This window comes from Oncorhynchus gorbuscha, linkage group LG03, assembly GCF_021184085.1.
Source record: "Oncorhynchus gorbuscha isolate QuinsamMale2020 ecotype Even-year linkage group LG03, OgorEven_v1.0, whole genome shotgun sequence".
In the NCBI taxonomy this organism is placed as follows: Eukaryota; Metazoa; Chordata; class Actinopteri; order Salmoniformes; family Salmonidae; genus Oncorhynchus; species Oncorhynchus gorbuscha.
The window spans coordinates 100,660,588-100,804,766 of NC_060175.1; the positions used below are offsets into that span (position 1 = coordinate 100,660,588).

At 45.8% G+C, this 144,179-nt stretch overlaps 5 protein-coding genes across 8 annotated transcripts in view; 1 reads left to right on the forward strand and 4 right to left on the reverse strand.

Moving 5' to 3' along the window:
- Positions 1 to 8,217, reverse strand: part of LOC124032370 (S-adenosylhomocysteine hydrolase-like protein 1) — a 68,461-nt gene extending 60,244 nt beyond the window's left edge. For both annotated transcript variants that reach the window (XM_046344726.1, XM_046344727.1), the window contains exon 1: positions 7,734 to 8,217. In XM_046344726.1, coding sequence (XP_046200682.1) covers positions 7,734 to 7,925 — 192 coding nt within the window. In that variant the 5' untranslated portion in view covers positions 7,926 to 8,217. The remainder of the gene's footprint in view (positions 1 to 7,733) is intronic.
- Positions 8,218 to 12,641: 4,424 nt separating this feature from the next.
- On the reverse strand, positions 12,642 to 24,869 carry LOC124032371 (nuclear transcription factor Y subunit alpha-like). 2 transcript variants are annotated; one of them, XM_046344729.1, is made up of 9 exons: positions 24,565 to 24,869; positions 22,078 to 22,204; positions 19,869 to 20,015; positions 19,492 to 19,668; positions 18,050 to 18,155; positions 17,589 to 17,743; positions 16,804 to 16,977; positions 16,150 to 16,254; positions 12,642 to 13,924 (listed from the first exon to the last, which is right to left on the reverse strand). In XM_046344729.1, the coding sequence occupies exons 2-9, from the start codon at positions 22,153 to 22,155 to the stop codon at positions 13,859 to 13,861; spliced, it is 1,008 nt and encodes a 335-aa protein (XP_046200685.1). In that variant the 5' UTR covers positions 22,156 to 22,204; positions 24,565 to 24,869; the 3' UTR covers positions 12,642 to 13,858. The 2 variants fall into 2 exon arrangements, with proteins under 2 accessions (XP_046200685.1, XP_046200686.1); XM_046344730.1 differs by lacking the exon at positions 24,565 to 24,869 and adding an exon at positions 22,564 to 22,917.
- Positions 24,870 to 27,906: 3,037 nt separating this feature from the next.
- On the reverse strand, positions 27,907 to 64,713 carry LOC124032372 (sortilin-like). The gene is made up of 19 exons (XM_046344731.1): positions 64,157 to 64,713; positions 53,697 to 53,756; positions 52,922 to 52,995; positions 52,708 to 52,810; positions 52,254 to 52,415; positions 48,771 to 48,844; positions 46,701 to 46,750; positions 45,978 to 46,105; positions 45,635 to 45,779; positions 44,943 to 45,098; positions 43,286 to 43,495; positions 37,808 to 37,976; positions 37,162 to 37,352; positions 36,764 to 36,953; positions 35,088 to 35,204; positions 34,596 to 34,707; positions 34,147 to 34,259; positions 31,352 to 31,475; positions 27,907 to 31,151 (listed from the first exon to the last, which is right to left on the reverse strand). Exons 1-19 carry the CDS (start codon positions 64,418 to 64,420, stop codon positions 31,137 to 31,139), a joined length of 2,457 nt encoding a protein of 818 aa, XP_046200687.1. The 5' UTR covers positions 64,421 to 64,713; the 3' UTR covers positions 27,907 to 31,136.
- Positions 64,714 to 74,862: 10,149 nt separating this feature from the next.
- LOC124032373 (synaptophysin-like protein 2) lies at positions 74,863 to 87,477 on the forward strand. Of its 2 annotated transcripts, XR_006838263.1 has the most exons (7): positions 74,863 to 75,017; positions 75,197 to 75,274; positions 78,919 to 79,040; positions 80,078 to 80,279; positions 84,771 to 84,962; positions 85,580 to 85,782; positions 85,828 to 87,477. XR_006838263.1 is itself a non-coding variant. In XM_046344733.1 (6 exons), the coding sequence occupies exons 1-6, from the start codon at positions 75,000 to 75,002 to the stop codon at positions 85,712 to 85,714; spliced, it is 747 nt and encodes a 248-aa protein (XP_046200689.1). In that variant the 5' UTR covers positions 74,863 to 74,999; the 3' UTR covers positions 85,715 to 87,477. The 2 variants fall into 2 exon arrangements, 1 of the variants encoding a protein (XP_046200689.1); XM_046344733.1 differs by having other exon boundaries at positions 85,580 to 87,477.
- An 8,212-nt stretch (positions 87,478 to 95,689) lies between these two features.
- On the reverse strand, positions 95,690 to 100,499 carry LOC124023412 (amphoterin-induced protein 1-like). Its single transcript, XM_046337920.1, has 5 exons — positions 100,214 to 100,499; positions 99,367 to 99,954; positions 98,516 to 98,698; positions 97,799 to 98,287; positions 95,690 to 97,530 (listed from the first exon to the last, which is right to left on the reverse strand). Exons 2-5 carry the CDS (start codon positions 99,835 to 99,837, stop codon positions 97,141 to 97,143), a joined length of 1,533 nt encoding a protein of 510 aa, XP_046193876.1. The 5' UTR covers positions 99,838 to 99,954; positions 100,214 to 100,499; the 3' UTR covers positions 95,690 to 97,140.
- Between the last annotated feature and the right edge of the window lie 43,680 nt (positions 100,500 to 144,179).

Below are 144,179 nucleotides of genomic sequence, written 5' to 3' on the forward strand. Positions count from 1 at the left end.
CCCACAAGGGTGCGTTCTGAGCCCTCTCCTGTACTCCCTGTTCACCCACGACTGCGTGGCCACGCACGCCTCCAACTCAATCATCAAGTTTGCGGACGACACAACAGTGGTAGGCTTGATTACCAACAACGACGAGACGGCCTACAGGGAGGAGGTGAGGGCCCTTGGAGTGTGGTGTCAGGAAAATAACCTCACACTCAACGTCAACAAAACTAAGGAGATGATTGTGGACTTCAGGAAACAGCAGAGGGAACACCCCCTATCCACATCGATGGAACAGTAGTGGAGAGGGTAGCTAGTTTTAAGTTCCTCGGCATACACATCACAGACAAACTGAATTGGTCCACTCACACTGACAGCGTCGTGAAGAAGGCGCAGCAGCGCCTATTCAACCTCAGGAGGCTGAAGAAATTCGGCTTGTCACCAAAAGCACTCACAAACTTCTACAGATGCACAATCGAGAGCATCCTGGCGGGCTGTATCACCGCCTGGTACGGCAACTGCTCCGCCCTCAACCGTAAGGCTCTCCAGAGGGTAGTGAGGACTGCACAACGCATCACCGGGGCAAACTACCTGCCCTCCAGGACACCTACACCACCCGTTGTTACAGGAAGGCCATAAAGATCATCAAGGACATCAACCACCCGAACCACTGCCTGTTCACCACGCTATCATCCAGAAGGCGAGGTCAGTACAGGTGCATCAAAGCTGGGACCGAGAGACTGAAAAACAGCTTCTATCTCAAGGCCATCAGACTGTTAAATAGCCACCACTAACATTGAGTGGCTGCTGCCAACACACTGTCATTGACACTGACCCAACTCCAGCCATTTTAATAATGGGAATTGATGGGAAATGATGTAAATATATCACTAGCCACTTTAAACAATGCTACCTTATATAATGTTACTTACCCTACATTATTCATCTCATATGCATATGTATATACTGTACTCTACAACATCGACTGCATCCTTATGTAACACATGTATCACTAGCCACTTTAACTATGCCACTTTGTTTACTTTGTCTACACACTCATCTCATATGTATATACTGTACTCGATACCATCTACTGTATGCTGCTCTGTACCATCACTCATTCATATATCCTTATGTACATGTTCCTTATCCCCTTACACTGTGTATAAGACAGTAGTTTTGGAATTGTTAGTTAGATTACTTGTTGGTTATCACTGCATTGTCGGAACTAGAAGCACAAGCATTTCGCTACACTCGCATTAACATCTGCTAACCATGTGTATGTGACAAATAAAATTTGATTTGATTTGATTTGAATATGATGTAAACATGTTTAAACAACGGCATGTTTTAACAACAGCAATCTGTTATCAACCAGAACATAATAAAGTATACACTAATGTGTCATTACAGACACTGATTGCAGCCAGGAATAGTTCATTGTGTTCTCATCCTCAAAATGGTCTCTTATATATGCACATCCCTAAAGCCTTTCTTCAGTCTCTGACTGCAAGGCACCGTGTCAAAAGTCTGGAACTAAAATCTAAATACAGCATACCCCTGGCCCTTTACTATTTGTCTACATGCATCGCAGGGGTGTCAATTGGGTATGGCAAAGTATGGCAGAGTATTAAAACCATTCCAATCCTGATTAAAAGACAATAGCAGTTTAACATATTAGGGCTGGCTTTAGGACCATGCAGATGCCTTAGAGCGGGCAGGAAGGATCAGCAGGACTTTCCCTTCAAAACAGTGCAGAGGTTCAAGATGGCTGTAAAACGGCTAGGTAACTGCTGTTTGACTTGACATGAAACGAAACTAGAGTTTTTAATCCCAGTGCAGAGCTGGTGTGTAGCAGCTAATCGCTGTAAAACATGTTGTCGTAGAATGTTATTTATGTCCCTTATCAGCTAATTGCTGTAAAACATGTCGTAGAATGTTATTTATGTCCCTTATCAGCTGAGGTGAATGAATTTACAGCAGCCAAGGTGATCATAGCTGGAGTCAATTGTGATTGTTTTTGCTGTTCTCTGAATAGTATTTAAGAGTTTTTAAATTGTGTAGAAATACAGTAAATGAGCTTCAACACTGTCACTTTGCCATACCCTATGTTTATCTGAACTGACCCCACTTTGCCATACCCTGTTCAGCTGAAATCATGTCCCAATTTAGCTGCATTTGAAAATAACTGGCCAAAACAAACTGGCTACAATTGGGAGCAGGGGTGCAACTTTCCCTGGCCACATAGGAAAGACCATCTCAGAGGGGTCGAGTAGGCTGTATTGGTGGTGACCAGCATGGTGCTGCTGTCTGTGTGTTGCACTTTTCCTCAGGGTTGTAAAAGCAAGCAGAGCAGAAACTGGCTAATCTTTATTTGGCTGATGTAGCTGGCAAGGTAACAGCTGTTTGACTTAACTGGGGGGAAAAGTATTTATTTATTCCCAGTGCTGAGCTAGTAGTGTAATTGACATGAAACGTTAGAGGATGAAACATGGCTAACGTTAGCTAGCTAGCTCACTTTACTTTAGGTATTATTTAACGTTAGAGGATGAAACATTATCTCTCGACTGAAGTTCTGTCTGAAGAAAATGAACTAGCTAGCTAGCTAGCTAGTAGCTACCACAGCCAGTTCAGCTCTAGCTATCTGTCAGTGTTGTAGCCTTTTTGTCCCGTTTCAACAAAAGTAAATTAACTTGGTTAGTTTTCACCAGTAGATGTATCATTAGAGCTAGCCAAAAGTTGGCTAATGTTAGCTAGCTAGCTCACTTAGTTTAAGTATTATTTGTGCCTCTATCACACTACAGTAGACTTGAATCAAACGATAAAACCTGCGGTCAAACGATCAAAGACCGATATTCAGACGTTTTTTTGACAGCGCAATGTGAGTTTTTATTAGATTCAGTATAGCATTGTAATGTTATTGATATGTAAGTTTCCCTAGCTAATTCCCTACTTTTCACACTGACACGGCATAAACAGCTCTACAGGCTTCACTGTCATGGTGCACAGTCGGTACACAACGAAATATTGATGATGATGAATGGATTCAGATACTGTATGTTTGAATGCCCAGTCATGTTCATATAAATTCAGACATCAAAGACTGCAGTTTCAGGCCATCCATAGATCATACTATATGCAGGTGAAACTGAATATTCACGCACACAGAAATGTTATTCCTCTGCTGGATGTCATAAGGTGAATGCACCAATTTGTAAATCGCTCTGGATAAGAGCGTCTGCTAAATGACTTAAATGTAAATGTAAATGTAATGTAAAATGCTGGAAGTGTAAAACACAAAAGGGGACATGCTGTATTTGCATTATGTGAAGGCTGGAATAGTTGTTGTTGTTGTTGTAGAGCAGTACCAAATAGATACTCCCCCCCCCCCCCCCTCCATGGCACACGAGTCACTGTGGGATTTTGCCCCTGTCCATTGAGGAGGCCCGCTGGGGATGCCACGTTCCAAGGAATATGGGGATTGTGACCCAGATGCACAAGGCACGTCTCTCTCGCTCCTCGAATGAGCTCTCTCCTCGAATGAGCTCTCTCCTCGAATGAGCTCTCTCCTCGAATGAGCTCTCTCCTCGAATGAGCTCTCTCCTCGAATGAGCTCTCTCCTCGAATGAGCTCTCTCTGAGCTCTCTCCTCGAATGAGCTCTCTCCTCGAATGAGCTCTCTCCTCGAATGAGCTCTCTCCTCAAATGAGCTCTCTCCTCAAATGAGCTCTCTCCTCAAATGAGCTCTCTCCTCAAATGAGCTCTCTCCTCAAATGAGCTCTCTCCTCAAATGAGCTCTCTCCCGCCATTTCATGGCTATTCATTGTTTCATAACATTCATTGTGTACGGTGTTTTGCTGTGTCTATCAAATCACCAGTAGTAAGCCCACATTTACCGTTCATTCCCATCATTTATCATCTGCCATGCTTGTTTGGTTATGGTAATTTCTGTTAATAAATTCAATATAGTACAACTACAGTCATTTACAGACGTCATTGTCGGGAGTAGACATGTATTCAGGAGATGTTAATGATAGCCTCTTGAGAAACACGTTTTTTGTTTTGTTTATTTCATTTCATTTAAAAGTTTTGTCAATTTATTTATTCATTGTTTTGTTTGAAACGCTCCTGTCATTGTTGCACACCTGATTATGCATATGGAAGTAGGACTAGTCTTCCTGGCCTGTGTGCAAATGTAGGCAGTTGGTAGAGCATGGCGCTTGTAACGCCAGGGTAGTGGGTTCGATCCCCGGGACCACCCATACGTAGAATGTATGCACACATGACTGTAAGTCGCTTTGGATAAAAGCGTCTGCTAAATGGCATATATTATTATTATTATATTAGGCCTATAAAATGTGCCCATTTGAGGATGTCTGACAGTATTTCTGACTGTCTTGACGAACCAACACTAATGAGCTGTGGAACTTCTCAACGTAATTTTTTCTTCACCTCAAACAGCAAGTAAACAAAGTCTGTTTTTAGAATGAATTGAGAATGACAATAGTTTCGAACTCTCTCCCTTTTGATAACCCCTCTGCATAAAAAGGGAAAAATGTAATGCTCTGATCCAGTGGAAACGTCATAAATAAATAAATAATACCCAATTACCTCTTATCCTTTGCACAAATAGTCTACAGCTGTGTCCTGCCTCAAGCTCACTGGAGCTGGAAACCGAAGGCCCAGAATATTTGATACAATGTCTCAAGATTGCTAGCTGCCAGTTTTGGGGCCACCCAGTTGATAGTTGATACAATGTTTCAAGATCGTTGAAACATTGGTTATTTTCTACCTGCTGTCTGCAATGTTTTATTTTTGCGTTGGCTTTATGTAGGTTATTATTACATATTTGGCAATGGCAATAAAAGTTACTTTTAGATTTGTATCATTTTCATTTTCATTTAGATTTAGATAGTCTGTGGTTAATCAACGTCCTATGATTTTGAGATACAACGACTATTATAAATTAAATGAAACCGTTCCAAGAGAAAGTGCATTATGCAAATCATAACTGGGCGAGCAGATGGATAAAAATGGCGAGATAAATTGGCACCGCAGATGGAAAAGGTTGCCAACTGTTGGTGTAGCCTTTTAACCGGCAACGTCAGGAGCAACGAGAGGGTTGGGAACAGGTTTTTTATTTATTTTTTTGGTTAGGCTATCTTGATCTCTGGCTCCCTCGAGTCATTTGTGTGTCGTCATTATTTAATCAAACATTGTGCTTAAAAGCATCAGACAAGGTCAGTACAAGTTCAAACACACAGGATGTCATCACGGTTGACAACTCCATTGTGTCCTCCTCCCAGAGCGCTAAGAACCTTGGCGTGATCCTGGACAACACCCTGTCGTTCTCAACTAACATCAAGGCGGTGGCCCGTTCCTGTAGGTTCATGCTCTACAACATCCGCAGAGTACGACCCTGCCTCACACAGGAAGCGGCGCAGGTCCTAATCCAGGCACTTGTCATCTCCCGTCTGGATTACTGCAACTCGCTGTTGGCTGGGCTCCCTGCCTGTGCCATTAAACCCCTACAACTCATCCAGAACGCCGCAGCCCGTCTAGTGTTCAATCTTCCCAAGTTCTCTCACGTCACCCCGCTCCTCCGCTCTCTCCACTGGCTTCCAGTTGAAGCTCGCATCCGCTACAAGACCATGGTGCTTGCCTACGGAGCTGTGAGGGGAACGGCACCTCAGTACCTCCAGGCTCTGATCAGGCCCTACACCCAAATAATGGCACTGCGTTCATCCACCTCTGGCCTGCTCGCCTCCCTACCACTGAGGAAGTACAGTTCCCGCTCAGCCCAGTCAAAACTGTTCGCTGCTCTGGCTCCCCAATGGTGGAACAAACTCCCTCACGACGCCAGGACAGCGGAGTCAATCACCACCTTCCGGAGACACCTGAAACCCCACCTCTTTAAGGAATACCTAGGATAGGCTAAAGTAATCCTTCTCACCCCCCCTCCCCCCTTAAAATATGTAGATGCACTATTGTAAAGTGGCTGTTCCACTGGATGTCATAAGGTGAATGCACCAATTTGTAAGTCACTCTGGATAAGAGCGTCTGCTAAATGACTTAAATGTAATGTAATGTAATGATGTGTCTATATAGGCCTGTGGAAAAAGACATTTTAAACTTTTGACTAATTGGTTGGAAAAGACTACACTTGGTGGATCAATATTTATTTTAGTCAGGGACAGTCCTAGTAGAAATGCAGGAAATTAGCTTGAGACCATTCTGAACCCCCCCTGAGAGATTCTGTCCCGCCCAAAACCAAAGTTACATGCCTGATTAGGAGTATTGTAGAGTTTGGTCATTGTTTTTGAAGTAGCCTACTGATGAATAGTGCATTTAATTAATTACAATTATGCAGAGGATTAGCTTTTCTATCTGGGTCTGAGTAATAGATAGATCAAGATGCTCACTGCTCAGCTGGGACACTGACTGGTAGCACTTGCATGGGTCTTGAATAGCCTTATATCTCAAATGGATTAAATAGTTTTCTTTAAACTCATCAATCTACACATAATACCCCATAATGACAAAGAAAAAAAAGGTGTTCGATTTTTTTTGCAAAATGTATTAAATAAAAAAATAGAAATACCTCATTTACATAAGTATTCATACCCTTTACTCAGTATTTTGTTGAAAGCACCTTTGTCAGCGATTACAGCCTCACGTTTTCTTGAGAATGACGCTACAAGATTGGCACATCTGTATTTGGGGAGTTTCTCCCATTTTTGCAGATCCTCTCAAGCTCTGTCAGGTTGGATGGGGAGTGTCTTTGCACAGCTATTTTCAAGTCTCTCCAGAGATGTTCGATTGGGTTCAAGTCCGGGCTCTGACTGGGCCACTCAGGGATATTCAGAGACTTGTCCCGAAGCCACTCCTGCTTTGACTTGGCTGTGTGCTTAGGGTCGTTGTCCTGTTGGCCGTTGTCCTGCCAGCTCCAAGAATAGTCTTGGTGGTTCCAAACTCCTTCCATTTAAGAATGATGGAGGCCACTGTGTTCTTGGGGACCTTCAATACTGCATTATTTTTTGTACCCTTCCCCCAGATCAATTCCTTTGACCTCATGGCTCGGTTTTTGCTCTGTCATGCACTGTCAACTGTGGGACATTGTATAGACAGGTGTGTGCCTTTCCAAATCATGTCCAATCAATTGAATTTACCACAGGTGGACTCCAATCAAGTTGTAGAAACATCTCAATGATGATCAATGAAAACATGTCTCATAGCAAAGGGTCTGAACACTTATGTAAATAAGGTATTTCGGTAGTTGCTTTTTTATAAATTTGCAAACCTTTCTAAAAGCCTGTTGTCATTATGGGGAATTGTGTGTAGATTGAGTATTTTTTTATTGAATCCATTTTAGAATAAGGCTGTAACATAACAAAATATGGAAAAGGGGAAGGGGTCTGAATACTTTCCGAATACTGTACATTATAAGAATAATGGTCCTGCTATAAATTCAAGGGATTTCCCAGTAAATAAATAAAATATTTATCTTTGGGTGACATAAGGTGAAAAATTAATAAAGTTAATTTTTATTTGATATTTTAGAAAGTCAGAGACGCAATAGGATGCTTTTTCTTTAAGAAACATTAGTCACTATGGTACAGCAGGCAGATCCTGCACCCATCCATCCATCCATCCATCCATAATACCGCATAGATGCAGTTTTCCTATAATTATCCGATACTGTACTGAATGTTGATGACGGTGCTCAGTGCTCACGCTTTTTGTCGCTCTTACCTTCTTGACAGATTTGAGAGTGGGCACCGCAGTGAATGCGGCGGACTGCAATTCACCGACATTCATGTTCATGTCGCTGTTCTTGCTAACGGTCATCGCGGAATATTTTTCCGCGACGTTCTCGGTCTCTTTTACATATTTCGTTGCCTGTTTCACCAGCTCCAATTTACCGTCTACGACCGCGTCTGTCATCTTCGCATTCAAGTGATTCCGACCTCTTGGTTGTTATAAATGTCCGACTTGGTAGGCTAGTCTTCTCTCTGCTGCTCGCTTTTCGTTGACCGGTGAGCTTTACTGCTTCGTGTTTGGATTTTCTGAACCGAAACAGTCTGCTGAGCGCAAAATCAAGAGATGGACCATGTAACGTTACTATACTGAATATTATTAGTTGTAATGTAAGCACTGAGCAGTGGAGAGTGTGTCGTCAACTCTTGTTGTCGTTCATCCGCCGGTTTACCAGTTTACTACAGTCGGTTGTCTCAGTCACAAGCTCAGCATCCGATGTGGGCGTCTTTTTAGAATCAGTCACCTGAATGAGTGGGCGGGATGTGGAAGGCTCTTGGCCAATGGCCAGCCGAGAAGGTGTGAAGGGACCGCACGTGTGCCCAATGAGAGCTGGACTGGACCCGTCTCACTTTTGAAAGCATCATGACCACTGCTAACCCACAGTCAATTTTGTTCAAGTTTAGATTTTTAGATTTTTAAAATATTTTTTGTGTATTGATGATCAATGAAGTGTATCAATAGCTACACATCATGTTAGTATAATTTAATGAACAGATGTTACCCGACAGAGTTCACAGTCAAATCATTTGTTATCCAAAAACGTGAATCTCCTGTGGACAGATTCAGTGTAAATGACAAACTTTAGCAATAATTTTACTTTTTGAAAACCGAGATTAGTTAACCAAAATGTGTTTTATCTCTCATCCCTGAAGGACTGCATCAAAATATGACCAACAAAAATATCCCTTAAATTAAAACACGTTTTTGCTGATTGATGAGATAAAGATGGTGAAGAGTCGGTCCTCTTTTACTCCATCACAATCGTACACTGACTCGTTTATAGCATAAGGTGCTCATAGCAACGGGCAGTAGGGGTGCTGCAAAACAGTAGTTGTATAGTTAAGAACAGTATCTTGCAGGATTCAACCGTTGGAATTGTAAAAGTGGTTTCCCCTGTTCCTTTTCTCTGTGATGTCATTCTAATGGAATCCAGAAAGAACACAACCCTGTACTCAAAACGTTTACATCAAAATGTGTAAAGTTAGAGGCAAAGACACAAAACATCCACATTAAATTAAATAGGTTTCTTTGATCAAATAGCATGGAAAACAACCACTTTTTGTGCATGATTAATTTAGCATCCTTACAGACCACTTAATGTATTGTGCACAGGCTGGTCATCTAGGTTTGTACCTGTCGACTTTCCATCACCATGGAGATAAATCAATGTAGAGCATAGTGCTTGCAATGCTAGGGTTGTGGGTTCGATTCCCACAGGGGACTAATATGGAAAAGGTATGAAAATGTATGCACTTGCTACTGTAAATTGCTGTGGATAAGAGTGTCTACTAAAAAGGAATGAATAGCTGGCAGCACCCCCCAAACAGACACCTTCACATGTAATATCATAAAAGGACAAAAGTTTACAACAATTGCAAAGGTGTGGGGAAACCTGTTCTATAGTAGTGATGTGTTACTGACTGGGTCAGAGAATAATGAGTGTTCCTTAGTCCAGCTCATCTTCTGGAGGGGGAGTTACTGTGGGTCTAGTGGTACATGTTTGAAAAGTGCATCATCATTATATAACACTAAACAAAATACACCCGGATCCACCCCCAAAAGTCACTGGTTCTCTTCCTCTTGACAGACCATGTGACCACACCCAGCTGCCAGTGTATATTCTTCCACTTCTCAGCTGTGTCCCCTGAGTTAAATCCCTAAGAGCCCAGTACACGCTCAAGGTAATCAAACCTCTCTGTGTGTTGTCAGGAAGATGCTGTCTCTCAACACTGGTCAGGTCCTCAGATAGGTTGGCAGTGTTGGAGTCCAGAGTCACAGAAGCTCATTAGAAAGAATAGAGGATCTCAATAATAGACAGTACCAGTCAAAAGTTTGGACACACCTACTCATTCCAGGATTTGTCTTTATTTTACTATTTTCTACACTGTAGAATATTTGTGAAGACATCAGAACTATTATTAGGGGTTTATTTGCAGCAATTAGACCATGAATGCCTGATTCACGCAGTCTCCTCTGAACAGTTGATGTTGAGATGTGTCTGTTACTTGAACTCTGTGAAGCGTTTATTTCGGCTACAATCTGAGGTGCAGTTAACTCTAATGAACTTATCCTCTGCAGCAGAGGTAACTCTGGGTCTTCCTTTCCTGTGGCGGTCCTCATGAGAGCCAGTTTCATCATTGTACTTGATGGTTTTGCGACTGCACTTGAAGAAACTTTCAAAGTTCTTGACATTTTCCGCATTGACTGACCTTCATGTCTTAAAGTAGTGATGGACTGTCATTTCTCTTTGCTTATTTGAGCTGTTCTTGCCATAATATGGACTTGGTCTTTTACCAAATAGGGCTATCTTCTGTATACCATCCATACCTTGTCACAACACAACTGATTATCTCAAACGCATTAAGAAGGAAAGAAATGCCACAAATTAACTTTTAACAAGGCACACCTGTTAATTGAAATGCATTCCAGGTGACTACCTCATGAAGCTGGTTGAGAGAATGCCAAGAGTGTGCAAAGCTGTCATCAAGGCAAAGGGTGGCAACTTTGAAGAATCTAAAATCCAAAATATATTTGGATTTGTTTAACACATTTTTGGTTACTACATGATTCCATATGTGCTATTTCATAGTTTTGATGTCTTCACTATTATTCTACAATGTAGAAAATATAAAATAAAGAAGAACCCTGGAATGAGTAGGTGTGTCCAAACTTTTGATTGGTACTGTATTTTTAAGCATATTTATACAGATGCTTAATCTATTGGGATGCAGTCATGCTTTTTATGTTTCTTTGAAGTCTAACACACTAAACAGGCTGTTTATCATCCAGACAGCAGAGCTTGACTTTCTCACTGTGCAGACTGCAGAGCACCTGAGACCCAGCTGAAGCTCTGCCTCCCCTCCTGTACCTCAGACCCAGCTGAAGCTCTCTGCCTCCCCTCCTATACCTCAGACCCAGATGAAGCTTTGCCTCCCCTCGCCTCCTATACCTCAGACCCAGATGAAGCTCTGCCTCCCCTCCTGTACCTCAGACCCAGCTGAAGCTCTCTGCCTCCCCTCCTGTACCTCAGACCCAGATGTAGCTCTCTGCCTCCCCTCCTGTACCTCAGACCCAGCTGAAGCTCTCTGCCTCCCCTCCTGTACATGAGACCCAGATTCTCTGCCTCCCTCCCTCAGACCCAGCTGAAGCTCTCTGCCTCCCTCCCTCAGACCCAGCTGAAGCTCTCTGCCTCGGTCCTGTACCTCAGACCCAGATGAAGCTCTCTGCCTCCCCTCCCCTCCTCAGACCCAGCTGAAGCTCTGCCTCCCCTCCTGTACCTCAGACCCAGCTAAAGCTCTCAGCCTCCCTCCGACCCAGCTGAAGCTCTCTGCCTCCCTCCCTCAGACCCAGCTGAAGCTCTCTGCCTCGGTCCTGTACCTCAGACCCAGATGAAGCTCTCTGCCTCCCCTCCCCTCCTCAGACCCAGCTGAAGCTCTGCCTCCCCTCCTGTACCTCAGACCCAGCTAAAGCTCTCAGCCTCCCTCCGACCCAGCTAAAGCTCTCTGCCTCCCTCCCTCCCTCAGACCCAGCTGAAGCTCTCAGACTTCTAACCTACAAAGACCTAACCACAGGTTTCTTTAAGACCAGGTCACAGGAAGGTCCATTGAAAATATTTCCTGATACACTGGAAATTCCTGAGATTTCTTCTGTTTCCAGAATTTTCCGCAGACAGACTTTACAGATGCTGTGGGTACATGGTAGGAAAACTAAATTATTGAAGATGTTACAGCACACAGGATAGGTTAAATAGTCTTCAGAGAGAGCAGGTTCAGAAGATGCCATTTTCTCACCTCCTTCCCTCTTCTGTAATACGATTCTGAGAAGACGATTATTATTTTGAGAAGTTGTAGCATTGGAGTCAGTAGCTAGAGGGTTTGATGTTCTTCAATTGTTGTTTTGAATCTTTAGATGGATTTTAATAATGACAACAAAAAAAAGTTTTCACCTTTTTTTAACTAGGCAAGTCAGTAAATAAGAACAAAATCTTATTTATAAATGACGGCCTACCCTGGCCAAACCCTAACTCGGACGACGCTGGGCCAATTGTGCGACGCCCTATGGGACTCAAAATCACGGCCGGTTTTGATACAGCCTGGAATCGAACCAGGGTCTGTAGTGACGCCTCTATCACGGAGATGCAGTTGCCTTAGACCGCTGAGCCACTCAGGAGCCCGATAAGTCATATGTTGTGTTCTGTAGGTTGAATGCTGAATAGCTGAATGTTAGTGCTGTTCTGAACATCCTTCCTGCTAACAGGTTTGTCAGGGTTGGAGCTACCTGGAACGTATGAGACTGTGTACATGTACAAGGGTCACAAGGATACAGTAGTTCTCTGCAGTTGTTTTATCTACTGTTAAAAGTGCTGAGGTACTGTGTGTGACCACTGGCCACCAATTACGTGCCTCTGTCACCTGCCGGGCGAGACAGAGGCGAGGAGCATCATTGGTGGCCACAGGTCAAGGTTCACAAGTATAGTTCTCTGTGACTGTGTTATCTACTGATAAAAGTGTTAAGATACATTGATAAATTCATCCTCACTCTAGAAGCTAAACAGGAGGAAATCCACACACTAGATAAAATATGATCTATGAAAACATACAGAACAAGAAAAGTGACTTCAAGTCAACGTAATAGAATTTAATGAACAGGTGAGCTCTTTGAAACAATGGTGTCAACCACAAACAAACACAAAAATGTTTTGGAGGACTGCTTCAGAAGAATATAAAATGTACTCTTCAAAAAAAAAAAAAGACACCCTAAAGTAAATCAGACAAAGTACACAGGTCATTCAGACGTCGTGTCAACATAAATGTGTCTATTCCGCTACAAAGAAGAAGAAAAAAAAAAAAAGTGATATAAAATACATATTCCCTGTACAGACAATAACTGGACTGGATATTGAAATCACATCTGAAATGCAAGACTTGGGGTCTCTTCCATTTCACTTCAGGAAGTAAACTGAAATGCAAAATGTTCCTCTACAGTTCTCTATGAGAACATTTTGAAATTGGACCCTGCTGAAAAGTGCTTACAAAAAAAGCGTTCTAACTAATATCCATTTGAGACAATATTTGAGATTTTTGGAGATATTATTATTATCAATATTTGACAATCCTTATGGACCAAGGCTGGGCTTCTATGGTGTTGCATGTTTCAACAAAAGACACATACAGGGCAACAATAAGTGTTCCATCATTTTGACACTTTTACAGCTGAATTTGTAAACAATTTTTTTTTGCATTTGTGAAACACACCAACAACAAAAACATTTAGCTGCTTTACGACCAAACAAAATGTATTCTGCAACTAACTACCAGCAGTTATGACTTAGTCAGCAAACATGAAGTCATTGACAGGTGGTATTATGCAGGTGAAACATCTCATCGTTCGTTTTGGTTTCCAGGACAGAGCGCTGCAGTCCCGGTAAATCTTAACTTTCACATCTTACTGAATACCTCAGGCACTGCAGCCAGTCACAGAGCCAGGTCTGGAAGACCAGGGCGTTGGGAGGTCAAGGGTTAAAGTTAACTCATAGTGACCCATCATGGAGGACACCAGTCATAGGGATATCATATTGTTGAGTATAGGGGCAAGAGGTGATGGGAGAATACAGGTTTATGTCTGCCATGGCATCACTACATACTTGTAGTTCTTGGATGAGTTTCCTCCTTACATTGTAAAGACCTTTGAGTGTCTGGAGAAGTGCTCTATCAATCCAATCCAATTACTATTATTCTTAGGAGATGAGAGGTGTAGCTGGGTGCTGGCTAGCTGGGTGGGGGAGGGGGGCTCAGAGGGCCTCGCCTGACTGACGGAGGGGTGGTCGGGGGTTGTAGGTGCTAAGAAACTCGGACCATCTGAGCTACATCGTCTTCTCCTGCCTGGGCGGCCAGCTCTGCCTGTTGCTGAGGAAGAGAAGGCGAGAGAGAGGAAGGATGAAGGTACCAGTCAACCTAAACATGTATCATTATTATTATTATTATTATATTATCATGTACATTCTATAACATCATGTACATTCTATAACATCATGTACATTCTATAACATCATGTACATTCTATAACATCATGTACATTCTATAACATCATGTACATTCTATAACATCATGTACATTCTATAACATCATGTACATTCTATAAATAAATAACATGTACATTCTATAAATAAATAACATCATGTACATTCTATAACATCATGTACATTCTATAAATAAATAACATCATGTACATTCTATAACATCATGTACATTCTATAACATCATGTACATTCTATAACATCATGTACATTCTATAAATAAATAACATCATGTACATTCTATAACATCATGTACATTCTATAAATAAATAACATCATGTACATTCTATAACATCATGTACATTCTATAACATCATGTACAGTGCCTTCGGAAAGTATTCAGACCCCTCGATTCCCCCACATTCTGTTTACGTTACAGCCTTGTTCTAAAATGGATTAAATAGCAATGAATCTACACACAATACCCCATAATGACAAAGCGAAAACAGGCTTTTAGAGATTTTAGCAAATGTATTAAAAATAAAAAAAAACAAATACCTTAGTTACATAAGTATTCAGACTATGCTATGAGACTAAAAATTGAATTCAGGTGCATCCTGTTTCTATTGATCATCCTTGAGCTGTTTCTCAAGTCCACCTGTGGTAAATTCAATTGATTGGACATGATTTGGAAAGGCACACACCTATAAGGTCAAACAGTTTACAGTGTATGTCAGTACAAATACCAAGTCATGAAGTCGGAGGAATTGTCTGTTGAGCTCCGAGACTGGATTGTGTCGAGGCACAGATCTGGGGAAGGGTATCAAAAACAATCTGCAGCATTGAAGGTCCCCAAGAACACAGTGGCCTTCATCGCTCTTAATTGGAAGAAGTTTGGAACCGCCAAGACTCTTCCAAAAGCTGGCACCCGGGCCAAACTGAGCAATCGGTGGAGAAGGGCCTTGGTCAGGGAGGTGACTAAAAACCCGATGGTCACTTTGGCAGAGCTCCAGAGTTCCTCTGTGGAGATGGGAGAACCTTCCAGAAAGACAACCATCTCTGCAGCACTACACCAATCAGGCCTTTATGGTAAAGTGGCCAGACGAAAGCCACTCCTCAGTAAAGGCACATGACAGCCCGCTTGGAGTTTTTCAATAGGCACCTAAAGACTCTCAGATTATGAGAAACAAGATTCTCTGGTCTGATGAAGCCAAGATTGAACTATTTGGCCTGAATGCCAAGCTTCACGTCTGGAGGAAACCTGGCATCATTCCTACGGTGAAGCATGGTGGTGGCAGCATCATGTTGTGGGGAGGTTTTTCAGCGGCAGGAACTGGGAGACTAGTCAGGATTGAGGGAAAGATGAACAGAGAAAAGTACAGAGAAAATCATTGATGAAAACCTGCTCCGGAGCGCTCAGGACCTCAGACTGGGGCGAAGGTTCATCTTCCAACAGGACAACGACCCTAAGCACACAGCCAAGACAACACAGGAGTGGCTTCGGGACAAGTCTCTGAATGTCCTTGAGTGGCCCAGCCAGAGCCTGGACTTAAACCTGATTGAACATCTCTAGAGAGACCTGAAAATAGCTGTGCAGCAACACTTCCCATCCAACCTGACAGAGCTTGAGAGGATCTGCAGAGAAGAATGGGAAGAACTCCACAAATACAGGTGTGCCAAGCTTGTAGTATCAGACCCAAGAAGACTCGGGCTGTATTCACTGCTTCAACAAAGTACTGAGTAAAAGGTCTGAATTCTTATATAAATGTGATATTTCATTATTATGATTTATTTTTAATTTGCAAAAATGTATTGCGTGTAGAACAAATTAATTAATTTTAGAATAAGGCTGTAATGTAACAAAATGTGGGTCAAGGGGTCTGAATACTTTCCGAATGCACTGTACATTACAGCATTTCCCATTCTAAAAGCTATTATTATTATTGTCATTATTATTATCATCTATGTGTATTTTTATAAAACCTGAAAAGACTGGCACTAGTAAGGATTCTTTAAATTGTATAATGGCAGTTATAGTGAGGAAGCAGCCAGTAGAACCTCAACTCATCCCCTCCTGAATGTCTGGTTGTGGTTCCCCTTCACCGGCTCTCTTACCAGGGCCAGGGCCATCTCCTCCCTCTCCTTGGGAGAGAAGAAGCGTCCTCCGTCTCCCCTCTTGCGCTGCATGGCGTGACGGTGACGGGACTCGTGCAGGTATTTCTGCAAAACAGAGACAGACAAATGTTAGTCATTAACAAAAATGTAGAAAATAGTCAAAATAAAGAAAAATAATCTGCATATAGTGGGGTCGCCATTTTAGCATCAGAAACTCCAGGATGAATGAACAGCAGCTCGCAATGTTTTCATCTTCGGTATGCTAGGAACTGTTTATGAGGAAACATTCCCCGACCGACCGAGTCTTACCAGAAGCCACTGTTCGGGTCATTTGAAATATTGAGAAGACATCTGGTTGAATAGCAGAGTCAAGTGTTATGAGATACTCTCCTCATTGTTGGGAAGGGACCTTAAGTAAGCATTTCACTTAGTCTACATCTGTTGTATACTCACTCTCCTCATTGTTGGGAAGGGACCTTAAGTAAGCATTTCACTGTTAGTCTGTTGTTTACGACACATGTGACAAATAACATTAGATTTGAAGCCCTACCCTAACCCAGGCTACTCACCCTCCTCTCTTTGGGGATCTTTCCCTCTTCCTCTAGCTTGGCGCAGGCCTGTCGTCACACACTAACACTAACCCAGGTTACTCACCCTCCTCTCTTTAGGGATCTTGCCCTCAGCCTCCAGCTTGGCGCGGGCCTGTCTTCTCTTCAGGATGCGATGGTACTGTTTAGCGTTGACGTACAGAGGTTCCTCCTCTAACATCTCAGCCCCGGGTAGAGGGATACGCTGCATAGCAGGCACCGCACCTCCACTAGGCATCATCTAGCAGGGAGAGACAAACACAAACACACACATGGCATGTGCCTGACAAGAGACAATTCTTTCCAATAAAACACCCCCATACCATAGAGATTGTGTAATATCTAATTCACTGGCAAATACCTTACTGAGTCTAGGTAAGAATGATGTGTGTGCGAATTCATTTTGGGCTCTAATAACCAGGAAATGACACACTACAGCCTCTGCAATAACCAGGCAACGGCACACTACAGCCTCTGCACACTACAGCCTCTGCAATAACCAGGCAACGGCACACTACAGCCTCTGCAACGACACACTACAGCCTCTGCAACGACACACTACAGCCTCTGCAACGGCACACTACAGCCTCTGCAACGGCACACTACAGCCTCTGCAACGGCACACTACAGCCTCTGCAACGGCACACTACAGCCTCTGCAACGGCACACTACAGCCTCTGCAACGGCACACTACAGCCTCTGCAACGGCACACTACAGCCTCTGCAACGGCACACACACTACAGCCTCTGCAACGAACAGGAGATAACAGACCCGCTGATCCAACCCCCTCAGTGATCTAGGTAACAGGATGTCTGGGTGTATCTGCGGGGGGTGGGGGGGGGGGGCCTTACCATGACCATGCCACCGGTGTTCATCATGTTGCCTGAGACTGGCAGGGTGACGGTCACGGTGCCCTGCTGTCCACTGTTGGTAGTGGTGGTGTTGGCGCCCCCTGTCTGTACCATCTGGGCCCCCGTCAGACTGCCTGCTGGGATGGTGATCATTCCTGGGGAGAAAAAGGCTCCTTATCACCACCACCATCACCATTACTATAGTCATCAGATTGACATTTCACTCACGGCACCAGCAGGTACAGTATGTGACGGCATTTAACTAACATCTTTTGAGAATGTACAGAACGTATATTACTGGAAGTGTGTGTGTGTTTTGTGTGCGTGTGTGTGTGTGTGTGTGTGTGTTGCACACGTTCGTATCTGTGCAAATGTATTGGTCGTGAACATAGATTTGCAGATGTTATCACAGGGGCAAATAAAGTAAATAAAGTGTGTGTGTTTGTGTAATGTAAACAAACCCTGTTGCAGGACGGTGCCGTCTGCATTGACCGGCTGGTAGACGATGGTCTGTCCGTCAGCCGTCTGCGCCAGCTGCTGGCCCTGCTGCAACTGGATCTGCTGGCCCTGTAGGAACACCCCGGAACACACAGGACTGGGTCATATATGACTACAGGTAAAGTACGTAGCATGAGCCTTGGCTTGTGCGAACTGGAACGGCTCATAGGAGTAGGAACCCATCTCCTGTTGCTGTAGCGTGAGACAACTTGATGTATAAGAACAGGACCTTACACACACACACACACACACACACACACACACACACACACACACACACACACACACCCCCCAATTTTTTACATCTGTGTGGGTAACGGATGTGAAACCGCTAGCTAGTTAGTGGTGGGGCGCGCTAAATAGCGTTTCAATCGGTCACGTCACTTGCTCTGAGACCTTGAAGTAGTGGTTCCCCCTTGCTCTGCAAGGGCCGCGGCTTTTGTGGAGCGATGGTTAACGATGGTTCGAGGGTGACTGTTGTTGATGTGTGCAGAGGGTCCCTGGTTCTCGCCCGGGTATGGGCGAGGGGACAGTCTAAAGTTATACTGTTACATGTGCAGTTTGAAGGGAGTTGCTAACTAGCGCAGTTGCCAACTAGCATTAGCATAATGACTGTCAGTCTATGCTAGCAGATAGCGCAATGACTAAGTTTATGGGTAACGCTAGTCAGCATTGGCTCACAAAACGACCTCGAACTTCCTTCTGGGGAAGTAGATAGTGGGCTTCGTTGCCAAAAATCCAGAAGATTCCCTATAAATAACGCCTCAATTGGAAAGGAATTACAGAAAGAGCCACTCCTGACCCTACATACAGGAACACACAGTACGGGGCCACTCCTGACCCTACATACAGGAACACACAGTACGGGGGCCACTCCTGACCCTACATACAGGAACACACAGTACGGGGGCCACTCCTGACCCTACATACAGGAACACACAGTACGGGGCCACTCCTGACCCTACATACAGGAACACACAGTACGGGGCCACTCCTGACCCTACATACAGGAACACACAGTACGGGGCCACTCCTGACCCTACATACAGGAACACACAGTACGGGGCCACTCCTGACCCTACATACAGGAACACACAGTACGGGGCCACTCCTGACCCTACATACAGGAACACACAGTACGGGGCCACTCCTGACTCTACATACAGGAACACACAGTACGGGGCCACTCCTGACCCTACATACAGGAACACACAGTACGGGGCCACTCCTGACCCTACATACAGGAACACACAGTACGTGTGTGTGTGTGTGTGTGTGTGTGTGTGTGTGTGTGTGTGTGTGTGTGTGTGTGTGTGTGTGTGTGTGTGTGTGTGTGTGTGTGTGTGTGTGTGTGTGTGTGTGTGTGTGTGTGTGTGTGTGTGTGTGTGTGTGTGTGTGTGTGTACCTGGTTCTGTCCGGCTGTGATGGCTTGTTGTGGCTGTTGGATGATGATCTGTTGGGTTTGACCCTGCTGTCCCCCGAGCTGTAACATCTGTCCGCCCTGCAGCTGGATCTGCTGTCCCCCTAGATGGATCGTCTGGCCGTTCTGCAGCTGGATCTGCTGTCCACCCTGCAGCTGAATCTGACAGTGTAACATGGTCAGATGATAGCTTTGTGTTCATAATATCATTTCCAACTCCTGAATCTGGCTCAAAGAAATATGATTACTAGAATGGGAAAAGCCACTAAGACCACTGCAATTTGACTGCATCCTCATTGAATGGGTTCTACTTAATATATTTCTATGTTTTTCTTTTTCTTCTTCTTCATTCCATTCCTCACCTGTTGTAGTCCCTGTCCTCCAGACACAGGCACTTGCATGATGGTCTGTCCCTGTCCCCCACCCATAGCCTGCACCATGATGGGTTGCCCTGACGACGTGATCAACTGCCCTCCGCTCACCTGCACCATCAGCGGCTGACCCTGGACCTGTGTGGGGAGGGGAGGGAGGGGTGTGGTTAAGTTCATTGCTTTATTTGTTTTGAAATTTGTCAATAAAAATTATCCTATGTATAGCGTCCTATAAAGTAACCGTTTCATGGCTTAGCGAGAGTTCCATAGAATGACATGCCATTCAGGCGTATGAATGGACATTTCTGACAAAGCATTATTGATTACAGGAAATATAATGATAAATACACACACACAAATACACACACAGAATGGAGCCAGCTCTTCGAGTTGACACTACGCGGAAAACAGAGTCAAATACGATGAACAACAAGATGGCCCCGAATTATTGTTTCCAAAATGTTAATACCTCCATTAAAAAGGAGTTACAACGCAGTTCAGAACAGCGATAGCCTAATTAGCATGCTAGCGGTGGTCAGGGCACTGAGATGGGTGGGTGGACGAGGGTCATGCAAGTACACTGTGACGCTGAGTGACAGTCAGGCCGGCGGTCACACCACTACCTGGAGTGTCTGCAACTGCTGGCCAGAGGCCGTCATTACGGCCGCCTCGGTCTGCAGCTGCACTGCAGTCACTGTGCCCTGAGCCTGCAGACAAGGCAGCATACAAAGTTGGATCACTCTGAGCAAGGCGAGGAACAGAGTCGCTCATCTTGATCACATCACCGAGTAGATGTATTTGGGGAAGCAAGGCGATGTTGATATCAGTGATTCTGCATAACAAGTGACGCCTCGTCCCAGAGAGGTGTAACAAGAGACGCCTCGTCCCAGAGAGGTGTAACAACAGACGCCTCGTCCCAGAGAGGTGTAACAAGAGACGCCTCATCCCAGAGAGGTGTAACAAGAGACGCCTCATCCCAGAGAGGTGTAACAATTGTTTGATAATATAAGCAGTATAATTGCATTTCCATGTAAAGTCTCACATGAGCAATAACAAGTGAAATTCACCAAATTGCGAGTCAAATGAAAGCTAATATATATAAGGCATATATTCATTTCTTTTTAACCACTTTCCAACCTAAAAATGAGGACTAAACAAAGGCTTTGATTTCTGGTCAAACAGATGAAAAAGAGCCTTAGAAAACTAGCATCCAGCATTATACATCTAGCATCTAGCATAACATTTAGCATCTAGCATAACATCTAGAATCTAGCATAACATCTAGAATAACATCTAGCATAACATCTAGAATCTAGCATAACATCTAGCATCAAGCATAACATCTAGAATAACATCTAGCATCTAGCATTATACATCTAGCATCTTGCATAACATTTAGCATCTAGCATAACATCTAGAATAACACCTAGCATAACATCTAGAATAAAATCCAGCATAACATTTTTGGGTGACCCGACCAAATTCACATAGAAATGTGTGTTATAGATCTGTCATTCTCATTGAAAACAAGTCATGAGGTGGTAGATCAGTTCTGTGTGTGCTATTTCTATGCTTCCCATTCTTAAAAGTTGCGTTTTTTGCATCTTTTACTTTCGGTTTTTGTACACCAGGTTCAAACAGCTAAAGATACAATATTTTTAGTTATTGAAAATATATTTCCCAGCAGTTTAGATGGTACAATGAATCTCTACACTATACATGCTTTTTGTGTCACATGACCTGAAATTAGGCAAACTACTAGAATTTCAGCAACCAGGAAATGGCAGTCAATCTTAGAATAATTTTAAAAATTAAAATTCTAGAAGACAATCAATCACAGTGCCAATAATTGCTTCTAATACACTCGAGGTATGTACACTACATGACCAAAAGTATGTGGACACCTGCTCTTCGAACATCTCATTCCGAAATCATGGGCATTAATATGGAGTTGTTTCCCCCCCCCCCGTTTGCTGCTATAACAGCGGTGTCATTCGATTATTGCGGACTGTTTGAAATTCAGTGTATTTGACCTTTTAAATTGTATGACAAATTTGATTTAGAGGTCAAGATATATATTGTTAAATCCCCCATAAACGTTAAAAAAAAATCTAGATATGATTTTAAGGATCAACTGATTTAGAGGTTTGAACATGAATGAATTCAAACCAGCAGAAGCTCATAGTAGATAGTTACCCACCTGTTGTTGTATCTGTCCATTGGATGTCTGCACGACTATCTGCTCCCCAGTCGAGGTGGTGGCGGTGGTGTACTCCATGGTCAGCTAGTCACTCCCTGTTATTATCACTTCCTGTTATAGCCACTTCCTGTTAAGTACAGAGTTTTGTCAATAAAATGTGAAGCAGGTTGGGGATGTCAATACCAAGGTTATGGTCACAAAAGCAATAATAGCCTATGACAGTGTTTTCCCAATATTAATTTAGCAGCGGAGGCCTCATTGTTGCCACTGCTGCAATTTTTAAAAATGTAGTCATATATGTTTCTGCCAAGACGTTATTTTAAATTGATAGTTGTTGGCTCAATGACTGGAGGTCTATAGGAACAGGTAGCATGTAATTGCTAACGTTAGTGGCAATGAAACACCATTTTCCAACAGCATGCTAGCAATAGATAGAACAATGAGCCAGATATTTCACCGGAAAATCCGGTTGCCGTTTCCACTCACCACCAAATATGGGGATGAGGGGAAGCCCAGTGGCCAGCAGTGGGAGAAGATGGACTTGGGTCGACATTTAGCAAATGTTCTCCTCAATTAAATATTTTGATGTCAATGCAGTTTTCAAAAAGTGGACTACATTTTGTAGACTTTACAAAAGTAAAAAAAATTTTTTTTTAAAGGATTGTTTAAAAGGAGTGCAAGGGTGAATTGAGTTTTTGCACACGTGCACTTCACAGAGTAGGCGTTCTCTGATGGAAATGTGCACATAAAATGCTAGAAAATGCCAAAAAGATCTTGCTAGCTCGTGCTTGGCTCTGCCCACCTCCGTGCTTGGCTCTGCCCACTGTGTTTCATTTCATTTTAAATCCGTCAAGCACAACGTGACTTTTATCAATATATTTGCCCCCCCCAAAATTAGATGCTAAAGTGGCTGTCAAAATTAACTAAAAATGCCATGAGGACGAGACTGCCGAACGGAGGCAAAGGTTAAACAAAATATCTGGATTAACTATATACATTTTAGCTACATGTAGTAATGAATAAATTGGCCCCAAAAAAATTAAATGGACAATTCTGTGAACTGTAGTAACAAATACAGTGTTGATCAGATGAAGCAACATCAACAATAGAGAATATGTCAATAGAAAGACCCTTGGTAATAACCAGGTCCAGAGTATGGCTGTAGTTATGGCTGGGCCCAGTAGAAAGACCCTTGGTAATAACCAGGTCCAGAGTATGGCTGTAGTTATGGCTGGGCCCAGTAGAAAGACCCTTGGTAATAACCAGGTCCAGAGTATGGCTGTAGTTATGGTTGGGCCCAGTAGAAAGACCCTTGGTAATGACCAGGTCCAGAGTATCTGTGGTTATGGCTGGGCCCAATAGAAAGACCCTTGGTAATAACCAGGTCCAGAGTATGGCTGTAGTTATGGCTGGGCCCAGTAGAAAGACCCTTGGTAATAACCAGGTCCAGAGTATGGCTGTAGTTATGGCTGGGCCCAATAGAAAGACCCTTGGTAATAACCAGGTCCAGAGTATGGCTGTAGTTATGGCTGGGCCCAGTAACATTTTGGATAAAGTCCATAGAGGGGCACTACTCAGTTTACATGTTGATGTACAGAGTAATTAAATCCTTTAGCAGCATTTGGTTAGGGGTGAGAAAAAAAATACTGCTGCAACAAGAGTGCCTAAACATTCAGGATTAGCATTTAGCCACAGGTGGTTGAAAAGTGTGTTTCATAAGGAAACTATGCATATATTGTCACATTAAAAGGAGGAAATCGAAGCTTATCCAGCCTGAATGGAGAACGTTTTAGATACGAATGTATTGCCGGCTGCATACAATGCGTTTAGACAGCAACATGAAACGACTCAGCATCGCCATCTGCCGACCATAGGATGCAGAATGGCCTGCATACAACAAACACCATGCAGCAAATCAATACAAAAGAAAGCTACATTTTGTCGAAGGGCATATTGTTGCGCCGAGTTTTGTCTCGTCTTTGTTCTAGCTAGTTAACCATTACTGTAGCCTACCAAACCTTCAGTATTTGTTTGATACTGCTGCTAGCAAAACGTGTCGCTAGGTACTGTACACCGCTAACGTTAGTTAGCTTGAAAAAAAGGCGGAAAATATGATCTTAGTTAGCTAACTGGATAGTTTACTAGCTAGCAAGTAAAACAACTACGATAGTCTGTAGAAAGTCTCACATGCTGAGCGGAGGCATGTTGGAAATGCATGTATGTTTGGGTATAACACTGGCTTGATTACAAAAAAAAAACGACACCATTAATTATTGGCTTCATTCAAACGCAACGTTGCATTTATCGTGCAACTCTTATCTCGGTCACGCCAGTTGACTAGCAAGCAAATTCGTTTCTATTAACACCACGCTGAAATCATTAATAAGAGTTCGTCATTTAAACATTCGATTCCTGTATTTTGTAGCGTTTAGTAATTTGGTTGGTCAATGACAAACCAATCCGTGCCTTCAATCGGACTTCTCTTACCGTGTCTCCGCTGTCCGGTATCCCTCTGATTGGCTCCAGTACAGGGTTCTAAAGCCCAATCACCAAAGTGAGCGAACAAAATGGCGCAAATGGACAAAAAAAAACAACAGCGATGCCGAAGAGACGCATGTGATCTTTTAGACGAAGATTGACGAAAATGGCCGATCTGTCACCCGGTATTTATTTTAGTATGTCATCTCTAACAAGCGTTACCACTGCATAAATTCGTTTATTTGTATGCATCAATATCAATGCATTTAGGAAAATAATAGTTTGTGGTCTGGTATTTTCGACCAAGTAGAGACCTTTTTAAAATGTATTTTTATATCCCGCTCCAGTAGATGGCAGTGTGTGCAGATGTAGACTGTAGAATGTTTGCGGAAGTGCCACATTGTTTCCACGAGATAAGCAAGCATAGCCAGATATTTTTAAACAAATTATATTTATTTGGTTCAATAACATTGTTAATTCCGTCTATCCATGTTAGCTAGACACCTGGTTGTTGAACACGTTGTGATATGTTACATGGATGTAAATTAGCGGAAAGGAGTATGCACTAGATATCTAAGGCGTTCGGCTCAGTATACTAGCGAAGGTTACATTCCATTGCACTGGGGTTACCTTTTTTAGCTAGATCCGATCAGGGGGAAAAAAATCTGCCAGATTTAGAGTTTTGTTCAAGTAGTGTCTGGTAACCAGTGGTGAGCCTTCAGGTCTCCCTGATAGCCTCAAAGCTTGGCGCACTGTCACTGAACCACAGTGTCTACATGCAATCGGCGATGCCTGGATGAAACAGGCAGACACACAGGGCCAAGGCCCACATAGACAGTGGGCGGGAGGAGAGGTTTGAATAAGAGATGGGTGATGTAGGTGACAAGGTCCAGACTGGGGCTCAGTTGAGAAACAGCGATCCTAAAAACTGAACCATAGGCATAGCCTGGTCCCACGTCTGTTTAAGCGATCATTCTGACAACCACCGTGAGGCAGTTGGTGACGAAAAAACATCTGGGACCACCAGGCCATTGAAGGGTGCCTATCCTAATGTAGGATACCTGTTACTGTAGCAGAATGACATGTTGATGTTTTTTCAATTTTTAATTTTACCTTTATTTAACTAGGCAAGTCAGTTAAGAACAAATTCTTATTTACAATGACAGCCTAGGAACAGTGGGTTAACTGCCTGTTCGGGGGCAGAACGACAGATTTGTACCTTGTCAGCTCAGGGGTTTGAACTTGCAACCTTCCGGTTCCTAGTCCAACACTAACCACTAGGCCACCCTGCTGCCCCATGTGTTGGTTAAAAGCACTGTCACAATGGTAGCTTACATGGTACACTAGCCACTTTCACACCGTCAGTGATCAGTCCACACTCCATCTAAGATGATAAATATGATATTAAGTCATCACTCCACACACTCTAGGCCTAATGCCTACAGTCACCTTCCCGGTTCTCAGTGAAGGGAAGAGGAGACAGGATGGTTAAGTACCATATAGTCAGGAAACAGCTGACTGAGTCTAAAGCTCCAGAGAGGAGGCTGAGCTGGGACACCATGTAGTAGATCAGGTGAGGCAAGGGTGAAATGTTACTCAATAGTCAGAAATAAATGTAATGTGTATGACATGTTTGATTGTCTGTTAGGTAGAAGAGAGTCATGTTAGAAATAAAGCTATCTGCAACTTTGAATGTTCTGCCTGAAAAGACTGACCACACCGATGACTCAATGACTGCACCCCAGGTATCTGAAGCAGGAGCTACCAGAGGAATGGACCGTTGGCCATCTGGCCGAGGGCTTCTCCTTGCATCGTGACATCTTCCTCAGAGTCCTCCAGAGCAAGTTCACCCCCACCCCAGAGAGGAAAGCGAAACAGGACTCCAGCGTGTGGGCCAGGCTGAGACAGCAGGCCATACCTGGAGGTGGGACAGGGTTGGCAACGGGCCCTACCTGGGGATGGAGGAACAGAGGGACAGGGTAGGCAGCAGGTCTTACCCAGGGATGGAGGAACAGGGGGACTGGGTAGGCAGCAGGTCTTACCCAGGGGTGGAGGAACAGGGGGACTGGGTAGGCAGCAGGTCTTACCCAGGGGTGGAGGAACAGGGGGACTGGGTAGGCAGCAGGTCTTACCCAGGGATGGAGGAACAGGGGGACAGGGTAGGCAGCAGGTCTTACCCGGGGGTGGAGGAACAGGGGACTGGGTAGACAGCAGGTCTTACCCGGGGTGGAGGAACAGAGGGACAGGGTAGGCAGCAGGTCTTACCCAGGGGTGGAGGAACAGGGGGACTGGGTAGGCAGCAGGTCTTACCCAGGGGTGGAGGAACAGGGGGACTGGGTAGGCAGCAGGTCTTACCCGGGGTGGAGGAACAGGGGGACTGGGTAGGCAGCAGGTCTTACCCGGGGTGGAGGAACAGGGGGACAGGGTAGGCAGCAGGTCTTACCCGGGGTGGAGGAACAGGGGGACAGGGTAGGCAGCAGGTCTTACCCGGGGTGGAGGAACAGGGGGACAGGGTAGGCAGCAGGTCTTACCCGGGGTAGACAAACAGGGGACAGGGTAGGCAGCAGGTTTTACCCGGGGTGGAGGAACAGGGGGACAGGGTAGGCAGCAGGTTTTACCCGGGGTGGAGGAACAGGGGAACAGGGTAGGCAGGGTCTTACCCGGGGTGGAGGAACAGGGTAGGCAGCAGGTCTTACCCGGGGTGGAGGAACAGGGTAGGCAGCAGGTCTTACCCGGGGTGGAGGAACAGGGTAGGCAGCAGGTCTTACCCGGGGGTAGAGGAACAGGGGGACAGGGTAGGCAGCAGGTCTTACCCGGGGGTGGAGGAACAGGGGGACAGGGTAGGCAGCAGGTCTTACCCGGGGTGGAGGAACAGGGGGACAGGGTAGGCAGCAGGTCTTACCCGGGGTGGAGGAACAGGGGGACTGGGTAGGCAGCAGGTCTTACCCGGGGTGGAGGAACAGGGGGACTGGTTAGGCAGCAGGTCTTACCCGGGGTGGAGGAACAGGGGGACAGGTTAGGCAGCAGGTCTTACCCGGGGTGGAGGAACAGGGGGACAGGGTAGGCAGCAGGTCTTACCCGGGGGTAGAGGAACAGGGGGACAGGGTAGGCAGCAGGTCTTACCCGGGGGTGGAGGAACAGGGGGACAGGGTAGGCAGCAGGTCTTACCCGGGGGTGGAGGAACAGGGGGACAGGGTAGACAGATGGGAACGGTGTTATCAGAGGAGGAACTAATGCGGTCTACAAAGCCCTGGCCTGTGCTACAGAATGGAAAATAGTTCATTTTCTTCTGAGGGAAACTTCCTGTACAGAATCTGAAGTTGAGATGTTTATAGTTTGCATATTACTGCATTACAGAGAAATCTTCAATCTTTATTTAAAGATGACAGACTGATAATGTCACATTATTTACCATTCATCTGTTAAGGTTTGATTTTACATTCTTGTATCAAGTTGGTTTTCTGAACATTAACAAAATAAAATCTACTCATATATATATATATATATATATGAGCAGAAAACTTAAAGGAACAAGTTGATTTATTAGTCAATAACCCAAAGCAAAATCACCTCAAATATATTGAACTACACAGCAGATACAAAGATGTAACGATTCCAGAACTTTCTCACATTGCATTATAACTTTATACAGCTATTTTAAAATCTAATAAAGATGTCACCTTTCAAATCTCAATACATAAAACCTTCATGATTTAAATATGAATTAATCATTCAGAACAAGTGTCTTCCTCGTGTTTTAGCAGCTACAGTATGTGTTGGCTTGGTTCTGCCAATTGAAATTTTTTAGCTAATTATTTCAATCCTGTGCAAATGTGGCTACAGTAATGTACAAACCAAACACCAAATATAGGTTGGATGAAACATTGCATTTGTCTGTTTCACAATGGACAAATAAAGCTGTATTGCATGATCAGGGAGTAAAATTAAATTGGGTTATGTTGTTCCCATTGCATTATGGGTAGAGGAGAAGTCTGAGGACTATTCTACAAAACAGGGTAGTTGGTATTGCAGGTCAACATGTAACGTCTTATTGGTTTGAATTCAAGGAATGTAATCATTAAAATTGCTCTTACATAGTTAGCCAATCTAGGGGTGTGTCGTCGTCGTCCCCCTCCCCCCCAGGACAGACCCTCCTAGACAGACCCTACCCTTCCTAGACAGACCCTACTAGACATACCCCTCTACGAGAGACCCTACTAGACAGCCCTTACTAGACAGACCCTCCTCCTTCCTAGACAGACTCTACCCCCTCTACTAGACAGACCCTACTAGACAGACCCGCCCCCCCACACACACACTGGACAGACCCTACCCCCTCTACTAGACACTTTACAAGCATTTGTGTCTGTGACCAATAAAATGTGATTTGATTTGTATAACCATCCACACAATAAGTTACATTACTGCACTCAAAATCAATCAGATCATTCTAAATAAATACCAGTTCACCATGTAAAGGGACGTAGAAGACGACAGAACAGAGAGGAAGAGGAAAGGATGGCGCAACAAATGTTTTAAAACGGCAAACTATTGAGAGAGAGAGATCATGTGACTCCACGGTATTTAAAGTAGCCTAGTTCAAAAGGGAAGCGATCATTAGCGCCTGGTTTTTTCCAACATTCAAGCCTACAAGAAGTGTTAATTTAGCTGTCAGGTGTATACTCCCAGTTAGAAGGACCCTAGTTTCCCAAGGCCATCGTTCCAAATGGGTTTCCGAGGCTAGAATGACCCTAGTCTCCCAAGGCCATCGTTCCAAATGGGTTTCCGAGGCTAGAATGACCCTAGTCTCCCGAGGCTAGAATGACCCTAGTCTCCCAAGGCCATCGTTCCAAATGGGCTTCCGAGGCTAGAATGACCCTAGTCTAGGTGAAACTTAAGTCAATGACATTTTTCAGGTAATGTGGTGACCACAATAAAATGTGTAATTCAGTAGTATTAGCTCATCATATTAAGATACGAGCGTACAGTACATACAGACAAGAGGTCTGTTCTACACACTGAAAACAGACACGCCAGTGGCAAAACTGCTAGACATCCATACAACATTGTTAAGCTTTATAAAATAATTTCTTCTAACAAAAATGGCTTCGTTAAAGATGTCCAGATCTATGTGACAGTTATTACATTTCAAAAAAAAAAAAAAGTGTCCTTAGCGCCTGTGTTTACATTCGATTGATTCCTATATAGTCCTTCCTTCACATTGGGGTCTACTTTCACTAGTGTAGGATTAGCTCAACATATTAAACATCATTTGTGTAGAGAAATGAGGATGCATGAGGTGAATAGCTTTTTGTATACTACATCCCCCCCCCCCTGACTCAAACTAAACAGACATTTTTTTATACTGCTTTAGGCAGTCACAACTGCATACAATGTTTAGATAAACTTATTCTATTGTTCTAATATAGCCAAATCATAACTTGAATTTAAAAAAAAACGATGCATGATTTAGAAGGTGAATGTTTGAGTTAGGTACACAATTCTCATGTTAGGATTAATCCCTTTAGTTTAGAGGAGGAGGTTGATTCCTACTATGAAAGCTTAGCGTGTTGATACAGTGGATCTAAACATGTTATTGCTATCCAACTTTAAATGCTTATAAATATTTCCACTTGCATCTTATCATTTAGGCAAAATAGTTTTAAAAAATAGTTAAGAAATAGGGTGGCTTGGTAGAGTAATTTTACCAAGCCACAGTAACTAACTACAACCCATTTACCATAGTCCCAACCCCGAATCACATCAATGAAAAATCTTTATGTAAGTGCAGGGGAGGGGAAAACAAGGACATGTCTTCAATAGAAACGAATACGTAATATTTCCCAAGATCCCCAGTCCAAAGCAATGGGAGAGGCATGTATAACCCGTAATGTCATCATGGTGCTGTTTACGGTCACTTGTTTTGAAGAGTCTAGCTACAGTAGATATTAAGAGAAGCTCCCAAAGACATTAAAACGGCTTCTAAAACAACAGTTCCATGATTCCAGATTCACCAGCATTCCAGAACCAACACACCATTCTATCCCAACAGAAAAGGAACTCTGAGAATACATTTTCTTTTTTTAAATCAACCATAACAACCCGACTGGACCTCTGCTCTCCTGCTGAATTCTGGCTGTGTCTCACTCAGATCACAAAGCCTCATTGGATACCTCACTGATGAGAGCTGCACTGGAACAACTCTCCGCCAGGCGCTGGAAGGTCAGGGGTTAGAGGTCAAGGGTCATGGTGGAGGGAGGGAAAGAGGAAGTAGCAGGAGTCGAAGGAGAGAACAGCAGCAGCGAGCCTCTGGTTGTACAGATAGAAGAAACGTGTTCTTCGATGTAGAGCAGTGAGCCTCAGGACAGACCGGAGACTAGATTCCTCTTGTAGCTGCAGGAGTCTCTGGGTTGTAAAGGACAGACAGGAGATGAGTAGGTCCTCTTGTAGCTGCAGGAGTCTCTGGGTTGTAAAGGACAGACAGGAGACGAGTAGGTCCTCTTGTAGCTGCAGGAGTCTCTGGGTTGTAAAGGACAGACAGGAGACGAGTAGGTCCTCTTGGGAGCTGCATGTTCAACCTTTTACTCCAGAAGATCCTACAGAAGCACAGAGAACAAAAACATTTCTATGGAAGTGGACTTTTCACAGGAAAGGACTAGAGAAAACACTGAGGCAATGGAGAGACGGCCATTCCCATACCAAAGTATTGACCTATATTGTATCTGTTGAGTACGTGCTAAGGACACACAAATAACCAATGAAAAAGGACGTGCAAGTGTTTTCATGGTAACATTACCTCGTCTGAATCGTCGTGGAAGTCGGCCATGTTTCTGGTCTGAGTGAAGTTGCTGTCTAGGGGTTCGTCTAGTCCCTGGGCCTCAGCATGCTGCTGTAGGACAGAGTAGCTGTGTACCAGGAACCTGGGGGAGCCAATCAAAACACAGATACACTGAGCCCCTTAAACCCCTTTCACATGATTGTTGTGCCAGAAACTAGGGTGCATGAGTAACCGGCTTAGTATAGCTTGGCTCGGATCATTAGAAGCTCTCTACAGCTCTCCCCTAAACTACTGATCAGCCTCTTTGCTCTCTGCACTGCTTTGTGGATGTAGTGCCTTCGGGAAGTATTCAGGCCACTCAAGGACCTTCAGAGACTTGTCCCGAAGCCACTCCTGCATTGTTTTGGCTGTGTGCTTAGGGTCGTTGTCCTGTTGGAAGGTGAACTTTCACCCCAGACTGAGGTCTTGAGCAGGTTTTCATCAAGGATCTCTCTGTACTTTGCTCCATTCATCTTTGTCTCGATTCTGACTAGTCTCCCAGTCCCTGCCACTGAAAAACATCCCCACTGCATAATGCTGCCACCATCTTGTTTCACCGTAGGGATGGTGCCAGTTTTCCTCCAGATGTGACGCTTGGCATTCAGGCCACAGAGTTCCATCTTGCTTTCATCAGACCAGATAATCTGGTTTCTCATGGTATGAGTCCTTTAGGTGTCTTTAAGGCAAATTCCAAGCGGGCTGTCATGTGCCTTTTACTGAGGAGTGGCTTCCGCCTGATTGGTGGAGTGCTGCAGAGACGGATGTCCTTCTGGAAGTTTCTCCCATCTCCACAGAGGAAATCTAGAGCTCTGTCAGAGTAACTACCGGGTTCTTGGCCACCTCCCTGACCAAGGCCCTTCTCCCCAGATTGCTCAGTTTGGCTGGGAGGCCAGCTCTAGGATGAGTCTGTGGTTCCAAACTTCTTCCATTTAAGAATGATGGAGGCCACTGTGTTCTTGGGGACCTTCAATGCTGCAGAAATGTTTTGGTACCCTTCCTCGGATGTATTGCCTCGATACAATCCTGTCTCGGAGCTGTACGGACAATTCCTTCGAAACTCATGACCTGGTTTTTGCTCTGACATGCACTGTCAACTGTTGGACCTTATATAGACAGGTGTTTGCCTTTCTAAATCATGTCCAATCAATTGAATTTACCACAGGTGGACTCCAGTCAAGTTGTAGAAACATCTGAAGGATGATCAATGGAAACAGGATGCACCTGAGCTCAATTTCGAGTCTCGCAGCAAAGGGTCTGAATACTTATGTAAATAAGGTATTATTATTATTATTATCAGTTATACATTTGTAAAAATACAAAAAAAATACATTTTTTTTATCACTTTGTCATTATGTGGTTTTGTGTGTAGATTGATGACGATTTTATTTATTTAATCCATTTTAGAATAAGTCTAACGTAACTAAATGTGGAAAAAATCTAGCGGTCTGAATACTTTCCAAATGCATACCTGGTTACAACTGGACATACAGATCTAAAACAACATAATGAATCATAAAAACAGCTCTACTGACCTGATCCAAAACAACATAATGAATCATAAAAACAGCTCTACTGACCTGATCTAAAACAACATAATGAATCATAAAAACAGCTCTACTGTCCTGATCTAGAAACATAATGAATCATAAAAACAGCTCTACTGTCCTGATCTAGAAACATAATGAATCATAAAAACAGCTCTACTGACCTGATCTAAAAACATAATGAATCATAAAAACAGCTCTACTGTCCTGATCTAGAAACATAATGAATCATAAAAACAGCTCTACTGACCTGATCTAAAACAACATAATGAATCATAAAAACAGCTCTACTGACCTGATCTAAAACAACATAATGAATCATAAAAACAGCTCTACTGACCTGATCTAAAACAACATAATGAATCATAAAAACAGCTCTACTGACATGATCTAAAACAACATAATGAATCATAAAAACAGCTCTACTGACCTGATCTAAAACAACATAATGAATCATAAAAACAGCTCTACTGACCTGATCTAAAACAACATAATGAATCATAAAAACAGCTCTACTGACCTGATCTAAAACAACATAATGAATCAAAAACAGCTCTACTGTCCTGATCTAAAACATAATGAATCATAAAAACAGCTCTACTGACCTGAAACATAATGAATCATAAAAACAGCTCTACTGACCTGATCTAAAACAACATAATGAATCATAAAAACAGCTCTACTGACCTGAAACATAATGAATCATAAAAACAGCTCTACTGACCTGATCTAAAACATCATAATGAATCATAAAAACAGCTCTACTGACCTGATCTGATACATAATGAATCATAAAAACAGCTCTACTGAACTGATCTAAAACATAATGAATCATAAAAACAGCTCTACTGACCTGATCTAAAACATAATGAATCATAAAAACAGCTCTACTGACCTGATCTAAAACATAATGAATCATAAAAACAGCTCTACTGACCTGATCTAAAACATAATGAATCATAAAAACAGCTCTACTGACCTGATCTAAAACATAATGAATCATAAAAACAGCTCTACTGACCTGATCTAAAACATAATGAATCATAAAAACAGCTCTACTGACCTGATCTAAAACATAATGAATCATAAAAACAGCTCTACTGACCTGATCTAAAACATAATGAATCATAAAAACAGCTCTACTGACCTGATCAAAACATAATGAATCATAAAAACAGCTCTACTGACCTGATCTAAAACATAATGAATCATAAAAACAGCTCTACTGACCTGCCACCGCAGACATACTTCTTGACGATGAGGACCCCAGCTATGATTGCGAGCAGCACAATGATTAAAACAGTCACTATGATGGGTGCAGAGCTGGACAGATGGCCGTCCATCTGTAGGAGCGGAGAGATACAGAGAGAGATAGAGATAGTAGAGAAAGAAAGTCATGTTAACATTACTACTGACAGTGGTGCAGCATCACCTCCATAGTCATGTTGAAGTGGTCAATTATTACATAACAGGACCAATGAGATCCATTGGTAGTCTGGGGAGTTTTGACTCCACCCCCAGCAGGCTAAACTGGTTGATAGAACGTCATTATGACCCAATTCAACTGGATGTAATTGACTGCTTTTCTGCTAGGAGTCAAAACACACCAGATCACCAATGGATTATGGTCCATCGTAGACCAGGACCAATGAGATTCACTAACATATATTTCTACTAACCAGTAGTTCCTGAGGTCCCAGCAGATCACTGACACACCTCTTACTGAGGTCGATCTCTTTTCTCTCCGGCTGTTTTCCTCCCTCACACTTATCCCCGGGGATCTTCCTATAGCTGTGGACCATGAGGACATGCTTAGTAGTCAGTCGTGTATCTTAATCTTGTTTATTGTTTACTCCATGTGTAACTCTGTGTTGCTGTCTGTTCACACTGCTATGCTTTATCTTGGCCAGGTCGCAGTTGTAAATGAGAACTTGTTCTCAACTTGACTACCTGGTGAAATAAAGGTGAAATAATAAAATTAAAATAAATAAAAAATGGAGGTAATGGAGGGGGTTTGGTGAGCCACACTTGTGTGATGAGTAGCTTTGTCTGAGACTTGGAAGGCTTGTGTTAGCATCCCCAAGCTAATGCCTAGGCTTTCACTCAGTGGGCTAACACGGTCTCGTTATGCACAGGAGACCCAGGTTGGAACACAGAGACTAAAGCCTTACCCTTTAGTCTGCAGCAGCTCCTCCTTGCCTTGCAGACAGAACTCCAGAAGGTGACCCTTCAGGTCCGGCTGCTCCACACACTCAGAGCTGTTCTCTTTACGATAGTACCCAAAGTCACTAAAGGTGGGGCAGCGTGGAGCAGGTTAAACAAGGACAGACCGGGTGAGACCGGGACAGAGACAAACAGGATGGGAGAGAGGGACAGACCGGGAGGGAGGGACAGAGACAAACAGGATGGGAGAGACAGAGCGGGAGGGAGGGACAGACCGGGACAGAGACAAACAGGATGGGAGAGACAGAGCGGGAGGGAGGGACAGACCGGGTGAGACCGGGACAGAGACAAACAGGATGGGAGATACAGAGCGGGAGGGAGGGACAGACCAGGACAGAGACAAACAGGATGGGAGAGACAGAGCGGGAGGGAGGGACAGACCGGGACAGAGACAAACAGGATGGGAGAGACAGAGCGGGAGGGAGGGACAGACCGGGTGAGACCGGGACAGAAACAAACAGGATGGGAGAGAGGGACAGACCGGGTGAGACCGGGACAGAGACAAACGGGATGGGAGATACAGAGCGGGAGGGAGGGACAGACCAGGACAGAGACAAACAGGATGGGAGAGACAGAGCGGGAGGGAGAGACAGAGCGGGAGGGAGGGACAGACCGGGTGAGACCGGGACAGAAACAAACAGAATGGGAGAGAGGGACAGACTGGGACAGAGACAAACAGGATGGGAGAGACAGAGCGGGAGGGAGGGACAGACAGAGCGGGAGGGAGGGATAGACAGGGACAGACAATATTGTGAATTGTTTGTATGTTTCTGATGTGCTGACCTGAACAAAATAAATTAATCTAGTCTAGTCGAATCTAGTCTAGTTGAATCTAGTCTAGTCGAATCTAGTCTAGTTGAATCTAGTCTAGTTGAATCTAGTCTAGTCGAATCTAGTCTAGTCTAGTCGAATCTAGTCTAGTCGAATCTAGTCTAGTCTAGTCGAATCTAGTCGAATCTAGTCTAGTCGAATCTAGTCTAGTCTAGTCGAATCTAGTCTAGTCGAATCTAGTCGAATCTAGTCTAGTCGAATCTAGTCTAGTCGAATCTAGTCTAGTCTAGTCGAATCTAGTCTAGTCTAGTCGAATCTAGTCTAGTCGAATCTAGTCTAGTCGAATCTAGTCTAGTCGAATCTAGTCTAGTCGAATCTAGTCTAGTCGAATCTAGTCTAGTCGAATCTAGTCTAGTCGAATCTAGTCTAGTCGAATCTAGTCTAGTCGAATCTAGTCTAGTCGAATCTAGTCTAGTCGAATCTAGTCTAGTCTCTAGTCTAGTCGAATCTAGTCTAGTCTAGTCGAATCTAGTCTAGTCTAGTCGAATCTAGTCTAGTCTAGTCGAATCTAGTCTAGTCTAGTCGAATCTAGTCTAGTCGAATCTAGTCTAGTCGAATCTAGTCTAGTCGAATCTAGTCTAGTCGAATCTAGTCTAGTCGAATCTAGTCTAGTCGAATCTAGTCTAGTCGAATCTAGTCTAGTCGAATCTAGTCTAGTCGAATCTAGTCTAGTCGAATCTAGTCTAGTCTAGTTGGATATATTCTAATCTATTCTCCTTTACAATACACAACTGCAATATGCCCATGGCTTTACAGTTTACAAAACAACAGTTGAAGTAATTGAACCACTGACCACAGAAAGTCATCCAGGGTGCAGAGGCAGGGGGTGGGTTGCTTGTTGACCTCATAGTCTCGTCCGTTCCAGCAGACCGAGGCCTTCCTTAGACGCAGTAACTTCTCCTTGTAACCCAGCATACAGCCGTCGTTAGGGTCGCTGATGTCATCAGAGTGTGCCAGCCACTGCACGTAGTCCTGGTCCTCACCTGAGAAACAGACATGAGGCTTTTGCTCAGCGGGCCAACACAGTTCTTTGAGGTGTGAAAGACAACCAGGTTTGAACCCCAGTCAGTCCCATCTACATTACATCAGTTTCCTTTAGACTGGTAATGCGGATGTGTAACCAGGCCAATACAGTGTAGCTCAGGTTGGCTAAGTAGTGTGAAGTGTTTAGTTGTATCTCCTGATACTCACAGGTTCTAGTGAGCAGCTCTCGGAAGTCAACGGTGACAGATACCCAGTACTGACTGAGCAGAGAGTCTCTGTAGCCCCAGACACTGACGTTCATAGACCTCGCCCCTGGCTCCACCGCTAGCCCTGTGAAGTGGATGGGATCGCTGGTGAACTGGTGAACGTGCCAGCACTGGCCCTCGTCTGTGGAAAACCTGACAGGAAAGAACACATTACCCTACGTCAGAACATTTGCCACGGGGTGTGTTAAATCGTAACGTGGTTTTCTATGGAAGCCCTAGCAGATGTTTCAGTTCTTTCTCTCTTTCTTTAGGTTTTTTTTGAGGCCTCTGCATTCTAGCCTGGATACCAGTATTGTCTTACAGCAGAATAGCCTGAGACTGGGATCCAGACTACCTGCATCGCCTTGCCCTCTGAAATGACTCCCTGGCATATTCCCTATATAGTACACTACTTAGAACAGAACCCTTCTATTCCCTATATACTACACTACTTAGAACAGAACCCTTATTTTTCCTATACAGTACACTACTTAGAACACATAGCCCTTATTTTTCCTATATAGTACACTACTTAGAACAGAGCCCTTATTGTTCCTATATAGTACTCTACTTAGAACAGAGCCCTTCTTATGGACACACAGACGTACTTGATGTCTTTGATGAGCTGAGCAGAGTGCTCCACGGCCACCAGGAGTCCACCAGAGTCCAGGATGGCATAGTGGTGAGGTCCCTCCAGGGCCTGTAGCCAGGTGTAACCTCCATCATCTGACACGAACACGTCAGGCTTCATCACAGAGATGGCATCGCCCACACTCCCTGAGAGTTTAGGGGTCAGAGGTCAAGTAAAATCGCAACAGGACCTATGCAAGTAACAACTCTTTATCACTTGTCGAAGCGTATTGAAGCCCACAACATATTAACATTCAGAGACAAACAGAACTTTCAGTTAGCTGACTTTTATGCACAACGGATTTTCATCAGCACTTTCACTTCCTGTGAAATTAATCTCATCCGGAGTTTCCCCACCAATGGCTACTTTCTGTGGCAGATAGTGACCGGAGCGAGTTCTTCTTCTCTCAACCTGGCCGTGTGTCCGACGTCCTCTTCTACCAGTCTTCCGTTTTCAGCATACCACATCAAAACAACTGCAGTCTCAAGTCTTGCAGCGTTCGGTATGGGTCTCTTGTTCACTGGTCGACCCCTGTTCCAGTGCTGCATCTGCGTGGAGCACAAACCCCTGACACAGCTAGGGTGAGCGGTTGTGGTGTTGCCTGGCTGATAGTTCTGGTGGACAGTTTGTTCAGTGTGCTTCTGATTGGAACTATGCTGACGTCTGTGATGTTCTGCTGCCTCTCAGTTCTCAGGGTTCTGAAACAACCTGGGCCGGGGGAAGGAGACAGGGAGGGGACAAATAACATGAAGATGAGGACGTTCAAGATCATTTCGATTATCCTGGTGAATATTTTGGTGAATTACCTCCCTGTGATTTTAAATTATGTCTTTGTCCATCGTCCTCATCCATGTTGAAGCGCAGTACTCACATTCCATTGGCTTGACCATTAATGTAATCACCGGGTTTGTGCAGCCCCTGCTCTGCCTCCACAGGGCAGAGCAGATCTCTACAAAGACTCAGCCCTGCCACTTACACGCTGCCAGATCGTAACCTCTGCTCAGTCAGTTTGCGGTTCAAGATGTTTGTTCCTGCATAGAGCTTGTTATCATGTTGTGCCAGTTCACCTCTAGCCTGACACTGCTTTTCTCTTCGCTACAGTTCCATCCGCTCTGACTCTGGTCCCTGTCTCATCAGTCCTGCTTCCCTGCTCTACTGCTTCCTTCGATTCCGCTCTTGACCTGCTTACCCTACCCCTACTCCCCTTGCCTCAGTTACTGGTTCCCTGCTACCTGCCCGAGTTTCCCCTGTCCTGCACCCATCTCCACCCCTGCTTTTCAATAAATACCTTAGTTACCTTATCCCTGTCTCCTAGTCTGAACTTGGTCCACCCCGCCTAACAGTAAGATCTGGCCACAGGTAGGAACCCAGCAGACTTAGATCCTCTCCACCAAACCCTCGCCGGCCAAGGCGCCCCGCTCGAGCAACATGACCAAGCCCTGAAACCCCTTCTGGAGCACGTCAAGGAGTTTTCACTGAGCTTTTCTGACCTGCAGAGCAACAGCCCTACTCTTACGCTAGCGAACGGGCCAAGATTTCCTTCCTGATTGGATGCCTCTGTGGAGCAGTGCTTTCCTGGGCCACGGTGTTATGGTAGAAACAGTCCCCCTTTTGCTTTCCTACTCCAGCTTCACAGAGGAGATGAAGAGTCTTTGACCACCCTGTCTGCAATAAGGATGCCGCTAAATGACTTCTGTCCCTCCGTCAAGGCTCCCATAGTGTCACTGAAATGGCAAATGAGTTTCGCACCCTCACTGCTGAGAGCGGCTGGAATGAGGTCCGCCCTTCAGGGAGCATTCCAGAATGCTCTCACTGAGACTATCAAGGACGAGTAGGTGTCAATGGATGAGCCTGATGGACTCTGAGCTCATCTCTCTCGCCATCCGCATCGACAACTGTCTCCGGGAGCGTCAGAGGGAGACATTTAAACATGTTAACCCTCGCAAGGCTGCAGGCCCAGACGGCATCCCCAGCCGCGCCCTCAGAGCATGCGCAGACCAGCTGGCCGGTGTGTTTACGGACATATTCAATCAATCCCTATACCAGTCTGCTGTTCCCACATGCTTCAAGAGGGCCACCATTGTTCCTGTTCCCAAGAAAGCTAAGGTAACTGAGCTAAACGACTACCGCCCCGTAGCACTCACTTCCGTCATCATGAAGTGCTTTGAGAGACTAGTCAAGGACCATATCACCTCCACCCTACCTGACACCCTAGACCCACTCCAATTTGCTTACCGCCCAAATAGGTCCACAGACGATGCAATCACAACAACACTGCACACTGCCCTAACCCATCTGGACAAGAGGAATACCTATGTGAGAATGCTGTTCATCGACTACAGCTCGGCATTCAACACCATAGTACCCTCCAAGCTCGTCATCAAGCTCGCCCTGTGCAACTGGGTACTGGACTTCCTGACGGGCCGCCCCCAGGTGGTGAGGGTAGGCAACAACATCTCCTCCCCGCTGATCCTCAACACGGGGGCCCCACAAGGGTGCGTTCTGAGCCCTCTCTTGTACTCCCTGTTCACCCACGACTGCGTGGCCACGCACGCCTCCAACTCAATCATCAAGTTTGCGGACGACACAACAGTGGTAGGCTTGATTACCAACAACGACGAGACGGCCTACAGGGAGGAGGTGAGGGCCCTCGGAGTGTGGTGTCAGGAAAATAACCTCACACTCAACGTCAACAAAACTAAGGAGATGATTGTGGACTTCAGGAAACAGCAGAGGGAACACCCCCCTATCCACATCGATGGAACAGTAGTGGAGAGGGTAGCAAGTTTTAAGTTCCTTGGCATACACATCACAGACAAACTGAATTGGTCCACTCACACTGACAGCGTCGTGAAGAAGGCGCAGCAGCGCCTATTCAACCTCAGGAGGCTGAAGAAATTTGGCTTGTCACCAAAAGCACTCAAACTTCTACAGATGCACAATCGAGAGCATCCTGGCGGGCTGTATCACCGCCTGGTACGGCAACTGCTCTGCCCTCAACCGTAAGGCTCTCCAGAGGGTAGTGAGGTCTGCACAACGCATCACCGGGGGCAAACTACCTGCCCTCCAGGACACCTACACCACCCGATGTTACAGGAAGGCCATAAAGATCAACCACCCGAACCACTGCCTGTTCACCCCGCTATCATCCAGAAGGCGAGGTCAGTACAGGTGCATCAAAGCTGGGACCGAGAGACTGAAAAACAGCTTCTATCTCAAGGCCATCAGACTGTTAAACAGTCACCACTAACATTGAGTGGCTGCTGCCAACACACTGTCATTGACACTGACCCAACTCCAGCCACTTTAATAATGGGAATTGATGGGAAATGATGTAAATATATCACTAGCCACTTTAAACAATGCTACCTTATATAATGTTACTTACCCTACATTATTCATCTCATATGCATACGTATATACTGTACTCTACATCATCGACTGCATCCTTATGTAATACATGTATCACTAGCCACTTTAACTATGCCACTTTGTCTACATACTCATCTCATATGTATATACTGTACTCGATACCATCTACTGTATGCTGCTCTGTACCATCACTCATTCATATATCCTTATGTACATATTCTTTATCCCCTTACACTGTGTATAAGACAGTAGTTTTGGAATTGTTAGTTAGATTACTTGTTGGTTATCACTGCATTGTCGGAACTAGAAGCACAAGCATTTCGCCACACTCGCATTAACATCTGCTAACCATGTGTATGTGACAAATAAAATTTGAGTAAGGTTGCATGCCCCATAACATCTGCTTCCTTGCCTTGTTCTCCTTCTCCGACTGCCTCCTTTCCCAAGTCTCTTCCAGAACATGAACCCTTGCAGCTCGGCCGGGCCCGTCTCTCTTCAGAAGAGATGCAGCGCCGAATCAGCACTAGGAGCTGCCTATACTGTGGCCAGGTTGATCACTTTGTCTCTACTTGTTCCCTGCGTCCAGCAAAAGAGGTGGCTCAGCAGTAGTGGGGGATATACTGTTGAGCCAAATCGTCTTTTTGGTAAATAAAAGGATGGGTCACTGAGGCCGTGCACAGACGGCTGAAAAAGTAGCCACTCATTAGTTCTGCTTTTACCCCCTTCCATGGTGCCACGGTGTTCACCAGACTCGACTTCCGGAATTCCCATCACCTTGTCCGCATCAGAAAGGGGGACGAGTAGAAAACTGCGTTCAACACATCACTAGGCCACTGAATATTTGGTCATGCCTTTTGGTCTTACTAACATTCCTACTGTTTTCCAGAACCTAGTCAATGATATGCTGAGGGATGTGATTGTACGCTTCGTTTGTCTATTTGAACGACATTCAGATTTTTTTTAAGGATGATGAGTCTCACCAGCAATATGTTCTCCAATTTCTGTGGGAGAATAAGCTTTTTGTTAAAGTTGAGAAATGTGAGTTCCATGCTTCCTGTGTCTTTCCTGGGTTATATTATTGCACAGGGACAGTTGCGACCCTGCCAAAGTCATGGCAGTCCGAGTGGCCTAACCTGAAGCAGCTACAGCATTTCCAGGGGTTTGCCAATATTTACAGACGTTTCATCCGCAACTACAGCCGTCTGGCAACACCTCTCAACTCCACTCCGTTCCACTGGGCCCCTGAGGCAGAGGTGGTGTTCCTGGAACTTCCACTCCTCACTCAGCCAGACCCAAAACTCCAGTTCATCGTGGAGGTGGACACCTCAGACACAAGGGTAGGTGCGGTTCTTTCTCAACATTCCCCCTCTGATCAGAAGCTCCACCCATGTGCATTCTTTTCCCGTAAACTTTCACCTGCAGAGAAAAATGTTGACATGGCATTCCCACTGACATAGTTTCCGACAGGGGACCCCAGTTTACATCAAAGGTATGGAGATCCTTCTGTTCAGCTCTTCGTATCAATGTCTGTCTTTCTTCTGGATATCACCCCCAGACCAACAGCCAGACCGAACGGCAAACCAGGAGATTGAGACTGCCCTACGCTGCGTGACTTCTGGTAACCCTTCCTCCTAAAGCGCCCAGCTACCCTGGGTTGAATATGGTGTTTCCTCCGACACATTGGTGTGGCTGGCTTCGGGTTAAGTGGGCATTGTGTCAAGAAGCAGTGCAGTTGGGTTGTGTTTCGGAGGACGCATGGCTCTCGACCTTCGCCTCTCCCGAGTCCGTATGGGAGTTGCAGCGATGAGACAAGACTAACTACCAATTGGATACCACAACCGGGGTAAAATAAAGAGCGTCTGCTGAATGACTAAAAACGCATTGGGTATTATCACAGAGAGATTGTATCGCCCACACTCCCTAAGGGCGGGAGTCAGAGGCTAGGGGTTAGGGGTCAGGAGATGGTCGAGCCTGGAACTCCGAGTGTTAACGCTTGATCAGACTCCGGCACGACGACCTGGCTTTTTTTTTGCTTGACAGAGTCATGAACAGGTGAATGACTAAGGAGATGTGTGTGATTTACCGTGCGCCATGATGAGTCCTACAGCGTTTGGTTCACTGAGAGGCAGCATGGGGACGTTCAGCTTCATAGCCGCGCTGTAAGCTGCGTGGATGTGGAGACTGCACTTGTCGGGGTCTTTGGCTGTGGAGTCACACTTGGTGTTGGCAGGTTTCTGCAGGGGCACCCATTCCCCTCCCTGGTCGAAGGACACCACGGACTGCACCAAGCCATCTGGACAACAACACAAGAGACATTTACACTCCCCCCAACAATATTTATTTGGACAGCGAAGCTTTTTTTTTAAATGTATTATTTGTCTCTATACTCCAGCATTTTGGATTTTCGAGCAAATATTTCCTGAGGCGACAGTACAAAAATGAAAGCAATTGATGTGTCTTGTCCCTTCATTTGATTAAGCATTTGGACAAATTCACATAGTGTAAGAACAAGGATCTCACCCCCCCCCCCCCAAAAAAAAATGCTATCCTCCCCTGTTAGTGGTAATACTGAGAGGTTAGCATGTCTTGGGGGTATGATCTCTTACAAGGGTATGATCCCTTGTAACTTTCTCACTCATCATTATTCCCAATTATTTTCACTAATCATGGTAGCATCCACTATAAAAATGTGTTTAGAAACATATTTTAGTCTTATGTACAATAAATATGACTCCAAAATGACACAATACATTATGTACCATTCATTTCTATTGGGCGCACACATGTAGTCATTGTATGCTAGCAAAATGAGACCAAATACTCAACTTTTGACTACATTATAATACACACAAGTGAATTTGTCCATATACTTATTACATCTTCAAATGGGGGTGGGGACTAGATACTAAAAAGTTATTTCATTTCTAAACAGTAAAACAAATATGCATGAAAATACCCTAAAATAAAAAGGTGACATTCTGTACTGGCGCCTCATACGGAACAAATCCCAAACACGTAAAGAGACTAAAAGTAGTAGCTTCACTGTCCATATAAATACTTGTTTTTTTATTTCACCTTTATTTAACCAGGTAGGCCAGTTGAGAACAAGTTCTCATTTACAACTGCTACCTGGCCAAGATAAAGCAAAGCAGTGTGACAAAAACAACAGAGTTACACATAAAACAAAACACACAGTCAATAACACAAAAGAAAAGAAAAATATAAAAAATATCTATGTACAGTGTGTGGAAATATAGAAGAGTAGGGAGGTATGGCAATAAATAGGCCCTAGAGGCGGAATAATTACAATTTAGCATTAATACTGGAGTGAGATGTGCAAATAGAGATACTGGGGTGCAAAAGAGCAAGAGGATAAGTAATAATATGGGGATGAGGTAGTTGGGTATGCTATTTACAGATGGGCTACGTACAGGTAGAGTGATCGGTAAGCTGCTCAGGCAGCTGATGCCTAAAGTTAGATGGAGTGTATTTTTAACCCAGTGTATATATGGCACCACCAGTCTTCCTGAGCTGCTGTAGACATGCAGCTGATCTCACACTGAACAGCTAAGGAGAGTCATACTGGGCCTCATAACTGGCATATAGGACACAGGAGTCTGAGGACACAGGAGTCTGAGGACACAGGAGTCTGAGGACACAGGAGTCTGAGGACACAGGAGTCTAAGTGCTCTGAGTGTTGGAGCATTTAAAGCAGGTGTGTGTGTGTGTGTAGTCCCTACCCTCTGCCAGTATACTGGTGATGAAGACCCCTCGTAGAGAGGTAACTTTGGTGAAGTCAGTGTCACCCCCTGTGGTGGTGTAGAGGTGACGCTCCAGAGACTTAGAGTACACGGTACCCCTGTCGTCTGACACGTAGATGGTGCCATAGCCTGTGTCTGGGGACATATAGGAGAGAGACAGTTCTATTACTGTATTAAGTGAAGGAGAGGAAGAGAGGCGGTGATGAGGAAAGGAAAGGAGGAACAGAGGATGGGAGGAGTAGAGTAGAAGAGGAAGGGAGATTTACTCTCTAAAACAGATGGATTATAATGGAGATTTTTTTAAATTTAGGGACAGGAAGAGGAGAGAACATTGGTCCTGTTAGGGTCATATCCAACATGGTTAACTAGAGGGACAGGAAGAGGACAGAACATTGGTCCTGTTAGGGTCATATCCAACATGGTTAACTAGAGGGACAGGAAGAGGACAGAACATTGGTCCTGTTAGGGTCATATCCAACATGGCTAACTAGAGGGACAGGAAGAGGACAGAACATTGGTCCTGTTAGGGTCATATCCAACATGGTTAACTAGAGGGACAGGAAGAGGACAGAACATTGGTCCTATTGGGGTCCAACACGGTTATTTAGTGAGACACTGTGTGGAAATACTTAACGGTGAAAAGAAAGACCACAGTATGGGTATTGACTCACCTCCTGGTTCGTCCACGTGCATGAACACCATGTCCTCATTGGCTGCCAGGATAGAATAGAACTCCTCGTGGCCAACCGGAGGCAGCTGAGCCATGTTCCACTCCTCCCCCTGGTTCGTCGACACATGGATCCTCCTCAGAGTGCCCTGGGAGAGGGTCGTAGAAAACAGACAGAGACAGAGACAGAGACAGAGAAGAGCGAGAGAGAGAAACAGAGAGAGAGAGAAAAAAACAGAGAGAGTGAGAAGGGCCTTAGGCTTAGTGAACAAGCTTACATTCAAAGCAGGAACACAAACATTATGCAAACAAGTAGACCACACACACACATACTTCCTCATACTTACAGTTCCAGTCATAACAGAAGCAAACAGGAACTTTCCCCCCAGGCCGAAAGAGAAGATCTTAGTGGCAACAGTCTTGATGGTCTTCCCGTAGTCCGTCGATCTCATCAAGTCCAGCATCCCCAAGTCATCTGAGAGGGAGAGACAGATGTTCTCCTTATACATTCTTAAAGTTAGATGTCAACTTATTTATCTTGCAATCCAGAACCACATGAACTATTTATGACAGTCTGTCACATGAGGCTATAGAGACTACACCAACGACTAGAGAGACTACACCAACGACTAGAGAGACTACTACACCGACTAGAGAGACTACTACACCGACTAGAGAGACTATTACACCGACTAGAGAGACTATTACACCGACTAGAGAGACTATTACACCGACTAGAGAGACTACACCGACTAGAGAGACTATTACAACGACTAGAGAGACTATTACAACGACTAGAGAGACTATTACAACGACTAGAGAGACTATTACAACGACTAGAGAGACTATTACAACGACTAGACAACAACGACTAGAGAGACTACACCGACTAGAGAGACTATTACACCGACTAGAGAGACTATTACAACGACTAGAGAGACTATTACAACGACTAGAGAGACTATTACAACGACTAGACAACAACGACTAGACTACAACGACTAGACTACAACGACTAGAGAGACATTCTAGAATTTATTAGCTATTGAATGAGTGTCGGTGTCACTTACTGCAGGATCCATTGAGGCTGGTGGTGAAGAATATGTTACTGTCCATCCCCCTGGAAACAGAGAAGACGACAAGCTGTCACCACACATTACTAGCCTTTGTAAACATTCATTTTAAAATGTAACTAGGCAAGCCAGTTAAGAACAAATTCTTATTTACAATGACGGCCTACCGGGGAACAGTGGGTTAACGTCCTTGTTCAGAATGACAGATTTTTTTTTTATATACCTTGTCCACTTGGGGATTCGATCCAGCAACCTTTTGGTTACTGGCCCAACGCTCTAACCATTAGGCTACCTGCCACTTTACCCAAACAAGTTTAGTTGCTAGTACAACACCAAGATCACTGTTTTCAATGTATACTGGCCTGATATAGTTTGGGACACACTGGTACAGCTGGAGATATGATGGAAGTTGAGACAGGCTGTAGAGACAAACAGATGATCCTGTTGTCCTAAAAGGACCTTGGTGACTTGCGTTATCGTCGTGGTTACAGTTTAATCACACATTCCCTCCCACATACAGTACATACTGTACACAGTACAGCCAAGCCCTTCTCAAATATCTACTTTTCTGTGTTTTTCTTCAGAAAGTATTGTCATGCCATAGTTAAGTTTGACCTATTTTCCTGTGTTTCTATCAAGTTTAGGTCTTTAGGGACTGGGAGAAGAGGCTGGGTGGTGTGATATCGCTGTGTGTGTGTGTGTACTGTACACTACTTGTGACGCTCTGGGTGTCGCAGCGCTAGAAAGTGAACCAGCGAGGGTAAACAAACACGCAACAGCTACTACTGACGCCCTTTCATCACAATGCAGGCAGAACCAGGAAATACCTCTACAGAAAAATAGAGCTTGTGCGGAGTAGGGCTTGGCCCAGAGAACACATAGTCAAACACTAACATAATTGCAATTCCAGTTTACTGCCTGCTTTTACAGTGTGTGTTTTACGGTGTGTATGGTGCCCTGATAACAGTCGGGGCAATATTGATGTTTATTTAGTATGTTTATTCAACATATTGCAACATATTGCATCGAAAAACTAATCAGCTAGCTGATAGGATCTCTATGAATAGACCTATTTGACTCGGGTTTTCAATCCAGCAACATTTCAGTTACTGGCCCAATGCGCGAACTGCCAGACAACCTTACCATACTGGCTACCTGCCAGTCTAAATCCTGTCATAAACTGAGTCGAGCCAGTGTACGGCTGTGTATTGACTGCATTGTTAGAATGGAATATTGGCAGTTAATTAGAAATATTTATGGATTCATTCCTGTAGCTAACATACATACAGAGCAGATACATTCTTCACATTCATTGTTTTAAACAATATCTTAGCACAGCACTGGCAAAACGTGGTCGACCACATCACCCTGACCAATATATCTGACCTTTGAACCCTCATAAGAAGGTTCATATCCATTTTAGTATTCAAGTTCTATGGGTTTATTCAACATCTACAACGAATCAGCTAGCTGCCCGAGGGAGCAGAAGTCAAGCTAATATAATTCCACCAAATCAACCCCAGGGACTGAGCTATAGTTAAGAGAGGGAATGAACATACAGTTCAGTGGTCATTATAGGAACTCAAAACAGACCATGAGCAATGGGATAACTGGCTGCTAATAGTTCCTAACTTTTACAAACTCTTACCCTGTGGGCATCCATGTAAGGATGGGTTCTTCTGCTACTCTAGTACTATACATCTTTACCCAAAGTTGATGTCTCTTTGCTATGCATCTTTACCCCAAAGTTGATGTCTCTTTGCTATGCATCTTTACCCCAAAGTTGATGTCTCTTTGCTATGCATCTTTACCCCAAAGTTGATGTCTCTTTGCTATGAATCTTTACCCAAAGTTGATGTCTCTTTGCTATACATCTTTACCCAAAGTTGATGTCTCTTTGCTATACATCTTTACCCAAAGTTGATGTCTCTTTGCTATACATCTTTACCCAAAGTTGACGTCTCTTTGCTATACATCTTTACCCAAAGTTGATGTCTCTTTGCTATACATCTTTACCCAAAGTTGATGTCTCTTTGAGATATATATATATATCTTGTTGTCTCTTACCATTTGAACAGACACACCATGTCATGGATCTTCCTCCAGTTCTCTCCAAAGTCCTCTGACAGCCAGAGCTCTTTCTGTAAAGGGGTTAAAAGGTATTAAAAATACATCAACTGGGCCTCCCGAGTGGCGCAGCGGTTTAAGGCAATGCATCACAGTGCTTGACGCGTCACTACAGACCAGGGTTTGATCCCAGGGTGTCACAACCGGCCGAGATCGGGAGGCTGAATGCAGAATGTGCCTGGGGTTGTTCCGAACAGAATGTGCCTGGGGTTGTGCCGAACAGAATGTGCCTGGGGTTGTGCCGAACAGAATGTGCCTGGGGTTGTGCCGAACAGAATGTGCCAGGGGTTGTGCCGAACAGAATGTGCCAGGGGTTGTTCCGAACAGAATGTGCCTGGGGTTGTTCCGAACAGAATGTGCCAGGGGTTGTGCCGAACAGTATGTGCCTGGGGTTGTGCCGAACAGAATGTGCCAGGGGTTGTTCCGAACAGAATGTGCCAGGGGTTGTTCCGAACAGAATGTGCCAGGGGTTGTGCCGAACAGAATGTGCCAGGGGTTGTTCCGAACAGAATGTGCCAGGGGTTGTTCCGAACAGAATGTGCCAGGGGTTGTTCCGAACAGAATGTGCCAGGGGTTGTTCCGAACAGAATGTGCCAGGGGTTGTTCCGAACAGAATGTGCCAGGGGTTGTTCCGAACAGAATGTGCCAGGGGTTTATTGTGAAGAGCATTTGCAATGGGAAACACACCTGAATGCATAACCTCTTTTCTATGTGCATCAACATTACGGTCTATTTTGTTCTGAATGACCCTGTAAAAAGCCTAACACTGTAAGATCATATTTTATAACTTAATCAAATCATGTTGGTAATAGATCAAGCTTTCATATCATGACAACCTGTCCCAGATTGAGATTTATATTAAAAAAAGGGACAATTTTTGGATTGCGTAAACAACAGTAATTGTGTGCTGGCTGGGAAGCAGGGCTGTGTTCCAAACAAAACAAAGACAAGTGTACTTGCTCTAGTTCCTCAACGGCACAGCTAGGAGAGCGCCAAAAAGTACCTCATAGTTGAAGACTTGAATTTGCTTAGGAACTGTGCACACTTTGGAGAGGTGTGTGGAGAGGGCTAACAGGAGAGCCCTCTCACTGAAACCCTGGTCTTATGATCTTATGCTGCACCTTTTATAGAAACATTTGTGGTCACGCACACATTCTGTTCAGTTGGAGACTTGTATCTCCCTCACTAACTTCAAACATATGCTATCTGAGCAACTAACTGATCGCTGCAGATAGTCTATCGGTAAATAGCCCACCAGATTTACCTACCTCATCCCCATACTGTTTATATTTATTTACTTTTCTGCTCTTTTGCACACCAGTATCTCTACTTGTACATGACCATCTGATCATTTATCTCTCCAGTGTTAATCTGCAAAATTTTAATTATTCGCCTACCTCATGCCTTTTGCACACAATGTATATAGACTCTTTTCTTTTTTTTCTGCTGTGTTATTGACTTGTTAATTGTTTACTCCATGTGTAACTCTGTGTTGTCTGTTCACACTGCTATGCTTTATCTTGGCCAGGTCGCAGTTGTAAATTAGAACTTGTTCTCAACTAGCCTACCTGGTTAAATAAAGGTGTTCTCAACTAGCCTACCTGGTTAAATAAAGGTGTTCTCAACTAGCCTACCTGGTTAAATAAAGGTGTTCTCAACTAGCCTACCTGGTTAAATAAAGGTGTTCTCAACTAGCCTACCTGGTTAAATAAAGGTGTTCTCAACTAGCCTACCTGGTTAAATAAAGGTGTTCTCAACTAGCCTACCTGGTTAAATAAAGGTGTTCTCAACTAGCCTACCTGGTTAAATAAAGGTGTTCTCAACTAGCCTACCTGGTTAAATAAAGGTGTTCTCAACTAGCCTACCTGGTTAAATAAAGGTGTTCTCAACTAGCCTACCTGGTTAAATAAAGGTGTTCTCAACTAGCCTACCTGGTTAAATAAAGGTGTTCTCAACTAGCCTACCTGGTTAAATAAAGGTGTTCTCAACTAGCCTACCTGGTTAAATAAAGGTGTTCTCAACTAGCCTACCTGGTTAAATAAAGGTGTTCTCAACTAGCCTACCTGGTTAAATAAAGGTGTTCTCAACTAGCCTACCTGGTTAAATAAAGGTGTTCTCAACTAGCCTACCTGGTTAAATAAAGGTGTTCTCAACTAGCCTACCTGGTTAAATAAAGGTGTTCTCAACTAGCCTACCTGGTTAAATAAAGGTGTTCTCAACTAGCCTACCTGGTTAAATAAAGGTGTTCTCAACTAGCCTACCTGGTTAAATAAAGGTGTTCTCAACTAGCCTACCTGGTTAAATAAAGGTGTTCTCAACTAGCCTACCTGGTTAAATAAAGGTGTTCTCAACTAGCCTACCTGGTTAAATAAAGGTGTTCTCAACTAGCCTACCTGGTTAAATAAAGGTGTTCTCAACTAGCCTACCTGGTTAAATAAAGGTGTTCTCAACTAGCCTACCTGGTTAAATAAAGGTGTTCTCAACTAGCCTACCTGGTTAAATAAAGGTGTTCTCAACCACTAGCCTACCTGGTTAAATAAAGGTGTTCTCAACTAGCCTACCTGGTTAAATAAAAGTGTTCTCAACTAGCCTACCTGGTTAAATAAAGGTGTTCTCAACTAGCCTACCTGGTTAAATAAAGGTGTTCTCAACTAGCCTACCTGGTTAAATAAAGGTGTTCTCAACTAGCCTACCTGGTTAAATAAAGGTGTTCTCAACTAGCCTACCTGGTTAAATAAAGGTGTTCTCAACTAGCCTACCTGGTTAAATAAAGGTGTTCTCAACTAGCCTACCTGGTTAAATAAAGGTGTTCTCAACTAGCCTACCTGGTTAAATAAAAGTGTTCTCAACTAGCCTACCTGGTTAAATAAAGGTGTTCTCAACTAGCCTACCTGGTTAAATAAAGGTGTTCTCAACTAGCCTACCTGGTTAAATAAAGGTGAAATAAAAAAATGTAATAAAAAAAACATCCTTATGATGCATTCAGACAATTTTCAGATTTCTATATCAACAAACGCAGTAAAAAGTACAGTAAATGTCAAATCCTCCCCAAATATAAAGTGTAATGTTTGTATTCAGTCTTGAGTCAGGTGAACTGTTGTGTCCTCAACTTTTCCCATGATCTCCAAACTGTTCCCTCTCACTTGCTACCACACTCATGTATATGTTTCTCATAATTCTTCTGTAAAAAAAACATTTCAATTTAGCTCTAAAATAAAGTGAATCAGACAGAGAGGATCGGAACAACTCCTATCAACCCTGAGAGGTAAATGAGGCTGACTAGACCACTGGTGTTGTAAAAGTACTGATAAGTTGTGTGTCGATGGGTCTGGGGTTTTAGGAGAAGTAAGAACACTTTGTAGTACTCCTCATCCTCCACACGCCCCCTGACCACCCGACCCCTAACCCCCCCCCCAGACTCACAGTGTTGCTGATAACCAGGAGAACTTTGGCATCTCTGGGGTTGTATGTGATCTGCATCAGGGGGTTGAAAGGAAGGTCCTGCTGCTCAAAGCTGTTCCCAAAGTCTCTGGAGATAAAGATATGAGATCCCAGGTTGCCAGACACGTCACCTGTCAGGATCACCTGAGAGGAGCAGGACAGGCAAACCAAATGATGATATGTCCCATTGAACTCATAGAACTATTCTGAATATTGAACAGTGGTCTACAACATCACGCGTCTTTTGATACATTAGGGAGATATAACATATTATAAGCTTTGATACGTGACAGTAAAGGTTTACACATGCTTAGAAAACAAACAAAGTTATCCCTGCAGTATTTCCTGCAGTGTTGCCATTATTTTCAGAAGCGTTTATTCTAGAACATGCCATTAACACATAAGATAGTTCACAGGTTCTAAAAAGGCATCTTACCTTCCCAGAGTTCTCTGGTCCGATGGCGATGCCGAACTCTGTCCTGATGAAAGTGTTGTTGATGAGGTTTGTGACATCCTGGAACGACTTCCCGTAGTTCTCACTGAGGAAGTCAAACTTCATATTCAACAACTCATCAGCTCAAATAATATCTGGCTATATTTTACCACAGAAAATCTTTGACACAACTGGTGATGAATCAGTCTGTTCTTACCTTCGATAGAGTTTGGACTGGGCGAATCTCAACATGAAGAATGGAACCTGGAATGTTGTCAAAGCCAGGATGACCTGTACAGAAAAAGTCTAGCTTTAGGACTAGTATAGAGCACCCGTGAGGACTGGTATAGAGCGCCCGTAAGGACTGGTATAGAGCACCCGTGAGGACTGGTATAGAGCCCCGTGAGGACTGGTATAGAGCGCCCGTAATGATTAAGGACTGGCCACCCCACATATGATCTCTCTAATTCTCTCTTTCTTTCTCTCGGACGACCTGAGCCTTAGGACCATGCCCCAGGACTACCTGACATGATGACTCCTTGCTGTCCCCAGTCCACCTGGCCGTGCTGCTGCTCCAGTTTCAACTGTTCTGCCTTATTATTCGACCATGCTGGTAATTTATGAACATTTTAACATCTTGGCCATGTTCTGTTATAATCTCTACCCGGCACAGCCAGAAGAGGACTGGCCACCCCACATAGCCTGGTTCCTCTCTAGGTTTCTTCCTAGGTTTTGGCCTTTCTAGGGAGTTTTTCCTAGCCACCGTGCTTCTACACCTGCATTGCTTGCTGTTTGGGGTTTAAGGCTGGGTTTCTGTACAGCACTTTGAGATATCAGCTGATGTACGAAGGGCTATATAAATACATTTGATTTGATTTGATAATTATATTATACTTATATTCCATCTATAAGTTTGACAGCCCGGTTTGACGTAACGATCATTTAGTTATATCGGTCGGTACGGGGACAGAATGGAACACAGTAAAACTCACCCCGGTGGCGTCTCCAACCCAGGCCAGTGACACGGACCCGCTCAGGTCATTGAAGGAATACTGAGAGGAAAAGAGAGAAAAGCAGACATGTTCTGGTTATTGTTCACAGACTGATATCCATCACAACATCATGTATAAGAGGAAAGAAGTCACATTACTCACGCAGCGTGCGAGTCATCCAGAAATGGTTTAATTCATACATGATCTTTAATATTAGCAGCAGTGGATCTGATAATGTAGGCCTCATATAGTAATAAAGGACAATGCAATAAAGTAATTCCCCTAATCTGATGTTAAAGTGTCCACATACCTAAAAGTGTTCACATACAAGTAGCTCCAGTAGAATGTGTTCACCCAGCCGTGAACCTAATGCTGTACCGTACCTCTCCCTCCCTCCCTAATGCTTGTACCATACCTCTCCCTCCCTCCCTAATGCTGTACCATACCTCTCCCTCCCTCCCTAATGCTGTACCATCCCTCTCCAATGCTGTACCATCCCTCTCCAATGCTGTACCATCCCTCTCCAATGCTGTACCATCCCTCTCCAATGCTGTACCATCCCTCTCCAATGCTGTACCATCCCTCTCCAATGCTGTACCATCCCTCTCCAATGCTGTACCATCCCTCTCCAATGCTGTACCATCCCTCTCTCCAATGCTGTACCATACCTCTCCAATGCTGTACCATCCTCTCTCCAATGCTGTACCATACCTCTCCCCTAATGCTGTACCATACCTCTCCAATGCTGTACCATACCCTCTCCAATGCTGTACCATCCCTCTCCAATGCTGTACCATCCCTCTCCAATGCTGTACCATCCCTCTCCAATGCTGTACCATCCCTCTCCAATGCTGTACCATCCCTCTCCAATGCTGTACCATCCCTCTCCAATGCTGTACCATCCCTCTCCAATGCTGTACCATCCCTCTCCAATGCTGTACCATCCCTCTCCAATGCTGTACCATCCCATCTCCAATGCTGTACCATACCTCTCCAATGCTGTACCATCCCTCTCCAATGCTGTACCATACCTCTCCCTCCCTAATGTGTACCATAATGCTGTACCATACTCTCAATGCTGTACCATACCTCTCCAATGCTGTACCATACCTCTCCAATGCTGTACCATACCTCTCCAATGCTGTACCATACCTAATGCTGTACCATACCTCTCCCTCCCTCCCTAATGCTGTACCATACCCATCCTCTCCTCCCTCCCTAATGCTGTACCATACCTCTCCCTCCCTCCCTAATGCTGTACCATACCTCTCCCTAATGCCCTCCCTCCCTAATGCTGTACCATACCTCTCCCTCCTGTACCATACCCTAATGCTGTACCATACCTCTCCCTCCTGTACCATACCTCCCTAATGCTGTACCATGCTGTACCATACCTCCCTCCCTCCCTAATGCTGTACCATACCTCTCCCTCCCAATGCTCCCTCCCTAATGCTGTACCATACCTCTCCCTCCCTCCCTAATGCTGTACCATACCTCTCCCTCCCTCCCTAATGCTGTACCATACCTCTCCCTCCCTCCCTAATGCTGTACCATACCTCTCCCTCCCTCCCTGTAATGCTGCTGTACCATACCTCTCCCTCCCTCCCTAATGCTGTACCATACCTCTCCCTCCCTCCCTAATGCTGTACCATACCTCTCCAATGCTGTACCATACCTCTCCAATGCTGTACCATACCTCTCCAATGCTGTACCATACATTCTCAATCTCTTCATTCAAAGACTCAATCATGGACACTCATACTGACAAATTGATGTAAAAAAAATGTATCACTAGCCACTTTAAACAATGCCACTTAATATAATGTTTACATACCCTACTCTTCTCATATGTATATACTGTACTCAATATCATCTACTGCATCTTTGTTATACATGTATCACTAGCCACTTTAACTATGCCACTTTGTTTACATACTCATCTCATATGTATATACTCTACTGGATACCATCTACTGTATCTTGCCTATGCCGCTCTGTACCATCACTCATTCATATATCTTTATGTACATATTCTTCATCCCTTTACACTTGTGTGTATAAGGTAGTTGTTGTGAATTGTTAGGTTAGATTACGAGTTGGTTATCACTGCATTGTCGGAACTAGAAGCACAAACATTTGGCTACACTCGTATTAACATCTGCTAACCATGTGTATGTGACAAATACAATTTGATTTGACAGTTGTGGCAGCTTTGCGTGATGTATTGTCATCTCTATATATTCTTGCCCTTTGTGCTGTTGCCTGTGCCCAATAATGTTTGAACCGTTTTGTGCAGCTGCCATGTTGTTGTCATGCTGTGTTGCTACCATGTTGTTGTCATGTTGTGTTGCTGCCATGTTGTGTGGCTGCCATGTTGCTGCCATGTGTTGCTACCATGTTGTGTGGTGCTGGCTGTTGTGTTGCTGCCATGTTGTGTTGCTGCCATGTTGTGTACCATACCTCTCCCTCCCTCCCTCCCTAATGCTGCCATGTTGTGTGGCTGCCATGTTGTGTGGCTGCCATGTTGTTGTCATGTGTTGCTGCCATGTTGTGTGGCTGCCATGTTGTCATGCTGTGTTGCTACCCTGTTGTTGTCATGCTGTGTTGCTACCCTGTTGTTGTCATGCTGTGTTGCTACCCTGTTGTTGTCATACTGTGTTGCTACCCTGTTGTTGTCATGCTGTGTTGCTACCATGTTGTTGTCATGCTGTGTTGCTACCATGTTGTTGTCATGCTGTGTTGCTACCATGTTGTTGTCATGCTGTGTTGCTACCATGTTGTTGTCATGCTGTGTTGCTACCATGTTGTTGTCATGCTGTGTTGCTACCATGTTGTTGTCATGCTGTGTTTCTACCATGTTGTCGTCATGCTGTGTTGCTACCATGTGTTGTTGTCATGCTGTGTTGCTACCCTGTTGTTGTCATGCTGTGTTGCTACCATGTTGTTGTTGTCATGTCATGTTGTTTTCTGTGTTGCTACCATGTTGTTTTCATGCTGTGTTGCTACCATGTTGTTGTCATGCTGTGTTGCTACCATGTTGTTGTTGTCATGCTGTGTTGCTACCATGTTGTTGTCATGCTGTGTTGCTACCATGTTGTTGTCATGCTGTGTTGCTACCATGTTGTTGTCATGCTGTGTTGCTACCATGTTGTCATGTCATGTTGTCATGCTGTTTGCTACCATGTTGTTTTCATGCTGTGTTGCTACCCTGTTGTTTTCATGTTGTGTGCTGCTACCATGTTGTCATGCTGTGTTGCTACCATGTTGTTTTCATGCTGTTGCTACCATGTTTCATGTGTGTGCTACCATGTTGTCATGCTGTGTTGCTACCATGTTGTTTTCATGTTGTCATGCTGTGTTGCTACCATGTTGTTTCATGCTGTGCTGCTACCATGTTGTTATGCTGTGTTGCTACCCTGTTGTTTTCATGTTGTGCTGCTACCATGTTGTCATGCTGTGTTGCTACCATGTTGTCATGTTGTCATTGTGTTGCTGTTGTTGTCAAAACTGCTACCCTGTTGTTTTCATGCTGTGTTGCTACCCTGTTGTTTTCATGTTGTGCTGCTACCATGTTGTCATGCTGTGTTGCTACCATGTTGTTTTCATGCTGTGTTGCTACCCTGTTGTTTTCATGTTGTGCTGCTACCATGTTGTCATGCTGTGTTGCTACCATGTTGTTTTCATGTTGTGCTGCTACCATGTTGTCATGCTGTGTTGCTACCATGTTGTCATGCTGTGTTGCTACCATGTTGTCATGCTGTGTTGCTACCATGTTGTCATGCTGTGTTGCTACCATGTTGTCATGCTGTGTTGCTACCATGGGAGTGTCATGCTGAAATGTTGCACCATGTTGTTGATAAATAACATTTTTTTCGACAACGATGTAAGTATAAATAACATTTTTTTCTAAGACATGCATGTGTTATTATTATTATTGTTGTTAAGAATTATTCATGCTGTGTTGCTACTATGTTGTTGTCATGCTGTGTTGGTGTCATGTTGTGTTGGTGTCATGTTGTTGTCAAAACTAAGGACAAAACTCAAAGCTCATTATTATTTTGTATAAAATAATCTCTCCAGTCTTATATTTGACGAGGTTGAAGAACTTCACTGTGGTCCTGTGTAGCTCAGTTTGTAGAGCTTTGGCTCTTACATCTTACAATGTCAGGGTTGTGGGATTGAGTCCCACAGGGGGGACCAGTATTAATGAAAATGCCTGCAATCAATACTGCTCTGGATAAGAACACCTCCTAAATGATCTTAGTCAGATATGACTGAGCATGTGCAAAATGGCTCAACTTCAACATTTTTGTGATGATCTACCGGTACCCTAGGACCTACCTGGCCATAACCCAATGTATAATGTCAGGTAGCAGAGCTCTACTGTACGGTACCCAAACATCAGTATATTGGACACAGGGGAGAACTGCCCCTCTCATTGAATCCAGAAAGCAGGATCACCATTATTGTGAATCGGTAATTGACGACATTTGTATAAATAACATTTTTTTCTAAGACAATCAATCATGGAACGAGTACTTGCTTCTATTACACAAGATGTCCTGATTATTATGATAATTTTTTTTATAAACACACAGAAGAAGTTAAGGATAATTTAGTTACTCCCGGCAGCCTTCAGTACCCAGGTTGGCCTTCAGCTTGAGATCCTCAATGAGAGGGGGGGGACAACACTGAGCTAGCCTTCAGCTTGAGATCCTCAATCAGAGGGGGGGGCAACACTGAGCTAGCCTTCAACTTGAGATCCTCAATGAGAGGGGGGGCAACACTGAGCTAGCCTTCAACTTGAGATCCTCAATGAGAGGGGGAGGGGGCAACACTGAGCTAGCCTTCAAGATCCTCAATGAGATCCTCAATGAGATCCTCAATGGGAGCTAGCCTTCAACTTGAGATCCTCAATGAGGGGGGGCAACACTGATAGCAACAACACTGAGCTAGCCTTCAACTTGAGATCCTCAATGAGAGGGGGCACAACACTGAGATCCTCAGCAACACTTCCTTCAACTTGAGATCCTCAATGAGAGGGGACAACACTGAGCTAGCCTTCAACTTGAGATCCTCAATGAGAGGGGACAACACTGAGCAACACAGCCTTCAACTTGAGATCCTCAATGAGAGGGGACAACACTGAGCTAGCCTTCAACTTGAGATCCTCAATGAGAGGGGACAACACTGAGCCAGCCTTCAACTCCTCAATGAGAGGGGGCAACACTGAGATCAACTTGAGATCCTCAATGAGAGGGGACAACACTGAGATCCTCAATGAGCCTTCAACTTGAGATCCTCAATGAGAGGGGGCAACACTGAGCAACACTGAGCCTTCAACTTGAGATCCTCAATGAGAGGGGGGGCAACACTGAGCTAGCCTTCAACTTGAGATCCTCAATGAGAGGGGACAACACTGAGCTAGCCTTCAACTTGAGATCCTCAATGAGAGGGGGCAACACTGAGCTAGCCTTCAACTTGAGATCCTCAATGAGAGGGGGCAACACTGAGCTAGCCTTCAACTTGAGATCCTCAATGAGAGGGGGGCAACACTGAGCTAGCCTTCAACTTGAGATCCTCAATGAGAGGGGACAACACTGAGCTAGCCTTCAACTTGAGATCCTCAATGAGAGGGGGCAACACTGAGCTAGCCTTCAACTTGAGATCCTCAATGAGAGGGGGCAACACTGAGCTAGCCTTCAACTTGAGATCCTCAATGAGAGGGGGCAACACTGAGCTAGCCTTCAACTTGAGATCCTCAATGAGAGGGGGCAACACTGAGCTAGCCTTCAACTTGAGATCCTCAATGAGAGGGGGCAACACTGAGCTAGCCTTCAACTTGAGATCCTCAATGAGAGGGGGCAACACTGAGCTAGCCTTCAACTTGAGATCCTCAATGAGAGGGGGGGCAACACTGAGCCAGCCTTCAGTTGAGATCCTCAATGAGAGGGGACAACACTGAGCCAGCCTTCAGCTTGAGATCCTCAATGAGAGGGGACAACACTGAGCTAGCCTTCAGCTTGAGATCCTCAATGAGAGAGGGGGGAGCTAACAGATCCTCAATGAGAGGGGGGGCTAGCCTTCAACTTGAGATCCTCAATGAGAGGGGGGCAACACTGAGCTAGCCTTCAACTTGAGATCCTCAATGAGAACACTGGGGAGATCAACAACACTGAGCTAGCCTTCAGCTGTGATCCTCAATGAGAGGGGACAACACTGATCCTCAATGAGAGGGGGGACAACACTGAGCTAGCCTTCAGCTTGAGATCCTCAATGAGAGGGGGGCAACACTGAGCTAGCCTTCAGCTTGAGATCCTCAATGAGAGGGGGCAACACAACACTGAGCTAGCCTTCAGCTTGAGATCCTCAATGAGAGGGGGCAACACTGAGCTAGCCTTCAGCTTGAGATCCTCAATGAGGGGGGGGGGAAACACTCAATGAGCAACACTAGCCTTCAACTTGAGATCCTCAATGAGAGGGGACAACACTGAGCTAGCCTTCAGCTTGAGATCCTCAATGAGAGGGGGGGAAACACTGAGCTAGCCTTCAACTTGAGATCCTCAATGAGATCCTCAAAGAGAGGGGGGGGAACACTGAGCTAGCCTTCAGCTTGAGATCCTCAATGAGATCCTCAATGGGGGGGCAACACTGAGCTAGCCTTCAGCTTGAGATCCTCAATGAGAGGGGGGGCAACACTGAGCTAGCCTTCAACTTGAGATCCTCAATGAGAGGGGGGACAACACTGAGCTAGCCTTCAACTTGAGATCAACACTGAGCTAGCCTTCAACTTGAGATCTTGAGATCCTCAATGAGAGGGGACAACACTGAGCTAGCCTTCAACTTGAGATCCTCAATGAGAGGGGACAACACTGAGCTAGCCTTCAACTTGAGATCCTCAATGAGAGGGGACAACACTGAGCTAGCCTTCAACTTGAGATCCTCAATGAGAGGGGACAACACTGACCTAGCCTTCAACTTGAGATCCTCAATGAGAGGGGACAACACTGAGCTAGCCTTCAGCTTGAGATCCTCAAAGAGGTGGGGGGAAACACTGAGCCAGCCTTCAACTTGAGATCCTCAATGAGAGGGGGTTGATGTTGCCACCACCATGCTTCACCATAGGGGATGTTGCCACCACCATGCTTCACCATAGGGGATGGTGCCAGGTTTCCTCTAGATGTGACACTTGGTATTCAGGCCAAATAGTTCAATCTTGGTTTCATCAGACCAGTGAATCTGGTTTCTCATAAACTTTATAGAGATTCTTTAGGTGCCTTTTAGAAACTCCATGTGCCTTTTACTGAGGAGTTGCTTCTGTCTGGCCACTCTACCATAAAGGCCTGATTGGTGGAGTGCTGCAGAGATGGTTGTCCTTCTGGAAGGTTCTCCCATCTCAACAGAGAAACTCTGGAGCTCTCATCGTGGTCAGGGAGGTGACCAAGAACAAGGCCATTCTCCCCCGCTTGCACAGTTTGGCTGGGTGACCAGCTCTAGGAAGAGTCTTGACATTTCCAAACTGTCTCGGAACTCTACAGACAATATCTTTGACCTCATGGCTTGGGTTTTGCCTTTCCAAATCATGTCCAATCAATCGAAATTACCACAAGTGGACCCTGCTAAAGGAAAATCCCCATGTGGAAAAAAAACCTCTGTAGTAGTTTATGCCACATGGCAACAATTAATATGGTTATATTATAAAGGGTATTTTTCTCCAACAGTAAATTTGCATCAAATTGCATCTTGGTGCACAGATTTGTTTACAGAAACCCTGTGTCAGAGGTGATGAGCCTGCTCTTTTCCCTCAGGTCCTGGCGTGCCAGTCGGGGTCTTCAGTCCTCCTCCTCTGACGCATGTCGAGCTGGCTGCTGTAATTATCATGACATCATACACAGTCAGACATAGGAGGAACGTATTATTTAGAAGGACATATTATAAATAAAAAAGGTACTAATTCCAACTAAATGTTTATACTAAATGCAATTTGTTGCTACTTGCTACAAGGACGTCAAGAACTTGACATACACAAATTCTTAGCAGGAACTACGAACTAACTGTGGGTATGCTGTTTGTTTGCGGAGTAGAATGCGGATGCATTGGGTAGGACGTTGTTAAGTTGTCTATCTGTCCAGTGTTGACACAGCCTGATAGTAAGATAACCCTGCCTCCAAAAGATATCTGTGATCCTAAATTACACTATGTCCTTAGTTAGAGCTGGCTACACAGTGGTTGAGGACAACATCATTAAGAAAGACAGTCAGTCAAATGTATTTATAAAGTCCTTCTTACATCAGCTGATGTCACAAAGCGCTGTAAAGAAACCCAGCTTAAAACCCCAAACAGCAAGCAATGCAGGTGTTGAAGCACGTTGGCTAGGAAAAACTCCCTAGAAAGGCCAAAACCAAGGAAGAAACCTAGAGAGGAACCGGGCTATGAGTGGCAAGAACTTCATAATATACTCCCAATTTTAAAATCACTTCTGCCTACAGTATAGGCCTACTGCATAGTCTAAATGTTAATGTATAGTCCAGAACATAGCAATATGGGTCTAGCCCATAATGCATCTGTTCTACTGTATAGTCTAAATGTTAAGAATGTATAGTCCAGAACATAGCAATATGGGTCTAGCCCATAATGCATCTGTTCTACTGTATAGTCTAAATGTTAAGAATGTATAGTCCAGAACATAGCAATATGGGTCTAGCCCATAATGCATCTGTTCTACTGTATAGTCTAAATGTTAAGAATGTGCTCTCAAATTCAGAAACACTTTGCATGTGTGTATCTTGTAACCCAATTGCCAAACAACTGCACACACACTTCCCTTACAAAGACACACAGGCAATAGAAATTCATGAAAAACCAGATTGCCTTTTTAAAACCACCCATAGGCCTCCAGGCACACGGAGGCAGATCACGAACACTAAGAAGTCAGGCCAGGCCTAGTCAGAAGTATAGGTAGCAGAATTCTATGAGTCACCTAAATTGCCAAACAAACACTAGGTTTCACCTGTTCTCTTATTGAAATATAATGCTAATTTCCCCCTCTGTACACACTGAAGCAGAAAAGTTAAAAGCAGGCAGTCAGGCCAGGCCTAGTATGAAGGACAGCAGCATCATCATTCCTAGGAGGAAATATAGGTCAGACTCCTAACCACTAGAGAACAGGTGAGAGACACATACAGCAAGGGTCTGAAATTATTGACACCCTTTGATAAAGATAAGCAAATAATGACTGTATAAAATAAACAATTCAAATGCTAAGCTATTGTATGCTCAAATTATACTAATACAATTTCTCTGAGAAATAGATTTTGTTTAACAAGTAAAAAAGGGTAGGGGTCCAAATTATTGACACGCTTAAAGATTCTTATAAATAAAGTAGTCAAAAGTTTAGTATTTGGTCCCATATTCCTAGCACGCAATTACTACAATCAAGATTATGACTCTACAAATTTGTCTAAACACTTCTACATTAATGTGGATGCTACCATTAAGGGAAAATAGTGGCTCAAAAAAAAAAAAAAAAAGGCACGATACATTATTACCATTCATTGCTAAGCAAGCACAAACTGCTGAAACACAACCAAAACAAAACTGCAAATGCATCCAACAAGTTTGTAGATTCACAAGCTTGACGTCATCATTGAGCGCTAGAAATACAGGACCAAAATACTACACTTTGGACTACTTTATTCCAGAAGAATCTTTAGGGGTGTCAATAAATTTGACCCCTACCTTTTGGAGACCCCCCCCCCCCAAAAAAACTGACTTGTTAAACAATACCTCTCTCTCTGAGCAATTGAATTAGTATAAAATAACAATTTCCCCAAAAATATTTGAGCATACAATAGCTCAGTATTTTAATTATAAATTTGACACATTATTGTTCATCAAGGGTGTCAATATTTTCGGGACCCCACTCTAAGTATGTGTGTACATACACTAGACTGACTAGATAATGGCCTCAATGCAGTTAGGGAAAGATACACCATTAGAATTGATCATTGTATACCTATACCTACTGTATTACAACTGTATTACAGACCAACTGGATGCGAAACTCACTAAAGATTCAACTTGATTAATGACTTACAGGTACCCTTAAACAATTAGCTACAGAGATGCTAAACTGAATATTAACCCGTAATCCTGCTCTGTATGGGGTTGAAGTAATCTTTAAATACAGTAGCCTACTTGTGTCAGTATCAACTGGCTTGACTACAATTGAGTGAGCTGTGAAACATGACAGATTGGTCTCATGCAAGAAGCTGACGAATAGATCATGTGTGGTTAGTTGCATGTTAACGTTTTTTTTTTAATCAGCTGTACTGTTAAAACCCAAGTAATTTTCTTATTGTGAGGATAATTGTCCAGGTAACGTGTCACCTGCAGAACATTAGCCTATTATACCGGTGAGAAGAGAAGTCAAACCGGACCTGCAGGGTTAATTAACTTACGGTGTGGGTGTTGTTAGTCAACTTGGTGTCGAATCCCTGGAGACTTTTACAGTCCTCTTGATCAGCGCTTCTCCTGCTCCGACTGTGTTCGGGTGATTCAGAGTCAAACTGGAATAATTCTACATCTGCAGATCTCTTTTCGATATTCAAACTAGGATCTTTCACAAATGCATACTGTCCGTTGTCTAGTCCTTCTTTAAAAGCATAAGCGGACGTCAAATGCTGTAATAAAAAAAGTAAAACACAGTGCGTTAGAATTCCCATACTCACTGTGCGCACAAAAAAAAACCTAGCTACTTTTTTTATTGTAGGCTTTATTTTGTTATTCTAGTAATCCTGACTATAAATTGACGGTCGCTCCTGTTCGAACACGGCTACCGATGACATCAACAAAAAACCAGTAGCCCTGACAGCGAATGGTAGCCTACTGCGGCTCTGTATCCTCTCCACCGACCCGTCATAAACTCCGTTTCTAAAAACAAATCAGGCGCATTAATTTGCCGAGATGCATTACGTCCAATTGTCCACCGTGCAACTGCTTGGCCAGAAATTGTGTCAATGGCATTGATATTGGATAGCCCTTTGCAGACAGCCCACTGTGATTGGCTTTTCCTGTGTTTGACACGAGAAATTCGTCTTCTGATTGGTTAAGACCTCAATAGCACATCCCACCTCACAATAGCTTTGCCATGCTTGGTTGAGGGCACGACAGCTATTATATTATGGAATGATTTGTCCCTTCAGTGAGCTTGATCAATATTTGTTAATATGTATGATTCCGAATATGTACATTGGTTGAGGGCACGACAGCTATTATATTATGGAATGATTTGTCCCTTCAGTGAGCTTGATCAATATTTGTTAATATGTATGATTCCGAATATGTACAATTATCAAATTAAATATACATCAATAGGAATACATGTTTATAAGCATGCAAAACATGAGAAAAATAAACATGAGAAAACATGTTTATGTAATGGCATAGCCGGCCTTGTTGTGTCAGGCTCTTTAGATATCAGGTGTAGTTCATGTGACCATGTTGGATCAGTGGGTGTAGTAGTAAACATATGGGTGGGACTGAAATCGATAAATCAATTAAAAAGGATGGTTAAGAAAAAGCCAATTAAAGGGGATGGTTGAGAAAAAGCCAATTAAAAGGGATGGTTGAGAAAAAGCCAATTAAAGGGGATGGTTGAGAAAAAGCCAATTAAAAGGGATGGTTGAGAAAAAGCCAATTAAAGGGGATGGTTGAGAAAAAGCCAATTAAAGGGGATGGTTGAGAAAAAGCCAATTAAAAGGGATGGTTGAGAAGAATTGTAAAGGTCCTGTTAATATCCTTGCCTTTGATGTTTCCAAACGGAACCAAGTGAAAGTAGTCAAATATAATCCAAGGCTCTCAACAACAACATAACCTAAATTCTTGTGTCATTATCCCCTTCTCTAATGCTTCAATGGTTCGGCATTTCCAAAAAACAACACAGGCGTGGCACTTCCACAGATCAAAAGAGTGTAGAGCCCATGGCATGATGAGTGACAGGCTGAGAGAGGATGAACATTTGGACATAGCCAGAGATTATCAGATATACTCAGTTTGAATAAACCCTCAGTAAACAGCAAACAGGCCTGCCCTGTCTGTCTGTCTGGTCACTCGCCTGTTCTGTACTGTCGGTCTGTCTGTCTGGCCACTCGCCTGCCTTGTCTGTCTGTCTGTCTGTCTGGCCACTCGCCTGCCCTGTCTGTCTGTCTGTCTGTCTGTCTGTCTGTCTGTCTGTCTGTCTGTCTGTCTGTCTGTCTGTCTGTCTGTCTGTCTGGCCACTCACCTGCCTTGTCTGTCTGTCTGTCTGTCTGTCTGTCTGTCTGTCTGTCTGTCTGTCTGTCTGTCTGTCTGTCTGTCTGTCTGTCGGTCTGTCTGTCTGGCCACTCGCCTGCCTTGTCTGTCTGTCTGTCTGTCTGGCCACTCGCCTGCCCTGTCTGTCTGTCTGTCTGTCTGTCTGTCTGTCTGTCTGTCTGTCTGTCTGTCTGTCTGTCTGTCTGTCTGTCTGTCTGTCTGTCTGTCTGTCTGTCTGTCTGTCTGGCCACTCACCTGCCTTGTCTGTCTGTCTGTCTGTCTGTCTGTCTGTCTGTCTGTCTGTCTGTCTGTCTGTCTGTCTGTCTGTCTGTCTGTCTGTCTGTCTGTCTGTCTGTCTGGCCACTCGTCTGTCTGTCTGTCTGTCTGTCTGTCTGTCTGTCTGTCTGTCTGTCTGTCTGTCTGTCTGTCTGTCTGTCTGTCTGTCTGTCTGGCCACTCGCCTGCCTTGTCTGTCTGTCTGTCTGTCTGTCTGTCTGTCTGTCTGTCTGTCTGTCTGTCTGTCTGTCTGTCTGTCTGTCTGTCTGGCCACTCGTCTGTCTGTCTGTCTGTCTGTCTGTCTGTCTGTCTGTCTGTCTGTCTGTCTGTCTGTCTGTCTGTCTGTCTGTCTGTCTGTCTGTCTGGCCACTCGCCTGCCTTGTCTGTCTGTCTGTCTGTCTGGCCACTCGTCTGTCTGTCTGTCTGTCTGTCTGTCTGTCTGTCTGTCTGTCTGTCTGTCTGTCTGTCTGTCTGTCTGCCTGTCTGTCTGTCTGGCCACTCGCCTGTCTAATGGGCTGCCTGTCCATACATCATTCCATAGGCTAAATTGATAGAGGTGCTGGCAAGGGTGGGTCATTCAGATCAAAAGTTAAACCTTGCCTATTTGACCCTACTATGCTCTCCTGTTTGTTCCTGAAATAACTCACATAAGAGCGTCATTTGTTCACCGTACGCAACCTTAAATTAGATTTAATTCATTTTACGAGATGGAGTGGGTCAGAAACAGATTTTAAAATGTGCCATGTGATGAGACACCCCTTGTGACAGGGTGAACCCATGACTGGACATCATGTGGTGTTGGAGAGAAAGAAAGGACTGGAGTCTCTCGCCAGCCAGCTGGCTTTAAAATGCAGTGACCACCACAACCACGGGATCTTCACCGACACCTATCCCTCTTCCCAGGCAGCGGAACGTCGAGCCCGATGGAAGACATTCTAGAGCCGTCCAGAGTTTCAGAATGCTGAGTCAGGCAGCGGAACGTCGAGCCCGATGGAAGACATTCTAGAGTCAGCCAGAGTGTTAGAATGCTGAGTCAGGCAGCGGAACGTCGAGCCCGATGGAAGACATTCTAGAGTCGGCCAGAGTGTTAGAATGCTTTTTACTTCCGGCGCCGACTGAGATGGCCGCCTCGCTTCGCGTTCCTAGGAAACTATGCAGTTTTTTGTTTTTTTACGTGTTATTTCTTACATTAGTACCCCAGGTCATCTTAGGTTTCATTACATACAGTCGAGAAGAACTACTGAATATAAGATCAGCGTCAACTCACCATCAGTACGACCAAGAATATGTTTTCCGCGACGCGGATCCTGTGTTCTGCCTTACAAACAGGACAACGGAATGGATCGCATGCAGCGACCCAAGGAAACGACTCCGAAAAGAGGGAAACGCGGCGGTGTTCTGGTCAGACTCCGAAAAAGGGCACATCGCGCACCACTTCCCAGTATTCTTCTTGCCAATGTCCAGTCTCTCGACAACAAGGTTGATGAAATCCGAGCAAGGGTGGCATTCCAGAGGGATATCAGAGACTGCAACGTTCTCTGCTTTACGGAGACATGGCTCACTAGGAAAACGCTATCCAGGGCGGTACAGCCAACGGGTTTCTCCACGCATCGCGCCGACAGAAACAAACATCTCTCTGGTAAGAAGAGTGGAGGGGGCGTATGCCTCATGACTAACGGGACATGGTGTGATGAAGGAAACATACAGGAACTCAAATCCTTCTGTTCACCTGATTTAGAATTCCTCACAATCAAATGTAGACCGCATTATCTTCCAAGAGAATTCTCTTCGATTATAATCACAGCCGTATATATCCCCCCCAAGCAGACACATCGATGGCTCTGAACGAACTTTATTTAACTCTTTGCAAACTGGAAAACATTTATCCGGAGGCTGCATTCATTGTAGCTGGGGATTTTAACAAAGCCAATCTGAAAACAAGACTCCCTAAATTTTATCAGCATATCGATTGCGCAACCAGGGGTGGTAAAACCTTGGATCACTGTTACTCTAACTTCCGCGACGCATATAAGGCCCTGCCCCGCCCCCTTTCGGAAAAGCTGACCACGACTCCATTTTGCTGATCCCTGCCTACAGGCAGAAATTAAAACAAGAGGCTCCCACGCTGAGGTCTGTCCAACGCTGGTCAGACCAAGCTGACTCTACACTCCAAGACTGCTTCCATCACGTGGACTGGGACATGTTTCGTATTGCGTCAGATGGGAATATTGACGAATACGCTGATTCGGTGTGCGAGTTCATTAGAACGTGCGTCGAAGATGTCGTTCCCATAGCAACGATAAAAATATTCCCTAACCAGAAACCGTGGATTGATGGCAGCATTCGCGTGAAACTGAAAGCGCGAACCACTGCTTTTAATCAGGGCAAGGTGTCTGGCAACATGACTGAATACAAACAGTGCAGCTATTCCCTCCGTAAGGCTATCAAACAAGCTAAGCGTCAGTACAGAGACAAAGTGGAATCTCAATTCAATGGCTCAGACACAAGAGGCATGTGGCAGGGTCTACAGTCAATCACGGACTACAAGATGAAATCCAGCCCAGTCACGGACCAGGATGTCTTGCTCCCAGGCAGACTAAATAACTTTTTGCCCGCTTTGAGGACAATACAGTGCCACTGACACGGCCTGCAACGGAAACATGCAGTCTCTCCTTCACTGCAGCCGAGGTGATTAAGACATTTAAACGTGTTAACCCTCGCAAGGCTGCAGGCCCAGACGGCATCCCCAGCCGCGCCCTCCGAGCATGCGCAGACCAGCTGGCCGGTGTGTTTACGGACATATTCAATCAATCCCTATACCAGTCTGCTGTTCCCACATGCTTCAAGAGGGCCACCATTGTTCCTGTTCCCAAGAAAGCTAAGGTAACTGAGCTAAACGACTACCGCCCCGTAGCACTCACTTCCGTCATCATGAAGTGCTTTGAGAGACTAGTCAAGGACCATATCACCTCCACCCTACCTGACACCCTAGACCCACTCCAATTTGCTTACCGCCCAAATAGGTCCACAGACGATGCAATCTCAACCACACTGCACACTGCCCTAACCCACCTGGACAAGAGGAATACCTATGTGAGAATGCTGTTCATCGACTACAGCTCGGCATTCAACACCATAGTACCCTCCAAGCTCGTCATCAAGCTCGAGACCCTGGGTCTCGACCCCGCCCTGTGCAACTGGGTACTGGACTTCCTGACGGGCCGCCCCCAGGTGGTGAGGGTAGGCAACAACATCTCCTCCCCGCTGATCCTCAACACGGGGCCCCACAAGGGTGCGTTCTGAGCCCTCTCCTGTACTCCCTGTTCACCCACGACTGCGTGGCCACGCACGCCTCCAACTCAATCATCAAGTTTGCGGACGACACAACAGTGGTAGGCTTGATTACCAACAACGACGAGACGGCCTACAGGGAGGAGGTGAGGGCCCTTGGAGTGTGGTGTCAGGAAAATAACCTCACACTCAACGTCAACAAAACTAAGGAGATGATTGTGGACTTCAGGAAACAGCAGAGGGAACACCCCCTATCCACATCGATGGAACAGTAGTGGAGAGGGTAGCTAGTTTTAAGTTCCTCGGCATACACATCACAGACAAACTGAATTGGTCCACTCACACTGACAGCGTCGTGAAGAAGGCGCAGCAGCGCCTATTCAACCTCAGGAGGCTGAAGAAATTCGGCTTGTCACCAAAAGCACTCACAAACTTCTACAGATGCACAATCGAGAGCATCCTGGCGGGCTGTATCACCGCCTGGTACGGCAACTGCTCCGCCCTCAACCGTAAGGCTCTCCAGAGGGTAGTGAGGACTGCACAACGCATCACCGGGGGCAAACTACCTGCCCTCCAGGACACCTACACCACCCGTTGTTACAGGAAGGCCATAAAGATCATCAAGGACATCAACCACCCGAACCACTGCCTGTTCACCCCGCTATCATCCAGAAGGCGAGGTCAGTACAGGTGCATCAAAGCTGGGACCGAGAGACTGAAAAACAGCTTCTATCTCAAGGCCATCAGACTGTTAAATAGCCACCACTAACATTGAGTGGCTGCTGCCAACACACTGTCATTGACACTGACCCAACTCCAGCCATTTTAATAATGGGAATTGATGGGAAATGATGTAAATATATCACTAGCCACTTTAAACAATGCTACCTTATATAATGTTACTTACCCTACATTATTCATCTCATATACATATGTATATACTGTACTCTACAACATCGACTGCATCCTTATGTAACACATGTATCACTAGCCACTTTAACTATGCCACTTTGTTTACTTTGTCTACATACTCATCTCATATGTATATACTGTACTCGATACCATCTACTGTATGCTGCTCTGTACCATCACTCATTCATATATCCTTATGTACATGTTCCTTATCCCCTTACACTGTGTATAAGACAGTAGTTTTGGAATTGTTAGTTAGATTACTTGTTGGTTATCACTGCATTGTCGGAACTAGAAGCACAAGCATTTCGCTACACTCGCATTAACATCTGCTAACCATGTGTATGTGACAAATAAAATTTGATTTGATTTGATTTGCTGAGTCAGGCAGCGGAACGTCGAGCCCGATGGAAGACATTCTAGAGTCGGCCAGAGTGTTAGAATGCTGAGTCAGGCAGCGGAACGTCGAGCCCGATGGAAGACATTCTAGAGTCGGCCAGAGTGTTAGAATGCTGAGTCAGGCAGCGGAACGTCGAGCCCGATGGAAGACATTCTAGAGCCATCCAGAGTTTCAGAATGCTGAGTCAGGCAGCGGAACGTCGAGCCCGATGGAAGACATTCTAGAGTCGGCCAGAGTTTTAGAATGCTGAGTCAGGCAGCGGAACGTCGAGCCCGATGGAAGACATTCTAGAGTCGGCCAGAGTGTTAGAATGCTGAGTGAGGCAGCGGAACGTCGAGCCCGATGAAAGGCATTCTAGAGTCGGCCAGAGTGTTAGAATGCTGAGTCAGGCAGCGGAACGTCGAGCCCGATGGAAGACATTCTAGAGTCGTCCAGAGTTTTAGATTGCTGAGTCAGGCAGCGGAACGTCGAGCCCGATGGAAGACATTCTAGAGTCGTCCAGAGTTTTAGATTGCTGAGTCAGGCAGCGGAACGTCGAGCCCGATGGAAGACATTCTAGAGTCGTCCAGAGTTTTAGAATGCTGAGTCAGGCAGCGGAACGTCGAGCCCGATGGAAGACATTCTAGAGTCGTCCAGAGTTTTAGAATGCTGAGTCAGGCAGCGGAACGTCGAGCCCGATGGAAGACATTCTAGAGTCGTCCAGAGTTTCAGAATGCTGAGTCACATTCCACTCCTGGAATAGTTCCACAACAAGTCACTAAGAGGACGGGAGGATGGAAAGGAGGAGAGGTACATTCACACTGCCAGTGTTGTGTATATGAGCCGCAGAGCATCATGGGAGTTGTGTGTGTTGAGATGAGCGTGTTCATATAAATAGTTTAACTGAATTCCTGTCTCCCGTCTCATCATTATTTAATTTGTATAAAGACGTGGTTATGAAACCCACAAGACATAACAACCAGGATGATGAAAACTCTAGCCAGCTGATGTTAGAGGAGTTAACATCCATCCAATCCCCAACAATAGTTTCAGGCAGATGTTACATGTTGGTTTAAACTGTTCATTTTGATCCCATGTCGTCACGCCCGCGCAAACGTGTGTATAGTGAAAACATAAACATAACAGTTCCAGAACTCCAAATGGTCAAGATAAACAACATGGGTCAGACAAACCTGTTTGGCTACCTGACTAATTTTCTGACCCGTTCTGTAAACCTGATCCTAACCACAGTCTCTTGAGAATTTAGATGACAGTGATGATAACCCTGCTACAGCCTGTGTGATCTGTTGTCCAAAAACATTGCAACATCCAGTCAGACAGGATCCACACAATCCCCACCCGTAGATCGAGTGTAATTTTCCCCAAATTGTGTTGGGACTCTCGATACCATATCGAAGCCCAATATTTAACATCTGCCGGTGACAATAGTTTCAGAACTAGAGACAGGAGGACAGACACACGGTAATCAAACAACGTGAGCCAGATATACTGAAACTGTTGAAGTTGGTGAACCAGAGCCAAAACTTGACCCTAATAGTCTATTGAAGTAAGGTCACACAGTGTCTCTGTGTGACCTACTGTCAAAACATTGGCCACGTGAATACATTGTGGTGAGTTATCTCTCTCTCTCTCTCTCTCTCTCTCTCTCTCTCTCTCTCTCTCTCTCTCTCTCTCTCTCTCTCTCTCTCTCTCTCTCTCTCTCTCTCTCTCTCGCTCCCAGATTCACTATTAACAAAAAGCAAAGCAACCGGTCTGGCGAGGCTATTTGACCGAAGCTCACAGCAGCACAATGATCTACAGAGCAGCATTCCTGTGAGATGGAACCTATGTCCCAAATGGAACCCTATTAACTACAAAGTGCACTACTTTTGGTCAAAGGTGGTGCACTACGTAGAGAAAAGGGTGCCATTTGGGCGTATCCCCAGAACTGTACAATACACAGGCAACTCCTCCCCCACGGCCCCAGAATGGCCGCCCAGTCAACTGTCAGAAGGTGGAGAACAAAGAAACTCTTATTCCTTCTTGGAGATGTGCTCCACGATATGAAGACTGTGACTGTGCACTTTCTAACAATAATTCCTGGTCTGGCCACAAGGTGGGCTATGCTTTTGTGTTCAGGGAGAAACCAGTGAATTGAGTCATAGATATTAGAGGAAGGAAGGTTCGTCACTGAAGTTTGTCGACTTGTTCAACAGAGGAAATAGTGATCACTATTGTGAATAACGTTTTATTGTCATGCATCTGTCTTTAATATGTCATGAGTAAACCGATTAGCCTACCTACTTCATAACTGACTAACTGTCAATAACTCGAAAGAGTAGATATGGGACAGAACTGTTAGAGGTTAGTTATAAAACAGTCTAATCTTCTGATATGAATGAGACAGGACAATTTCATCAAATACATTTGCCTTGCTGTATGTAGAAATAGCGCCCCCTTGTGATGAAGAGCTGCCTGTCCCCTTGACATTATTTAGTGTGGTAACACAGCACACCTATCACCATTGTGATCGGGGGCATTTCCAATTTAAATTCAGTCATATCAGATATTTAAATCCCATGCAAAATCCTAAATTCTAGTCAAATTGAATGTGTTTATCTCCTAGATTGGCTGAATTTAAATTATTATTAAGAGTTGAATAGATGCCATGCAATTTAATGTCTGTTCACGTCACAGCTGTTCATAACAGTTGTCCCCAGCTGCTCATAGTGGGATGATTGAATAGAACAGCCAAGTGGTCTGAGGCAGTCGGCAGATAACGAGGGTTTTCAAGTGCAACTTTATTAATGGTCGTTTTGGGAAACAGCTCGGAGATTTAATGATGCACCCATGAAGGTTCTAAAGATGAACTTAGCCTTAAGACGCTTTTGGGAAACTGGGCCCTGGACAATAAATTATGTGAGACAAAACCATTTTTTATTTTTTTTTAACCAAATTTGAAGCGCAAATGTAATTTTTGAAATACACAAAACTTTTTATAATCACCATCCAGTGTAAAAAACATGTAAATTTAAAACATAATACTGTGTTTTAAGTGAAAAGTAGGCATTGGCCTGAAGCCAAAAAGTAAAGGAATTTCACAGGAGCGCTAAAATGCTCCACCAAGGTTTTCCAGCACACAGCTTTGACCTACTACAGTAGCTATGTTGGTCTATTGTACAAACGATGTGTATGCAAGTTGCTATGGATTCATACTTTCTCAAACAGCCTAATTCATACTCTTCAGAGGGGGAAATCTGTCCTTTGGTCTGATGATTCCAAATTTGAGGTTTTTTGTTTCCAACCGCCATGTCTTTATGAGACGCAGAGTAGGTGAACGGATGATCTCCGCATGTGTGGTTCCCACCGTGAAGCATGGAGGAGGAGGTGTGGGGGTGCTTTGCTGGTGGCACTGTCAGTGATTTAGTTAGAATTCAAGGCACACATAACCAGCATGGCTACCACAGCATTCTGCAGGGATATGCCATCCCATCTGGTTTGCACTTAGTGGGACTATCATTTTGTTTTCAACAGGACAATGACCCAACACACCTCCAGGCTGTGTAAGGGCTATTTGACCAAGAAGGAGAGTGATGGAGTGCTGCATCAGATGACCTGGCCTCCACAGGCTTCCACTTTAAACCTTGGAGCGTTCAGATGAGTTGTTGCCCTTCTAGTTTCAATCTATTTGAAACCCATTCTGCTGCTATGCAGGGTGGCTGGTGACAAAGTGGCTAATTTAAAGAATCTCAAATATTTGTTTAACACTTTTTTGGTTACTACATGATTCCATATGCTTTTTCATAGTTTTGATGTCTTCACTATTATTATACAATGTAGAAAATAGTACAAATAAAGAAAAACCCTGGAAGGAGTAGGTGTGTCCAAACTTTTGACTGGTTCTGTATATCCCCCATGTACCTTTTGTATGGATGTATTCTTGTTAATACAAACGAATACAATTAGGTGGACGTGTCACTTTAAGAACGTCGGTGAACACGTGTGCAGCGCTCTTCACTTGGAGGAGAAAAAAAAAGTTTGACATAAATTTCTGAAATTACCAAGCAAGTCATCCAATTTCTCCCCCTACCAACAATCGTCTAAAGAGAAAGTACTGCATACTGTCCAAGAAAATTGACTTGCGACAGTGGGACAATGGACGGGATATCCCAGGTAAAAACAGCGTTAGAAAAAAGTGATTATGTTTGCTAAATTACATTTTCTTCTATTGCGCAAAAGAATTGCGTGGTATTTCTATTTGTGTGTTTGGTTGCATGCCTATCCTCGAATGACAACTCCACTTTGTCAGCTAATAAACTGTTTATCTTTTTTTGTTTCTTGAATCTCAAAAGAACATTCAGACTTCAGGATTTACTCTGGATTTGGGTCCCCTGAAAGAGCCCTTGGCATTTATTAGAGTGCTCGAATGGGTAAGTTTGATTTTTCTAGATACTTATTATGCTATGTAGCCCAAATGTACCTTAACTAGACGATTACTCCTTATAAGGACCAATGATGGGTAGGTCGTCTTTGTAAATAAGAACGAGTTCTTAAACTGACTTGCCTAGTTAAATAAATAAAGGTGTGTATCAATTGAACGTTAAGTGTTTTTATATAATTCCTTGTTGATATGAAAGATAAGGTTCCGCGTGTTAATGTTCAGTCCCAGTTTCTGGCTCTTATGCCACCTGCATATAAATATCACTATAAATATATAGTGGTAGTCTGATTTAATCAGACTGTAATACACAATTAATTGGTAAATGCAGCGTGAAAATAAGACTGTAAAATCGTGTAAATGTTATTTACACGTCAGTTGGTCGAATACAGTTACATTTGAAATTACTCTACTGTTTTTTTTGTTGCGTTTTGTCCAGATTGCTGAAATTTGAGACCAAATATCCAAAGGAAAGCATTATGTTTACCCAACTTGTTTTTTAGAGTGCTGGTAAGGAAGTTGCAATGTCTTTCACTTGGAACATATTTCAAACCAAGTAAACACCTGCTGACTTCAGTTTGTATCACTAAGGTATGGTTAGTATGTATGCATTGTGTGCATGTAGTTACGTCTAGTGCACTTACCTTCAGTCACGAGCAAACGTGTGCACGCGATGCACTAACTTAAAATCAGCAGGTATTTACACGGTCAAGGTTAGAGAAATGTCAACTTCAATGCCGGCACTCGAAAAAGTTGTGCAAACAATACTTTCCTGTGGATATTTTGTCTCGAATGAAATATTAAAATGCATAGATAATTGGTAGAGTAAGTTCAAATGTAATTAAATTCATCATTCTAGTTTGTAAGGAACATTTGCATGACTTTGCAAGTCCATTTGATTTAGGATGTGTGTATTACAGCCTGACTAAGCAGACTAATGCAGACGGTACCTTTTTAAAAATTAAAACAAAGTGTCACCAGCCGCCCTGCATAGCAGCAGATTGGGTTTCAAATTGTTTGAAACTAGCTGGTGTTGCGACGTACTGCAGGCCGGTGGTGTTGCGGCATACTGCAGGCCGGTGGTGTTGCGGCATACTGCAGGCCGGTGGTGTTGCGGCATACTGCAGGCCGGTGGTGTTGCGGCATACTGCAGGCCGGTGGTGTTGCGGCATACTGCAGGCCGGTGGTGTTGCGGCATACTGCAGGCCGGTGGTGTTGCGGCATACTGCAGTTCAGCTATTCATCGTGTAACAATTTGGAAGTCCCGACCTAGACTACTAACTATACTGTAACAACTTAATTGTTGCAAACTAAATATGAAACATTTGAGAAATCTGATCATTTACAAGATGCAACAAATATATATTTCTGCAAAGAGTGTGGACTCTCTGTGACTAGTGTGGTACCAAGACATAGAAGACAGACTCCAGTCTCCTTTTAGATCTAGCTGAAATGTGATATTCTATCAGTACATTAGCATTATTCACCACCCTATACTATGGCCTCTGTAGTGTATGAATACAACAAGGCGCTACACGGCCATCTGAGAGGTGGCGTCTCTTGAGAAAAGTGTTTTTTTTAGACATGCGTCCTGTACCGCATCTATTAAAGGGTTGTTTTTATTGAGGTTAATAAAAATGACTGTTCTCTACAGCGTAAGAACATCATGATAGAATGATATTGTACACATGACTGTAAGTCGCTTTGGATAAAAGCGTCTGCTAAATGGCATATATTATATTATCAGTCAATTATTGTTCACCACCGTTGCGACGGACTGGGGGCAGAACGACAGATTTGTACCATGTCAGTGTAACAGTATAACTTTAGACCGTCCCCTCGCCCATACCCGGGTGCGAACCAGGGATGCTCTGCACACATCAACAACAGTCACCCACGAAGCATCGTTACCCGTCGCTCCACAAAAGCAAGAGCAAGGGAGAACTACTACTTCAAGGTCTCAGAGCAAGTGACGTCACCGATTGAAACGCTATTTAGCGCACACCGCTAACTAAGCTAGCCGTTTCACATCTGTTACATCAGTGAACCTGTAAAGCAAACTGCCCTTAGTTATAGCACAGGATACCCTACTGCTCTACCAAGCAAAAATATACAAACTGCCCTTAGTTATAGCACAGGGTACCCTACTGCCCAACCAAGCCAAAAATATACAAACTGCCCTTAGTTATAGCACAGGGTGCCCTACTGCCCAACCAAGCCAAAAATATACAAACTGCCCTTAGTTATAGCACAGGGTACCCTACTGCCCAACCAAGCCAAAAATATACAAACTGCCCTTAGTTATAGCACAGGGTACCCTACTGCCCTACCAAGCCAAAAATATACAAACTGCCCTTAGTTATAGCACAGGGTGCCCTACTGCCCTAGCAAGCCAAAAATATACAAACTGCCCTTAGTTATAGCACAGGGTGCCCTACTGCCCAACCAAGCCAAAAATATACAAACTGCCGTTAGTTATAGCACAGGATACCCTACTGCCCAACCAAGCCAAAAATATACAAACTGCCCTTAGTTATAGCACAGGCTACCCTACTGCCCAACCAAGCCAAAAATATACAAACTGCCCTTAGTTATAGCACAGGGTGCCCTACTGCCCTACCAAGCCAAAAATATACAAACTGCCCTTAGTTATAGCACAGGATACCCTACTGCTCTACCAAGCAAAAATATACAAACTGCCCTTAGTTATAGCACAGGGTGCCCTACTGCCCTACCAAGCCAAAAATATACAAACTGCCCTTAGTTATAGCACAGGATACCCTACTGCTCTACCAAGCAAAAATATACAAACTGCCCTTAGTTATAGCACAGGGTGCCCTACTGCCCTACCAAGCCAAAAATATACAAACTGCCCTTAGTTATAGCACAGGATACCCTACTGCTCTACCAAGCAAAAATATACAAACTGCCCTTAGTTATAGCACAGGGTGCCCTACCAAACAAAAATACACAAACTGCTCATAGCGTGGAACTGAGGGGGGGGGGGTGGCTTTTATTTACCTTGATACCACAGTAACTTTATACAGTTACTGTAAACATGACCTCCATTTTAATCCAAAACACAATACAAATGGAGGCAGGATACTGTTCGCTGCTCTGGCTCCCCAATGGTGGAACAAACTCCCTCACGACGCCAGGACAGCGGAGTCAATCACCACCTTCCGGAGACACCTGAAACCCCACCTCTTTAAGGAATACCTAGGATAGGATAAAGTAATCCTTCTCACCCCCCCCTCCCCCCCTTAAAATATTTAGATGCACTATTGTAAAGTGGCTGTTCCACTGGATGTCATAAGGTGAATGCACCAATTTGTAAGTCGCTCCGGATAAGAGCGTCTGCTAAATGACTTAAATGTAAATGTAATGTACTTGTCCACATGATGATCTTAATGTAGCAAAAAAAATGACATTAACACATTTTTGACCAAATGAGCAGTTACTGCCTTGTTTGTTTGTTTGGTAGGGCAGCATGGTCACATGTTCTAATCTACACTGTTTGGACTGAATGTCATTTCAGAAAGGTGTGTGTGTGTGTGTGTGTGTGTGTGTATAAGCTGTCAACTGTTTCTTTAATTTCATTGTGTCATGTCCTTATTTGGCTTTGTCTGTCTGCAGATCTTCTCCATATTTGCCTTCGCTACGGCGTCAGGTTATGCCGGCGCTACGAGCATCAATGTGCAGTGCCAGGGTAGCAGCACCAGCCAAGAAATCACTGCTGTCTTTAACTACCCGTTCAGGTAAGCAGAACAGGAGTAAACGGATGCATTGTATGGAGGTGTGATGTTTCTGTTCAAAGAGGCGGCGGGGTGGCCTAGTGGTTAGTGTAGAGGCGGCGGGGTGGCCTAGTGGTTAGAGTGTAGAGGCGGCAGGGAGCCTAGTGGTTAGAGTGTAGAGGTGGCAGGGAGGCCTAGTGGTTAGAGTGTAGAGGCGGCAGGGCGGCCTAGTGGTTAGAGTGTAGAGGCGGCAGGGCGGCCTAGTGGTTAGAGTGTAGAGGCGGCAGGGCGGCCTAGTGGTTAGAGTGTAGAGGCGGCAGGGCGGCCTAGTGGTTAGAGTGTAGAGGCGGCAGGGCGGCCTAGTGGTTAGAGTGTAGAGGCGGCAGGGCGGCCTAGTGGTTAGAGTGTAGAGGCGGCAGGGAGGCCTAGTGGTTAGAGTGTTGGGGCGGCCTAGTGGTTAGAGTGTTGGGGCGGCCTAGTGGTTAGAGTGTGGGGGCGGCCTAGTGGTTAGAGTGTGGGGGCGGCCTAGTGGTTAGAGTGTGGGGGCGGCCTAGTGGTTAGAGTGTGGGGGCGGCCTAGTGGTTAGAGTGTGGGGGCGGCCTAGTGGTTAGAGTGTGGGGGCGGCCTAGTGGTTAGAGCTTTAGACTAGTAACAGGAAGGTTGCAAGTTCAAACCTCCGAGCTGTCGTTCTGCTCCTGAACAGGCAGTTCATTGAAAATAAGAATTAGTTCTTAACTGACTTGCCTAGTTAAATAAAGGTAAAATAAAAAAAGTGGCTTGCTATAATTTGGTCGTGTTCATCGGGGCACACTGAATCAAATTTTTTTGCAACAAAACATGAAAATCTATATATTTTTTTACTGGACAAGCTCAGCCGAGTATCTGGCTGTTTTTCCTCCGATATTAAACATTTCCTAAACGTACGTAAACCTACCGAACATGACCCTATACTACATGTGACTACACTCAAAAGATCATGTGTTCTTATTGGACAGTTTCTGGTAGTACATCCCTGTTTCACTTTTCCCCCTTACGGAACACCACTCTCTCTGTTCTCACAGGCTAATGGCCCATCCATACATCGTCCCCTCCTGTAACAACGACTCCAGCACTATCCAGCTCTATCTGACCGGCGACCACTCCTCCTCAGCCGAGTTCTACGTCTGTATCGGGGTGTTTGCCTTCCTCTACAGCACCGCCAGCCTGGTGATCTACCTGGGCTACCAGCACGTCTACAGGCAGACCAGCCGTGGCACCATTGTGGTGAGTTAACTGGGAATTGTTCTGTTCATTCTCTTTGTAGTGTTCGACGGAAGGTGTTGATGTTAGGCGTTGAGCAAAATCCCAGTCTATAGAATGACTTGGAATAGCTGTTGGGTTTTAATTCTGAGTAAAAACTCGACCGACACTATGAAAGCTCAAAGCAAGTTTATTCTTCCCAGAGTGTCAATATAGCTGCATTAGACAAAGACATGTTCACACAAACACTGATATTTAACCCTTTCTCCTAGGCTGAGTCTCCTTCTACACATCTGAACAGCCAATGCATCTCTGTTGCTAGACAGAACCTTAGTGATATCTGTTCTTCCTCACTTCATCTAACCAGACCTCTACCTAAAGTGCTCACTCCTCCCCAACTCAAGGCTGTCATGGTGATTGGTACCAGACTGTGTCTCTTTCTCCTCCCAGAGTATCCCTGATGGCTAACAATAACATATCCTGACATAATGTAAACTTTATACATTACCCTCTCTCCCTCAGTAACATGAATAAGTTTATTTAATATTCTCAGAACCCAACAAGGCTAAAGAGCTTGAGCAGTGGCACGAAATAGCTATAGACACTTGACGTCTGTGTGTGAAGGGCACTTAACGAGCGGAAGGGCACTTGGCACTTAACGGGAGGAAGGGCACTTAACGGGAGGAAGGGCACTTAACGGGAGGAAGGGCACTTAACGGGAGGAAGGGCACTTAACGGGAGGAAGGGCACTTAACGGGAGGAAGGGCACTTAACGGGAGGAAGGGCACTTAACGGGAGGAAGGGCACTTAACGGGAGGAAGGGCACTTAACGGGAGGAAGGGCACTTAACGGGAGGAAGGGCACTTAACGGGAGGAAGGGCACTTAACGGGAGGAAGGGCACTTAACGGGAGGAAGGGCACTTAACGGGAGGAAGGGCACTTAACGGGAGAGGGCAAGGGAGGAAGGGCACTTAACGGGAGGAAGGGCACTTAACGGGAGGAAGGGCACTTAACGGGAGGAAGGGCACTTAACGGGAGGAAGGGCACTTAACGGGAGGAAGGGCACTTAACGGGAGGAAGGGCACTTAACGGGTGGTCTGTAAATGAAGAACCAGAACTGGGTAGGGTCAGGGGTAGAGGTCGACCGATTAATCGGAATGGGTGATTAAATTAGGGCTTATTTCAAGTTTTCATAACAATTGGAAATCTGTATTTTTGGATGTCGATTTATAAAATAAATCATAATAATATATAGATTTTTTTTACAACTTTATTTAACTAGGCAAGTCAGTTAAGAACACATAATTATTTTAAATGACTGCCTAGGAACGGTGGGTTAACTGCCTTGTTCAGGGGCAGAACGACAGATTTTTTACCTTGTCAGCTCGGGGGATCCAATCTTGCAACCATACGGGTAACTAGTCCAACGATTTAACCACCTGCCTCACAAGGAGACTGCCTGTTACGCGAATGCAGTAAGAAGTCAAGGTAAGTTGCTAGCTAGCATTAAACTTATCTTATAAAAAACAATCAATCATAATCACTAGTTAAGTACACATGGTTGATGATATTACTAGATATTATCTAGCGTGTCCTGCATTGCATATAATCTGACTAAGCATACAAGTATCTAAGTATCTGACTGAGGGGTGGTAGGCAGAAGCAGGCACGTAAACATTCATCCAAACAGCACTGTCGTGCGTTTTGCCAGCAGCTCTTCATTGTGTGTCAAGCGTTGTGCTGTTTATGACTTCAAGCCTATCAACTCACGAGATAAGGCTGGTGTAACCGAAGTGAAATGGCTAGCTAGTTAGCTCGCGCTAACAGCGTTTCAAACGTCATTCGCTCTGAGCCTTCTAGTAGTTGTTCCCCTTGCTCTGCATGGGTAACGCTGCTTCGATGGTGGCTGTTGTCGATGTGTTCTTGGTTCGAGCCCTGGTAGGAGCGAGGAGAGGGACGGAAGCTATACTGTTACACTGGCAATACTAAAGTGCCTATAAGAACATCCAATAGTCAAAGGTTAATGAAATACAAATGGTATAGTGGGAAATAGTCCTGTAGTTATTATAGGAATTATAACTTAAAACTTCTTACCTGGGAATATTGAAGACTCATGTTAAAAGGAACCACCAGCTTTCGTATGTTCTCATGTTCTGAGCAAAGAACTGAAACGTTAGCTTTCTTACATTGCACATATTGCACTTTTACTTTCTTCTCCAACACTTTGTTTTTGCATTATTTAAACCAAATTGAACATGTTTTATTATTTATTTGAGGCTAAATTGATTTTATTGATGTATTATATTAAGTTAAAATAAGTGTTCATTCAGTATTGTTGTATTTGTCATTACAAATAAATGTAAAAATCAGACGATTTAATTGGTATCGGATTTTTTTGGGTCCTCCAATAATCTGTATCGGTATCAGCGTTGAAAAATCATAAATCGGTCGACCTCTAGTCGGGGGTGTGTTCCTCTGGAACGGTCAGGGGTGTGTTCCTCTGGAACGGTCAGGGGTGTGTTCCTCTGGAACGGTCAGGGGTGTGTTCCTCTGGAACGGTCAGGGGTGTGTTCCTCTGGAACGGTCAGGGGTGTGTTCCTCTGGAACGGTCAGGGGTGTGTTCCTCTGGAACGGTCAGGGGTGTGTTCCTCTGGAACGGTCAGGGGTGTGTTCCTCATGAAGTCAACTCTATCAATAATGAAGCCACTAGTCATGTTCAATGACAGTTTCTTGGTATATTTTGGTTGCTTGTGGACCAGCGGATCTGGGTCAAGTACGTTGTCAGATATTTGAGGGGCACGTTATTTAGTTTTCCCAGTACAATGGAACCAATATATTAGTTCCAAAAGTCCAAAATCAAAGCTGAATCAAGCAAAGATCAAATACTTGTCTTTATTTATTTCTTTATTTATTTTACCTTTATTTAACTAGGCAAGTCAGTTAAGAACATTCTTATTTTCAATGACGGCCTGGGAACAGTGGGTTAACTGCCTGTTCAGGTGCAGTTAGGGGGTTTGAACTCGCAACCTTCCGGTTACTAGTCCAACGCTCTAACCACTAGGCTACACTGCCGTCTGCTTCACTAATTCAAGTTTCAAACAATCGGATGCATAACAACTCAAATCAAAAAGCGTGTTGGCTAATTATTTGGATTTGGTGGTGGGATGCGGGTGTTACCAACAAGTGAGATTCTTTATATGGGCTCTTTCCATAGTGTTTGTATGGGCTCTTTCCATAGTGTTTGTATGGGCTCTTTCCATACTGTTTGTATGGGCTCTTTCCATAGTGTTTGTATGGGCTCTTTCCATAGTGTTTGTATGGGCTCTTTCCATAGTGTTTGTATGGGCTCTTTCCATACTGTTTGTATGGGCTCTTTCCATACTGTTTGTATGGGCTCTTTCCATACTGTTTGTATGGGCTCTTTCCATAGTGTTTGTATGGGCTCTTTCCATAGTGTTTGTATGGGCTCTTTCCATACTGTTTGTATGGGCTCTTTCCATAGTGTTTGTATGGGCTCTTTCCATAGTGTTTGTATGGGCTCTTTCCATAGTGTTTGTATGGGCTCTTTCCATAGTGTTTGTATGGGCTCTTTCCATAGTGTTTGTATGGGCTCTTTCCATACTGTTTGTATGGGCTCTTTCCATACTGTTTGTATGGGCTCTTTCCATACTGTTTGTATGGGCTCTTTCCATACTGTTTGTATGGGCTCTTTCCATACTGTTTGTATGGGCTCTTTCCATACTGTTTGTATGGGCTCTTTCCATACTGTTTGTATGGGCTCTTTCCATACTGTTTGTATGGGCTCTTTCCATACTGTTTGTATGGGCTCTTTCCATACTGTTTGTATGGGCTCTTTCCATACTGTTTGTATGGGCTCTTTACATACTGTTTGTATGGGCTCTTTACATACTGTTTGTATGGGCTCTTTCCATAGTGTTTGTATGGGCTCTTTCCATAGTGTTTGTATGGGCTCTTTCCATAGTGTTTGTATGGGCTCTTTCCATACTGTTTGTATGGGCTCTTTCCATACTGTTTGTATGGGCTCTTTCCATACTGTTTGTATGGGCTCTTTCCATAGTGTTTGTATGGGCTCTTTCCATAGTGTTTGTATGGGCTCTTTCCATAGTGTTTGTATGGGCTCTTTCCATAGTGTTTGTATGGGCTCTTTCCATAGTGTTTGTATGGGCTCTTTCCATACTGTTTGTCTGATTTTTCTGTTCCATTTACATTTAAGTCATTTAGCAGACGCTCTTATCCAGAGCGACTTACAAATTGGTGCATTTACCTTATGACATCCAGTGGAACAGCCACTTTACAATAGTGCATCTAAATCTTTTAAGGGGGGGGGGTTAGAAGGATTACTTTATTCTATCCTAGGTATTCCTTAAAGAGGTGGGGTTTCAGGTGTCTCCGGAAGGTGGTGATTGACTCCGCTGTCCTGGCGTCGTTCCAACTTTCCTCTTGGACCTGCATTTTATATACTTGTATTTACAATGTCTCGTGTCCTTCCAACAGGACCTGCTGTTGACAGCAGCCTTCACCTTCCTGTGGCTGGTGTCGTCCTCTGCCTGGGGTAAAGGCCTGACTGACGTGAAGTGGGCTACCAGCCCCTCTAACCTGGTAGGCTTCATCTCCACCTGCAAGGACGTCGGAAACAAGTGCACACCAGGAGCAGTGCCTCACATGGGGCGACTCAACTCCTCTGTGGTAGGCTATATTACCTGTAGTGTTGTTAATGGTGGCTACATATAGTGCCCTCCTGAATTATTGGCACCCTAGATGAATATGAACAAAAGTCTGTGTGGGGGGAGTTTTTGTTGATAGACTTGATCTTGCACTCAAAATATCATATGAATCTAACATTTTAATAGAGTTAAAATGATTCAAACATGTTATGTCATCAACTAATGTTTAAAGGATACAGTGCAAACAACTGTTGGAAAAAGGACTTGTCATGCAATAACACAATTATTAAAAAAAAATAAAAAAAAATTTATTTGGTACCCAGGGAGCCAATAATACGGTACACTCCTGAATTATCTGTACATGCTTGGAATCGGGGAAATCTCCCTGGGAACTCGACTCAAACAAGTTTTACATGTCAACCTGAGCTTTTGCCTGAGAACCGAATTCCCTTGCGTTTTCCCTCAATTACAACCCTGGCTACAGAATTGAATCCATGTATCTTACATATACCCTCAATTAATTTTCAACAAATTGAAACGTGGAGCCATTGAGAAATGTGATTGTTCTTAACTAAGAAACATGTTATTTTTTATTTTCGTCCTGTCTAAAAAAAGTTTTTTGTCCCCCTCTTATGGCAGGTCTTTGGATTCCTCAACCTGATATTGTGGGGTGGTAACTGCTGGTTCATCTTTAAGGAGACGCCCTTCCACAAGTCAGTCAACCCCCTTGGTGACGCCGAGGAGGGTTTAGGTGTCAGGCCCATGACTTCCTAACTGAGCAGCAGTTCCCTGCTGTCAACGGCTACGTTCCAGACTGCATACAAAGCAGTTGCACTGCGCAAATTAACCAAATTAACCAAATTAACCAAATTAACCAAATTAACCAAATTAACCAAATTAACCAATCTTGCGGGCGAATCTTAACTTTGACACATATTTGCACTTTGTCTACCATTGGCATCGATGCATATGACTATGTGCCTTTGTGGAAGTGAAGATTTGCCCCTAATGTATTTTCTGACTTGTTAAACACTTGTGTGTTTTGAGGTACGTTTTGAGATTTTGTGTGTGTGCTTTTTGCAGCCGATCTGTACCCGGGCCTGAAATTCTCTCCAACCAAGTAGTTCCTACATTATACCATTTTCAAATGCCTTGTAAAGTCGCATGTCTCATTCGGTGTAAAACGCTGCTTAGAAATTTCTTCTAGTAGGTTATTAAGTTGGAAACTTCTTTCTTTTCATGCATTGACTGCGCCACGTTTATTATAACGAAATGTTGAAAGTGGTCCATTTTTAAGTTATCTAAATAGGTACAAATACGGAATGGGGAACGCCATACATTTAGGTCAGAACTAGTTTTGTTTCATGCAGGTAATTGTTTAGTTTAACAGTATATCCAACGATCAAATGCATCCCTCCGTTTATTCAAAGAGTCAAGACGTGTGAATTTATTTTGTTGATTAGAAACATTTTTTTTTTTCATTTTATGCTGTTACTTTGAGGATGGTTTAGTGTTTTTGTTGTGTGTGTGTGTGTATATATAAAAAAAAGCGGTGCTTATATCAACGTTACAACAAGAATAACAAGCTGTTATTCTCTCACTGCTTGTTATTTGGCAAATTAAAATAAATATTCACTCCGTTTTTGAAATGGTTTGACATTTCAAGTGATGCCAAAAGCCAGGGATCATCAACTAATGTAGATTCAGCTGCAGGCAGATTTCTTTGTATGTAAAAACATTTTTTTGTGGAAGAGGAGGGGGGGGGCAGGAGACTATTAATTAAAAATCATTTATAGACTGCAAGAAATCCAAACGGATGTATTTGACTGAAACATTACAAACCTTGTTTACATTTGAATTTCGATCACATATCTCTCTGATGCGTGGGACTACTTTGAAAAGATGTTCAAAATTAAAAGCACTTGGTGCTGATTTGCTGTTTTTATGTCCAACAATTTAGAACAATTGCTCAGTAAGCTTTGCAGGCCAAATAACATCAATCTGGCCCGTAGGTCACCAGTTGGGGAACCCTGCCATCAGCAATCCTACAGTACTTCCTGCCATAAGCAATCCTACAGTACTTCCTGCCATAAGCAATCCTACAGTACTTCCTGCCATAAGCAATCCTACAGTACTTCCTGCCATCAGCAATCCTACAGTACTTCCTGCCATCAGCAATCCTACAGTACTTCCTGCCATCAGCAATCCTACAGTACTTCCTGCCATCAGTAATCCTACAGTACTTCCTGCCATCAGTAATCCTACAGTACTTCCTGCCATCAGCAATCCTACAGTACTTCCTGCCATCAGCAATCCTACAGTACTTCCTGCCATCAGCAATCCTACAGTACTTCCTGCCATCAGCAATCCTACAGTACTTCCTGCCATCAGCAATCCTACAGTACTTCCTGCCATCAGTAATCCTACAGTACTTCCTGCCATGTCTTTGAAATGTGCCTTTTTTTCCCTCTGTTGTGCAGCATGGTTTGCCATATTGTTTTAACAATGTTGTACGAAAATAAAGCCACCAAAACTCCTGTTTTTCACGCTGACCTCACAGTATTGATGACAAATCCCTTTGTCACCAACCATTTCACTTCTTAACATTTCTGTACTGTTTCAGTTTTTGCCACTCCAGTTACGCAAAAATACTGAAGACTGGTTTAAGTTACTTGTATGTTTTTTGTGCCTCTCTTCTACCTCAATGTGATGAGGAGGCAGAACTACTTCTAGCTGTCAATTAACTCCTGCTCTGCTTTTAATTTACCTTTTGTATTTTATGTTTCAAATTAACACCTTTCACAAATTTTATTTGGAGAGAAAGGTCAAATGTTATGTATCATTTTTTTTTCAAATGCTATGAATGATTAAAGGGAAAGAGTTGGTAAAGAAGGCCAAGGTAACCTGTCTGAATGACTATCGCCCCCGTAGCACTCACATCTGTAGCTGTGAAATGCTTTGAAAGGCTGGTTGTCATGGCTCACATCAACACCATCATCCCAGAAACGTTGACCAGCTTTTCATCAGCCATTATTAGTTACACATGTGAACGTAAACAGGGAGATTGGTAATGTAAGCAGGTTACCTTTTGAGTTCTTAGGAACAGGGACAATGGTGGCCAGTTTGAAACAGGCTAGGACAAGGAGAGATCAGTTACATCATTTCAACACCAGGTGGCACTAAAACATTACGTTTTATACAGAGTAACTGGTCAGTATCAGTATCAAACCCCCTGACAATCATCCATTGTCACTAGACTGTCTAGATTGTTTTTAAATTCAATTAAATATTATACTTAATTATAAAGGACAGATATTCAAATCTATTTTACTCGATACTGTACATGAACATTCTATAATGTTCTACTTTCCTGAACGAGGCCTACTGGTCTGGTGCATACTGTAGCAAAACATTTCCAAGTTCAAACCCCCGAGCTGACGAGGTACAAATCTGGCGTTCTGCCCCTGAACAGTTAACCCCACTGTTCCTAGGCCGTCATTGAAAATAAGAATTTGTTCTTAACTGACTTGCCTGGTTAAATAAAGGTACCTTCCGGAGACACCTGAAACCCCACCTCTTCAAGGAATACCTAGGATAGGATAAGTAATCCTTCTCACCCCCCCCCCCTTTAAGATTTAGATGCACTATTGTAAAGTGACTGTTCCACTGGATGTCATAAGGTGAATGCACCAATTTGTAAGTCGCTCTGGATAAGAGCGTCTGCTAAACGACGTAAATGTAAAATATTTAAAAAATCCACAGAGAAGAGAGTTCAGGCAATCATTGAATGTTGAGATAAGTTAACTGTATGACAAAACGATTGCTTGAGAGAGAACATTATTAGCAGGGCGCTACAAAGGAAGGTGCAGGATCTTGGTCAGCTCCAGAAGGCTATAGAGAGGCCAATGTGAATCAGCACCATGGACAGCTCTACAGGGCTAGAGAGGCCAAGATGAGTCAGCACCTGGACTGAGGGCTTGTAGGCAGGTCCTCCCTCACCAGACATCACCAGCAGCAACGTCGCCTATGGGCACAAACCCACCGTCGCTGGACCAGACAGGACTGGCAAAAAGTGCTCTTCACTGACGAGTTGCGGTTTTGTCTCACCAGGGGTGATGATTCGCGTTTATCGTTGAAGGAATGAGCGCTACACCGGAGGCCTGTACTCTGGCGCGGGATGACAACATGACAATGCCACCACCCACACTGCTTGTTCTGTGCGTGATTTCCTGCAAGACAGGAATGTCAGTGTTCTGCCATGGCCAGCGAAGAGTCAGAATCTCAATCCCATTGAGGACGTCTGGGACCTATGGGATCGGAGGGTGAGGGCTAGAAATGTCCGGGAACTTGCAGGTGCCTTGGTGGACGAGTGGGTTAACATCTGACAGCAAGAACTGGCAAATCTGGTGCAGTCCATGAGGAGGAGATGCACTGCAGTACTTAATGCAGCTGGTGGCCACACCAGATACTGACTGTTACTTTGATTTGGACCCCCCCACCCTTTGTTCAGGGACACATTATTCCATTTCTGTTAGTTACATGTCTGTGGAACTTGTTCAGTTTATGTCTCAGTTGTTGAGTCTTGTTATGTTAATACAAATATTTACACATGTTAAGTTTGCTGAAAATAAAAGCAGTTGACAGTGAGAGGAGGTTTCTTTTTTTGCTGAGTTTACGTGCTCGTAGCTCGTCTATTTTACTATCGACCGATTGTACGTTGGCTAATAGGACCGATGGTAAAGGTAGATTACCCTCTCAGCGACGGATCCTTACAAGGCATTCGGACCGTCGTCCACGATATCTCAGTCTTTTCCTCCTGCGAATGACGGGAATTAGGGCCCTGTCGGGCATCGGAAGTAAATCCTTCCTGTCCGACTTGTTGAAGAAGAATTCCTCCAGTGCGAGGTGAGTAATCGCTGCCCTGATATCAAGAAGCTCTTTTAGGTCATAGGCCACGGTGGCTGAAACATTATGTACAAAATAAGTTACAAATAACGCAAAAAACACACACAAAAGCACATTTGGTTATGGGATCGTAAAACGTCAGCCATCTCCATTATTTTCAATCATCTCTCCTATTCCCCAAAGGAAACGACCGGCATATGGAAACTCCCTCTAGCCCATGCCTACACCAATCCAATGCTTTAAAGCTAGTGAGGAGTAGTGAACAGGTGCACACTTCAGGTTGAAGGAGAGATTATTGGGACGCAGCCATAGAGATACATGTGATGAGGTGCCAGGGGATTGGCTGGTGATGAAGATAGATTAGGCCTGTTATCTGTTATCTGTAATAAGGATAAAACACACAGGGTTATGAGGGTCCGTATGTGATAAGTTCCAGCATTGTCTGTCTGACATCTCCCTACTGGGCAGTAGGGAGATAGACAGGGGAGGAGAGACAGACAGAGAGACAGACAGACAGACTTGCAGAGAGAAAAATAAAAACTCTGTCCTCGCTGCCAGATCCTTCCTTATCTTCTAAAACGTTGTTGTGTGATGGGTGAAATTATTGGAGAGTCTCATGCTTTTTCACTGTCATTCTATTACATTATATATTCAATGATTGTCTGTCAGCCACTCGGTTCCTTGTTCCTATTCAGCACAATCTCATTCATACATTTCTCCATCACATCAGAAATAACTTACCGGTGTTTCTATGACAACATCTGTTGTAATGTTTTCATTGGACAAGCACCTCACTGTTGAATGAAAGAAAAGGCTGGTAAAGTCACTGTTCAATTCAAGATCAAAATGTTGTCATCACCACAAGTAAATCCCAAACCGGTGAACACAGTAGAGCTCTACAGCATCGCTTATCATGCCAACCCAGCCCTCCTTCCTGTGTCTGTATCTCCCTCCAGCCCCTCCTTCCTGTGTCTGTATCTCCCTCCAGCCCCTCCTTCCTGTGTCTGTATCTCCCTCCAGCCCCTCCTTCCTGTGTCTGTATCTCCCTCCAGCCCCTCCTTCCTGTGTCTGTATCTCCCTCCAGCCCCTCCTTCCTGTGTCTGTGTCTCCCTCCAGCCCCTCCTTCCTGTGTCTGTGCCCCCCTCCAGCCCCTCCTTCCTGTGTCTGTATCTCCCTCCAGCCCCTCCTTCCTGTGTCTGTATCTCCCTCCAGCCTCTTCCTTCCTGTGTCTGTATCTCCCTCCAGCCCCTCCTTCCTGTGTCTGTATCTCCCTCCAGCCCCTCCTTCCTGTGTCTGTCTCTCCCTCCAGCCCCTCCTTACTGTGTCTGTATCTCTCTCCAGCCCCTCGTTCCTGTGTCTGTATCTCCCTCCAGCCCCTCCTTACTGTGTCTGTATCTCCCTCCAGCCCCTCGTTCCTGTGTCTGTATCTCCCTCCAGCCCCTCCTTACTGTGTCTGTATCTCCCTCCAGCCCCTCCTTCCTGTGTCTGTATCTCCCTCCAGCCCCTCCTTCCTGTGTCTGTGTCTCCCTCCAGCCCCTCCTTCCTGTGTCTGTATCTCCCTCCAGCCCCTCCTTCCTGTGTCTGTATCTCCCTCCAGCCCCTCCTTCCTGTGTCTGTATCTCCCTCCAGCCCCTCCTTCCTGTGTCTGTGTCTCCCTCCAGCCCCTCCTTCTAAACCGTCCCCGGTACCGATATCTGGCTACAGTCAGAGACACACAGCTACTGTTACTGTAAACCGTCCCTGGTACCGATATCTGGCTACAGTCAGAGACACACAGCTACTGTTACTGTAAACCGTCCCTGGTACCGATATCTGGCTACAGTCAGAGACACACAGCTACTGTTACTGTAAACCGTACCTGGTACCGATATCTGGCTACAGTCAGAGACACACAGCTACTGTTACTCCATATGATTCATCCATCCAGTACAATACATTCAGAGGAACAATGTTCCTATCAAAAGATGATGCATACGGGAGGGGAAGGGGGGGGGGGCTTTTGGACATCGCAGATTCACAACATTGATCTGTTTCAGTGAAATATTGAAGAGGCTGGAATCCTGAGGAACGTGATCCTTGCTTGGTTAAATAAGACTTCAGTCACTCACTGTGTTTAACCCAGGCTATAGAACGAACCACAGCCACTGTAACAAACCTTGTGTTTCATTACATGATGAAAGCAGACACATGTAGCTTGACCTGAGACACACAAACTACTTGTCTGATTGGCAAAGACTGCTTCCAAATGTAACTAGAGGACAGGCCCCATAATGACAAATATACACAATGATAACAAACAAATCCAGACTGAATCAACGGTGTCACTCTGTCGGGCCGAAATAATGGAGTGTAGGAGGGATAAGCCTTGTCTGCACACACACAGGGGAACACACACAGGGAAACACATACAGGGGAACACACACAGGGAAACACACACAGGGGAACACACACAGGGAAACACATACAGGGGAACACACACAGGGAAACACACACAGGGAAACACACACAGGGAAACACACAGGGAAACACACAGGGAAACACACACAGGGAAACACACACAGGGAAACACACACAGGGAAACACACACAGGGAAACACACAGGGGAACACACACAGGGAACCACACACAGGGAAACACACACAGGGAAACACACACAGGGGAACACACACAGGAAAACACACACAGGGGAACACACACAGGGAAACACACACAGGGAAACACACACAGGGAAACACACACAGGGAAACACACATAGGGAAACACACACAAGGAAACACACACAGGGAAACACACACACAGGGAAACACACACAGGGAAACACACACAGGGGAACACACACAGGGAAACACACAGAGGGAAACACACACAGGGGAACACACACAGGGAAACACACAGGGAAACACACACAGGGAAACACACACACAAGGAAACACACCCACACACCCAAGCACACACACGCAAGCAATCACGCACAGAGGGAAGCCTTATCAAACGATGTAATTAGCATTCAGACATCAGTAGCCCTGTCGTTGTCATGACAAAGGCGCTCACAATATTGTAATCCGTCCGTTTTGTTTTGGCCAAGACATGGACAGTGGTGGACGTCTCATCTGCTTGAAAACCAGGTTAATTTGGGCTCAACAGCCAGCCACACTAGAAAGAGCCCTTTTTGGAGTACTGCCCATGGGTACCCCCCCTATCAAGAATCCAGTAGGACACTGTTGCTTATACAACTATTTTAGCTTGACGGCTAATACTACAGAACTGGAAGATGGCAGCTTCCCCCATCTTATAAATATTGGGTGAGGGATGTGTTGTGCTCTCTGAAACTAGAAAAAATCCAATTCAATTCATGTAGGAACCCCAAACTGTTTGATGAGGCTTGGGCTCCATTCCGGTCTTACTTTAAACAGTCCATCCTCTGATGGCATTCCAATTAATACTAAAATAAGTCTGTGACTTAAGGGTTGGAGGAGCCTCTCTCTGTCTTTTTGCTGGGGGGGGCATTAAGGTCCATGTGCTTATTGGTTGTGATCCGCAGATGCCTTGTTCATCTTGCCCAGGCAGAGACTGAAGTGTGAGCTTGTTTTTCCCAGTTATTTTTACACTTTGTTCACGCCTACTTGAATAATCATTTTATGATTATGATTTATGTCCAGTGGATGGTCGGTCTGTGGTCATGACTCTCTGTGAGTGGTTGCATTTCTCCACCCTTATCCTCCCTTGACTGTTTACAGGAACAATGGTGAGGTGTTTGCTCTGTCCCTGTACTATAGATTGCCCTTTAACCTCTGTAGCCTTCTGCCTGGTATGTTTAACTTGTCTAAAGTATGGTATCTTTAAAGCTATTTTTTTATTTGTATTTTTATTTGTATATTTTTTTTTCTAGGTGAGTATATTATTTATATTGCTTTGTCTTGTCTATGTGTGTGTGTGTGTGTGTGTGTGTGTGTGTGTGTGTGTGTGTGTGTGTGTGTGTGTGTGTGTGTGTGTGTGCGTGCGTGCGCGTGTGCGTGTGCGTGTGTGTGTGTGTGTGTGTGTGTGTGTGTGTGTGTGTGTGTGTGTGTGTGTGTGTGTAAAACTTAATAAACAGAGTTTAAAAAAGAGCCTGAATACAATTTGCATTTATGAATTCAATTTGAAGACAGAGGTAGTACCTGTCCGTTTCACTCTGTTTCAAAACACTTTCCTCCTATTGAACATGACCCAGCTCTCTCCTGTCAGTAGGGACATAGTATGCTAGCTACAACATGATGATGTATATTAATGGAATATAGCATGCTAGCTACAGCATGATGATGTATATTAATGGAATATAGCATGTTAGCTACAACATGATGATGTATATTAATGGAATATAGCATGCTAGCTACAACATGAATGTATATTAATGGAATATAGCATGCTAGCTACAACATGATGATGTATATTAATGCAATATAGCATGCTAGCTACAACAAGATGTATATTAATGGAATATAGCATGCTAGCTACAACATGATGTATATTAATGGAATATAGCATGCTAGCTACAACATGATGATGTATATTAATGGAATATAGCATGCTAGCTACAACATGATGTATATTAATGGAACATAGCATGCTAGCTACAACATGATGATGTATATTAATGGAATATAGCATGTTAGCTACAACATGATGATGTATAGGCTACCCTGCTGCCTCACGTAGAGCTGATCAGGCTGTTGATTGAGGCCTGTGGAATATTGTCCCACTCCTCTTCAATGGCTGTGCGAAATCGCTAGATATTGGCAAGACCTGGAACACGCTGTGCTACACGTCGAACCAGAGCATCCCAAACATGCTCAATGGGTGACATGTCTGGTGGGTTTGCAGGTCATGGAAAAACTATGCCATTTTCAGCTTCCAGGTATTGTGTTCAGATCCTTGCAACATGGGGCTGTGCATTATCATGCTTAAATGGCACGACAATGGGCCTCAGGGTCTCGTCATGGTATCGCTCTCTGTACATTCATAAAATACAATTGTACTTGTTGTTCATAGCTTATGCCGGCCCAAACCATAACCCCATCGCCACCATGGGGCACAATGTTGACATCAACAAACCGTTAGCCCACACAACACCATACACTCTGTCTGCCATCTGCCTTGTACAGTTCAAACTGGGATTCATTCATGAAGAGCACACATTTCCAGTGTACCTGTGGCCATCGAAGGTAAGCATTTTCCTACTGAAGTCGGTTACGACTCCGAACTGCAGTCAGGTCAAGACCTTGCTGAGGACGACGAGCACGCAGATGAGCTTTCCTGAGACGGTTTCTGACAGTTTGTGCAGAAATACTTTGGTTGTACAAACCCACAGTTTCATCAGCTGTCAGGGTGGCTGGTCTCAGACAATCCCGCAGGTGAAGAAGCTGGACATAGAGATCGTGAGCTGGTGAGGTTACACAGTGGTCTGCGGTTGTGAGGCCGGTTGGACGTGCTGCCAAATTCGCTAAAATGACTTTCGGAGGCGGCTTATGGTAGAGAAATTAACATTAATGTCTCTGGCAACAGTTCTGGTGGACATTCCTGCAGTCAGCATGGCAATTCCACACTTCCTCAAAACTTGAGACATCTGTGGCATTGTGTTGTCTGACAAAACTGCACATTTTAGAGTGACCTTTTATTGTCCCCAGCAGAAGGTGCACCTGTGTAGTGATCATGCTGTTTAATCAGCTTCTTGATATGCCACACCTGTCAGGTGGATAGATTATTTTGACAAAGAGAAATGCTCACTAACAGGATGGAAACAAATTTGTGCATCAACATTTTAGAGAAACAAGCATTCTGTTCTTATGGAACATTTTATTTGAGCTCATGAAACACAGGGGACAACACTTTACATTTTGTGTTTTTATATATATATTCAGTATAATATCTCATCTCTTAGTGACTGGCCTCTTATAACATAGCAACAATAAAATCAAATAAATAGTACTGTTTCTTCTTCCTAACGATGATTATAATTCTCCATTTTAGATAATTATTTTGGCAAAGGAGAAATGCTAACTAAAAGGATGGATTTGTACATCAACATTTTAGAGTAACAAGCTTTGACTTCACAAGGGTGAAGTCTTCGTACAGTAGTTGACCTATTCATAATTAAATCAAGTATCAAGTGAACCACAATGACCTTCTATTCCACTATTGTGCTCTGTTGCTATCTCATTATGACTAAATAACTATCTGACCTAACTATGAGGGAGTAGAATAGAATATCCATTTCCTGGTTCCCACTCTGTCTGGTCTGTGGGCCGTAAGGTGACGCTTATTGATGACATGTTGCTCCTCTTCAGTATGACTCACTGGTAACGATTATTCATGACCTGCTGGTAGCAAACATAATAGAGAGTTTGGCCAACTCTGAAGACTTCTGTCTATCGGTCTGTCTGTCGGTCAGTCTGTCGGCCTGTCGGTCAGTCTGTCGGCCTGTCTGTCGGTCAGTTTGTCGGCCTGTCTGTCGGTCAGTCTGTCGGCCTGTCGGTCAGTCTGTCGGCCTGTCGGTCGGCCTGTCGGTCGGGGTGGAGGGGTATATACATAGAAATAGAATTACTAGAATAGACATTCCCATCCAAGTCAATGTTCTATGATGGGTGGACTGACGGCCATATTGAATGTGCCCATGTCAGGAAGTAATATAAAGTCATTCCATTTCTATGGGTATAGCTGCCGTGTGTACGTACTAACGTCTACAGAAGACGCTCCCACTCGTCTACTTCCAATCAGTAAATTGAAATAGGAGTCAGTCTACAAGGCTCATGTTCATGACTTTGATTATGTCAATATGTATGAACTATTTTATTTTCCCAAATGTGTTCATTTCTATTTTATATCCTTTCTCTAAATGTTTAAAATGGTCCACGTCTCATATTCTCTGTATCTCCACCAGGCAATGTCTTCCTGAGTACTGATACTGTCCAAACATGATATCCTCTTCCACCATTACTGTATCACAGGAAGGAATTAGTGTCCTCCTACACTACTCTGTCAGGCTTTCACAGTATGTACTGTATATTTAAGTGCTACAAATTAAATGCTGGAACGGTCCTGACTATTGTCAATTGTCCTTGTTAATACCAAGGCAATGTGTTTAACACTCCCCTGAAGCTTCTCATTGGTCAGTTTGGTCAATTTGGGGAACTGTGATTGGCTTTCTGTCCAAGTTCCCACCTCCAGGAAGTATTCACAGTTTCATCCAATCACACCACATACATCACTGATCCATCCAATCACGTCACAGCGTACACAGCTCTCCGGTCCGTACCATCTCAGACCACTACGGGGGTGTCAGAGAAGAACAAACTAATAGACTCAGCCACAGACTTCTTCCTCCTTCCCTTCCCCAGTAATCCTCCCTCCTCATCCATCTCTCCCTGGTCCCCCTCCATATCGCTGGGGTTCACTTTCCCGTTCTGCCCAAGCTCCTTGGGTTCGATGAAGGCCACGTGCCTTGGGTCTGTGTTGTTGGCCAGGTCTTCATGGCTGAGCATGGAGGAGTGGAAGGAGTCCTGGTGGTTGTTCTTGGGGCAGCAGAAGCATCGGCAGGGGGTCAGGTACAGGTAGATGAACACTAGGACCAAACTGGTCACGCAGCCCACCAGGGTGGTGTAGGCCGTATTCAGGTTCTCGCCATTTCCCTTCTCCGTGAAGTTATGCACCTTTGGGAATTGATAGGAATGAAGTTGAATATAATTTAGATTTTGCAGACGCTCTAAATGGAATTGTATAGAATAGATTTGAATTTAAAGCACACTGTGTTTGTCTATTGTTGTGGCTTAGATGAAGATCAGATCAAATCCAGGTAATTCCAAAGGGTTCACTGTTTCTTACCTTTATTGATGCCCAAGGGGGAAATAAAGACGTCACAGGATTACTGTACACACAACATCACAACACACAGCGAACACATTACAGAGCAGTAAACACCTTGAGCAGCACGTAGATCGTCTCGTTGAGGGCTTCGCTCACAGCGTAGCATGTATACGTCCCCGAGTCCTCCGGCTTCACCGGGCCGATCTGGAGACTACCGTCAGGAAGCACCTTGGCTGTCTGGTTAAGGCCTTCCGTCACCACTACATCACCAGGCATCACCCAGGTCTTAGACAGATCTCTGTGTTTAGTATCACAGCGCAAGATCAGCGTCTGGCCCAGCCAAGCTTCCTCGTCCGCCTCGTAGAACGTACTACAGTTCATGTAGTCTCTGTTGAGGTCGAAGACCCCCACCCTGCTTTTCTGGGACCCGGGGAGATAGCAGCTGTACTCGTCTTTAAAGTCCAGGGCTGAGTTGAGCCGGAGGATGTGCCAGTGGGCCAGGAGACTATATAGGCTACAGTCACAGATCAGAGGGTTGTTGTGGAAGTAGAGGCCGTTCTTTATCCAGGCAGGCAGCACCTGCAGCTCCTCGATGGGGGGGACCTAATAATACAGACATTATGAGAAACAATTATATTTGTAGACACACACACACACACACACACACACACACACACACACACACACACACACACACACACACACACACACACACACACACACACACACACACACACACACACACACACACACACACACACACACACACACACACACACACACACACACACACACACACACACACACACACACACGTAAATAGTCTTATACCTTGATCCTGTTGGAGGAGATGTCCATCAGGCTGAGTTTCCCCAGGCGGGTCTTGTCCTTGACCAGTTCCAGGGGGAAGCGTGAGATCATGTTCTGGGACAAGTAGAGTTTCTGCAGGCTGTGGAGACCCTGGAAGGCTGAGCGGTCAATCTGAGATATACGGTTGTTGTACAGCAACAACACCTGGGAATATGGAGAAATTAACAGTAAACATTACACTCACAAGTTTCAAAGGAATAGACACATTTCAAATGCCGTATTATGTCTATGTACAGTGTTATAGTTATGTGCAAATAGTTAAAAAAAATATCTCTGTCTCTCTCAATCTCCCGCTCTCTCTGTCCACCTCTTTCTCAGTCTGTCTCTAATCCCTCCTTCTCTACTCTCCTCTCTCTCTCTCTCTCTCTCTCTCTCTCTCTCTCTCTCTCTCTCTCTCTCTCTCTCTCTCTCTCTCTCTCTCTCTCTCTCTCTCTCATCTCTAATCCCTCCTTCTCTCCTCTCCTCTCCTCTCTCTCTCTCTCTCTCTCTCTCTCTCTCTCTCTCTCTCTCTCTCTCTAATCCCTCCTTCTCTCCTCTCTCCTCTCCTCTGTCTCTCTCTCTCTCTCTCTCTCTCTCTCTCTCTCTCTCTCTCTCTCTCTCTCTCTCTCTCTCTCTCTCTCTCTCTCTCTCTCTCTCTCTCTCTCTCTCTCTCTCTCTCTCTCTCTCTCTCTCTCTCTCTCTCTCTCTCTCTCTCTCTCTCTCTCTCTCATCTCTAATCCCTCCTTCTCTCTTTCTCTCTCTCTCTCTCTCTCTCTCTCTCTCTCTCTCTCTCTCTCTCTCTCTCTCTCTCTCTCTCTCTCTCTCTCTCTCACCTCCAGCTGCCCCAGCGGTTCAAAGATGAACTCGTCCAGCTGTCGCAGGTTGTTGGAGGACAGGTCCAGGTAGCGCAGGTGTTTGACGTAGACGAAGGCCTCAGATGAGAGGAAGTGAAGGCCGTTATGACTGAGTAGGAGGTTGTGGAGTTTGATGAGTTTCACCGTGGTCCACTCAGCCCTCAGCCGGGAGACGTCGTTGTAGCTGAGGTCCAGGACGGCCATGTAGAGAGGCAGGCCAGTGGGCACCGTGGTCAGGTTCATCTTGGAACAGCTCACGATGTTACTGGCACAGATGCAGGTCTTGTGGCAGTTGAGGGTTGAGGCTACCGCCCCAGACGGGAACCAGAGCAGGGCCAGGGAGAGGAAGACGTACAAGGCCCATCGAACCTGGATCCTCCTCAGGCTGAGAGAGGGAGAGGCAGAGGGGGAGGGCTCCGGCAGGGCGCCTGCTCTGTGTGGAGGCAACATGCTAGGAGACGGTTGGTGTGTTGTTGTTAAAGGAGAGGAACTTCCTGTATTATGGTTCTCTTCCTACACAGCATGGAGCAGCAGCTGGTGGAATCCCTGGCATCCCTTAATTGAGGTCTGAAAGAAAAGCAAACAGACTATTGTTGTTTGAAACAGAGACATGGCTGTTGGACAGGAGAGGATATCGTCATGGTTACATGCCTGATAGAGTGGAAGTATATTCCTTAAAATACATTCAGTCACACACACAATCCCTATGAGAAACAATTACATTTGCATGCATTCAGATTTTAACAAATATAAATATATATTTTTAATAAATGTGATTATCCATTTGCTCCAAAACAGCATGATAATAATACAGAATGTATCCTACCTTAACGTCAGATCAGATTTAGCCATCCTCAATCATTCTCTGAAATGAAATCCATCCGCTGCCAAATCAGACACGTCTGTTTATAATTTGCACCTCGTTTTAGTCCGTACAGTATTAGTCTCTCCAATGTAAGGACAACAAACGGGATGCAGAGAGACAGAGAGGAGAAATCCTTCCTCGCCTATAGTCCAGCTTCAAACAAAACACTGCTCTGCTCCCTATCCAAATCTCCATAGAAGATTATGCAAGGATAAGATTACGCAAGGATAAGATTACATAAAGATCAAAGAACACATGCCCTAAGACCAGTGTCACTCACCCAACCTGAATGAATGAATGACTGGGATAAGTCGGCTATGGGTCCAGGTGTGATGTATTTTTTTTAAAGGTACAGATGTCGGATCGAAACTTGATCACTCTTTTGTCGCAGATATTTTTCATGATGCTTCAGGAAATTCAAATGAATCTCATTAGTGGCTGAAAATGAGCAGTTCTCTTTTTATCCATGCCGGGGCAGTCGAGTCTTTGGGATCAGGGTTTAAAGGTAACCACATGTAACATATGGATTTGCAGTAGTATACGCGTCAAAAGTCCCAATGCAAAGTTACACCTCTCTTTTCTATTTTTCTGGCTATAATGTAAACTCCAACAGAAATAACTTCAAATGTACAATTTCAAATTAAACCAAATTGTTTGCACTCATAAATACTGGTTTAAATGTTATTTTTTTAGCCAGCTTACAAGCAAATACTTCATGAATTTATTGTTACAAATCAACTTGCAAGGTTGCTAACCAACTAGCCTGCTGACGTGAATTTATTGTTACAAATCAACTTGCAAGGTTGCTAACCAACTAGCCTGCTGACGTGAAACCTACCAGCCTGCTAATATTAACCCTACTAGCGTGCTAACGTTAACCCTACCAGCCTGCTAACATTAACCCTACCAGCCTGCTAACATTAACCCTACCAGCCTGCTAACGTTAACCCTACCAGCCTGCTAACATTAACCCTACCAGCCTGCTAATGTTAACCCTACCAGCCTGCTAACATTAACACTACCAGCCTGTTAACGTTAACCCTACCAGCCTGCTAATGTTAACCCTACCAGCCTGCTAATGTTAACCCTACTAGCCTGCTAATGTTAACCCTACCAGCCTGCTAATGTTAACCCTACCAGCCTGCTAATGTTAACCCTACCAGCCTGCTAATGTTAACCCTACCAGCCTGCTAACATTAACCCTACCAGCCTGCTAATGTTAACCCTACCAGCCTGCTAACGTTAACCCTACTAGCCTGCTGACGTGAAACCTACTAGCATGCTAATGTTAACCCTACCAGCCTGCTAACGTTAACCCTACTAGCCTGCTGACGTGAAACCTACTAGCATGCTAATGTTAACCCTACCAGCCTGCTAACGTTAACCCTACTAGCCTGCTAATGTTAACCCTACCAGCCTGCTAACGTTAACCCTACTAGCCTGCTAATGTTAACCCTACCAGCCTGCTAACGTTAACCCTACTAGCCTGCTAATGTTAACCCTACCAGCCTGCTAACGTTAACCCTACTAGCCTGCTAATGTTAACCCTACCAGCATGCTAACGTTAACCCTACTAGCCTGCTAATGTTAACCCTACCAGCCTGCTAATGTTAACCCTACCAGCCTGCTAACGTTAACCCTACTAGCCTGCTAATGTTAACCCTACCAGCCTGCTAATGTTAACCCTACTAGCCTGCTAATGTTAACCCTACTAGCCTGCTAATGTTAACCCTACCAGCCTGCTAATGTTAACCCTACCAGCCTGCTAATGTTAACCCTACCAGCCTGCTAACGTTAACCCTACCAGCCTACTAATGTTATGCATGAGTCAGCCAGTTGCTATCAACACCTAGTTTAAAGCTACAATAAACTAAACCACAATTTATTTTTGGAAATAAATAGCCTCCTCTAACCAGTTATCAAAGAATGTTCGCTATCTATATTAAGTTATGTTAGCCAGCAAGCTAGCCAAAAAGTTACCCCCGTAGCCTAATTCACAGAGTACATGCAGAAAACTTGACAAAACAAAAAAGAGAACAGATGAGGTACTACGCAATTAGAGCGAGCAACCTTTTTCTCTTTGTGGGTCATTTAGAAGATATCTGAGAATTAGTTAATACATTTGTAATAACCCAAAAATATAACTATGTTTGTAGTTATTGGTAACCGGTTTGTGACTTACAACCAAGTGGTCTTTTGACCACTACAGATGGAGTCATCTATGATATTGTAGCGACCCGCACAGACAGCTGTGTGTTATGTGTTAGGCTAGGAGGTGGTTGTGCTGTACTGACCAGTACCCGGTGTTCGCGGGGTCCGACATGTCAATCAACCTGCTATCTGCCAATCACGGAAATGCCTGGAATGTTCTGATGCCGGGCATCCTGGTGGTTGGCGGAGTGGCGTGGAGGGGGGTTGGGCAGGGGGGTGGAGCATTGGAAGTTAAGACCAGGTTCAGCCTTTGTTCTCTCTCTCTTACGTCTGGGCTTCACAAGAGAAGGTCATGATTGGCTTGTGGGTTATCTGTCATCTATTTGGCGTGTGCTACGGCCCAAACAGTAGCCTGTGTAAAGTTGGTTTAATAAACCGTCAATTCGCAAACTCAAGCCTCTGTCCGGACAATTGTTCATTTATGATCTAGTCAGGTCATTACATTGGTGTCAGAAGTAAAAACGTTGATACAAGTTAGCCAGCTAGCTAGCTGACTTATGTGGCTAGCTACCGTAGGTGAGAACGGGGATTGAAAATGCTTCGAGGGAATCCGAAAGTGAAGGTGGAGGTAGGGGACGATTATGGCCAAGGAGGTGCGTGTGAATGGACGTCGGGGGTTCTGTCTGAGGAGATCGCCAGGGCATCGGAGCGCAGAGGCCGCTTGAGGGAGGGCGTTAGAGCGATGGCGGCTGAAGCGGGCATGAGTGCTTCGTCGACTGTATTTCGCACGGATTCTGGTGGGCGGACCGAAGTGGCGTGAGAGGAGAGGACACTGTCTGCAGTGAGGGAGATATGGGGGAGGAACTGTGTTGGTCTTGACCCCGAGCAGCAGGAACGGTTGTGGCAGTTGCTGTTTGAATTCAGAGACAGCTTTGCGTTGAGTGAGGAAGAGGTGGGTCAGACTCATCTGGTGCAGCATGAGATCGACACAGGTGATGCTCGACCCATCAAGATGCGTCCCCACCGTATCCCGCTGGCACGCCAGGAGGCGGCAGACAAGGCTGTGTTGGAGATGCAGCGGGCAGACTTCATTGAGCCCTCAGACAGCCCCTGGGCGGCGCCAGTCGTCATGGTTCCGAAGAAGGGGGGCAAGCTGAGGTTCTGTGCGGACTACAGGCGGCTGAATGAGGTAACCAGGAAGGACTCATACCCCATACCACGTATGAGTCGCTGGACCTGGTTTGAGGTTGTCCTCCTGGTTCTCCTCACTAGACCTCCGCAGTGGCTACTGGCAGGTGCCCCTCTCCCCAGAGGCCAGAGCCAAAACTGTGTTCTCCACTAACAGAGGACACTGGCAGTTCAAGGTCCTGTGCTTTGGCTTGTGCAACGCTCCAGCTACTTTTGAGCGTTTGATGGACAGGGTGCTGGATGGCATCCCCCGACAGCAGTGTCTGGTATACCTCGATGACATCCTGGCCCATGGCAGCTCCTTCCATTCAGCCCTGGGGGCGCTACGGCGTGTGCTGGAGAGGGTGGCTGCCGCAGGTCTGAAGCTCCACCCCGAGAAGTGCCACTTCATGAGGAGAGAGGTGTCCTTCTTGGGCCACCGAGTGGGGAAGGAGGGGATCAGCACCATGGAGGACAAGGTAGGGGCTGTCAGAGACTGGCCCACCCCCACTGACCAGCGTCAGCTGAAGAGCTTCCTGGGCCTGGCCTCGTACTACAGGAGGTTTGTACGGGGCTTCTCAAGCGTTGCTGCTCCACTGAACCACCTGCTGCCGAAGGACAAGGCTTTCACTTGGACAGTGGAGTGTGAGGAGGCGTTCAACACCCTCAAACGTGCACTGATCGAGGCCCCCGTGCTCGCCCCCCCTGACCTCACCTTGCCCTTTATCCTGGACACAGACGCGAGCAATGTGGGCATGGGTGGGGTGCTGGCCCAGGTGGGGCCAGAGGGGGAGAGAGTGGTGGCGTACTTCAGCAAAACATTTGACAAACATGAGCGCCGCTACTGTGTCACCCGGCGGGAGCTCTTGGCTGTTGTGGCTTCCGTCAAACACTTCAAGTACTACCTGGGTGGTCTGCCCTTTACTGTAAGGACTGACCACTATGCTCTCCAGTGGCTCATGTCTTTCAGAGAGCCAGAGGGGCAGGTGGCACGCTGGTTGGAGGAGCTTCAGCCGTATGACTTCACGGTGGTGCACAGGGCAGGGGCACGCCACTCCAACGCCGACGCCATGTCCCGTCGGCCCTGTACTGCAGACGGCTGCCGCAACTGTGAACGGAGAGAGGGACGGGAGAGAGAGCTGCGGGCAGAGGAGGGTGTCTGTGCCACAGTGTGTCGGGCGAGCGGGCCTGTCTGCTGTGAGCTGCAGACTGTCGACGTGGCTGAATGGCGGCAGCAGCAGGGACGGGACACAGACCTACAGCCAGTGCTACAGTGGGTAGAGGCGCAGGTGAGGCCACCATGGGAAGAGGTGACAGCGCTCTCACTCGCGACCAAAGGGTTGTGGTCGAAGTTTGAGAGACTGCGGCTGGCTGATGGCGTGCTACAGCGGGCATGGAAGGAATCAGCTACGGGAGAGGAGAGGTGGCAGGTGGTGGTCCCAAAAGCATTGCGGGAGGCTGTGCTCCAGAGTACTCATGGGGGGGGGGACGACTGGACACTTTGGGGTCACAAAAACACTGCGCCGTCTCCGTCAGGGCTTCTACTGGGGGCAGCACAAGAGGGATGTGGAGGACTTTTGTCGCCGCTGTGACAACTGCACAGCGAGAAAGGGCCCCCCAGGCCGCTCTCATGCTCAGCTCCAACAGTTCCCAGTGGGGGCTCCCATGGAGAGGGTGGGAGTGGATGTAGTTGGGCCGTTCCCCACCACAGACAGTGGAAACCGCTGGGTGCTCACGGCCATGGACTATTTCACAAAATGGCCCGAGGCCTATGCTCTGCCTGACCAGGAGGCAGAGACCATCGTCGACGCCCTGACAGCGAGGATGTTCAGCAGGTTTGGAGCTGCAGAGTCCATCCACAGCGACCAAGGCAGAAACTTTGAGTCCCGTGTGTTCGCCACCATGTGTGAGAGGCTGGGTATGCACAAGACCCGCACTACTCCTCTCCATCTTCAAAGTGATGGCCTTGTGGAGCGCTTCAACAAAACGCTTGGACAGCAGCTGGCCATCGTCTCTTCCAAACACCAGCGTGACTGGGACAAGCACCTGCCTATGGTCCTCATGGCATGCCGCTCCGCTGTCCAAGACTCCACTTCCTGCACGCCTGCCCTCCTCATGCTGGGGAGAGAGATCCGCACCCCTGCGGAGATGGCGTTTGGTCGGCCCCTGGATAGCCCTCATGTTCCTCTGGGGCCGGAGTATGCCCGGAGACTCCAGGACCGCCTGGAGACAGCCCACACCTTCGCCAGAGAGCAGCTGGTGAATGCAGGTGTGAGGCAGAAAAGGAACTATGACGTGCACACCCGGGGAAGGCACTTTGTGGCTGGGGAGCTGGTCTGGGTCTACAGCCCCCTAAGGAAAAAAGGCAGATGCCCCAAGTTGGACTGTCACTGGGTGGGACCCTGCAGTGTCCTGGAGAGGGTAGGGGAGGTTGTGTACCGGTGCAGCTTCCTCCCAGGGGGAGAAAGGTGGCACTGCACCGGGACAGGTTAGCCCCATACAGAGGGGCCTCTTCTCCCCAAACCCCAGGAACCCCCACAATTCCCCTCTCTGGCAATGACATTCTCCAGGCACCCACCCTCAGGTGCCGCAGACAAGGCTCCAGACAGCCCACTCCCTCTGTCTCCCCCCCTGTGTCACCGCGTGGTTCCCCAGAGCCACGGACTGTATTACTCGTTCCCGCTTCCTTGTCCCCCATATCCCTGCCTTCATCCCCTGGTTCCCAGAGGGGCACTCTGTGACCATCACGGCCACGCAGGCAAAGGAGACCTCCGGGTCGCTTCAGAGACTTTGTTTGTTCCCTCGGGGACGAGGGACTTTGTGGTGAGGGGGCTGTGTAGCGACCCGCACAGACAGCTGTGTGTTATGTGTTAGGCTAGGAGGTGGTTGTGTTGTACTGACCAGTACCCGGTGTTCGCGGGGTCCGACATGTCAATCAACCTGCTATCTGCCAATCACGGGAATGCCTGGAATGCCAGGCATCCTGGTGGTTGGCGGAGTGGCGTGGAGGGGGGTTGGGCAGGGGGGTGGAGCATTGGAAGTTAAGACCAGGTTCAGCCTTTGTTCTCTCTCTCTTACGTCTGGGCTTCACAAGAGAAGGTCACGATTGGCTTGTGGGTTATCTGTCATCTATTTGGCGTGTGCTACGGCCCAAACAGTAGCCTGTGTAAAGTTGGTTTAATAAACCGTCAATTCGCAAACTCAAGCCTCTGTCCGGACAATTGTTCATTTATGATCTAGTCAGGTCATTACAATATTTTAAAAGAGGAAGCTAAATATTTTAAGATGTTTTTCCCCCCCCCTCCATCTCATCCTCACCCTCTGAATGCCGATTACTGTAAGGAATTCTTTCCAAATCATTTAAAAAAAATGAAAACTACCAAAGGTACGAATAGATCAGTGTGAAGGCCAAATTACAGAGGAATAACTTTTGGAGGTTATTAGATCCCTTCAGTCTGGAAAACCCCCAGGGCTTGATGACATACCAGTAGAGGTATATCAAGCCTTTTTTTATATACTAAAAGCTCCATTGTTAGCTTGTTTGAACTACTCCTATAGAAAGGATAGTCTGTCAGGTACTCAGTAGGAAGATCTGATTTCTCTATTATTAAAACAAGACCCAGATGGCAAATATAAAGAACCAGTCCATTAAAAAAACAGCAAATAGAGTCTACTTCGTAAAGAGTTTTGAATTGTAAAGAGGAGTTAAACAAGGGTAAAAGTATTGCGAAAGTATTCCGTTTTTGATTTGTTAAATATACAGTGCCTTGCGAAAGTATTCAATTTTTGATTTGTGGAAATATCCAATAAATGTCGTTCCACTTCATGCTTGTGTCCCACTTGTTGTTGATTCTTCACAAAAAAAATACAGTTTTATATCTTTATGTTTGAAGCCTGAAATGTGGCAAAAGGTTGCAAAGTTCATGGGGGCCGAATACTTTCGCAAGGCACTGTATTTGAAATGCTAGCTATTTAAATCCGATAATAACATTAGAGGATTAGAAATCCAAGGCTTAAAAACAAAGGTGTCCATGTATGTCAATGACTCCAGTTTAATGTTAAGTCCATAAGCTAGATCCTTGCAATGTCTCATTGCTGATGTAGTGGCACAGCGGTCTAAGACACTGCATCTCAGTGCTTGAAGCATCACCACAGACACCCTGGTTCAAATCCAACCAGCTGTGATTTGGAGTCTCATAGGGCACCACACAATTGGTCCAGCTTCGTCTAGGTTTGGCCGGTGTAGGCCGTCATTGTAATTAAGAATTTGTTCTTAACTGACTATAGATTTTTTAAATGGACTCTCTGGGCTAAAATCTTTACAATATTACGTGACCTTGCTGGTATGATCTTTGTTGACCTTGTGTCATGCAGGTGAAAGAGGACCCAAAAGCGACTTAACAGAAACAGAGTTTATTCAAGTCCAAACAGAAAACGACAAATCCTGAATCCTTAACAGGAAATGTCCAAACAGGGAATAACAGAAATCCTCTAGTCTGTAGAGGGGAATAACAGGAGAAGCGGCCACAGACTGCAGGTCGCTTCGGGTAGGCGCAGGCCGTAGCTGACAGAGACACCTGCTCACACGCAGCATCTGATGAAGGCAAAAACACGACAGGACAGGGCGATACACAATCACAGCACGGTGAATTCTAAACAAGGAACCGACAGGACAGGAACGGAACACAAAGGAAGAAATAGGGACTCTAATCAGGGGAAAGGATCGGGAACAGGTGTGGGAAGACTAAATGATGATTAGGGAATAGGAACAGCTGGGAGCAGGAACGGAACGATAGAGAGAAGAGAGAGCGAGAGAGTGAGAGAGGGAGGGGGAGAGAGAGGGATAGAAAGAGGGAAAGAACCTAATAAGACTAGCAGAGGGAAACGAATAGAATGGGGAGCACAGGGACAAGACATGATAATAAATGACAAACATGACAGTACCCCCACTCACCGAGCGCCTCCTGGCGCACTCGAGGAGGAATCCTGGCGGCAACGGAGGAAATCATCGATGAGTGAACGGTCCAGCACGTCCCGAGACGGAACCCAACTCCTCTCCTCAGGACCGTAACCCTCCCAATCCACTAAGTATTGGTGACCCCGTCCCCGAGAACGCATGTCCATGATCTTATGTACCTTGTAAATAGGTGCGCTCGACAAGGACGGGAGGGGGAGGGAAGACGAACGGGGTGCGAAGAAAGGGCTTAACACAGGAGACATGGAAGACAGGATGGACGCGACGAAGATGTCGCGGAAGAAGCAGTCGCACAGCGACAGGATTGACGACCTGGGAGACACGGAACGGACCAATGAACCGCGGAGTCAACTTACGAGAAGCTGTCGTAAGAGGAAGGTTGCGAGTGGAAAGCCACACTCTCTGGCCGCAACAATACCTTGGACTCTTAATCCTGCGTTTATTGGCGGCTCTCACCGTCTGTGCCCTGTAACGGCAAAGTGCAGACCTCACCCTCCTCCAGGTGCGCTCACAACGTTGGACAAACGCTTGAGCGGAGGGAACGCTGGACTCGGCAAGCTGGGATGAGAACAGAGGAGGCTGGTAACCCAGACTACTCTGAAACGGAGATAACCCGGTAGCAGACGAAGGAAGCGAATTGTGAGCGTATTCTGCCCAGGGGAGCTGTTCTGCCCAAGACGCAGGGTTTCTGAAAGAAAGGCTGCGTAGTATGCGACCAATCGTCTGATTGGCCCTCTCTGCTTGACCGTTAGACTGGGGATGAAACCCGGAAGAGAGACTGACGGACGCACCAATCAAACGACAGAACTCCCTCCAAAACTGTGACGTGAATTGCGGGCCTCTGTCTGAAACGGCGTCTAACGGGAGGCCATGAATTCTGAATACATTCTCAATAATGATTTGTGCCGTCTCCTTAGCGGAAGGAAGTTTAGCGAGGGGAATGAAATGTGCCGCCTTAGAGAACCTATCGACAACCGTAAGAATCACAGTCTTCCCCGCAGACAAAGGCAGACCGGTAATGAAGTCTAAGGCGATGTGAGACCATGGTCGAGAAGGAATGGGAAGCGGTCTGAGACGACCGGCAGGAGGAGAGTTACCCGACTTAGTCTGCGCGCAGTCCGAACAAGCAGCCACGAAACGGCGCGTGTCACGCTCCTGAGTCGGCCACCAAAAGCGCTGGCGAATAGACGCAAGAGTACCTCGAACACCGGGATGACCAGCTAACTTGGCAGAGTGAGCCCACTGAAGAACAGCCAGACGAGTGGAAACAGGAACGAAAAGGAGGTTACTAGGACAAGCGCGCGGCGACGCAGTGTGCGTGAGTGCTTGCTTAACCTGTCTTTCAATTCCCAGACTGTTAACCCGACAACACGCCCATAAGGAAGAATCCCTCGGGATCAGTAGAAGCCACAGAAGAACTAAACAGACGGGATAAGGCATCAGGCTTGGTGTTCTTGCTACCCGGACGGTAAGAAATCACAAACTCGAAACGAGCGAAAAACAACGCCCAACGAGCTTGACGGGCATTAAGTCGTTTGGCAGAACGGATGTACTCAAGGTTCTTATGGTCTGTCCAAACGACAAAAGGAACGGTCGCCCCTCCAACCACTGTCGCCATTCGCCTAGGGCTAAGCGGATGGCGAGCAGTTCACGGTTACCCACATCATAGTTGCGCTCAGATGGCGACAGGCGATGAGAAAAATAAGCGCAAGGATGAACCTTATCGTCAGACTGGAAGCGCTGGGATAGAATGGCTCCCACGCCTACCTCTGAAGCGTCAACCTCGACAATGAATTGTCTAGTGACGTCAGGAGTAACGAGGATAGGAGCGGACGTAAAACGTTCTTTTAGAAGATCAAAAGCTCCCTGGGCGGAACCGGACCACTTAAAACACGTCTTGACAGAAGTAAGAGCTGTGAGAGGGGCAGCAACTTGACCGAAATTACGAATGAAACGCCGATAGAAATTAGCGAAACCTAAAAAGCGCTGCAACTCGACACGTGACCTTGGAACGGGCCAATCACTGACAGCTTGGACCTTAGCGGAATCCATCTGAATGCCTTCAGCGGAAATAACGGAACCGAGAAAAGTAACGGAGGAGACATGAAAAGAGCACTTCTCAGCCTTTACGTAGAGACAATTCTCTAAAAGGCGCTGTAGAACACGTCGAACGTGCTGAACATGAATCTCGAGTGACGGAGAAAAAATCAGGATATCGTCAAGATAGACAAAAACAAAGATGTTCAGCATGTCTCTCAGAACATCATTAACTAATGCCTGAAAAACAGCTGGCGCATTGGCGAGACCGAACGGCAGAACCCGGTACTCAAAATGCCCTAACGGAGTGTTAAACGCCGTTTTCCACTCGTCCCCCTCTCTGATGCGCACGAGATGGTAAGCGTTACGAAGGTCCAACTTAGTAAAGCACCTGGCTCCCTGCAGAATCTCGAAGGCTGATGACATAAGGGAAGCGGATAACGATTCTTAACCGTTATGTCATTCAGCCCTCGATAATCCACGCAGGGGCGCAGAGTACCGTCCTTCTTCTTAACAAAAAAGAACCCCGCCCCGGCCGGAGAGGAAGAAGGCACTATGGTACCGGCGTCAAGAGACACAGACAAATAATCCTCGAGAGCCTTACGTTCGGGAGCCGACAGAGAGTATAGTCTACCTCGAGGAGGAGTGGTCCCCGGAAGGAGATCAATACTACAATCATACGACCGGTGAGGAGGAAGGGAGTTGGCTCGGGACCGACTGAAGACCGTGCGCAGATCATGATATTCCTCCGGCACTCCTGTCAAATCGCCAGGTTCCTCCTGAGAAGTAGGGACAGAAGAAACGGGAGGGATGGCAGACATTAAACACTTCACATGACAAGAAACGTTCCAGGATAGGATAGAATTACTAGACCAATTAATAGAAGGATTATGACATACTAGCCAGGGATGACCCAAAACAACAGGTGTAAACGGTGAACGGAAAATCAAAAAAGAAATAGTCTCACTGTGGTTACCAGATACTGTGAGGGTTAAAGGTAGTGTCTCAAATCTGATACTGGGAAGATGACTACCATCTAAGGCGAACATGGGCGTAGGCTTCTCTAACTCTCTGAAAGGAATGTCATGTTTCCGAACCCATGCTTCGTCCATGAAACAACCCTCAGCCCCAGAGTCTATCAAGGCACTACATGTAGCACCCGAACCGGTCCAGCGTAGATGGACCGACAAAGTAGTACAGGATTTTGATGGAGAGACTTGAGTAGTTGCGCTCACCTGTAGCCCTCCGCTTACAGATGAGCTCTGGCTTTTACTGGACATGAATTAACAAAATGTCCAGCAACTCCGCAATAGAGGCACAGGCGGTTGGTGATCCTCCGTTCCCTCTCCTTAGTCGAGATGCGAATCCCTCCCAGCTGCATGGGCTCAGTCTCAAAGCCAGAGGAGGGAGATGGTTGCGATGCGGAGCAGGGAAACACCGTTGATGCGAGCTCTCTTCCACGAGCCCGGTGACGAAGATCTACCCGTCGTTCTATGCGGATGGCGAGAGCAATCAAAGAGTCCACATCTGAAGGAACCTCCCGGGAGAGAATCTCATCCTTAACCACTGCGTGGAGTCCCTCCAGAAAACGAGCGAGCAGCGCCGGCTCGTTCCACTCACTAGAGGCAGCAAGAGTGCGAAACTCAATAGAATAATCCGTTATGGACCGTTCACCTTGGCATAAGGAAGCCAGGACCCTAGAAGCCTCCCCACCAAAAACTGAACGGTCAAAAACCCGAATCATCTCCTCTTTAAAGTTCTGGAACTTGTTAGAGCAATCAGCCCTTGCCTCCCAGATAGCTGTGCCCCATTCTCGAGCCCGGCCAGTAAGGAGTGAAATGACGTAAGCAACCCGAGCTCTCTCTCTAGAGTATGTGTTGGGTTGGAGAGAGAACACAATCTCACACTGCGTGAGAAAGGAGCGGCACTCAGTGGGCTGCCCGGAGTAGCAAGGTGGGTTATTAACCCTAGGTTCTGGAGGCTCGGCAGGCCAGGAAGTAACAGGTGGCACGAGACGTAGACTCTGGAACTGTCCAGAGAGGTCGGAAACCTGAGCGGCCAGGTTCTCCACGGCATGGCGAGCAGCAGACAATTCCTGCTCGTGTCTGCCGAGCATGGCTCCTTGGATCTCGACGGCAGTGTAACGAGCGTCTGAAGTCGCTGGGTCCATTCCTTGGTCGGTTCCTTCTGTCATGCAGGTGAAAGAGGACCCAAAAGCGACTTAACAGAAACAGAGTTTATTCAAGTCCAAACAGAAAACGACAAATCCTGAATCCTTAACAGGAAATGTCCAAACAGGGAATAACAGAAATCCTCTAGTCTGTAGAGGGAATAACAGGAGAAGCGGCCACAGACTGCAGGTCGCTTCGGGTAGGCGCAGGCCGTAGCTGACAGAGACACCTGCTCACACGCAGCATCTGATGAAGGCAAAAACACGACAGGACAGGGCGATACACAATCACAGCACGGTGAATTCTAAACAAGGAACCGACAGGACAGGAACGGAACACAAAGGAAGAAATAGGGACTCTAATCAGGGGAAAGGATCGGGAACAGGTGTGGGAAGACTAAATGATGATTAGGGGAATAGGAACAGCTGGGAGCAGGAACGGAACGATAGAGAGAAGAGAGAGCGAGAGAGTGAGAGAGGGAGGGGGAGAGAGAGGGATAGAAAGAGGGAAAGAACCTAATAAGACTAGCAGAGGGAAACGAATAGAATGGGGAGCACAGGGACAAGACATGATAATAAATGACAAACATGACACCTTGCTGGTATGATCTTTGTTGACCTTGCTGGTATGATCTTTGTTGACCTTGCTGGTATGATCTTTGTTGACCTTGCTGGTATGATCTTTGTTGACCTTGCTGGTATGATCTTTGTTGTCTCTGATGTCTTTTCTTTTTGCATTGTTGTTTTCTGTTGTTGTTTTCTGTTGTTGTCTTCTGTTTTCTGTTGTTATTTTCTGTTTTCTGTTGTTGTCTTCTGTTTTCTGTTGTTGTCTTCTGTTTTCTGTTGTTGTTTTCTGTTGTTGTCTTCTGTTTTCTGTTGTTGTTTTCTGTTTTCTGTTGTTGTCTTCTGTTTTCTGTTGTTGTTTTCTGTTGTTGTCTTCTGTTTTCTGTTGTTGTCTTCTGTTTTCTGTTGTTGTTTTCTGTTGTTGTCTTCTGTTTTCTGTTGTTGTTTTCTGTTTTCTGTTGTTGTCTTCTGTTTTCTGTTGTTGTCTTCTGTTTTCTGTTGTTGTCTTCTGTTGTTGTCTTCTGTTTTCTGTTGTTGTCTTCTGTTTTCTGTTGTTGTTTTCTGTTGTTGTCTTCTGTTTTCTGTTGTTGTCTTCTGTTTTCTGTTGTTGTCTTCTGTTTTCTGTTGTTGTCTTCTGTTTTCTGTTATTGTTTTCTGTCGTTGTTTTCTGTCGTTGTCGTCTGTTTTCTGTTGTTGTTTTCTGTTGTTGTTTTCTGTCGTTGTCTTCTGTTTTCTGTTGTTGTTTTCTGTCGTTGTTTTCTGTCGTTGTCTTCTGTTTTCTGTTGTTGTTTTCTGTTGTTGTTTTCTGTTGTTGTTTTCTGTCGTTGTTTTCTGTCGTTGTCGTCTGTTTTCTGTTGTTGTTTTCTGTCGTTGTCGTCTGTTTTCTGTCGTTGTTTTCTGTCGTTGTCGTCTGTTTTCTGTTGTTGTTTTCTGTTGTTGTCTTCTGTTTTCTGTTGTTGTCTTCTGTTTTCTGTTGTTGTCTTCTGTTTTCTGTTGTTGTTTTCTGTTGTTGTCTTCTGTTTTCTGTTGTTGTCTTCTGTTTTCTGTTGTTGTTTTCTGTCGTTGTCTTCTCTTTTCTGTTGTTGTTTTCTGTCGTTGTCGTCTGTTTTCTGTTGTTGTTTTCTGTCGTTGACTTCTGTTTTCTGTTGTTGTCTTCTGTTTTCTGTTGTTGTTTTCTGTTTTCTGTTGTTGTTTTCTGTCGTTGTCGTCTGTTTTCTGTTGTTGTTTTCTGTCGTTGTTTTCTGTTGTTGTCTTCTGTTTTCTGTTGTTGTTTTCTGTCGTTGTCGTCTGTTTTCTGTTGTTGTTTTCTGTCGTTGTCTTCTGTTTTCTGTTGTTGTCTTCTGTTTTCTGTTGTTGTTTTCTGTCGTTGTCTTCTGTTTTCTGTTGTTATTTTCTGTTCTTGTCTTCTGTTTTCTGTTGTTGTTTTCTGTTGTTGTTTACCGTTATCTTTGTCTTTGTCTATTTTTAAATATTTTGTTCATTTTGTGGGTTGTTGGTGCTTTGGGGACGGGGGCTTGGGGGCGGGGGCGGGGGCTTGGGGACGGGGGGCTTGGGGACGGGGCTTGGGGGCGGGGGTTTGGGGACTGGGGCTTGGGGACGGAAACTTGGGGACGGGGCATTGGGGACGGGGGCTTGGGGGCGGGGGCTTGGGGACGGGGCTTGGGGACGGGGGCTTGGGGGCGGGGGCTTGGGGGCGGGGGCTTGGGGATGGGGGTTTGGGGGCGGGGGCTTGGGGGCGGGGGTTTGGGGGCGGGGGCTTGGGGGCGGGGCTTGGGGGCGGGGGTTTGGGGGCGGGGGTTTGGGGGCGGGGGCTTGGGGGCGGGGGCTTGGGGGCGAGGGCTTGGGGACGGGGGTTTGGGGGCGGGGGCTTGGGGACGGGGGTTTGGGGGCGGGGGCTTGGGGGCGGGAGAAAGGAATTGCTTTATTTTTCTTGTGGGGAAAAGTATTCCAGACCCCTTCCCTTTTTCCACATTGGGAAAAGCAAAACGTTGAGGGGTCTGAATACTTTCAGAATGCACTGTTCAACTACTTCTCTGTCTCCAAACCCTCATTCATGAGAAGACTCTACAGCGCAGTTTGGAGATGGCAGCAGCGATTCGGCTCAGCTCTGATTTCCTGTCGTGTTCTAGAGGATGGGTGATCAATTGTGATCGATTCACTTTCCATAATATTGATCAACTGTGGCCATATGTACAGCTACAGTAGCGAGACTCATGGGTACAGAACGAGCATCTGCATCTTCTGACTGGCTGTGGTGAGAGAGACATATAACGATGAAATTCAAATCACCCAGTTGGTCAATCATTCTCAGGGTGACTGGTGAATGCCTGCTGTTGCAGTCATAAAATCTCTCTGTTTGTTAATAAAAAATAAAAAAAACTTGGGACCACACAGCAGGACTGAGAGGTTATTGCAGACTATTCTCAAAGCTGATTCCTACCAACAATGCATACACTCCATGTGAAATGTGATTCTACACCTTATTTAGGATGTACCTACATGGGGACTTCATAACACATACAGCTCAGTCGTAGTTAACACATAAACATTTATTGTATTGTATCACTAATTTATATCCCGTTAATCTCAGTCATTATGAGTCACTGTGATGACTGGCCCTGTTGATCTCAGTTAGTATTTACCCTGTGATGACTGGCCCTGTTAATCACAGTTAGTATTTACCCTGTGATGATTGGCCCTGTTAATCACAGTTAGTATTTACCCTGTGATGACTGGCCCTGTTAATCACAGTTAGTATTTACCCTGTGATGACTGGCCCTGTTAATCACAGTTAGTATTTACCCTGTGATGACTGGCCCTGTTAATCACAGTTAGTATTTACCCTGTGATGACTGGCCCTGTTAATCACAGTTAGTATTTACCCTGTGATGACTGGCCCTGTTAATCACAGTTAGTATTTACCCTGTGATGACTGGCCCTGTTAATCACAGTTAGTATTTACCCTGTGATGATTGGCCCTGTTAATCACAGTTAGTATTTACCCTGTGATGACTGGCCCTGGGAGGGAGGGAGGCAGGCAGGCAGGCGGGCGGGCGGGCGGGCGGGCGGGGGCGGGCGGGCGGGCGGGCGGGCGGGCGGGCAGGCAGGCAGGCAGGCAGGCAGGCAGGCAGGCAGGCAGGCAGGCAGGGAGGGAGGGAGGGAGCAGCAGAGGGAGGGAGGGAGGGAACCTGTCGCTTACTCCTGCATGGCTTATGCAAACACAATACCCCACAACTACCCACCAACAATTTCACTCACATTCACAGCCCTGAGCTGAACACACACAGGTTGTCTGGATCCAAACTGAACTGCTCTCTTTCACTATTCTTTCACTATTGTTTCATTTCAAAATGAATAGTTAATCAGAACAATTCAGTTGAAATCCAGGCTAGCACACAACACAGCCACAACACAGCCACAACACAGTCACAACACAGCCACAACACATTCACAACACAGCTACAACACATTCACAACACAGTCACTACACAGCCACAACACAGTCACAACACAGCCACAACACATTCACAACACAGTCACTACACAGCCACAACACAGTCACAACACAGCCACAACACAGTCACAACACAGCCACAACACAGCCACAACACAGTCACAACACAGCTACAACACAGTCACAACACAGTTAGAATCACATTCACAACACAGTCACAACACATTCACAACACATTCACAATACAGTCACAACACATTCACAACACAGTCACAACACAGCCACAACACAGTCACAACACAGCCACAACACATTCACAACACAGCTACAACACAGCTACAACACAGCCACAACACAGCCACAACACAGCTACAACAAAGCCACAACACATTCACAACACAGCCACAACACATTCACAACACAGCTACAACACAGCCACAACACATTCACAACACAGACACACACATTCACAACACAGCCACAACACAGCCACAACACAGCCACAACACAGCCACAACACAGTCACAACACAGTCACAACACAGCCACAACACAGTCACAACACAGCCATAACACAGTCACAACACAGCTACAACACAGCCACAACACAGTCACAACACAGCCACAACACAGTCACAACACAGCCACAACACAGTCACAACACAGCCACAACACAGCGACAACACAGTCACAACACAGTCACAACACAGCCACAACACATTCACAATACAGTCACAACACAGCGACAACACAGTCACAACACAGTCACAACACAGTCACAACACATTCACAACACAGTCACAACACAGCCACAACAGAGTTAGAATCACATTCAGTGGATGGATGGAGGTACCAAGCCACCGAGCAGGGAAACCTGGTAATCTTATCTAGGCAGGTGTGTTCGTCCACCACCAGCTTTGATGAGCTTGTTGAATTCTTAATGCTGTTATACTGGGCCTTATTTGGCAAGGCTACAGATGCTGGATTGGGTCGCATCGACTATAAAAAACAACAACATTTTAGTCTCTGCGGGGATGCCCCTGAGATATTTGCTGTCCACAGGCCTGTTGTGTCTGAATTCTGATTGCCTCAGGGGTGCTGACTATTTTTCATACAGCTCAAAGTGATTAATGTTCAGTTCGACTCTCTGTTACCTGCTGTGATGAGGACAGCGTTGCCTAGTAACCAACAGTACAGCAGTGGTCCACTTCACTTCCCTTTGCTCTTCATGTACCAGATAACGATGAAACTACTACTACACAAACACTTTAGTTTTGTAACGGCGTTCGTCTGTTGAAGGAGAGTCGGACCAAAATGCAGCGTGGTGGTTACTCATGTTCTTTAATGTAGAATAGCGATACATGAAATAACATTTACATTACATTTACATTACATTTAAGTCATTTAGCAGACGCTCTTATCCAGAGCGACTTACAAATTGGTGCATTCACCTTATGACATCCAGTGGAACAGTCACTTTACAATAGTGCATCTAAATCTTAAAGGGGGGGGGGGGAAGAGGGAATACTTATCCTATCCTAGGTATTCCTTAAAGAGGTGGGGTTTCAGGTGTCTCCGGAAGGTGGTGATTGACTCCGCTGTCCTGGTGTCGTGAGGGAGTTTGTTCCACCATTGGGGGGCCAGAGCAGCGAACACTGTTGACTGGGCTGAGCGGGAGCTGTACTTCCTCAGTGGTAGGGAGGCGAGCAGGCCAGAGGTGGATGAACGCAGTGCCCTTGTTTGGGTGTAGGGCCTGATCAGAGCCTGGAGGTACTGAGGTGCCGTTCCCCTCACAGCTCCGTAGGCAAGCACCATGGTCTTGTAGCGGATGGATCACACCAAGGTTCTTAGCGCTCTGGGAGGAGGACACAATGGAGTTGTCAACCGTGATGGCGAGATCATGGAACGGGCAGTCCTTCCCCGGGAGGAAGAGCAGCACCGTCTTGCCGAGGTTCAGCTTGAGGTGGTGATCCGTCATCCACACTGATATGTCTGCCAGACATGCAGAGATGCGATTCGCCACCTGGTCGTCAGAAGGGGGAAAGGAGAAGATTAGTTGTGTGTCGTCTGCATAGCAATGATAGGAGAGACCATGTGAGGTTATGACAGAGCCAAGTGACTTGGTGTATAGCGAGAATAGGAGAGGGCCTAGAACAGAGCCCTGGGGGACACCAGTGGTGAGAGCGCGTGGTGAGGAGACAGATTCTCGCCACGCCACCTGGTAGGAGCGACCTGTCAGGTAGGACGCAATCCAAGCGTGAGCCGCGCCGGAGATGCCCAACTCGGAGAGGGTGGAGAGGAGGATCTGATGGTTCACAGTATCGAAGGCAGCCGATAGATCTAGAAGGATGAGAGCAGAGGAGAGAGAGTTAGCTTTAGCAGTGCGGAGCGCCTCCGTGATACAGAGGAGAGCAGTCTCAGTTGAATGACTAGTCTTGAAACCTGACTGATTTGGATCAAGAAGGTCATTCAGAGAGAGATAGCGGGAGAGCTGGCCAAGGACGGCACGTTCAAGAGTTTAGGAGAGAAAAGAAAGAAGGGATACTGGTCTGTAATTGTTGACATCGGAGGGATCGAGTGTAGGTTTTTTCAGAAGGGGTGCAACTCTCGCTCTTTTGAAGACGGAAGGGACGTAGCCAGCGGTCAGTGATGAGTTGATGAGCGAGGTGAGGTAAGGGAGGAGGTCTCCGGAAATGGTCTGGAGAAGAGGGGAGGGGATAGGGTCAAGCGGGCAGGTTGTTGGGCGGCCGGCCGTCACAAGACGCGAGATTTCATCTGGAGAGAGAGGGGAGAAGGAGGTCAGAGCACAGGGTAGGGCAGTGTGAGCAGAACCAGCGGTGTCGTTTGACTTAGCAAACGAGGATCGGATGTCGTCGACCTTCTTTTCAAAATGGTTGACGAAGTCGTCTGCAGAGAGGGAGGAGGGGGGAAGGAGGATTCAGGAGGGAGGAGAAGGTGGCAAAGAGCTTCCTAGGGTTAGAGGCAGATGCTTGGAATTTAGCGTGGTAGAAAGTGGCTTTAGCAGCAGAGACAGAGGAGGAAAATGTAGAGAGGAGGGAGTGAAAGGATGCCAGGTCCGCAGGGAGGCGAGTTTTCCTCCATTTCCGCTAGCTATGTAGCTAGCTACGATCAAACAAATCAAACCGTTGTACTGTAATGAAATGAAATGAAAATGTGATACTACCTGTGAATGCGACCGGGTTGTTGAGTTCTATTCAGTAGACGTTGGCTAGCTGTCGGCTAGCTAGCAGAGTCTCCTACGTTAAGGACGACAAATAGCTGGCTAGCTAACCTCGGTAAATTAAGATAATCACTCTAAGACTACACACTCTAAACCTAAACAACACAATTATCTTGGAACGAAAATACGAAGACAGCAAAGACAGCTATGTAGCTAGCTAACACTACACTGATCGAGTCGTTCAGTTGAGTGTAATAGTTTTCCAGTGCAGCTAATCAGTGGACGTTAGCTAGCTGGCTAGTGAAGACTACGTTAGGACGGCGAAATACGATAATTACGCAATTATCTTTGATACAAAGACGGCTATGTAGCTAGCTGAGAAGAAATTGCTAAGATTAGACAAATCAAACCGTTGTGCTATAATGAAATATAATGAAATGAAATGTAAAAAGTTATACTACCTGCGGGAGCAAGCGCCGGTGCGACCACTCGCTCCAAACCGGAACCTACCTAAATAACTTATAAATATACAAAACAACAAACGGAACGTGAAAACCTATACAGTCTGTCTGGTGAATAACTAACACAGAGACAGGAACAATCACCCACAAAATACACAGTGAAACCCCGGCTACCTAAATATGGTTCCCAATCAGAGACAACGAGAATCACCTGACTCTGATTGAGAACCGCCTCAGGCAGCCAACCTATGCTACACCCCTACACAGCCGCAATCCCAATGCCTACAAAATCCCAATGCCTACAAAACCCCAATACGAAACACAACAAAATAAACCCATGTCACACCCTGGCCTGACCAAATATATAACGAAAACACAAAATACTATGACCAAGGCGTGACAAGTTTGTTACCCCTAGCATGTCCCTTCTCTCGTCACTTAGCAACAGGCTTGTGAGTTGTTCTACAACATGTCTGTGTTGACAACAGAGACCATGCACTACACCAAGCCAAGGACAGACCCCAACAGGTGGTCATGTGATACGCTGTCAAAGAGTGGTACATGACATATCGGTGTCGTCATCTGGAATTTACATAAACTAGGTGGACGGGTTGTCTCCTACATCTACAATGTTCCAGCATACAGTGCTGTTGCCATAGGTCTGGGATTTTGATGAGACAAGCATAAAGGCCTTAGCATCATGAGTTGTTTACGAGTACTCTTCAAACCCGCCTGTAAAACATCTTGTTTTTACAGAGATCCTATAATGAATGAATCTCTCGAGGGTCACAACTTGTAGACTTGTTTATGTGCTGCTGTGCAACGTGCTGCTGTGCTACGTGCTGCTGTGTGGTTCGTTGCTAACCATACTTTGCTACCTGCCAACTTTATGTTTTTTACTTTTTAATTACCGTTTATTATTTTTTTCCTTGCTCGACTTATTTCATTCAATTCTTTCACTCCGAACGCTTTATCTGGACGTGGTTTGTCAGGACCTCCACCAATCGAAGCTAAGTAGTAACATAAGCATTATGCCTTCTAATTGCAGTCGCTGTACTCCTAATATACAGGAGAAGGATCGCCTTCTGGCGAGGATAACTGTGTTGGCCTTCTGGCGAGGATAACTGTGTTGCGAGCCCAGCTTCAGACGTAATCGTTAGGCAAGGTTAATTTTAGTGTAGGAACGGATGAAACAGCGTCTGTGCCACCAGTAAGTACAGATAGTAGTATAAATCCCCATCGCACGGTCCCTGCAGCCGGACAATTTTCTCACGGCTTCTGGAGGGAAAGGCTGTAGGAATGTTCAACCGGTGTCGCTCATTCTGCCGACAGAAACTTTCAACCGGTTTTCCCCATTAAGCAGCGAGTTGGAGTCAGAGGTCGAGCCTTCTCTGGTCTCTACTCCTCCCGTTACGGCGTCTGAGACGCCGAAGCTTCCCACCATTATCTCTGACAAATTGAAAACCCTAGTCATTGGCGACTCCATTACCCGTAGTATTAGACTTAAAACGAATCATCCAGCGATCATACACTGTTTACCAGAGGGCAGGGCTACCGACGTTAAGCCTATCTGAAGATGGTGCTGGCTAAAGCTAAAACTGGCGAGTGTAGAGAGTATAGAGATATTGTTATCCACATCGGCACCAACGATGTTAGGATGAGACAGTCAGAGGTCACCAACCGCAACATAGCTTCAGCGTGTAAATCAGCTAGAAAGATGTGTCAGCATCGAGTAATTGTCTCTGGCCCCCTCCCAGTTCGGGGGAGTGTTGAGCTCGACAGCAGAGTCTCACAACTCAATCGCTGGTTGAAAACTGTTTTCTGCCCCTCCCAAAAGACAGAATTGCAGTGCAGGCCAGGTAGCAGGCTGTTAGCCAGCCTGCCAGCTTAGTGGAGTCTGCCACTAGTACAGTCAGTGTAGTCAGCTCAGCTATCCCCCATTGAGATCGTGTCTGTGCCTCGTCCTAGGTTGGACATGGCAGTGTTCGCCTTAGTAATCTCACTGGAATAAAAACCTCCTCCATTCCTGCCATTACCGAAAGAGATTGTGATACCTCACATCTCAACATAGGGCTACTTAATGTTAGATCCCTCACTTTCAAGGCAGTTACTGTCAATTAACTAATCACTGATCATAATCTTGATGTGATTGGCCTGACTGAAACATGGCTTAATCCTGATGAATTGACTGTGTTAAATGAGAACTCACCTCCTGGTTACACTAGTGACCATATCGCAAAGGCAGATGTGTTGCCAACATTTATGACAGCAAATTTTTATTTACAAAAAATAAAAACATTATCGTCTTTTGCGCTTCTAGTCATGAAATCTATGCAGCCGACTCAATCCCTTTTTATAGCTACTGTTTTACAGGCCTCCTGGGCCATATACAGCGTTCCTCACTGAGTACCATGAATTCCTATTCTAGAGGTCACTGGCCTTCTAGAGATCACCGGCCTTCTAGAGGTCACTGGCCTTCTACAGGTCACCGGCCTTCTAGAGGTCACCGGCCTTCTAGAGGTCACCGGCCTTCTAGAGATCACCGGCCTTCTAGAGGTCACTGGCCTTCTAGAGGTCACCGGCCTTCTAGAGGTCACTGGCCTTCTAGAGGTCACCGGCCTTCTAGAGGTCACCGGCCTTCTAGAGGTCACTGAACTGTTTCATTACACACACCTGGTTCCCATTCCCCCTGATTAGTAATTGTATATATGTGCCCTCTTTTCACCATTGTCTTGTCTCATTACACACACCTGGTTCCCATTCCCCCTGATTAGTAATTGTATATATGTGCTCTCTTTTCACCATTGTCTTGTCTCATTACACACACCTGGTTCCCATTCCCCCTGATTAGTAATTGTATATATGTGCTCTCTTTTCACCATTGTCTTGCCGGTTGTTGTTCCCGTGTCCGTTGGTCTTGTGAGTTCCTGTGCTCTGTTGTTTCGGCTTTCGTGCTGCATGTATTGTTGTGCACTTGTTATTACGGGTCTCGTCCCGTGTATTGTTATTACGGGTCTCGTCCCGTGTATTGTCATTACGGGTCTCGTCCCGTGTATTGTTATTACGGGTCTCGTCCCGTGTATTGTTATTACGGGTCTCGTCCCGTGTATTGTTATTACGGGTCTCGTCCCGTGTATTGTTATTACGGGTCTCGTCCCGTGTATTGTTATTACGGGTCTCGTCCCGTGTGTTGTCATTACGGGTCTCGTCCCGTGTATTGTTATTACGGGTCTCGTCCTGTGTATTGTCATTACGGGTCTCGTCCTGTGTATTGTCATTACGGGTCTCGTCCTGTGTATTGTCATTACGGGTCTCGTCCTGTGTATTGTCATTACGGGTCTCGTCCTGTGTATTGTCATTACGGGTCTCGTCCTGTGTATTGTCATTACGGGTCTCGTCCCGTGTATTGTCATTACGGGTCTCGTCCTGTGTATTGTCATTACGGGTCTCGTCCTGTGTATTGTCATTACGGGTCTCGTCCTGTGTTTTGTCATTACGGGTCTCGTCCCGTGTATTCATTAGAGGTTTAACCTCGCTCTTTTGATTGGGTTACATCCCTGTGTTTTTGTATACGTGTTTGATTGGGTTACATCCCTGTGTTTTTGTAAACCTGTTTGATTGGGTTACATCCCTGTGTTTTTGTATACGTGTTTGATTGGGTTTACATCCCTGTGTTTTTGTATACGTGTTTGATTGGGTTACATCCCTGTGTTTTTATATACGTGTTTGATTGGGTTACATCCCTGTGTTTTTGTAAACGTGTTTGATTGGGTTACATCCCTGTGTTTTTGTATACGTGTTTGATTGGGTTTACATCCCTGTGTTTTTGTATACCTGTTTGTTTTGGACTTCATCCCCGTTCCTTTTCATGGTGTGTTGTTTTTTTGGGGTGGAGTTTTAAAACCCCCTTGTTGCTCATTCCTGCTCCAATCATTTATACGACGTGACAGTAAAACCCATTGACCTATTACATTTCACTGTTTTATTTAAATGATCTATATTGAGATATGATTAATCCAATAGTAATTAAGCTGAGCTATGAATCCATTCAGCAAGAGTCAACAACAACAGAGAGATAGAGAGGAGAGGAGAGAGGATAGACAGAGAGAGAGAGAGAGAGAGAGAGAGAGAGAGAGAGAGAGAGAGGAGAGAGGATAGACAGAGAGAGAGGAGAGAGGAGAGATGGAGAGATAGAGAGGATAGACAGAGAGAGAGAGAGAGAGAGAGAGAGAGAGAGAGAGAGAGGAGAGAGGATAGACAGAGAGAGAGGAGAGAGGAGAGAGACAGGAGAGGAGAGGAGAGATAGAGAGGATAGACAGAGAGAGAGAGAGAGAGAGGGGAGAGGATAGACAGAGAGAGAGGAGAGAGGAGAGATAGAGAGGAGAGGAGAGATAGAGAGGAGAGAGGATATACAGAGAGAGAGGAGAGGAGAGAGGATAGAGAGAGGAGAGATAGAGGAGAGAGGAGAGAGAGGAGAGAGGAGAGAGGAGAGAGAGAAGAGATAGAGAGGAGAGAGGATAGACAGAGAGGGAGGAGAGAGGTGAGACAGAGGAGAGATAGAAGAGAGAGGACAGAGAGAGAGGAGAGAGGAGAGATAGAGAGAGAAAAGAGGGATGAAGAGAGAGATGAAAAGAAAACAAGAGAAGGACGGATGAAGAGAGAGAGAGGGGGGGTGAGAGAATGAGAGAGGGAGAGAATGAGAGAGAGAGAACAACAGAGAAATAAAGAGAGAGAGAATACAATGCAAGGGATGAGGGATGGAGGAGAGGATGGAGAGAGCATAAAGGAAATATAGAGAGAGTGTGGGCATGTCTCAGTCCGCCTCACTGATACCTGTTAATCTCACCCTCAGGGCATCAGGGAGGATTGAAGGAGTAGATACACACAGACACACACATGACTGGAGGCGTTGATTCTCACCACTCCCAGGAGACAGTGGGGATTCAGCCATGATAATTAAATCCGTGGGAAACAACTATAATCCTTTTTCCTCGGGGGATTGAACCGTCAACTCCTGCTCCTTAGCGGTGATGAGAGCCAGTAGACTAGAGATAGGAAACGCAGTGAGGGAAACCAAAGGCTCCAAATTACCAGCGACTCACAGTAAAAGACTTCCTGTTTTATTTTCTTCCAGAATATCTCATGACAAGAGACTGTATGTACAATCTGACAGGAGCATAAGACAATTTGGGCTATTTCCTTCACATTCTCTCAATGTGTCTGTCATCCTTGGTTCTGAAGTGTATTCTGTAAGGCACATGACTCAATTGCCCTTTTATGCCTGGTCGAATGGAGGATCATTCTGGGCCTGTATGAGAGGCCCTCAGCTGCTGCAGGCCAGGCAGCCATAACACCAGGGAGGATCTCAGCTGCTGCAGGCCAGGCAGCCATAACACCAGGGAGGATCTCAGCAGCTGAAGGCCAGGAAGCTATAACACCAGGGAGGATCTCAGCTGCTGCAGGCCAGGCAGCTATAACACCAGGGAGGATCTCAGCTGCTGCAGGCCAGGCAGCCATAACACCAGGGAGTATCTCAGCTGCTGCAGGCCAGGCAGCCATAACACCAGGGAGGATCTCAGCTGCTGCAGGCCAGGCAGCCATAACACCAGGGAGGATCTCAGCTGCTGCAGGCCAGGCAGCCATAACACCAGGGAGGATCTCAGCCGCTGCAGGCCAGGCAGCCATAACACCAGGGAGGATCTCAGCCGCTGCAGGCCAGGCAGCCATAACACCAGGGAGGATCTCAGCTGCTGCAGGCCAGGCAGCTATAACACCAGGGAGGATCTCAGCTGCTGCAGGCCAGGCAGCCATAACACCAGGGAGGATCTCAGCTGCTGCAGGCCAGGCAGCCATAACACCAGGGAGGATCTCAGCTGCTGCAGGCCAGGCAGCCATAACACCAGGGAGGATCTCAGCTGCTGCAGGCCAGGCAGCCATAACACCAGGGAGGATCTCAGCTGCTGCAGGCCAGGCAGCCATAACACCAGGGAGGATCTCAGCTGCTGCAGGCCAGGCAGCCATAACACCAGGGAGGATCTCAGCTGCTGCAGGCCAGGCAGCCATAACACCAGGGAGGATCTCAGCTGCTGCAGGCCAGGCAGCCATAACACCAGGGAGGATCTCAGCTGCTGCAGGCCAGGCAGCCATAACACCAGGGAGGATCTCAGCTGCTGCAGGCCAGGCAGCCATAACACCAGGGAGGATCTTGTTACCTGAACCTGACAAAGTAGAGGACCTTCCCAACTCTACTCCACTGAACTAACAATACAGCCGCTCCCCTTTCAATAAACACCTGATATTTATTCACCAACTTCAAACATCTGCTATCTGAGCAGCTAACCGATCGCTGCAGCTGTACATAGTCTATTGGTAAATAGCCCACCCATTTTCACCTACCTCATCCCCATACTGTTTTATTTATTTACTTTTCTGCTCTTTTGCACACCAATATCTCTACCTGTACATGACCATCTGATCATTTATCTCTCCAGTGTTAATCTGCAATATTGTAATTATTCGCCTACCTCCTCATGCCTTTTGCACACATTGTATATAGACTCCCCCTTTTTTCTACTGTGTTATTGACTTGTTAATTGTTTACTCCATGTGTAACTCTGTGTTGTCTGTTCACACTGCTATGCTTTATCTTGGCCAGGTCGCAGTTGCAAATGAGAACCTGTTCTCAACTAGCCTACCTGGTTAAATAAAGGTGAAATAAAAAATAAAAAATAAAATAAATCTCATCCTCTATCTCTTTTTAGGAGAAAACTGAGGATACGCTCCTGAGTCGGCCACCAAAAGCGCTGGCGAATAGACGCAAGAGTGCCTCGAACACCGGGATGACCAGCTAACTTGGCAGAGTGAGCCCACTGAAGAACTAAAAAGACGGGATAAGGCATCAGGCTTGGTGTTCTTGCTACCCGGACGGTAAGAAATCACAAACTCGAAACGAGCGAAAAACAACGCCCAACGAGCTTGATGAGCATTAAGTCGTTTGGCAGAACGGATGTACTCAAGGTTCTTATGGTCTGTCCAAACGACAAAAGGAACGGTCGCCCCCTCCAACCACTGTCGCCATTCGCCTAGGGCTAAGCGGATGGCGAGCAGTTCGCGGTTACCCACATCATAGTTGCGTTCAGATGGCGACAGGCGATGAGAAAAATAAGCGCAAGGATGAACCTTATCGTCAGACTGGAAGCGCTGGGATAGAATGGCTCCCACGCCTACCTCTGAAGGGTCAACCTCGACAATGAATTGTCTAGTGACGTCAGGAGTAACGAGGATAGGAGCGGACGTAAAACGTTCTTTTAGAAGATCAAAAGCTCCCTGGGCGGAACCGGACCACTTAAAACACGTCTTGACAGAAGTAAGAGCTGTGAGAGGGGCAGCAACTTGACCGAAATTACGAATGAAACGCCGATAGAAATTAGCGAAACCTAGAAAGCGCTGCAACTCGACACGTGACCTTGGAACGGGCCAATCACTGACAGCTTGGACCTTAGCGGAATCCATCTGAATGCCTTCAGCGGAAATAACGGAACCGAGAAAAGTAACGGAGGAGACATGAAAAGAGCACTTCTCAGCCTTTACGTAGAGACAATTCTCTAAAAGGCGCTGTAGAACACGTCGAACGTGCTGAACATGAATCTCGAGTGACGGTGAAAAAATCAGGATATCGTCAAGATAGACAAAAACAAAGATGTTCAGCATGTCTCTCAGAACATCATTAACTAATGCCTGAAAAACAGCTGGCGCATTGGCGAGACCAAACGGCAGAACCCGGTACTCAAAATGCCCTAACGGAGTGTTAAACGCCGTTTTCCACTCGTCCCCTCTCTGATGCGCACGAGATGGTAAGCGTTACGAAGGTCCAACTTAGTAAAGCACCTGGCTCCCTGCAGAATCTCGAAGGCTGATGACATAAGGGGAAGCGGATAACGATTCTTAACCGTTATGTCATTCAGCCCTCGATAATCCACGCAGGGGCGCAGAGTACCGTCCTTCTTCTTAACAAAAAAACCCCCGCCCCGGCCGGAGAGGAAGAAGGCACTATGGTACCGGCGTCAAGAGACACAGACAAATAATCCTCGAGAGCCTTACGTTCGGGAGCCGACAGAGAGTATAGTCTACCCCGAGGAGGAGTGGTCCCCGGAAGGAGATCAATACTACAATCATACGACCGGTGAGGAGGAAGGGAGTTGGCTCGGGACCGACTGAAGACCGTGCGCAGATCATGATATTCCTCCGGCACTCCTGTCAAATCGCCAGGTTCCTCCTGAGAAGTGGGGACAGAAGAAACGGGAGGGATGGCAGACATTAAACACTTCACATGACAAGAAACGTTCCAGGATAGGATAGAATTACTAGACCAATTAATAGAAGGATTATGACATACTAGCCAGGGATGACCCAAAACAACAGGTGTAAAAGGTGAACGAAAAATCAAAAAGAAATAGTCTCATTGTGGTTACCAGATACTGTGAGGGTTAAAGGTAGTGTCTCAAATCTGATACTGGGAAGATGACTACCATCTAAGGCGAACATGGGCGTAGGCTTGTCTAACTCTCTGAAAGGAATGTCATGTTTCCGAGCCCATGCTTCGTCCATGAAACAACCCTCAGCCCCAGAGTCTATCAAGGCACTGCATGTAGCACCCGAACCGGTCCAGCGTAGATGGACCGACAAAGTAGTACAGGATCTAGATGGAGAGACCTGAGTAGTAGCGCTCACCAGTAGCCCTCCGTTTACTGATGAGCTCTGGCTTTTACTGGACATGAATTAACAAAATGTCCAGCAAGTCCGCAATAGAGGCACAGGCGGTTGGTGATCCTCCGTTCCCTCTCCTTAGTCGAGATGCGAATACCTCCCAGCTGCATGGGCTCAGTCTCTGAGCCAGAGGAGGGAGATGGTTGCGATGCGGAGCAGGGAAACACCGTTGACGCGAGCTCTCTACCACGAGCCTGGTGACGAAGATCTACCCGTCGTTCTATGCGGATGGCGAGAGCAATCAAAGAGTCCACACTTGAAGGAACCTCCCGGGAGAGAATCTCATCTTTAACCACTGCGTGGAGTCCCTCCAGAAAACGAGCGAGCAGCGCCGGCTCGTTCCACTCACTAGAGGCAGCAAGAGTGCGAAACTCAATAGAGTAATCCGTTATGGATCGATCACCTTGGCATAGGGAAGCCAGGGCCCTAGAAGCCTCCCTACCAAAAACTGAACGGTCAAAACCCGAATCATCTCCTCTTTAAAGTTCTGGTAATTGTTAGAGCAATCAGCCCTTGCCTCCCAGATAGCTGTGCCCCACTCTCGAGCCCGGCCAGTAAGGAGTGAAATGACGTAAGCAACCCGAGCTCTCTCTCTAGAGTATGTGTTGGGTTGGAGAGAGAACACAATATCACACTGGGTGAGAAAGGAGCGGCACTCCGTGGACTGCCCGGAGTAGCAAGGTGGGTTATTAACCCTAGGTTCCGGAGGCTCGGCAGGCCAGGAAGTAACAGGTGGCACGAGACGAAGACTCTGGAACTGTCCAGAGAGGTCGGAAACCTGAGCGGCCAGGTTCTCCACGGCATGGCGAGCAGCAGACAATTCCTGCTCGTGTCTGCCGAGCATGGCTCCTTGGATCTCGACGGCAGTGTTACGAGCGTCTGTAGTCGCTGGGTCCATTCTTTGGTCGGATCCTTCTGTTATGCAGGTGAATGAGGACCCAAAAGTGACTTGGCGAAAACAGAGTCTTTAATCCAGTAAAGTAAATATACAATCATAAAGCACAATTCCACTCGTAATGACGAGAACAGACTGGAGACTCGATCATGAACTGCAGGTTGCCTCGCGAAGGCACTTGAACGTAGCAGACTCAGACACCTGCTCACCACGCAGCATCTGAGGGAAACACGACACGACAGGGCGATACACAGACACAGCACGTTGAACAATAGACAAGGATCCGACAGGGCAGAAACGGAAAACAAGGGGAGAAATAGGGACTCTAATCAGGGAAAAAGATAGGGAACAGGTGTGGGAAGACTAAATGATTGATTAGGGGAATAGGAACAGCTGGGAGCAGGAACGGAACGATAGAGAGAAGAGAGAGAGGAAGGGAGAGAGAAAAAGGGGAACGAACCTAAAAAGACCAGCAGGGGGAAAACAAACAGAGGGAAAAGCAAAATGACAAGACAATATAAGACAAAACATGACATTCACAATACAGTCACAACACAGCGACAACACAGTCACAACACAGTCACAACACAGTCACAACACATTCACAACACAGTCACAACACAGCCACAACAGAGTTAGAATCACATTCAGTGGATGGATGGAGGTACCAAGCCACCGAGCAGGGAAACCTGGTAATCTTATCTAGGCAGGTGTGTTCGTCCACCACCAGCTTTGATGAGCTTGTTGAATTCTTAATGCTGTTATACTGGGCCTTATTTGGCAAGGCTACAGATGCTGGATTGGGTCGCATCGACTATAAAAAACAACAACATTTTAGTCTCTGCAGGGATGCCCCTGAGATATTTGCTGTCCACAGGCCTGTTGTGTCTGAATTCTGATTGCCTCAGGGGTGCTGACTATTTTTCATACAGCGCAAAGTGATTAATGTTCAGTTCGACTCTCTGTTACCTGCTGTGATGAGGACAGCGTTGCCTAGTAACCAACAGTACAGCAGTGGTCCACTTCACTTCCCTTTGCTCTTCATGTACCAGATAACGATGAAACTACTACTACACAAACACTTTAGTTTTGTAACGTTGTTCGTCTGTTGAAGGAGAGTCGGACCAAAATGCAGCTTGGTGGTTACTCATGTTCTTTAATGTAGAATAGCGATACATGAAATAACTTATAAATATACAAAACAACAAACGGAACGTGAAAACCTATACAGTCTGTCTGGTGAATAACTAACACAGAGACAGGAACAATCACCCACAAAATACACAGTGAAACCCCGGCTACCTAAATATGGTTCCCAATCAGAGACAACGAGAATCACCTGACTCTGATTGAGAACCGCCTCAGGCAGCCAACCTGTGCTACACCCCTACACAGCCGCAATCCCAATGCCTACAAAATCCCAATGCCTACAAAACCCCAATACGAAACACAACAAAATAAACCCATGTCACACCCTGGCCTGACCAAATATATAACGAAAACACAAAATACTATGACCAAGGCGTGACAAGTTTGTTACCCCTAGCATGTCCCTTCTCTCGTCACTTAGCAACAGGCTTGTGAGTTGTTCTACAACATGTCTGTGTTGACAACAGAGACCATGCACTACACCAAGCCAAGGACAGACCCCAACAGGTGGTCATGTGATACGCTGTCAAAGAGTGGTACATGACATATCGGTGTCGTCATCTGGAATTTACATAAACTAGGTGGACGGGTTGTCTCCTACATCTACAATGATCCAGCATACAGTGCTGTTGCCATAGGTCTGGGATTTTGATGAGACAAGCATAAAGGCCTTAGCATCATGAGTTGTTTACGAGTACTCTTCAAACCCGTCTGTAAAACATCTTGTTTTTACAGAGATCCTATAATGAATGAATCTCTCGAGGGTCACAACTTGTAGACTTGTTTATGTGCTGCTGTGCAACGTGCTGCTGTGCTACGTGCTGCTGTGTGGTTCGTTGCTAACCATATTTTGCTACCTGCCAACTTTGTTTTTTACTTTTTAATTACCGTTTATTATTTTTTTCCTTGCTCGACTTATTTCATTCAATTCTTTCACTCCGAACGCTTTATCTGGACGTGGTTTGTCAGGACCTCCACCAATCGAAGCTAAGTAGTAACATAAGCATTATGCCTTCTAATTGCAGTCGCTGTACTCCTAATATACAGGAGAAGGCCTTCTGGCGAGGATAACCGTGTTGCGAGCCCAGCTTCAGACGTAATCGTTAGGTAAGGGTAATTTTAGTGTAGGAACGGATGAAACAGCGTCTGTGCCACCAGTAAGTACAGATAGTAGTATAAATCCCCATCGCACGGTCCCTGCAGCCGGACAATTTTCTCATGGCTTCTGGAGGGAAATGCTGTAGGAATGTTCAACCGGGTGTCGCTCATTCTGCCGACAGAAACTTTCAACCGGTTTTCCCCATTAAGCAGCGAGTTGGAGTCAGAGGCCGAGCCTTCTCTGGTCTCTACTCCTCCCGTTACGGCGTCTGAGACGCCGAAGCTTCCCACCATTAGCTCTGACAAATTGAAAACCCTAGTCATTGGCGACTCCATTACCCGCAGTATTAGACTTAAAACGAATCATCCAGCGATCATACACTGTTTACCCGGGGTAGGGCTACCGACGTTAAGCCTATCTGAAGATGGTGCTGGCTAAAGCTAAAACTGGCGAGTGTAGAGAGTATAGAGATATTGTTATCCACATCGGCACCAACGATGTTAGGATGAGACAGTCAGAGGTCACCAACCGCAACATAGCTTCAGCGTGTAAATCAGCTAGAAAGATGTGTCAGCATCGAGTAATTGTCTCTGGCCCCCTCCCAGTTCGGGGGGAGTGATGAGTTCTACAGCAGAGTCTCACAACTCAATCGCTGGTTGAAAACTGTTTTCTGCCCCTCCCAAAAGACAGAATTGCAGTGCAGGCCAGGTAGCAGGCTGTTAGCCAGCCTGCCAGCTTAGTGGAGTCTGCCACTAGTACAGTCAGTGTAGTCAGCTCAGCTATCCCCCATTGAGACCGTGTCTGTGCCTCGTCCTAGGTTGGACATGGCAGTGTTCGCCTTAGTAATCTCACTGGAATAAAAACCTCCTCCATTCCTGCCATTACCGAAAGAGATTGTGATACCTCACATCTCAACATAGGGCTACTTAATGTTAGATCCCTCACTTTCAAGGCAGTTACTGTCAATTAACTAATCACTGATCATAATCTTGATGTGATTGGCCTGACTGAAACATGGCTTAATCCTGATGAATTGACTGTGTTAAATGAGAACTCACCTCCTGGTTACACTAGTGACCATATCGCAAAGGCAGATGTGTTGCCAACATTTATGACAGCAAATTTTTATTTACAAAAAATAAAAACATTATCGTCTTTTGCTCTTCTAGTCATGAAATCTATGCAGCCGACTCAATCCCTTTTTATAGCTACTGTTTTACAGGCCTCCTGGGCCATATACAGCGTTCCTCACTGAGTACCATGAATTCCTATTCTAGAGGTCACTGGCCTTCTATAGATCACCGGCCTTCTAGAGGTCACTGGCCTTCTACAGGTCACCGGCCTTCTAGAGGTCACCGGCCTTCTAGAGGTCACCGGCCTTCTAGAGATCACCGGCCTTCTAGAGGTCACTGGCCTTCTAGAGGTCACCGGCCTTCTAGAGGTCACCGGCCTTCTAGAGGTCACTGAACTGTTTCATTACACACACCTGGTTCCCATTCCCCCTGATTAGTAATTGTATATATGTGCCCTCTTTTCACCATTGTCTTGTCTCATTACACACACCTGGTTCCCATTCCCCCTGATTAGTAATTGTATATATGTGCCCTCTTTTCACCATTGTCTTGTCTCATTACACACACCTGGTTCCCATTCCCCCTGATTAGTAATTGTATATATGTGCTCTCTTTTCACCATTGTCTTGTCTCATTACACACACCTGGTTCCCATTCCCCCTGATTAGTAATTGTATATATGTGCTCTCTTTTCACCATTGTCTTGCCGGTTGTTGTTCCCGTGTCCGTTGGTCTTGTGAGTTCCTGTGCTCTGTTGTTTCGGCTTTCGTGCTGCATGTATTGTTGTGCACTTGTTATTACGGGTCTCGTCCCGTGTAGTGTTATTACGGGTCTCGTCCCATGTGTTGTTATTACGGGTCTCGTCCCATGTGTTGTTATTACGGGTCTCGTCCTGTGTATTGTTATTACGGGTCTCGTCCCGTGTATTGTTATTACGGGTCTCGTCCTGTGTATTGTTATTACGGGTCTCGTCCTGTGTATTGTCATTACGGGTCTCGTCCTGTGTATTGTCATTACGGGTCTCGTCCTGTGTATTGTCATTACGGGTCTCGTCCTGTGTATTGTCATTACGGGTCTCGTCCTGTGTATTGTCATTACGGGTCTCGTCCCGTGTAGTGTTATTACGGGTCTCGTCCCGTGTATTCATTAGAGGTTTAACCTCGCTCTTTTGATTGGGTTACATCCCTGTGTTTTTGTATACGTGTTTGATTGGGTTACATCCCTGTGTTTTTGTAAACCTGTTTGATTGGGTTACATCCCTGTGTTTTTGTATACGTGTTTGATTGGGTTTACATCCCTGTGTTTTTGTATACGTGTTTGATTGGGTTACATCCCTGTGTTTTTATATACGTGTTTGATTGGGTTACATCCCTGTGTTTTTGTAAACGTGTTTGATTGGGTTACATCCCTGTGTTTTTGTATACGTGTTTGATTGGGTTTACATCCCTGTGTTTTTGTATACCTGTTTGTTTTGGACTTCATCCCCGTTCCTTTTCATGGTGTGTTGTTTTTTTGGGGTGGAGTTTTAAAACCCCCTTGTTGCTCATTCCTGCTCCAATCATTTATACGACGTGACAGTAAAACCCATTGACCTATTACATTTCACTGTTTTATTTAAATGATCTATATTGAGATATGATTAATCCAATAGTAATTAAGCTGAGCTATGAATCCATTCAGCAAGAGTCAACAACAACAGAGAGATAGAGAGGAGAGGAGAGAGGATAGACAGAGAGAGAGAGAGAGAGAGAGAGAGAGAGAGAGAGAGAGGAGAGAGGATAGACAGAGAGAGAGGAGAGAGGAGAGATGGAGAGATAGAGAGGATAGACAGAGAGAGAGAGAGAGAGAGAGAGAGAGAGAGAGAGAGAGAGAGAGAGAGAGGATAGACAGAGAGAGAGGAGAGAGGAGAGAGACAGGAGAGGAGAGGAGAGATAGAGAGGATAGACAGAGAGAGAGAGAGAGAGAGGGGAGAGGATAGACAGAGAGAGAGGAGAGAGGAGAGATAGAGAGGAGAGGAGAGATAGAGAGGAGAGAGGATATACAGAGAGAGAGGAGAGAGGAGAGAGGATAGAGAGAGGAGAGATAGAGGAGAGAGGAGAGAGAGGAGAGAGGAGAGAGGAGAGAGAGAAGAGATAGAGAGGAGAGAGGATAGACAGAGAGGGAGGAGAGAGGTGAGACAGAGGAGAGATAGAAGAGAGAGGACAGAGAGAGAGGAGAGAGGAGAGATAGAGAGAGAAAAGAGGGATGAAGAGAGAGATGAAAAGAAAACAAGAGAAGGACGGATGAAGAGAGAGAGAGGGGGTGAGAGAATGAGAGAGGGAGAGAATGAGAGAGAGAGAACAACAGAGAAATAAAGAGAGAGAGAATACAATGCAAGGGATGAGGGATGGAGGAGAGGATGGAGAGAGCATAAAGGAAATATAGAGAGAGTGTGGGCATGTCTCAGTCCGCCTCACTGATACCTGTTAATCTCACCCTCAGGGCATCAGGGAGGATTGAAGGAGTAGATACACACAGACACACACATGACTGGAGGCGTTGATTCTCACCACTCCCAGGAGACAGTGGGGATTCAGCCATGATAATTAAATCCGTGGGAAACAACTATAATCCTTTTTCCTCGGGGGATTGAACCGTCAACTCCTGCTCCTTAGCGGTGATGAGAGCCAGTAGACTAGAGATAGGAAACGCAGTGAGGGAAACCAAAGGCTCCAAATTACCAGCGACTCACAGTAAAAGACTTCCTGTTTTATTTTCTTCCAGAATATCTCATGACAAGAGACTGTATGTACAATCTGACAGGAGCATAAGACAATTTGGGCTATTTCCTTCACATTCTCTCAATGTGTCTGTCATCCTTGGTTCTGAAGTGTATTCTGTAAGGCACATGACTCAATTGCCCTTTTATGCCTGGTCGAATGGAGGATCATTCTGGGCCTGTATGAGAGGCCCTCAGCTGCTGCAGGCCAGGCAGCCATAACACCAGGGAGGATCTCAGCTGCTGCAGGCCAGGCAGCCATAACACCAGGGAGGATCTCAGCAGCTGAAGGCCAGGAAGCTATAACACCAGGGAGGATCTCAGCTGCTGCAGGCCAGGCAGCTATAACACCAGGGAGGATCTCAGCTGCTGCAGGCCAGGCAGCCATAACACCAGGGAGTATCTCAGCTGCTGCAGGCCAGGCAGCCATAACACCAGGGAGGATCTCAGCTGCTGCAGGCCAGGCAGCCATAACACCAGGGAGGATCTCAGCTGCTGCAGGCCAGGCAGCCATAACACCAGGGAGGATCTCAGCCGCTGCAGGCCAGGCAGCCATAACACCAGGGAGGATCTCAGCCGCTGCAGGCCAGGCAGCCATAACACCAGGGAGGATCTCAGCTGCTGCAGGCCAGGCAGCTATAACACCAGGGAGGATCTCAGCTGCTGCAGGCCAGGCAGCCATAACACCAGGGAGGATCTCAGCTGCTGCAGGCCAGGCAGCCATAACACCAGGGAGGATCTCAGCTGCTGCAGGCCAGGCAGCCATAACACCAGGGAGGATCTCACCTGCTGCAGGCCAGGCAGCCATAACACCAGGGAGTATCTCAGCTGCTGCAGGCCAGGCAGCCATAACACCAGGGAGGATCTCAGCTGCTGCAGGCCAGGCAGCCATAACACCAGGGAGTATCTCAGCTGCTGCAGGCCAGGCAGCCATAACACCAGGGAGGATCTCAGCTGCTGCAGGCCAGGCAGCCATAACACCAGGGAGGATCTCAGCTGCTGCAGGCCAGGCAGCCATAACACCAGGGAGGATCTCAGCTGCTGCAGGCCAGGCAGCCATAACACCAGGGAGGATCTCAGCCGCTGCAGGCCAGGCAGCCATAACACCAGGGAGGATCTCAGCTGCTGCAGGCCAGGCAGCCATAACACCAGGGAGGATCTCAGCTGCTGCAGGCCAGGCAGCCATAACACCAGGGAGGATCTCAGCTGCTGCAGGCCAGGCAGCCATAACACCAGGGAGGATCTCAGCTGCTGCAGGCCAGGCAGCCATAACACCAGGGAGGATCTCAGCTGCTGCAGGCCAGGCAGCCATAACACCAGGGAGGATCTCAGCTGCTGCAGGCCAGGCAGCCATAACACCAGGGAGGATCTCAGCTGCTGCAGGCCAGGCAGCCATAACACCAGGGAGGATCTCAGCTGCTGCAGGCCAGGCAGCCATAACACCAGGGAGGATCTCAGCCGCTGCAGGCCAGGCAGCCATAACACCAGGGAGGATCTCAGCTGCTGCAGGCCAGGCAGCCATAACACCAGGGAGGATCTCAGCTGCTGCAGGCCAGGCAGCCATAACACCAGGGAGGATCTCAGCTGCTGCAGGCCAGGCAGCCATAACACCAGGGAGGATCTCAGCTGCTGCAGGCCAGGCAGCCATAACACCAGGGAGGATCTCAGCTGCTGCAGGCCAGGCAGCCATAACACCAGGGAGGATCTCAGCTGCTGCAGGCCAGGCAGCCATAACACCAGGGAGGATCTCAGCTGCTGCAGGCCAGGCAGCCATAACACCAGGGAGGATCTCAGCTGCTGCAGGCCAGGCAGCCATAACACCAGGGAGGATCTCAGCTGCTGCAGGCCAGGCAGCCATAACACCAGGGAGGATCTCAGCTGCTGCAGGCCAGGCAGCCATAACACCAGGGAGGATCTCAGCTGCTGCAGGCCAGGCAGCCATAACACCAGGGAGGATCTCAGCTGCTGCAGGCCAGGCAGCCATAACACCAGGGAGGATCTCAGCTGCTGCAGGCCAGGCAGCCATAACACCAGGGAGGATCTCAGCTGCTGCAGGCCAGGCAGCCATAACACCAGGGAGGATCTCAGCTGCTGCAGGCCAGGCAGCCATAACACCAGGGAGGATCTCAGCTGCTGCAGGCCAGGCAGCCATAACACCAGGGAGGATCTCAGCTGCTGCAGGCCAGGCAGCCATAACACCAGGGAGGATCTCAGCTGCTGCAGGCCAGGCAGCCATAACACCAGGGAGGATCTCAGCTGCTGCAGGCCAGGCAGCCATAACACCAGGGAGGATCTCAGCTGCTGCAGGCCAGGCAGCCATAACACCAGGGAGGATCTCAGCTGCTGCAGGCCAGGCAGCCATAACACCAGGGAGGATCTCAGCTGCTGCAGGCCAGGCAGCCATAACACCAGGGAGGATCTCAGCTGCTGCAGGCCAGGCAGCCATAACACCAGGGAGGATCTCAGCCGCTGCAGGCCAGGCAGCCATAACACCAGGGAGGATCTCAGCTGCTGCAGGCCAGGCAGCCATAACACCAGGGAGGATCTCAGCCGCTGCAGGCCAGGCAGCCATAACACCAGGGAGGATCTCAGCTGCTGCAGGCCAGGCAGCCATAACACCAGGGAGGATCTCAGCTGCTGCAGGCCAGGCAGCCATAACACCAGGGAGGATCTCAGCTGCTGCAGGCCAGGCAGCCATAACACCAGGGAGGATCTCAGCTGCTGCAGGCCAGGCAGCCATAACACCAGGGAGGATCTCAGCTGCTGCAGGCCAGGCAGCCATAACACCAGGGAGGATCTCAGCTGCTGCAGGCCAGGCAGCCATAACACCAGGGAGGATCTCAGCTGCTGCAGGCCAGGCAGCCATAACACCAGGGAGGATCTCAGCCGCTGCAGGCCAGGCAGCCATAACACCAGGGAGGATCTCAGCTGCTGCAGGCCAGGCAGCCATAACACCAGGGAGGATCTCAGCTGCTGCAGGCCAGGCAGCCATAACACCAGGGAGGATCTCAGCTGCTGCAGGCCAGGCAGCCATAACACCAGGGAGGATCTCAGCTGCTGCAGGCCAGGCAGCCATAACACCAGGGAGGATCTCAGCCGCTGCAGGCCAGGCAGCCATAACACCAGGGAGGATCTCAGCTGCTGCAGGCCAGGCAGCCATAACACCAGGGAGGATCTCAGCTGCTGCAGGCCAGGCAGCCATAACACCAGGGAGGATCTCAGCTGCTGCAGGCCAGGCAGCCATAACACCAGGGAGGATCTCAGCTGCTGCAGGCCAGGCAGCCATAACACCAGGGAGGATCTCAGCTGCTGCAGGCCAGGCAGCCATAACACCAGGGAGGATCTCAGCTGCTGCAGGCCAGGCAGCCATAACACCAGGGAGGATCTCAGCTGCTGCAGGCCAGGCAGCCATAACACCAGGGAGGATCTCAGCTGCTGCAGGCCAGGCAGCCATAACACCAGGGAGGATCTCAGCTGCTGCAGGCCAGGCAGCCATAACACCAGGGAGGATCTCAGCTGCTGCAGGCCAGGCAGCCATAACACCAGGGAGGATCTCAGCTGCTGCAGGCCAGGCAGCCATAACACCAGGGAGGATCTCAGCTGCTGCAGGCCAGGCAGCCATAACACCAGGGAGGATCTCAGCTGCTGCAGGCCAGGCAGCCATAACACCAGGGAGGATCTCAGCTGCTGCAGGCCAGGCAGCCATAACACCAGGGAGGATCTCAGCTGCTGCAGGCCAGGCAGCCATAACACCAGGGAGGATCTCAGCTGCTGCAGGCCAGGCAGCCATAACACCAGGGAGGATCTCAGCTGCTGCAGGCCAGGCAGCCATAACACCAGGGAGGATCTCAGCTGCTGCAGGCCAGGCAGCCATAACACCAGGGAGGATCTCAGCTGCTGCAGGCCAGGCAGCCATAACACCAGGGAGGATCTTGTTACCTGAACCTGACAAAGTAGAGGACCTTCCCAACTCTACTCCACTGAACTAACAATACAGCCGCTCCCCTTTCAATAAACACCTGATATTTATTCACCAACTTCAAACATCTGCTATCTGAGCAGCTAACCGATCGCTGCAGCTGTACATAGTCTATTGGTAAATAGCCCACCCATTTTCACCTACCTCATCCCCATACTGTTTTATTTATTTACTTTTCTGCTCTTTTGCACACCAATATCTCTACCTGTACATGACCATCTGATCATTTATCTCTCCAGTGTTAATCTGCAATATTGTAATTATTCGCCTACCTCCTCATGCCTTTTGCACACATTGTATATAGACTCCCCCTTTTTTTCTACTGTGTTATTGACTTGTTAATTGTTTACTCCATGTGTCACACTGCTATGCTTTATCTTGGCCAGGTCGCAGTTGCAAATGAGAACTTGTTCTCAACTAGCCTACCTGGTTAAATAAAGGTGAAATAAAAAATAAAAAATAAAATAAATCTCATCCTCTCTCTCTTTTTAGGAGAAAACTGAGGATAGATCAACAACATTGTAGTTACTCTACCTAACTGAAAAGAAGGAGGGATCTTGCAAGGATCTTGCTTGCGGACTTAACATAAAACTTGAGTCGTCGTCATACAGTTGAAGTCGGAAGTTTACATACACCTTCGCCAAATACATTTAAACAATTCCTGACATTTAATCCTAGTAATAATTCCCTGTTTTAGGTCAGTTAGGATCACCACTTTATTTGAAGAATGTGAAATGTCAGAATAATAGTAGAGAGAATGATTTAGTTCAGCTTTTATTTCTTTCATCACATTCCCAGTGGGTCAGAAATTTACATACACTCAATTAGTATTTGGTAGCATTACCTTTAAATGGTTTAACTTGGATCAAACATTTCAGATAGCCTTCCACAACCTCCCCACAATAGGTTATATGTTATATTCCTTTACTTTTATCCACGTAAAGACTGATCTTATTTGTTTAATAATATGCTAAACCGTTACAATAAAAACTGGCTCTACTTATTTCACCCCTTACCATAACTAGATACTATTTTCAGTCTAAATTGACAATAATTAGTGCTGGTACAGTTACTGCCATCAGCGATATTATGATGGTCTGTAATGAACTTCGTCTGTTGTTTGTAGAGAGGCAGACCGAAATGCAGCGTGTAGGTTACTCATGACTTTTAATGAAGCTAATACGTACATGAAATAACGGAAGAAGAAAACAACAAACGAATGAAACTAATACAGCCTATCTGGTGACTAACACTAAGACAGGTACAATCACCCACGAAATACAACGCGCACTCAGGCTACCTAAATATGGTTCCCAATCCGAGACAACTAGAAACAGCTGACTCCAATTAGGAATCGCCTCAGGCAGCCAAGCCTAACTAGACACACCCCTAATAAACACACTCCCAATTAATACAAACCCTAATACGAAATACAACATATAAACCCATGTCACACCCTGGCCTACCCAAACATATAACAAAAACACAAGATACAATGACCAAGGCGTGACATGGTCAAAATTAGAGAATCACTCTGGGCCCCAGGAAAACAATTCCTTCCACTTTGGTACCTGTGGTGCCATCTCTGAAATCACCACACTATATTACAAATACATATTCTGTTTGTATGATCTACGTTTGACATGTTTTGGTGGTAAGGATGTGTTTCCATCGTTTTTACGTGGCTCAGTGCAGCCGGAGGCTACTGCAACAATTTCAAAATCCAATAGGCTGTTAATGCAGTTGTCGGGTAAAAATATTAGGAACATTTACATTTTAGTCGTGTGTTTCTATAAATCAGCCTCCTGAGTCCCGTAATGCAGACTACCATAACTCTCTCTCTCTCTCTCTGTCTCTCTCAGTCTCTCTCTGTCTCTCTCTGTCTCTCTCTGTCTGTCTCTCTCTCTCACTGCAGTCAGTCACTTATCCTCTCTCCCACTGCTACTTACATGACAGAAGCACAGTCACAGTAGCCAGCTTACACACATAATGTATCAGAGTCAGTGGCCAGCTTACACACCTAATGTATCAGTGGCCAGCTTACACACCTAATGTATCAGAGTCAGTGGCCAGCTTACACACATAATGTATCAGAGTCAGTGGCCAGCTTACACACCTAATGTATCAGTGGCCAGCTTACACACCTAATGTATCAGAGTCAGTGGCCAGCTTACACACCTAATGTATCAGAGTCAGTGGCCAGCTTACACACCTAATGTATGAGAGTCAGTAGCCAGCTTACACACCTAATGTATCAGAGTCAGTAGCCAGCTTACACACATAATGTATCAGAGTCAGTAGCCAGCTTACACACCTAATGTATCAGTGGCCAGCTTACACACCTAATGTATCAGAGTCAGTAGCCAGCTTACACACCTAATGTATCAGAGTCAGTAGCCAGCTTACACACCTAATGTATCAGAGTCAGTAGCCAGCTTACACACCTAATGTATCAGAGTCAGTAGCCAGCTTACACACCTAATGTATCAGAGTCAGTGGCCAGCTTACACACCTAATGTATCAGAGTCAGTAGCCAGCTTACACACCTAATGTATCAGAGTCAGTGGCCAGCTTACACACCTAATGTATCAGAGTCAGTAGCCAGCTTACACACCTAATGTATCAGAGTCAGTAGCCAGCTTACACACCTAATGTATCAGAGTCAGTGGCCAGCTTACACACCTAATGTATCAGTGGCCAGCTTACACACATAATGTATCAGAGTCAGTAGCCAGCTTACACACCTAATGTATCAGTGGCCAGCTTACACACCTAATGTATCAGAGTCAGTAGCCAGCTTACACACCTAATGTATCAGAGTCAGTGGCCAGCTTACACACCTAATGTATCAGTGGCCAGCTTACACACCTAATGTATCAGAGTCAGTAGCCAGCTTACACACCTAATGTATCAGAGTCAGTAGCCAGCTTACACACCTAATGTATCAGAGTCAGTAGCCAGCTTACACACCTAATGTATCAGAGTCAGTAGCCAGTTTACACACCTAATGTATCAGAGTCAATAGCCAGCTTACACACCTAATGTATCAGAGTCAGTGGCCAGCTTACACACCTAATGTATCAGTGGCCAGTTTACACACCTAATGTATCAGAGTCAGTAGCCAGTTTACACACATAATGTATCAGAGTCAGTAGCCAGCTTACACACCTAATGTATCAGAGGCCAGTTTACACACCTAATGTATGAGAGTCAGTAGCCAGCTTACACACATAATGTATCAGAGTCAGTGGCCAGCTTACACACCTAATGTATCAGTGGCCAGCTTACACACATAATGTATCAGAGTCAGTAGCCAGCTTACACACCTAATGTATCAGTGGCCAGCTTACACACATAATGTATCAGTGGCCAGCTTACACACATAATGTATCAGAGTCAGTGGCCAGCTTACACACCTAATGTATCAGAGTCAGTAGCCAGCTTACACACCTAATGTATCAGAGTCAGTGGCCAGCTTACACACCTAATGTATCAGAGTCAGTAGCCAGCTTACACACCTAATGTATCAGAGTCAGTGGCCAGCTTACACACCTAATGTATCAGTAGCCAGCTTACACACCTAATGTATCAGAGTCAGTGGCCAGCTTACACACCTAATGTATCAGAGTCAGTGGCCAGCTTACACACCTAATGTATCAGAGTCAGTAGCCAGCTTACACACCTAATGTATCAGAGTCAGTAGCCAGCTTACACACCTAATGTATCAGAGTCAGTGGCCAGCTTACACACCTAATGTATCAGAGTCAGTGGCCAGCTTACACACCTAATGTATCAGTGGCCAGCTTACACACCTAATGTATCAGTGGCCAGTTTACACACCTAATGTATCAGAGTCAGTAGCCAGCTTACACACCTAATGTATCAGAGTCAGTAGCCAGCTTACACACCTAATGTATCAGAGTCAGTGGCCAGCTTACACACCTAATGTATCAGAGTCAGTGGCCAGCTTACACACCTAATGTATCAGAGTCAGTGGCCAGCTTACACACCTAATGTATCAGAGTCAGTAGCCAGCTTACACACCTAAT

Coding starts and splice junctions, on each gene's coding strand:
- LOC124032372 (XM_046344731.1), bottom strand. CDS start 64,420: ATGGGAATTCTAACGCACTGTGTTTTACTTTTTTTATTACAGCATTTG. Junction 46,751..48,770: donor ATGGTGTGTCTGTTCAAATG/GTAAGAGACAAC, acceptor CTCTGTTTCCAG/GGGGATGGACAGTAACATAT. Junction 35,205..36,763: donor ACCCTGGATGACTTTCTGTG/GTCAGTGGTTCA, acceptor CCCCACCTTTAG/TGACTTTGGGTACTATCGTA.
- LOC124032371 (XM_046344729.1), bottom strand. CDS start 22,155: ATGGAGTACACCACCGCCACCACCTCGACTGGGGAGCAGATAGTCGTG. Junction 20,016..22,077: donor ATGGACAGATACAACAACAG/GTGGGTAACTAT, acceptor CTCCCCACACAG/GTCCAGGGTCAGCCGCTGAT. Junction 16,978..17,588: donor ACACCGGTGGCATGGTCATG/GTAAGGCCCCCC, acceptor TCTCCCTGCTAG/ATGATGCCTAGTGGAGGTGC.
- LOC124032373 (XM_046344733.1), top strand. Junction 79,041..80,077: donor GTCTTTAACTACCCGTTCAG/GTAAGCAGAACA, acceptor CTGTTCTCACAG/GCTAATGGCCCATCCATACA. Junction 84,963..85,579: donor GGCGACTCAACTCCTCTGTG/GTAGGCTATATT, acceptor CTCTTATGGCAG/GTCTTTGGATTCCTCAACCT.
- LOC124023412 (XM_046337920.1), bottom strand. CDS start 99,837: ATGTTGCCTCCACACAGAGCAGGCGCCCTGCCGGAGCCCTCCCCCTCT. Junction 98,288..98,515: donor TCTCCTCCAACAGGATCAAG/GTATAAGACTAT, acceptor CTGTATTATTAG/GTCCCCCCCATCGAGGAGCT. Junction 97,531..97,798: donor CGATCTACGTGCTGCTCAAG/GTGTTTACTGCT, acceptor CAATTCCCAAAG/GTGCATAACTTCACGGAGAA.